Source organism: Phyllostomus hastatus, unplaced genomic scaffold, assembly GCF_019186645.2.
Source record: "Phyllostomus hastatus isolate PE091 unplaced genomic scaffold, TTU_PhHast_1.1 phas_contig_40, whole genome shotgun sequence".
Taxonomy (NCBI): domain Eukaryota; kingdom Metazoa; phylum Chordata; class Mammalia; order Chiroptera; family Phyllostomidae; genus Phyllostomus; species Phyllostomus hastatus.
Genome location: NW_025333872.1, coordinates 99,826,616 through 99,962,326, shown reverse-complemented (window position 1 = coordinate 99,962,326; position 135,711 = coordinate 99,826,616). Strand labels below are relative to the sequence as shown.

Genomic DNA, 135,711 nt, shown 5'->3' with positions numbered 1-135,711 from the left:
CCACCTGCCAGATGCGTCAGCAGGACAAGCCTTCGTGCCTTGGTGTCCCCGGGCCGCCAGCACCCAGACGTCAGGGCCCGCCAGCCCCCCGCCGCCCCTCACAGGGAGGGCAGGATGGGCTGGGCAGCACAGTGGGCCCCCGGAGCTGGGACTCACGTGGGCGCTGGGGGTCCACCGCCAGAGGTCAGGGCCGGGACTGGGACGGAGCGGGTGCAGGGGTGGTCAGCGGCGCCCCGGGGCAGGGGGAGACGCAAGCAAGGAAAGGAGAAACTGTGCGGAGACAAAGACGCAGAGCGAACTGGGGAGGAAGAGAAGTGATACTTTTGTTCCCAGCCCTGGAAAAGTAGAAACTCCTGGGAGTAATTACAACGGCTGATTAATTTCCCAGCCCATTGTTTTTGTTAAAAGAAAAGTTGGTTTTCCAATAGACCACATGCAAGGGAACAAACAGCGTCTGGCGTGCTCTCGGTTACAAAGCGACCCCCGCCACCGCCCCCGCCTTCATGAAGCAGAGACCGGACCGCGTGCGGACGCCGGCCCACCTGCGCCCCGGGGCCGGGAGGCAGGCTCGCAGGGCTCTGGCGGGCGAGGCCCCCCCCAGGCCCAGCGGGCTCCGGCCCAGAGGCAGCGGTGCCGGGCGGGAGAGCTCTGAGCTCCCTGGGTGGGTCCCTCCCGGGCGGGCCCCTCCCATGTCCGACCACGTCCTACATGGCCTCGGGGCAGCAGAGGTTCCCCCCGAGGTGCTCGGTCAGGGGACCTGTGGCCACCATCCTCACCCTGTGACCAGCCACCTTTAGGTCCAGGTGGCCGGGCTGGACAGGAGGGACCGTGGCCGAGGCTCCCAGCACACGCAGGCTCCGCCCGCACCGCTGTGGGCGCCGGGGTCCAAAGCGTAACTGCTGGTGTCGTCCTGGAACTCGCCCCGGGGGGCGGGCCCTGTCCCGGTCGGCGCAGAGGAGAACTGCCGACCGAGTCCCCCCAGCCCCCGCACCTCGTCTGTGACCTTCACACAGGGCCTCGTGGCTGTGGCCCCCGGTAAGGGGGCCCGAGAAGGAGCCACGTGCACCCGGCCCAGGGCGTCCCGGGCAGCTCCACAGGGGCTGTGGGGTGAGGGGAACGGACACAGGACCCACCCCCAGGGCACTCGGCCTCCAGGCAGCTGCGCTGCACCCCGGGGTGGGTGGGGGCCCAGGGGGCCTGAGCAGAGGGGACGCGAGGGCGCGGGGTGGGTGGGGGCAGGCCCGCTGGGCTCCGTTGTGCGGCCGAGCTTGCTCCCCGCTGCTCCCCGAGGCCTGAGCGGCCGGGCCGCAGGCTGCCGGGGCTTCTCCGCGCCGGTGCCGCCTGCCCTGCACGTGCACACTTCCTCGTGGGGCCGCCGGGACCTGGGACGGAAGCTGCGGGAGACTTCCGTCTTCCCCGCCGGTGGCCTGCTTGCAGGACCTGACCCAGCACCCGGGTGAGAATCGTGACCCCTCCCCCCACCCAGGGTGTGTGGTCCACGCCCGTTCACTCCCCCGCCCGTCCAGGGAGGGCCCCGTGCGTCCCCGCAGAGGGTGGGCGTGCAGACGCCCAGCTCTGACGGCAGAGGGGCCACCTGGTCACCCAGGGGCCGAAGGAGCCGGACCCTCCCGGAGCCACACGCCCCGCAGGGCCTGCGGTCACCCTGGTTCACCCGGAGGCACGAGGCAGAGCTCAGGGGCTTTTCGCGGATTGGCTGCCCGCGAAGGAGGGAGGCAGCGAGCGGCGGGCGTGAGGCCCTTCGCCGGTCTGGCCCCCCGCCCCCCTGTTTCCGGCCTGTCCCGTGCAGAGCCCCCCAGTGCCAGGCAGCCCCGTGGGAGCCCAGGAGCTGCCCGCCAAGGGTCCGGGAGTGGCCGCTCCCCTCACAAGGGCCGCGGACGCAGCCGCCGCGCGGACGCCGTGTGGCGGGGGCCGGCCCATGGGTGCTCCTGCCCCTGGGCCGTGCGGAGGGGAGGGGAGGCCCGAACACAGCGGGCGCCCGAGGTCACAGACCGGGGCTTCCTGCGTGGGGACCCCTCCCGGGGGGCCGCGCCCCGACTCTGGAGCCGGGTGCGCTGAGCTGCGTGGGGCGCTGGCGAGCCTGCACGCCCATCAGGAGGGGGCCCCCAGGACAGCTCGGGGTCCCAGGGCAGAGTCCCGGGGAGAGGGCTGGGGGCCTGGGTGGGTCAGCGGCAGCTTCGGTTTGGCGGCTTGTCCCAGCGGGATGCACAGCAAGCGCACAGTGGGCCTGCGGGGCGCGGTGCTGGGGGCCGTCTGCCCTGGCCCCCCGGGACTGGCAGGCCCATGTCTTGGGCCCATGCGGAGTCTGCACAGCGGCCAGGACACCTTCGTTTCAGCCGGCGGCTCTGGGAGTTGGAAAAGTTGGGAAACCCTGGCCGCGTCAGGAGCACCTTGGCTCAGTTAGGCAAGGGGGCGGGGGCGGGGGCGGGGGCGGCCCCAGCACTGCCACCCGGACATCGGCTGGAGTCACTCGTTCACACGGAACGAGTTCCGTGCAAACACGCGGCCCGGCCAGCAGCTGCAGCCCTAACCCCTTCCAGATGCACAGAGCGATCACTGCCGTGCACCCACCCAGAGCCCGCTCCCCCCCCACCAGGGACGGTGGCCGCGGGGCCCAGAGCCCCCTTCCCCGTGGGGCTGGAGGGCGGAGGTTATCGGGGCTCCCCAGGGCCCAGGGAAACACCCCCGCCCCACACCACCACTTCCTGCGCCTCTGAGGCTCCGCGTGTCCGCTCCCGTCTGTGGCTCCCGACGGTCCCCTCGGCAGACTCGCCCCTGCGTCGCGGGGACAAGCAGACACCCCCATAAACTAATGCACGGAGACGCCTGCAGAGGCCCGGACAGCCTGGAGCGTGGCCGCGGCCCCGCCCACTCCTGCCACCCTTGACCCAGAAAGGAGGCCCCGTGAGTCAGTGCCCGGGGCGGGGGGTGGCCCAGGGGAGACCGGCTGCCCCGGAGCCACACACTGGGGCTGCGTGCTCTCACGTCACGAGGAAACACGCCATCGGCGCCGCGTAGCAAGCACTCTGGGGCACCAGGCCCTGGGTCGATCTCTCCGAGTGCCGTCCCCTTGGCCCCCTCAGCCCTGGGGCCCTGCCCGCCTCTGGGTCGGGGTCCCTGGTTTCCGCTCGTCCCAGCTGCCGGGCCCTCAGCCTGAGCAGAGCTGAGCAGCGCACCCAGGCCCGTGTGGGGCTCCCGGAGAGATAAACAGTTTCTCCCCGATGTTTACGCAATCGGCGCGGCCCCAGCTGCGGCCTGCTGGCTGCTGAGCCTCAAGGTCTCTGCGTCCTCAGGGCCGGAGCGGGGTGGTGGGGCCCTAGGGCAGGGTTGGGGGCGGGTGTGGGAGCAGGAGCCCCTCGCCTTCCTCTGGGCCCTGGCCCCGTGGGGTCCTCGCCTCCTCCTGGCCTTTGCCACAGCCCCCCATCCTCTAAGGGGGTCCCCACCCCGTCTTGACCAGGCTGCAGCAGCCCCTCGACGTTGGTGGGGTGCCCACCCTGAGTCCTGGCCTCGAGCTAGGTGGCAGGCGCTGCCTGTGCGGCCGGCTGGCACCTCAGTCCTGCAGGGGACCCCAGAAGCCAGACCCTCGCAGCGCCCGACACCGCCAGGCTCCGACCCGGCCGGCCGGCCGTGCACCACCCTGTTCACACGGCACGTGGGGCACGCGCACGGCGGGTCGCGGCGCCTCCAGCAGGCTCCGGGCTGAGGGCCCGGGGCTGCGGGCCGTGGCCGCTCCAGCTCGTCCTGCTGCTCCACGCCTCAGGGCGTGAGGGCCCGCCCCCTCCCTGGGGCCGCGCGAGAGCACCCGCCCCCGAGACTGAGCCCAGCAGCGGTGCCCGCGAGCCACGCACACTTTCCCACTCCCTGGCGCGCGGTGCAACCTGGCGCGCGGTGCCGTGGCTCAGCCGGAGAGACTGGGGGTCCCGCAGCCGTGTCGGCGACAGTGAGGGGCCATGTCACAGGACCGGGTCACGGGCAGGCACTTGGGGGGACGTCGTGTCCGTCTGCAGACTGGCCACACGGAGGGTGGACGCCGGCCGGACAGGCGGCCGCGGCGGGGAGGACGTGGTGCCGGCTTCCCTCCGAGGCCAGCAGGGCCGAGGGCCGAGGGCTGTGGCGGGCGTCTGTGCCCGCTGCCGGGGCTGGAGCCGGGGGAGCGCCGCGCTGGGCGTGCCCCCACATGCGGAGGCCCTGGCCCCTGTGCTGCTGGGACAGGGGTCCAGACCTGAGGTCCGTTTCTGATGCAGCCACCACCACCACACCCTCCCCAGGTGGCCCCAAGGGGAGCGGACCAGCTGCACACGAAAGGGTCCCAAAGTGATTCTTTAACCGGCACCTTCTGCCCCGAGGCCCAGGCCCTGGGACCCCAGCAAACCCAGCTCCCGCCACGGGGAGGGCCACGAGCCACGGGGAGGGCCACGAGACACGGGGAGGGCCACGAGCCACGGGGGAGGGCCACGAGCCACGGGGAGGGCCACGAGCCATGGGGAGGGCCACAAGCCACGGGGGAGGGCCACGAGCCACGGGGAGGGCCACGAGCCACGGGGAGGGCACATCCGTGCACTGGTTCTGGGTTCGTTCCCAGCCCCACCCCCCGTGTTCTCGAGTGCAGCTCACACCCCAGCCCGACAGGTCCCCTCATGTCTCGGCTCCCCGGTCCACGCTCCGTTCTTTCCAGAAGTGCCGGCCCCTCACGCCGTGGCCTCCCTCCTGCCGTGGTGCAGGGCGGGGATCAATGCTCTTCCTTCCCGGAGACGCCGCCCCGCCCCCGCCGGACAGGCTGGCTGACGGCGTCCCCAGACGCTGGTGGCGCTCGGGTCCTGTCGGCCGCGAGGTCAGGAGCCGGGTGGGCCGGAGCCTGCCCCCCCGCGTCCCTGTTCCTCTCTGCGCCTGCTCAGGGGTCGGAAGTCGGGTGCTCCGGGCCGCCTGCGCCCCCCCGACTGGCGCTCCAGTCCTGACTCCTGGGGGCTCAGAGAGTGCTGTGTGTGAGGACGGCCGCAGAGCGCTGACGTGGTCACGCCTGGTCGCTGGGGTGTGAGGGGGACCATGTGTCCCCCCCTTACTCTCCTTGCCGCCCCGGGAGAGAGGAGAGGCAGCGGCGAAACCGCTGGAAACCCCGGGGCCCCTGGGGCCCGCGTCAGTGCCAGGCCTGTGCCCCGGGGCCTCGCCTGCCTTTCGGGCAGGGACACACGCCTGGCAGTGGGTGCAGGCCGCCGACTTGGCCGTCGTCGGGAGCACAGGCATTTTCTAGCCTGTTGCGCAACGCGTTCTCCTACCTGAATTCCCCTGGCAAGAGGCTGCCAGGGCCTTCCCTTCGCTTTACCCAGAGCCCGGGCCACACGGCGGCCACCCCAGCTCCCCAGGCTCCGGCGTGACGGGTGTCACCGCACGGAGCCCCTCCCTTTTCCGTAAGCCCCGCGCCTGGGGCTGCAGGAAGCTTCCTGGTCCCGAGAGGAGGGTGCTGCCGTGTGATTCACCACCGTTTTCTGCGGAAACGCTGGCTGGTGTGCCTTGACCCCCTTCGATTCCAGGGACCGAGCTCGGCCGTTCTCGGCCTGTGCGCCCCCCTGCGGACGGCCCCGTCATGTGTGTTTTCTTCGGGGACGCAGGCCCTGGAGTCCATCCCCAGGGGCCCACGCTCCTGGCCCTCCGAGGCAAGTCCGGCTGGCTCCCTTCCCTCCCATCCGCGTGCTGCTCTCGTCAGCCGGGACGGCGGCCAGCCAGGTTCAGATGGAGCATTCAGGCACAAAGGAGGTTGTCAAGGCCGGGGCAGTGGGAGTTTGAGACCAGACCCTCCAGGGCCGGACGCTGTGAGGGCCACCCCTGCCCCCCACCCGCCTGTGCGGCTTCTCCCGGAGGGTCCCCCGCCCCATCTCTGCTCGGTGCCAGCACCGCCCACAGGCTGACAAGTCCGCCCGGGGCCGGCGAGTGCGGTTGCACAAGGCGGGGACACTCCTCAGAGGCAGCGCTGCCCCGACACGCGCAGGTGTGGCTGGGGAAAGGTGAGCAGTGCAGGGGTGAGGGCGCCCGAGGGGGCAGGCGCCGCTCCGGAGGTCTGCCACGTGGGCGTGGGCGGCCGGCACGCTCTTCCCCAGAGGGCACCTGGTGCTGGCTCCAGGCCACCTCTGCGCGGCGGCCCGGGGCCGAGGGACGCCCGAGGCCCAGCTCCACCATTGGCGTCTGTCTGTGCCTCTCTGCTCCGTGATGGCTTTCCAGAGAGCCGGCCGATCGGACCAACGCAAGGGACACGGCAGGCGCCTCCCGGAGAAGGCCACGGGGCCTCCTCTGCCGCCCCAGCTTCCAGGGCACAGGGGCCTTCTGACCAGACCCGGGTCCCGGTCCCCTGAGGTGGGTCACTGCGCCGGAACGCTGCCCACCGGGGGCTCGAGAACGCGCCTCACCGTCTGGGGTCTGGAAGTGCGAGGTCAAGGTGCTGGCAGACGTGGGTCGGCCTCAGGGGGGTGGGGAGCTCTGCGGGGCCCTGGTCCAAGGACACTGACCCCATTCAGGGGGCCCGGCCCTCCCACCCTCATCGCCTTCCAAACCCTCCACCTGCTGACCCCTCCTCACTGGGGTGTCAGTTTTGGGGGGCACATCCCAGGGGCCCACGCGAATCCCCGACCGATAAGGTGTGGAGATGCCGTCCTGCCCTCAGTGAATGAGACTGAACTGAGCCAAATGCTGTTAACATTTTTGTTGTATTTTTTCCGTCGCCATTTCCCCACGTGCGCACCCTTCCACCTGCGGTGTCCTCGAGTCCCTTTTCCTTTTGCTCGACGGAACCCAGTCTTTTCATGACCTTTAAGTACGTTTTCTTCTGTGGGAGAAATTTCTCGGATTCTGTTTCTGCCCAGCGGTACGGCCCAACGTCCGCGGGCTGGAAAAGGAGGACTGGCCGTGAGTGCGGACCACGTGGCGGAGGCGGCGGCGGCACTGGGCTCCGGGGACGGCTCCTGCGGCCGCAGACTGTAAGAAGCACCGGCCTCGGTCCAGATCCCATTCTGCGGGCCAGAACGCACGAGGATCTGAGCAAGTGACTGAGCTTTGCCAGCCTGTTTTGTCGGAGAAGCAGCTCGGAGATAATGCCGCCGTTTCCCGGGCTGCAGCACAGAGGACACGGGGGCCGGTAAGCGGGGACCTGGACCCTCATGCTCAGTCCCGAGGTCCCCGGGCAGGAGAACCGGCGCCCGCGGATCAAATGCCCCGGCGCACTCCAGCCGCCAGCGCCGTTCTGCCCGTGGAGCCGTGGCCTTGTCCCTCCCACCTGCGGGCGGCCACACTGCTTCTGGGCAGGGAGGGGTCAAAGCAGGGCTGGCCATGCAGGCTCCGCCCACTGCCCTTGTGAATAAAGTGCAGGCCCCGCCCACCGCCCCTGTGAATGAAGCGCAGGCTCCGCCCACAGCCCTTGTGAGTAAACTGCAGGCTCCGCCCACCGTCCTTGTGAATGAAATGCAGGCTCCGCCCACCGCCCTTTGCGGACAAAGTTTTATGGAACGGGCCCTGAGCACCGCTGTGCCCGCCGCCCACGCGCGCTTCTACGCTGCCGCAGCGACGTGACCCTGTGACCCGTTCCCGTTCCCCAGCCCCCACGGCACGCTGCCCCGGCCACGGACTCCACGGCTCCCAGCAGGGCATCGGGTGTCCCCCGAACCCGCGTCTTTGGGTGCGGTGGTGAGAGGACCGGGCGGCGATTTGATTGCTCAGAGCAGAGACGGAATTTCCCCTCTCGGTCGCCACCGCCCGCCCCCGCCCCCAAAGCCACCCTCTGCTCGGCTGTGCGCCCGCCCCAGGGCGGGTGAACCGAGGCGGAGGACCGCCCGCCTGGTAGCTGCCCCTCCGCCCCTCTTCCTGGGGCCGCTGAGGCTGCCCCCAGCTGGGGGCCGAGTCCCCCCGGGCCACCTCCCTGGCCAGCGGCTCTCAGGCACCTGTCACGACGGGGGTTGGGGCTGTGTTTTAACTCACAGGCTCATGCCCAGGGCCCCCACTTGACCCCTGAAGAGCGAATCAGCCTTCCTGGCCCTCAGGCCGTCACGTCCACCTGCCCCCACCCCCACCCGGGAGCAAACCCAACGCTTCGGGCTGTTCGGCCTCCACCCTGCCCCCTCCCCCCTCCAATCTCCCTGAGTCAGTTTTCCGACCAAACCGTCTTCTTCAGGGTGGGAGTGGGTGGGGCTTGCGTCTTACCTGGGAAGACAGTGACGTCCAGCTTTCCAGTTCTGCGTGTGGGTGCGTGGGGCAGGCAGGTGGCTCGGAGCACACTCGTGGGGGCCCCTCTGAAACCCCGTCACGGGAGAGCCCAGCCATGGGGTGCGCACAGCTGCGCATGGGGACCCGGCAGTGGACGGCCCACACCTCGGGAAATTCCACAAAATCGCTGACCGACACGCTTCACCATGTCCAGGTGGTGACAGCAGGTGAGACCGAGGGACCGTCTCCGACGGAAGAGGCCACGTCTGGTGGGCACAGGGGCCTCAGTGGAGGGGGCGCGGGTCCACCCAGGGGACACCGGTCCGGGCCCAGGGCTGCCTCGCCCCTGCCGGCACCCAGCACCGGGGACACAGGGCGGGGGGCAGGGACTCTTCTCGAAGACTGACCCTAGTGCCGCGTAGAGAGTTAAAGAACAGAGGTGACTCCGACCTCACTCCAGGTGCCCATCGCGTCCCTGGGGACCCGGCTGTGGGCGACGGGGGTGAGGTTCCCGCACCTCCCGCGTGTGAACCTCGGTCAGGCAAACCCGAAGGGACCAGATGCGTTCGCTCCTATTTCGACTTTGTTCCGGTGGAGCTCAGGTGCACGGGGACCTGTGTCTCCCCGGATGGGACCCCAGTGGCGACCCAGTGGGGACGGGGTGCCCACATCTCTGTAGAGCTCCCCGGGACACCAGGGAGCCGAGCGCCTGTCCTGTGAAATGCACCTGAGCCTTTGGGAGAAAGTCCCCGAAGGCTTGGGATGTGATGGATGTCGAGGTGATGACCTGCACACGGTGCCTGGGGGGGGGGGTGTGGGAGCCCAGCCGCCGCGTGCGGCGGAGCGAGCAGAGCCAGGAAGGGCGGGCGTCGTCCCCTCCCCCGCACCCGGCGGCCTCGGCCTGGGGCTCAGGCGGGGGCCCGGCAGGGCCAGTGGTGCTTTTCTTGGTGTTTCCTCCTCGTTCCAGGGTCGCCGCAAACACGTCCTTCACGGCTCGCTCCCGGAGCGGGACTGTCCAGCCCGACACGCGGTCCCCTCCTGCCATGAGGGGCGTCTCCGGCCGGAGATGCACCTGCCCCTCCCCTCGGGAGGCCTGCAGCTCCTGGGAGCCCACCCTCTCAGCCTCCGCCCCCCTCGGACTTCTGGGTTCCCTCCTCATCGACACCCGTCAACCCCTGGGGTCCCAGCCCCGTCCCCTGAGCACCCTCCCTGAGCCACTCCCTGCCACTCCCGGTGCCCGGTGGCGACTCCGTCTTCATCCGGATCCTGACGAATCACGTCTGCCCACTGGGTCCACATCTGCCCACGGGCCAGGAGCCCCAGGACGGCGACTGGCCTGTCGTAAGCACAGCCGCCCCCACCCCCTGCCCCGGGGCTGCCCGTCCCTCCGCCTGGCTGCTTACCGCAGGCCCAGGTCACCTGGGCCGTGTTCTCACTCCCGGCTTCGCCCAGGGCAGGGGCCGCACCCTGTCCTCTGTGCTGGGTGGGCGCTCACGCCGCAGCCCCGCTGCAGGGCCTCTGCCACGGGCCGAGCGAGGCCCCTCTCCCCCCCCCCCACCCCAGCCGCAGCCTCTCACCCTGTCTCTGCCAGGGGCCTCCTCGAGCACCCAGCACGAAGCCGCCTTCAGCCCGGCTTCCAGACCCCTCGCAGGTCTGCCCAGAAGGGCCGCCTGTGCCCCCTCTGTGCGGGGTCCCCTTGACTGTGGCCCCGGGCAGGCCCGTCCAGTTGGCCAGTGCACCTGCCGGGGCAGCTGGGGACAGGGGCGGGGCTGAGAGAGGTGACGGTGCCCCCCTGCTGCCGGAGCTCCCGCACAGGCAGGCCGTGCGGCTGGCTGTCCAGGGCTGGCCCCAGCCTCGCAGGCCGCCCGAGGACGGGAGGCAGCCTGAGGGTCAGCCGTCAGGCGCCCATGGGCAGTCCTCACCCCTCAGCTCCCACGGGGGCGTCGTCGCCCCCTGCCCCCGTGACAGTGACCCAGTGTGTCAGGAAGCGGCTTCTTGGTGGCTGTTGACGAACACCAGCTGCTTCATGCAACCATGAAGGTGCCAGACTCTGGGTCATGCTTTCGGAATGGAATGTTTTAATTGAGATATTCAGCTAAAATAAACAAGACTTTTCACAACATCTTACTTGCTGGAAAGCTAGGATCCTGGAAACCTTCACAGGGTCAGGCACCGAGACGATTCTCAGAACGCCACAGTGTCCAGCCGGGAATGGGCAGCGGGGGGGAGGGGCGAACGCAGCGAGCCCCAGGCTGGCGTCCTGCGGCGGGGCCTCCCGCGGGGATGGAAGGGGGCCAGGTGCATCCTGGGACTGGTGCCGGGCTCCCAGCCTCTGCCCCACCCCCCGCCCCCACGGGCAGGCACCGAAGACCTGGCCCTGTCACCGGAGGCGGCGAGAGGAGCTGAGGGTTCGAGCAAGGACTCCCGCCTGAGACTGGACGTGCTGGGCAGGCGGGGCCGGAGGCTGCCGGGCGCTCGGCACCCCAAGAAGGCGCCCAGGCCCACGCCGCCTCGCTCCCATTGAGAGCTCCCTGGCCCCTAAACCACACACAGCCCAGGGCTTAGGGTCACTGACACACCGCGGGTTTCCTTATGTTATTAGTGAGGAGCCAAGGAGACGTTGTGTCACTTGCTGATGAGCCACCATGAACTGGAGCAAAGGTCAGGTTTGCGCCAACTCTGTGCTGCGCTCCGCAACGACGGATCCGGTTAGAGAGGCTGTCGGTCACCCGAGACTTGTGTGGAGCTGCCGCCCCGCAGGGCCGGCGGGGTTCTGTGATCACCCCAGGGAGCTGCACTCTGACGGGAGGGGGCCTCGAGGTCAGCGCCGGACACTGGGCACGCTGAGCCGCAAGGCCTCTGGCCGCGGGCACTCAGGACGCCCCCGATTGGGTGCTGCGCAGCGTCAGCTCTGCGGGACGTGTGTGCCCGGTGCTGACCCTGCCCCGTGGGCCGGAGGGCGTCGAAGGCAGGCCTGGCCGCGAGCCCACCCGGATGGGCTGCTGCAGCGCCCACGAGGCTCTGGTCTCCCGTGAGCCCTGGACACACGGGCCGTGCTCCTCCGGCCTCGGCCGCCAGTCAGACACTCAGACCTTGATGCCCAGTGACACCCAGCTCCCGGGGGACTCGCTTCCTCGATGCCCTGTGGAGCCCCTGGTGACACAGAGGCTGCCACCCTCCCGGGTGCCCCGCACCACGGCAGCGGGCCCACCTCACGTCCTGTGCTCCTGATTCTGAGACGGGCTCAGGGCAGCTGTGGTGCGGGAGCTTATACACACACACACACACACACACAGGCCCTGGGACTGCTGGGCGCGGCCCTGGGGGTCTTGGTTAACGGTGCAAAAATACAATGTGTTCGAGATCGGGAGCTGTGGCTGGCGACCTATGCGTTAAGAGGGACGTGGGGGCTCGGCGTGCCTCAGTTTACCGATGGCGCTCAGGAATGAAGGGGAGGCAGGTTGTTTGGGTGACACGGTCTCTGCTGTTGAGAGGGAATGGATCGGGGACGCTCGCCGCTGGAGACGCCACCCCGCCCCCGCCCCGCCCCCGCCCCGCAGGCAGGACCAGCTGCACAGGGACAGCGCCGGCCGCCGGGCTCTGTAAATATTTACGGGGACGTCGGGGCCGCCTGACGTGGGGCTGTTGCGACATCGCAAAATAAGCTAGAAATTGAGCTGGTAAGTTCCCGAAAATCAGATGGCAGTGGTGGTGTGGGTGTGGGTGCGTGTGCACGCACGGAGATGCACACACACGCATCTGTGCATGAATACGTGTGTGCGCACACACGCGTGCATCCACACGCGAACAAGGGCACACGGGCACACAGGACAACATGAGCCCGCACACCCATGTTTGAGTGTGGCGTGTGCACACATGATGACACATGGTGGTGCACATGCATGTGTCTGTGTGCAAACACATGAACACACGTGTACACATGGCAGCACACGAGCACGTGTCCATCTCTGTGTGTGTGCCTGGTGAGACACACACGTGTCCGTGTGTGGAGGTGTGTTGAGCACACCTGTAGATTTGTTCAGGGTTGGGGGCGACGGCAGCCCTTGCGCTTCAGAGAGAAAGGCCCGAACACCTGGCAGGTGTGGGGGGGCCCCGAGGTGTCAGTCCCATGGGCGCTGCGTGGCACAGACCCAGCCGGGCAGGCGCCTTTGAGAAGGGTCCTGGGGAGGTGACGGTGGAAAGTCCACAGCCAAGGTCCTGTCAGGGCTCCACCCCCGCACACCGGGGTCACTGACGGAGAGTCCCCTCCCTGTCAAGTAGCACCTCCTGTCTTTCGGGGGTGGCGGCCTGTGGGCAGAGCTGGGCTGCTCCCTGGCCCCTGTGCTGGGGGAGTCGGGGCTCTGGGGGAGCAGCTGCCTGAGGGCCCAGCTCCGACAACCACCCCCCGGGAGGGCGGACAGGTGGGCGGGCTCTCCCTCCGACAGTCGCCGAGGGCCCCGGCTCCCAGCACGGCCGGGCGCTGCTCACCTCCGAGGGACACCCCTGCCCCCGGCACGGGGCCCGGGACTCCGCCGTCTGAGCCACGGTCTCCTCAAGTGCCAGAGGTGAAACACGCCGACGTGCTCTGCCGTGTGCATCTGCCATGGGGGGGGGGTGCGGGGGTGATGCCGGTCGCTGCCCGCCCGAGCCGTCATCACGAGAGCGCTCTGAGGCCCGGGAGCGTGGCTGGGCGCGGGGGAGGGTCTGTGAGTCCCCGCGCACAGTCCCGGGTACCGAGGCGTTGGGTCTCACACGTGCTCACAGCTGCAGAGTGGCACCGCCCCCGCCCGCACTCAGCACGCGTGCACACCTGCACGTCCCGGCCCGAGCGGGCGGGCCCCGGGGCCAGGCGTTTGGCTGTGGGCCCCGTGGCTGCGGAGCCGGGCTCCGTGGAGGTGACTCAGCATCCGGGCGCGGGCGGGGGCGGGGCTGAGCCCCAGGCCTCCGGGCAGGCGGGTCACCCGAGACTCACCCAGGGATGCTGCCGGCAGCTTCTAGAGGCTTCCGGACCAGGGGCAGGTCTCTCGCTGTGATGCAGGCCCTCCAGGAGCCCAGGCCAGGCCTCGCCTCGCTGCGCCCTGGCCACGGTGTGGGGTGCCTTGCCCACCTCCCCGCCCACCCTGCTGGGGTGCGGGTGCAGCCCGAAAGGACGAAAGTGGGAGGAGCAAAACCGAACCCCAGTCTGACCACCACGAGCACCCAGAACTGCGCAGGGCGACCCACGGGGGCACGGGCCACGCTCACACCCTCTTCGTGGGTGGCGGCGCAGCCGCTGCCTGACCTGCTGACCAGGACAGTCGCCCTGTGTGCCCGCACTCGCATGGCCTTACGAGGTCAGAGGCACCCGCGGTGACTGCTCAGCGCCTGGAGGGTGAGAGCGGAGGTTCTCGCAGCCTCATCCCTGCTCAGGGCTCTCAGCCCCCCCGAGGCTCCGGGGGGGGCGTGTCCTGGACCCGCCGCCCCACTAGGCTGGGCGGCCGGCGCTCTGCGGGGGCCCCCCTCCGCTCCCTCCGCCGAGCTCTGTGCTCCGCTCCGTCCCCTGGGCAACCAGGGCGCCAGGCGGGGCGGGCGTCGAGGGGCAGTGGGTGGCAGGTGCTGGGAGCCTCAGCCTCTGCGGAGCCTACTGGGAACTTGTGCTCACTGGCCCCGCTGAGCCTTGATCCCCACGCGGGACACGGGACCTCCAGTCGGTCAGGGAGGCTGCACACGCAGAAGTCTGCATGGAAAACCGAGTTCAAATAGGAGCCGAGACCCTTCTTACATGACAACATTGCAGGCCAGAGACTCACACGCCTGTACTGATACACACATGACCCACGGTCCCACACATGACCCACGGCCCCACATGTGACACGTGTTCCACACGTGACCCATAGCCCCACACATGATCTGTGTTACCACATGTGAACTGTGATCCCACATGCCCTATGCCCCACACGGGACCCGTGGTCCCACGTGACATGTGCCTCCACATGTGACCTGTACTCCCATACTTGAACTGTGGTACCACACGCGAACCATGGTATCATGCATGACCAGCAGTCCTACATGAACCATAGTCCCACACGTGACCCGTGGTCCCATATGTGACCCGTGGTCTGCAGGGGACCCAGCGGCTGGTCCTGGGCTGAACCCGACTCAGGCCCGAGTGCTGCTGTCACTGCGGCCCGGCTGGTCCCAGACGGGGGGGGGGGGTGCACCACAGAGCAGGACCCTGTTAGTAACTGAGTTACTGATTCAACTTCAAGTTACAGTAACCAGTGACTGATTAAACTACTATTCACAGTAACCAAAGCAGTTTCACACACAGCTCCTCGTCGTCTGTCCCCACATCCCGGGGAGCTGCGTTATTTTCATCCCCAGGACGCGGTGGGAGGAGAGAGGCCCGAAGTCCCCACCACCCCACAGGCGGCCGAGGCCTTGTCGTGCGGCCACAGCCCCGTGGTCACTCCCCACGTGCACGGCCTTGAGGGCTTCCCCCACGTCGGGGCTCCGCCTGGGGGCCACGGTGACCCCGGGCGGAGGGAGCCTGAGCACCACGTGGAGGAGGACCCGGAGCCCTAGCAGGGTCTCGGGGGGAGGGGCGGTTCCTGACGGTGCTGTGTGCAGGGTGGGGCTCACCGCCCCCCCCCCGCCCGGTCTGGCGTCCTGCCTGGACCCTCCGACCGGGCCTCACGGCAGCCACGCCCGTGTCCGGGCAGAACGACCGAGCCAAACTCCAGGAAGACTGGGCACGGCCTCGGAAGGGCCTCCAGCCCCCAGCGCCGTGTGTGGGGGCCCTGCCTCCTGCATCCTGTTGGTGGGTGGGCTTCAGGCTGAACACACGGATGGAGCCTCTCCTGGCACCCCGCCCCGGGGCTGCCTCCCCGAGGCCCACTCCCGGCCTCCACACCCCCGTCTGCTCGTTCTCAGAGACACAAACCCTGTTCCGATTCCCAACAGGCCTGTCTGCCGCCTGGGGACCCCCCGAGTCCCTGGACACCCCGACCCTGCGGCCCTCCCTTGGGCTCGTCCCTGGCCCCGGTGGCACAGGAGCGGCTGGAGCGCGGCCAGCTGGAGCCTGCAGACCTCAAGTTGGGGCGAGCTGGGGAAATGTTGACTTTGAGTTAAATGCTCAGCCTCAGGGAAGGTGCAGATGGCAGCCGCGCCACCCGCAGCTGCCGCAGAGGCCGGGGAGGGGCCGGGAGAGGGTGGGGCGGGGGTGGCGTCCAGGAGGGGCTGGCCCTGCCAGGGCACCCACCTGCCCCTCAAGAGGACAGAGCTGGGAGGTGCCAGCAAGCCCCTGGCGGAGCCTGGCCAGGAGTGTGCGGCCAGCGCTGGGCCCGGTTCCGGAGGGCGGGGCAGAGCTGACCCGGGTCCCGGCAGCCCCGTCGGCGGCCGGCCCGAGAGCCGCAGCTGCCTGGAGCCTGGGTTTCCGGGCGAGCCGGCTGCTCGGAACCCGGAGGCTGCACATTGTGGAGGTAAGAACGAGGCTGCAGGTGTGGCCTCCTGGCCACGCGCCGGCCTCGTGGCTCTGACGTGGCAGGAAAACACGCGCCCTGATTGGACCGGTGCTGGGTTTGAGGGTCTGCTGTGAAGAGGCGCTGTCCCCGGGAAGCCCCCCCGTGAGCTGGCCCCCACGCTGGAGAAACAGCGAGGACCCCGCCGGCCCATTAGCTTCCAGCTGCGTGGCTCCGCCACGTGGCTGTTTTCGTGGTGGGGCATTGTTGCTGATGCCATTTTGTAACATGCGAGGGGAAGGGGGCACCAGAGGGCGTGGGTGTCCGCCTGCAGGCGCCCCCGGAGTCTGCCCCCCACGCGGCTGCCGGGCCAGGGGCGGTCCCTGCGGGGGCGTCGGGGTGACCGGCCCTGCACGCAACGTCCGAGGTGGGTGCAGACGGCTGCAGCTTCCACGGGGCCAGCGTGGAGGCTTCCAGGCTGGGCCCCGGCAGCTTCCTGTGGCCACCGAGAGCCTCTGCTCTGCCCTGGAGGAGGTGGCGGGTGCACGGGCCGGGCAGAGCGGAGGGGAGCGGGCGGGTGTGCGCTCAGCAGCCAGGTGACAGGCCACCTGGAGGGACCTCCCACCGGTCCTTCCTGAGTGCCCTTGGAGTCACACCCGCGCTGCGTCCATTCCAGAGAAACCCCTCTTCCTCCTCAGGGCCCCGCGGTGCCCGGACGCCCCCGTCAGAGCAGACCAGACTCGGCACAGAGGGCGGAGGGCGTCTCCGCTGCACCCTCAGCAGCCAGCGCGGCTCACGGCAGCGCCCTGCGGGTGTGTGCGGGACGGACAGAGGGACATGAAGAAGGACGGGTGGACAGAGGGATGGACGGGTGGACGTATGGATGGACAGGTGGACACAGGGACGGGTGGACGTGTGGACAGTCGGGTGGGCTCACGGACACGGACGGGTGGGCGAGCGTGTGGGCGGCCGGAGGTGGGGAGACGGGCGTGGTGAGCTCCTCTGTGCCGCCCCGGAGGTGGCGTGGTCGGCAGAGGGACTCGCGGCAAACCCTCACGGACAGAGTTCCGTCCCCCCCCACACACACGTGGCCACAACTCCCCTGCAGCCGGTCAGGCCCCTGCCCCGTGGCACACGGTGACAGGTCACCGAGTTCTCCGCCTGTGATTCCGTGCCGTCTGCCCGTCTCTGGCCCCTTCTGTCCGCCGGCAGAGCCCGGCAGCGCTGCTGTTCGCTGCCTGAAGCCCGAGCTCCAGGCCCCGTGTGGCTCCTTCCCGTGGGGGGGCCGGGGGGTCCCTGAGAGCTGCCCCTTCCCGGGGCCCGTGGCCTCCCCCGAGGACAGACATCCCGGGGCCCTGCACGGGGGTCTGTGAGCCTGCACCTCGCCTCTCCCAGCTCTCAGGGCCCACCCCCACGCACACGGTCCCCCGCGCTGTCCCCGGGGGACCCACGCCCCGGTGCTGGGTGCGAGGCCTGGCGCCCGTGCACCGATCAGGATGAGGCCGCCTGCCAGGTCCCGCCACGCGGGGGGCTGCTTGGTCCTCGGGGCAGGGACCCACACCTCGCCCGGGTCCCCTGCCCCCTCCCCCCTGCCCCGCACGACGCCTGAACCGCGAGAGGGTCTCAGCCGGGGGAGGGAGACGGCGCTCTGCCCTGCTGCTTTCTGGGGAAGCCGGGAGGCGGCCTGTGAGTCACAGCGACGGGGACCAGGGGAGCTGACCCGCACGCAGGCCGGGCGCCGAGTCCCGCCGGGAAGTGAGGAAACAAGGGCACTGGGTCTCCGAGGGGATTTCCAGGCACCCCCGGGCGTGCGGAACTGCCTGCCCCTTCCGGGAACGCTGGGGTTTCGCTTTGGCAGCCGCGGTCTCCCGGACGGTCCGCGCAGCAGTGACCGCGGCGGAGCAGCCTGGGGCGGGCCCGGCTCTGGCGAGGAGGAGGCCTCGCCCCTGGGCTCGCCAGGCTCCGCCCACTGTGTTTACAGGGGGAGCCCTTTCCCTGCGGCCAGTCCCTGCGCACACTGGCCGGGCGCCCTGCAGTGTTCGCGCGGCCTCCCGTGCGCCGCCGTCCTGCGGCGTGAGTCCCGCCAGCGTCCCAGGTTCACAGACGAGGAGACGGGCGCCACCACGGGGAGCTGGCTCACCGCCAAGTCCCAGAGCAGGGGGCGCGCCCGGGTCTTAGCCGCAGACCCCCCCCCCCCATCCCTGCGGTTTCCTCTCAGGCCCTGCCGGGCGGCTCTCCATTGAGGTCACCGTGTTTGCGCGAAGCGGGGCCTGCAGCTCCTCTGCGGTGGGTCTGCGCGTCCGTGCGCTCGGGAGGGAGACGGGCTGCTCCTCGTCTCTCCCTCCGCCCCCCACGGGCCTTCGCCTGCAGCCCTCTGTCCGGACAGTCCCCCCAGTACAGGGTCCGGCACGCACAACGCCCCCTTTGTATCACACGGCCACACGCGTGTCGTTCTGTGACGTGACTCTCCTCACACGCGGGCTCACCACGTGACGCTCCAGGGCACACGTTCGCACGGCTGCCCGTCCCGTGCGAGGCGCTCGGTGGCGTCACTCCTGCTGGACGTGTGTTTGGGCGCCTGCTCTCCGTGCTTCTGGGGCCCGGGCACAAAGGGGAGGAGGCCCTGGCCACACCTGGCCAGCGGTGGGCTCCTCCGCTGACCGGAGCCAGGAGACGCCTGCTGGGCCCTCCCTGCCTCCGGCCGCACCTGGGCCTCCTGCTCAGCCCTGCGGAGGGGGGTCTCTCTGTCTCCGCGGCGCAGAGGGAAGAGGGCCCTTCCTTCTCCTGCTGACCCGGGCAGGGGCCGCCACCCCCCCGCACGGCGGCTGAAACCCACGCGTGTCCTTCCTGGCCCGGGGAGGACTCTCCAGGCGGCCTTGTCAGCTGGCCACGGTGTCATCTGTGGCCCAGGCAGGCCGTGCACCAGGGTGTGTCCCTCTGACCCGCGAGGACGCGGGTGACGTCCCAGCAGGGGTGACGCAGGTTGCCGACTCGGGCGGGCGGGCCCCCCCAGGTGCCTGCTCACTGTCGTTCTCTGGTGGCAAGGTGCTGTCACGCCCGGCGTGCACGGTCCTCTCCTGTCCCCGTCAGGCGGCGGGCGTCTGCTGCGGCGGCAAGCACCGTGAGGCACACGCAGACCTCACCTCCTTCCTCTCCCCCCGAGGTCGCGCCCGGTCGCCGTGGCTCGCCCTGCACTCTTCCCGTTGGCAATGCCCGTGTGTGGCTTGTCCCCCTGCCAGCCGCAAACCGGGGCCGTCCGTTGGGGAGGAACTCGGGGGGAAGGGAGCAGCTTCCTCCTCCCCGGGAGCCTCGGTGCAGCCCGAGTCCCTCACGGTGGCTGCGCAGCCTCCCGCCGCTGGCCCGCCTTCCTGGTGTGAGCGGTGGCCTCAGAGAGCAGGTCCCGAGTGGCCTGGGGTGGGCGGGTGGACGCGCCCTCCCCGGGATGGGCAGGCCCGGCAGGTGGCCAGCCGGCCTCAGCGGACAGGGCGGGGCAGGGAGGTCTCGGGAGGAGCCAGGATGCTCTTCCACCTCGGAGAGGCTCCTGAGGGCAGGCACAGCCAGGCCCCCAGCGGGCCCCGGGGCCCCGGGACAGAGGCCCCTGCAGGCCCGGCCCGGCCTGCGCCTGCCCTCTGCTGTGGCCACCACTTCCGTCACGGGTCCTCAGTCCCCGCACGTGCTGGTCAGTGCCTGCCCACCCACTGGGTCTGGGAGTCCGTCCCTTCCCCTCGGTGCTGGGTTCCCGGCCGAGCAGCTCTCTGCCTGCCCCGCCCCCCTCCACTTCCTCCCGGCCCCTCTCTCCTGTCTCCTGCCCCCCGCCCTGCAGGGCCTGCCCTCGTCACTGAACAGTGGACCAGGACTGACCCCGTCCAGGCAAATGGAGGCTCCCGGGGCCACGGTGGGACATCACGGCAGCCTGGTGGCGGCCGGGGGCTCAGAGGAGGCGGCCTAGACCAGCCCCGAGGAGATGCTGGACCTCAGAGGGGCACCGCCCAGCCTCCCCCCATGAGCTGGCGCCAGAGGCGAGGGACCAGGCTGTTCCCGTGTGCATGCATGTACGTGCGTGTTGGGGTGGGGGGTCTGCACCCCTGAGGAGAAAATGTGGAAAAGTGGAGGCAGCAGCGGGTGGGCCTCAGATGTGAGGGGCCTGCTGGCTCCTGAGGGGCCCAGCCCCCAGAGAGGAGCCTCGTCGACTCCTTTCCTTCCTTTCAACCCGACAGGCTCCTGACGCAAAGGCCGCACACATGCACGATGAAGAAATCAGGCAATGTGCACACGCGGCGTCACGGAGGAAAACGGCTGAACACACTCTGCCGACGCGGGCGGTCTCCTTCGGGCACTTCCGGCAGGGCGGGGGGTGGGGTCTGTCTGTCCCTCTGTCCATCCGTCCGCACCCCACAGAGGCTGCACCTTCTGTCCCACTGTGCACCGTGCAGCACGGCTTTTTCACGTGGTACGACATCAAACGGCCTCATAGCTCCCTCAGTTTTAGAATAAAGTTTAGAAAGAACCACTCACATTTCATAAAAACCTACACAACCTGGTGGAATGGGTCGGATTGATTCCTCAGGAGCAGAGCCTGTGAGAGGGAAGTCCTGCTTCCAGCATGTGTGTGAGACCTGTGCGTGCGTGAGACGTGTGTGAGAGAGACGCGCACGTGTGTGAGACGCATGTGTGTGAGACATGTGTGTGAGATGTGTGTGTGAGAGACATGCACGTGTGTGAGATGCACGTGTGTGAGACGTGTGTGCGTGAGATGTGTATGTGCGTGAGATGCATGTGAGACGCGCACGCACATGGAGGAGACATGTGAGACATGCATGTGTGTGACGCGTGTGAGACATGTGCATGAGATGTGTGTGAGGTGTGCGTGTGCGTGAGACGTGTATGTGAGACGTGCATGTACGTGAGGTGTGTAGGTGGGTGAGGCATGCGTGAGACGTGTGTGTACATGTGCAGTTTGGGTGTGTTTCTCACGTTTATTGAGTAAATGTAGGTGCCTGTGCTGTGTGCTAGGAATTGAGAATGTGTCTGAACAAGAGTGAAATTCCTGTTCTTGTGAAGTTTATGTTCTCGTGAGTATTCATTGGGCCACTTTTGGGGCAGAGAATGCAGATCACAAGGAAAATAAACATATTTGGTGCAAGAGTATTTTTGCTTACTGACAACTTCTGAGATATCAATGAAAAAAGTCAGTGACGTTTGCGAGCCTTAAGGTGCCACCCTCCGACTGGCCTGTTCTTTGGAGGCTCCTTCACGACTCCCCTGAATTGCTCCGTTTCCATTTCAGAGAAAGTGGCCCATGAATGCAACACAGGAGAACTTTTTCTTTCAGCCTGAACTCCACGCGTGAACAGGTTTAACGTTTAAAACTTTAAGTATGTATCTGATACCACATGCAGAGGTCACAGCGACGGCCCAGGGGGCTCTCCGGGGGGGCTCCACCGCCGGGAGGAGGGGGCCGCTCCCCCCCCCCAACCTCAGGCTGATGCCCGGGATTCCAGAATTCTGTCTCATTTCAGCAGGAACTTAGTAAATGTAGAAACATCCGTTCTCTAAAACCTCGGGAGGTCAGTTACTGTCTCTTCCTGCTGACCGGCCAGCTGCGGCCTTTCTCCCCACAGCCTTCCCGGCTCAGCGCACGGAGCCCCTGGCCTTCCCGAGCCCTGGAAGCGGGGACCACACGTCCTCCTCCCGGAGGGGGGGGCAACCCGGCACGCTCAGGGTCGGCACTCGCGAGGGGCGCACACAGGGCTCCGCCCTTGGCGCCCCTCGGCTCCCCTCAGGGGCTCCGTGAAGGTGGCCCTGAGAGCCTGAGACCCCCAGGCACAGATGTCCAAGGCTGGCCGGCCTGGAGCCCAGGTGGGCAAAGGAGCCCGCTGGCCTGCGCCCGGGCCGAGGACGGGGCGGCCTGAGCTTCACTCGGAGCAGGCGGAGGCCGGGGGGCCCAGTCCCTGTGGCTCACACACAGCAGCCTCGCTGGTGCCCAGAAATTCGGCCCGCTCCTCCGCGGTTCCATCACTCCAGACCCGCTCTCCCGAGCTCAGAGCCGCCCTGCGGCCCGGCCCACCCGCCCGCTGCCCACCCTCCCCCTCCGCCACCCCCGGGGTCCCCGGGACCCCACCCCACTCGGCCCCTGCAGGTCTCTGCCTGGGGCGGCTGGGCTGTGCACCACAAATTAGCATCTCCCAGTGCGGGGCTCTCTCTCCCCGGGAGATGAAAGGCTCGGGGAAAACACAGACTTCTTGGCTTAATGAGCAGTAATCAGGGAGAGGGACGGGGAGTGACCTGGCTCATTATCCCGTTAAGGAGCAGGGCCCGCGGGCCGGCGGGGCGGGGTGCCCGCGGGCGCCCAGAACCCCTGGGAGCCGCGTCTGGGGTGCCCGGGGAGCGCGGCCACAAACCACGACTATTTTGAGCGCCAACTCCGGCTGCTGCGTTGCAGGCGGGAGCGAAGGCTTGCAGCATCCTCCCGAGAACACAATACACGAGGACACAATAAACAAACAGCCCGGCTGGGCCCGGGTCGAGGTGGAGCGGCCCCAGGTGGCGGCCCTTTGTCATGCTAATGTCCAGGCAGGCGTCCAGGGTCCCCACCTGAGGCCCCCCCAGGGCTGGGGGGGCGGGTGCTGCCGGAGCCGCCCGGACGCGGGGACCCGCTCGTTAAAGCACCTGGCGCGGCGGCCGGTGCGACCATCTGCCGGTCCCACGGGCAGAGCTGTGACTTCTGCGATCTTCGCGCGGCGTCCCAACGCAGGAAGGGCGGCCCCCTGTCGGGCCCCCGGCGGCCACGCGTGCTGACACCCCCACCTCGTGTCCCAGGTCCGCAGTTTCCGTGTTCCGTTGAACGCATCAGGAAAACGCGGCCCCGCCCCTCAGTTCGCAGAGAGCTGACCGGTGTTTCGGCCCCGCGGAGGCCGCCCGGGGGTCGGCTCGAGGCTGAGCCGGGTCTCTGAGAGGCGAACCCCGTCGGCCGTGGGGTGTCCAGAGAACGCACCGCTCCCGGCACTCTGGAAACACGCGTGGCAGCCGCGGAAACAGGCGCGGCACGCCGTTCCTGGTCGAGCTCCAGGTCCCGCCTCCCCTCACACCCTGCCCTTGGGCCAGGGCCCGAGTCTGCAGCTTCGACTGGAGCACCCACGGCTGAGCTGGCGCCGGGCCCTGCTCCCTCTCCCCGCACCGTCCATCTGTCCGTCCGTCCATCCGTCCATCCGTCCGTCCGTCCATCGGCCGAGGAAGGAAAGGCCCCGGAGCCCCGACACAGGACAAGTGTCCGGCCGGAAAAGAGTCCCAAGCAAGCATTTGATCAACGAGTGGCTAAACTAACAAGTGGATGTTGCAAATAGAGTTTTGTACCAGTCAGACGAGATGTGTCCCCCTGAGCTCACCCGCGGCCATGGGAAGTGACTCGGAGCTCCGTCCCTCACGACCTGACCCCGACTGCGCCCCTGCCGTCGGCCGCCGGGAGAGCCGGACGGGTGGGTAAACCGGCGCCGCTCCCGCCATCTGGTGACGGCCCTCCCAGCGGGCGAGAGGCGGGGCCTCGCTGGGCTCTCCACGCGCCCTTCCCTGCCCGCCCGTGGGTGGGTCTCCCTTTCTCGAGCTGGAGGGGAATCTGACCCGCACTGTTGGGAGACTTCCGTCCAGGTTTCTGGCCTCCTGAAAACCAAGTGTTTCTCTTGTTACGGGTCATGAACGTCCTTCGTGGGTTCTGGACGTCGACCCTGCGTCCAGGACGCGACTCCCAGCGTCTCTGCAGGTCCCGCAGCCCCTGTCCTGCCGGCAGCACCCTGGGGCTCGCGGTTCTCGAGGGGGCCGGTCCCACGTCCCCCTTCCCAGCCCCTCTCCTCCGTGCGTGCGGCCTTGCGGCCGGGGGTCTCCAGCTCCGTGTTTTCTTGTGGGACTCTCGTAGTTTCGGGTCTCACGGTTGGTCTCTAACCCACCGGAGTGAGTTTCTGTTTGTGTGGTGGTGACTCCAGGGCCCCCTGGGCCCCCCTCGCCGGCGTGTGGCCGGCCCGCCCCCCCGTGCCGCCCGGCAGAGAGACTGTGTCCGTCCCCCCCCCGTCCCCCCCCCCCGCCCAGAGTGGCCTTGGCCCTCCAGGGTTTGTTCCTGGGTTTCCCGCGCCCGTCCCCGGGCCTGCAGGCCCGTCGCTGCGCCCGCACCGCACTGCTCAGATGACGGCAGCTCCATCGGCGGCGGTGACACCAGACAGCGTGGGGCCTCCGCCTGCGTTCTGCCTTGTCGGCCTGTTTTGGGGGTTCCCTGGGGCTCCCCGTCACTCTCGGGGGGATCTTTCTGTCTTTAGAAAAGTCGCCCCCGGGACCTGGACAACCCGCAGGAGGCCCACTGAGCGGGGCCCAGGGTGGGGCACTGCGCCCTGCCCCCTCCCCGCCGGCCGGCGGATGGCCGCGCCCCTCCCGTCAGAGGCCCCCGGACACGCACACGGCCCCCGACCGGCACTCACCCACGTGTTGCTTTTGTTGTCGTCGCTTTTGTTTTTGTTGTTGCCCCGTTTGATTTATGCGGAGTCCCTGCAGCCGCCATCTGGAGCCGCAGTTAAAAGACATTTAAAAAGGTCTTTCAAAGTATTGTGTCTGCAGCCCCCCAAGAGCGTCCTGGTGGACCAGTGCTGTTTCATCTGTTTTTAATGCCACGACACAAACAGCAGTTAACACCCTTCAGCACACCACTCAGGAGAAATTACTCACAGGCCGTGCAAACCAGCGGGGCTCCCCCCCCCCGCCCGGCAGGACCCACGCTCGGGGTCGAGGCCCGGTGGGCTGCGGGGCCGTGGGAAGACGGTCCCTGGGGTCCCCGGGGGGCTGTGGCCACGGGAGGTCCCGGGGAACCGTTGGAGCTGACTGCACAGCAGAGCCCGGGGCGACCCTGGGGACCCCGCCGGCCACGAGGGCTTCTGCCACGGGGCAGGCTGGGCCGGCTCTCGGGGCCTCGGCTCCCGGCGGCCCTGAGGGACGGAGGCTGCCATCTCGGAGGGGCCCAGGACCTGCTCCCTCCAGCTTCTCAGGACACGCATGCTCCGTGGGCAGGCCGGCTGGGCCCCTCGTCCCCCCTGCAGCTGCCTGTAGCCCCAGCCGGCCCTGGGAAGCTCCCTCTGTCTGGGGACCGGCCGGGGCCGTCAGGCGGCAGGGGCCAGCCTGCAGGCCTGTGCCCCTTGGTCAGGACCAGCTGCTCCCGGGGCCCTGTGCGGACAGAGAGGCGGGCAGAGTTCGGACGTGTGGCCGCTCACCGGGTCCTCTCCGCGCCGTGAGCAGCCCCGTCAGAAGGCCGAGGGGCAGGGGCAGACCCCGGGGTGGGCGCCCCGAGGCCAAGGCGGCCCAGGGAGGGGTGTGATGGGTGAGGTTGCCACTGGGAGAGGCCCGGGTCCTCTGCCCATGTGGCCGTAGGCCTCTCCGGGGAGAGTGGACACGGGGCAGGAGGTCACTCCCCGAGGATCTGCAGACCCGGCGTTCCCAGCCTCGGGGCCCAGGGGGGCTTCCTCCGGGGTCCGGTCCACTCCGAGGTCACTCCCAAGGACAGGGATCCGCCGCGGGCCCGGGTTCGGAGCCCCACACCCGGGTCCGAGAGGCAGAGGCACCGGGCGCCGGGACGCGTTACCTCGTCCCACAGAAGTCCACCCGGAGCGCCCGCGGGCTCAGGCGAGGGTGGACGAGGCTGGGCCGGCCCCCACTGTCCACCCAGAGCTGCCCCAGGTCTCCTGGGGATGTGACCGGACAGCCGCTCCTCGTTTTTGGTTTAAACGTCTGAACCAAACCCGAAGCCCCGGTTCCTGGCTGAGCTCCTGTGCCAGGCTACCCGAGACGACGGCGAGGGCCCCCCCGCCCCAGGCGGCAGGAGCTGGCAGGGCGCCTGGCTGCCCCCTCGTCCTTGGGCAGCTGTGGCCACGGAGGGGGCGGGAGGACCCTGCCTGGCGAGGCTGCCCCCACCCCCTCCCCCGGCGCCAGCTCTGAGGCCCGCCGGCCAGAGGCTCCGCGGCAGCCTCCAGTCTCCAGGACCCCGGGTCCCCCGGCCTTGTCCGGGGACCACCGGCCCGGCCGCCTGCAGGAGACGCCACCCTGAGACCGACTCTGCCCTGCGGCCTGGAGCCCCCCACGCCCTCTGACCCACAGGTCCCTGGTCACTCTCGAGCCTGCGAGGGCCCCTTCCCGCCCGGGGCGGGTTCCGGATGTGGACACAGGAGAGGCCTCACCTGGCGCTCCCCCAGGGCCCCGCAGCCGGGGGCCCGTTTGTGCTTATTCGCGTGGACGTGCGACCTCACGTGACCCTCACACCCGGCCGCAGAAAGACTCGGGGACGCGGTGGGACTCGTGGCCCCGATCGGTGTCAGAGCCGGCAGAGGGCCCGGCTGCTGCGCTCTGAGCCTGTGACGCCGGTTTGGCTCCAGCAGAGGCCTCGCCGCCCGGACCCCTGCCCCGGGTGGCCCCGCGCCGCCCCCGGCCTGGCCCTCTGCTCCCGGAGGGCAGAGGCGGCCACTGGACACCCTCCATTAGCTAATTTCACAGAGGCCGGAACCAAGCCGTGGAGGAGGTGACTTATGTCCTCCAGCCCGGACGCTCCCTGGACAAGGCGCTGGGCCGGCCAGCAGCCCCCGTGGCCCCCTGGCCCCCCGGCCCCCACGCCTGACGCCAGGCGGGCCTCCCTCCCCCTGCAGTGAGCTTGCAGGTCCCCAGGTCCCCTCCGGGGGGGGGGGCGCGTGGCCCTGCCGGCTGTGGGGACGCCCGGGACCTGCTCGTCACTGCCAGGCGGGTGGGATCGGCTCAGCTGCCGCGGCCGCCCGGCCCCGGGGCTGCCAGGGCGTGCCCTCCACCCCGCACAGCTGCAGGCCTTTGATCTAAATCCCTCCTGGACGCAGCCGCCACTTGCGACAGCTTCTTACCGGTGTCGTGTTCCCTGGCGGTCAGTTGCCGTGTCCTCGCTCCCGCCAGGGCGCCGGGGGCCCCCGTGAGTGACGACAACATGTGGGCGTTTGCCGGTCGTCCCCACGGGAGCCTGACCCCGCCGGCCCCTGCGCCGAGTGCTGATGGGCCCCCAGCGGCGGCCACAACTCACCGCTGTCAGCCCGGCCCCACCCGCCCGCGCCCGCCACTCTCCGTCTCCGGGGCAGAGCAGGGCCCTGGGCCACCGGCCCTGGGGGGGGGCAGGTGCAGACGGACAGGGGAGGACAGTCTCTGCCGGCTTCTTCAGGGTGGACGAGTGACCGCTCGCTCCCGCGCGGCTGGCCCTGGAACGTGGGCTGGAGGGACGGGCGGGTGTGATGTTCGCTCGCACCTGTGCTGCAGGTGCCTGCGTTTGCTGTGAGGCCAGCGCTGGCCGTGGTCCCCCGCTGGTGGCGGCCCCGGCATGGAAGGCCCCAGTCCCGGGGGGCAGGCGCTCCCGGGGCCACGCAGCCGGGTCCCGCCATCTCCCTGCGGCTCCCTGCCCGTCGTCCGCCTGAGCCCCGGCTGCCTTCCCCCAGGGGCTGGGTCAGGAACCTGGGCCGCACCCTGGCCGGAAGAGGGGGACCCCGGCCTCGAGTGGGGGGCTGGCCCTCCCGGCCCGAGAGCTGCGTCCAGGCAGAGGCTCACTTGCAAAGGGCCTGAGGAAGGGCTGCCGTGGCTGCCCAACCTCAGTGACCCTCAGGAGGCATGAGCGCCCTGCATGCATCTCTTCTCCAGAGTGCAGTCTCTCATTGTCTCCTACCTGGAAACACGAATTTCTCTCCAGGAGGCGAAGACACCCAGATTTTTATTTTTCTTCTTAAAACACCCTTTCAAGGTGGGGAGGCGGCCCCCCCTGGGGCCCCCGGCCAGACAGCGGGCCACCTCCCCGCAGGGAGGCCTCTCAGCTTGCTGGGCCGCGTTCCCCCGCAACTCGGCGCGGACGGCAGCACAGAAAGGGGGTGAGATGGCCGAGCAGCAGGTCCCGGGTGCAGGCTCCGGGCGGGAGGCGGGGGGGGGTGCGTCGCGGAGCCCAGGGCCCAGGCTGCCTGGGGGCCTCTCCGTGGCACCGCCTCGTCGGGCCCGGACGCGGGGCCCGAGGTCTGTGCAAGCCCCGCGTGACACTGAAGCCCCGCATGACACTGAAGCCCCGCATGACACTGTGCGGGGAGCCTGGGCCAGGGACGTGGCCCCGAGGGGCGGCTGTGGGTGCAGAGACGGAGACGGGTACCGTTGGGAAGGGGGCGCCCCGCGGCGCTGGGCTCCCTGTCGGCCCTCCGCCCGTCCCGTATCCGACGGTCACGCTGCTCTCGGGTTCTGAGGAAACCTTACAATTAAGACGGAAATAGGTGACGAGACATTATGACCCAGTCACGGAGTCCAAGTGAAGCTGATAACAATTTAGGCGTGACAGCCCCTCGCTCCCGCCCCGAGGGTCACCGCGGCTGCTGTGGGACGCGTCTCGGGGGGCACAGGGCACCCTCTGCGGTGCCCCCCAGCGGGGTCGGCTCAGACCTGCCCCCCGAGGGCGCTCTGCCACCTGCCCCCACGCGGCCGGTCCTGGGCTCTGTCTGCCCGGGACTCTGCCCGGCGGTCCCAGAGACCCCCGCCCCCAACACGGCCTCTTAGAAACCGGCCCGACCTGCCTCTCTGGGGTGGGGGCCGGGACCTCAGGACGGGGGAAGGGGGGCCGGACTCCCGGCGCAGTGCACGGGCCTGCCCGGGGGCCGCGCCGGCCCCTTTGTTGCACTTGGCATCGCTGAGCCCGTCCTCCGCGGCTCTGCTAATCAGACGGACAATGGCTGCAGGAAGGAGGGAGGGCGGGGGCCGGGCCAGGGCAGGGGACACGGAAAGCGACGTGGGGACCGGAGGGCGGCTGCCTTGCACGGGGACCCGCGAGCCCCAAGCTGCTGCGAGCTGAAGACACCTGTCTCGGCCCCGTCCTGCCACTGGGGGACACCCCCAGGCCTCCGGCGGCAGGGGGGGGGCGGGAGGGGACAGGACCCTCACGGGGCACTGGGTCCCACCAGAAACAGTGCTGTGGGACTGGGCGGTCTCACTTGTTGAGTCAGTGGACCGGAGGGTGTTGCTAAGCGCCCGCTGGGCCCCAGGTCTGCTCGGGCGGGCAGGGGCCCCTCCCCACACCGCGCCAGAGATGGGCAGGCACCCGGCGTGAGAAGCATGGGTGCTCCCTGCCTCCGCGGGCGCTGGGCAGGACGGCCCAGGACGGCCTGGCCCCGGGAGGGAGGCCAGGGACACGCGGGGAGCCAGGAACGCTGCGGGGCAGACACGCGACGGGTGCAGGGGGAGCCCGTGGGGAGGCCACCGCAGCCGCAGCCCGAGGCCGTTTGCCGCTGGGCCCCGACGGGGGTGTGTGTGGCCCCGAGGAGACCAGGGGACCCAGGTCCTGGGCCAGGAGAGGGTGTGAGGGTGTCGGCACACCGTGGCGGCGCCGGCCCGGCACTGCGTGGCAGCTGGGCCGCCTCCGCCGCACCTGCAGGCTGGAGGAGGAGGGCCCCAAGGTTCCCTTCGCTCGCCAGCCGCGAACAGAGCTCCTGGAGTCAGACCCGCGGCGGCGGCGGCTGCTGCTGCGGAGACAGCGCCCTAGTGAGTCTCGGCTGGTTCTGCGTCTCGGGTTGCGTGTGCTGACCCTTCACCGGGACCTGCGGGGGCTTCTCGGCCACCGGACTCGGCTGCCGGGCCCCAGCCCCCACCCCCCAGCCCACACCCCTGTCCGCCCTGAGCGAACTGCTAAGGACGTCCGGTCAGCAGTGATGTGTGAGTGCAGGGTCGAGTCCTGTCCCTGGACACCTGCGGAGGGACAGCAGTGCCCTGCCCTGACCTTGACCCACCCTAGAACCCCCCAGGCCACGTGGCCGAGGCCGGTGTCCCGGCAGGTAAACACGGTGCTGGTGTGGGGGGCTCGTCCAGCCGTGGTGCCCCCGCCCCCTCCGGCCCCGGGGCCCACGGCGCCCAGACTTCAGACGGAGCCGCCCCGGCCCCCCGGGCTCTGCAGACTCGGGACTCCTCCTCGGCTCTGCCCTGGCCGCGCGCCAGCACACCCCGGAGTGCGCTGACCACCCAGGCTGGGACAAAAAGGGACGGCCCCGGGCTGTGTCCCCATCCCCTGCGGACGCCGGGCCTCCGTGGGGGGCCCACGTGGCCGGGAGGCTCCACAGGGCCCCGACCCCGCCCCCCGTTCCCTCCGTTCCCACGGGTGCCGTGTCCCGGCGGCCCTGGCCTGGCGCACGCCCAGCGCGCCAGGGGATCCGGCGGTACGAGCATTTTGCTGGGGTCCAGAGTCTGGCAGGAGCCACCCTCTCAGGCGACCAACCCCAGTGCTTCCTAGAAGGGGCGTGCTCCCGGAGACAGCCGGAGTGGGCGGGGCTCAGACCGGCAGCCGGGAGGCCACGCCTCTTCCCCGCCCCCCCCCCCCCACCCCGGTCTGTTCTCAGATTCTCAGACCCGGACTCCGCACCACCCTTGGGGGGCCAGGACGCCGGGAGCAGCCGGGCACCACCCTCAGCGTCCAGAGCCCCTCGGGCGGGGCGTCCTCGGGGCAGGTCTCACGGCGCAAGCCCAGCCTCAGTGGGGGCCGCAGTGCCGGCCTCAGGCTGGGCGAGGAGGTGCTTCCAGGCCTCTTCGGTCTCCCAGGACCGCGGTGCCGCCCTCTTCCGGGGTGGGGGGGCCCAGGGTCGCGTGAAAGTCAGGCCTCGCCTTTGTGACCTGCCTCCCCTCCGACAGCAGCCCGCCCTCCGTCCCCCAGAGGTCCCGCCCTGGTGGGCCAGGGAGGTGGCAGAGGCTAGCGAGGCGCCAGGTGCCGGTGCCGGCGGGGACGTCACCAGGGAGGGTGCAGCTCACAGCAGAGTGGGGGCTGCTCACCGACCCGGACAAGTCCCAGCCGCCCGCCGTCAGTGTGAGGGGCTGGCCCAGAGGAGGGTCCCCGCTGAGCCGGCAGGGTGCTCTCCTGACGGGGCCCCTGTGCTGCCACGGAGGGTGGCGAGCGGGTGGCCTGGCAGCGTGTTGGGGGGGGCCCCGACGGTGAGCCCCCGGCGCAGAGGCAGGCTTGGGAGCCCCAGGCTGAGGGGCCGCGGGGAGGCCGGGCCACATGTCCCCCGGCCTCCGTCTCCGGGAGCGCCCCAGGACGCCGGTGCAGCGGGGCGCGCGGGCGCGAGGGGCCCATCAATCACGTGCTGCCGCCCGCGAGAGCAGGCAGATGGCCCCGAACAACAAAACCTCATTAGCCAGGGAGAACCCGCGTTCCCACAGAGGAGGGGCCGCGCTCACACGGGATGGCGCGGCGGGCCAGGAGGCTGCGGCGAGACAAAGCCCGCAGCCGCGTGCCAGGGCATCTCAGGGTCCGTGGTCAGGTCCCACGACGAAGGGTGGAGACTCGGGGCGGAGAGCGGGGTGAGGCTGCTCTCGAGGCCGAGGGCCCTGGGCCCGGGTTTCCCCTCCTGGTCCCCGAAAGAAAGGTCCCTGCAGGGCAGGGCCCCGCCGCGCCGCTGGCCTGGCCCCCGTGTCCCAGCGGCGAGCACCGGCCGGGCAGCGGGCCCGTCCCGACACTCAGCCAGGCGCTGGGGCCCCGCAACCCCAGCCTGCCGCCCGACAGCCAGGTCCGCCGGTGGCACAGACCAGCAGCTCTCGGTCACCACACGGGAACGCCCCGCATGGCGGCTGGAATCGGGGGGGGGTGCGGGGGGGGAGCAGGCCCCGGGACCCCCCATTCCACCAGCTCCTCCCTCATCACCGGTCCCCGCAGGGCGCGCCCCCTGGGCCGGACTGGGGACAGGGGACACCGTGGGGCGCCCGCCGTGAGGAGGCAAGGCCGGCGGCTGGCAGACGGGGACGAGGACTGAGACACGCAGAGGTCCTGTCCCTGTGCAGGCCACGGCTCCCGCGTCACCCTCCCGAGCGCAGGAGTCCCGTGTCCGTGCTTCCGTCCCGGGGCCCAGGGCCGCCAGGAGGACAGCCCTCCGTCTGCACGGGCGGGCGGGCGCAGGCGCGCCGCGGCTCGTGGGGAGAACGACGCGACTCCAGGACCGGCTCCGCGTCCCCCGCGCTCACAGCCGTGGGCCCCCTCCCGCCCCACCCTGTGTCCACAAGGCCGTCGGGTTTCCTCTGAAGGTCCGATTTCCCGTGGTGTCGCTCCCCTTCCAGCTGCCCTGGTAACGGGACGGCACACACACCAGACAGCACCGACCGGTCCCCTCGGAAACCCCGCCTGCGCCTGTGCCCCGGGCGACAAACAGCCCGCAGCCGCTCAGGAGCCTCTGCGCACTGGGCGCCGTCCGTGAGGTCGGAGGGAACCCGGGACCGCCCCCTGGAGGGCGCAGAGCGGGACTGCGGCTGTGGTGGCCTCGGCGACGCAGGCGGGGTTAGGGTTGGAGACTTTGCGTATTTAACGTGTGACCTTAGCCGGGTCTTTGCGCCTTTAAAAAACCGAGGTGTGCCCGTCCGCTCTCGGGCCAACGACAAGGGGAGAAGCCGCGGACATGCCTGTGAGGTTCGACTTGCAGGAGACGCTGTGCCCCCTGGGGAGCGGCCGGTGTGATGCCAGGCCGGGGGTCCCATCCAGGTTCCTGAGCAGCACCCCAAGTTCTCACCCTGCCCCCAACTCCCGGCCCCGTCAGGGCGTAACTGAGGACTGACAGGTGTAGGCAGCGAAGGGCAGCGTCTGACCAGCGTCGCCAGCGGCCAGTGGCAGTGACCACCCGGAGCCGCCACCCACAGAGCAGACACCGCACCCCTCCGGCTCAGGTGGGGCGAGAGCCCAGTCCGGGCCGTGCAAGGCCACTGCTGGGTCCTCACAACGAGGCATCTGGGGACCAGAGGGAGAGGGGGACGGGCGCCCCCCAGGGGCTGCCCAGCCAGCAGTCCCGGCTCAGCCCCCCGAGGGGATTTCCCCCATCCTGTGGCCATTGGCTGAAGTCCCGGGCTCTGGAGCCCAGAGCTGCGAGGGGCAGGGGGCCCGGCCGGGAGTCACACCCCCGGGCAAGACCGCCGTTCTGCTGTGGGCTCGCGGGGCGGTCTGACCGGACGCGGCAGGCGGATGCTGAGGGGGCCTGTCCGGCCCCTGGCCGCCGCTGCCACGGAGCAGGAAGCAAAACTCCACCGGGGCCTTGGGGTCCGGGGTCTGTGCCCCCAGCAAGGACGGGCCAGCCCTCGGCGGGCACTGCGCCTGGGACCCGACACCGGAGACTCGGGGGGTCCGAGGCCCTGCCACCACGCACCCCCTGCCCGCCGCCCCGGACACTGGAAGCCACGCCCCTCTGGGGAAGGAGCGCCCGGCACTCGGGACGCCGTTGCAGGGACACGGGGGACGGCACGCCCCTGGCCGGCGGCGTGGGACTCCTGGTCCAGCCGTGAGTTCTCCCCTTCTCCTCCTCCCTTCCTGAGCCTGCAGCCAGTTAAATGCAACTGCGTTTCTCGTCCTGGTTAATTATTTCTCCTCGTTTCCTGCTCGTCAGTCTGCTCTGTTTGCCACCAGACCCGACACTGATGCTGGCAACGCGGATGGATGATAACAGGGTCCCTGGCGCTCTTCACGCCAGACCGACCACTTGAAGTTCAAAAGCACCCTCGCGGCGCAGGGAGCCCTTTGTCTCGGCCTTTTCAGAGCCGCCCTTGGAGTGGGCACTCCATAAATTTTTGCCAAATTGATTTAAATTGAATTCCTTTTAATTGAACCCCGTTAATGGTCTTTGGGACACACACAAGACGTGTCCAATTAAGCTGCTGGGAGACCCGTCCCCCCGCCCCCAGCACTTGGCAGATGTCTGGGGCCCGGAGTCCACGGGTGCCCAGACGCGCCCTGGCGGGCCCACGGGGGTGGGCGCTGTTGTGCGGGGCCCCCGTCCCAGCCCCGCCACGTGGGTGTCCGGCGCAGGCCCCGGTCGTGGGCTAATGACTCCAGCAGCCTCGGGTGCTGGGCGCGGAGGGTGCAGGGGCTGACGCCCGAGGCCGCCTCCCGAATCTTCCCCCGAGGCAGAGAGGTCAGCGACTGGGCTTGAAGATTAATCACGTGTCAGTCCCTCCAAGTCCCCGGCTCGCGGCATCCAGTCACCTGGTCTGCTGGGCGCAGAGGCGCACGGCCCTGGCTCGTCTGCACCCAGGGGTGCTCGGGCCCGAGCCCCGGGGGCCTGACGCCCCCCCCCCCCCGCCGCCGGGCTCCCTTTCTGCCATTCACAGCCGGACTCGCTCGGCTTCCCTTCCGTGTTAACGTCTTTCCCAGAAACGCCTTTTCTGAGAGGACTCCGCGCCTCCTCCCACCTCCTGGAGCCTTGGCTGGAGCGGGTCGCTCAAACAGCCCGGGGGGCGGGGGGCGGGGCGGGCAGGGGTCTAATGGACTTTGCAGCTGAGGCTGCCTAGGGGGGCCTCGCTCACCGCTGGCCCGTCACGCTGTGAGAGGTGGTGCGACCCAACCCTGCACGGGTGTGGCCCAGCGGCTCTGAGGGGGGAAGCCCGGGGGGTGGCAGCGGGGTGGTGGGGGGGGGCCTGAATTCCTTCAGAGCTCAGGGCCCGGGCAGGGGCTGGGGGTTGGAGGCAGGGAAGGATTTGCCCTCCCACGTGGAGTCGGCACCAGAAACAGGCCCTCAGCCGCAAGGCCAGCCCCGGGACTGTCCCCCACGTGGTCACTGCTCACGGGAACGGGAGGGTGCCCCCTCTGGACCTGCCTTCGGAGGTGGTCGGCCTTCACGGCCGCCGGTCTGTTTACGGAGCTGGAACCTTAGACGCTGAGCGCACGGAGCCTCCTCTTCGGCGGGCAGGGCCTGTGGTGGTGAGTCGGAGACGGGAGGGGACGTTTCTGAGAGCCTTCCGCCCAGAAGGGGCTTTCCGCCTCCGGCTGGACCGTCCAAACCTCCTTTCGGCCGGGAGCTTTCCTCCTGGACACGGGGGTGGGGGCCACCAAAGCCACGGCGACGGGCAGCACATCTGAGGCTGGGCCTGGGCGCTTCAGGACCTGTGTAAACGCCTGACCGAGGGGAATCCAGGGAACAGAAAGTCAGCTTCGCTCAGGGGGGACGTTCAGGGGCACCCCCTCATCCCCAGCGCCGCGCAACAGCCACCTCTGCCGAGTTCCGAGGCCTTCCCCTGGCCCAGCCGTGCCTCCCCCGACCTCCGACCTCCGACCCTGGCCGCTCACCCTCAGCCCAGCCACCCAGCGCCAGCTCCAGGGGCCCTGCCGAGAGGGAGAGTGAAGGTCCTCACTCACAGTGCAAGGTCAAGGAACAAAGTACCTGTGACAGCTTTTCTTTCTGAAAAACGTCCACCTGACTACCAATCCCACATCCCCCGCCGGCCCGACTCCCACCGAACACGGGAGGTGGCGGGAAGGTGAGCAGACGGAAGGTTCAGGAAGGTTCGGGGGACCCGTGGGAGGGGGCTGCCTGATGGCAGTGGGTGATGGGCACTGAGTCTGGGGCCGCTCGGGCCAGACCACGGGCCCGGAATCCCCGCAGGGCGGTGGAGCCGGTCCCACCGATGACCGACGGCAGCCACCACGGGACCCGGCGAGACAGCAGGTGCCGCCGTCACCAGCCTGTCCCGGAGGGACTCGAGACCCAGGGGGACTGGAACTTGTCTGAGAAGCAGAAGCAGCAGCAGCAGCAGCAGGAGCGAGAGTGGGGCCCAGCGGTCGGCCACTTCAAAGTGGGGTCCAGACTTCCAGGGACCCTCAAAACAGCAGGGCCCCTGGTGCAGGGGCCTGGTTTCATCCTGCACCCCCTGCCACCCACTCGGCCCAGGAGTGGGCTGCGTGGGCCCCTCCCACCCAGGGGCCTTCAGGGAGCGTGCTGGCAGCAGCCTGCGGCCACCTTACCACCCACAGCCTGTGCTCGTCCGTGGGACTGGAGTGGCTTGTCCCGAGAGCCACAGGCTGCCCTCCTGGGGAACCCCCAAGCGTGGTCCTGGGGAAAGCCTGCAGCTGCCCTGCTCCCCTAGGGTCCCCACCAGTGAGCTTGCCTCGCAACAGCCCCGCCCACCGCCCGACACCTTTAACCAGCACTCCCCAGACTCACCTCGTGCTTCGAGAGACACACGTCAACGTTTGGCGAAACACTCGTGTTCTTCCAAAAACAGCTGTGAAAATTCCTGTCCATAAACATTTTTGGAGTTAACAAGTACTGCGCAGTGAGTTTTCTAACAGCTTTACTGAGATGCCGTTTGCAGGCTGCAACGTTCACCCACTCACGATGCGCAGCCCAGTGGCTTTTGGGTGAGAAGTGTGCGGCCGTCACAAGCTGACCCAGACTTTCCACCTCCCCCCCGGAAAGAAATCCTGTCCCCGAGAGCCCCCACTCCCTGTCCCCACTCCCCACCCTGCCACCCCCGCCCCTGGCAGCACCCAGCGCCCCGGGGTCTCCGCCGGCCCGCCCGCCCCTTCCGAGCCCCGAGGGACAGCCCGCTGCGTGGCCTCCGGGGCCTGCCCTGCTGCAGCGTCGGCACTTCCCCCGCTTCCCGCCTTTCTCCCCGCAGGGCAGTGTCCCTCGGGGACCGTGACCCCGTCTGCGTCCAGCCACCCGGCAGCTGACGGCGGGGAGCCCACACTCGCCGGGACTAGAGGAGAGCCGGGAGGCGGGCGAGCCGGCCGGGCCGCAGCTGCGGTCGGGGGCTGCGGGGGAGGCAGGAGCTGAACGCCCAGCGGCGCGGACAGTGTGTGTGTGGGGGGGGGACCCTCGCCGAGGGGCGGGACAACAGAGCCTCTGGCCCAGACGTGGAGGTTCAGCCCGGAGCCCATCAGGCAGCCAAGGAGACCTCTGAAAACCCAAGTAGTTCTCTCCCCCGTGGCTGCCCGAGGCCTGGAGGAGCAGCACAGACACCCAGCGACGATGATGGACCGCAGACAGAACTCGCAGAATTGGGGTTCGGTCACCTTGCATCCGACACCCCAGAGGGACGTGCTCCCGGGAGACACGCAGCAGGAGAAGCCGTGCTCCTGGGCCACGCATGGGCGGATGAAGAACACGGCTTCACAAGACCGCGGGGTGCCGTGGGCCTTCTGGGGGGCAGCGGGGATGACACTCACTCGCGGGACCCTCCCCAGCTGCTCAGGCCCCTCAGGCCCCGTGACCCCTCGGCACCCGGTGGGCTCGCACAGCAGTGCGGCTGCTTCTCCCTGACGCGCGGGTTCCAGGGGCTCAGCCGGGACGGCGTTCCTCTGTCCTCCGGCCTTGGTGGGTACGGCTCGGAGTCTGGGGCCGAGGCCACCCGCGGGCTCCCTCAGGGGCTGGTGCGGAGGAGGCTTCGAGGTGTTTCTCTCCTTTCCTGGGGTCTCTGGACCCGGGAGCCCCTGGACTTGTCGTGACCAGGCAGAGAGCTCGCTGAGAAGCGTCCTCCTGGGGCCCGGGGCCGACTCCGCCAGTTCTGCCGGGTTCTGTTCACCGGGATGAGCCCCTGGGGCCGGCTGGGGCCGGCTGGGGCCGGCGGGCGTCAGGCTCCGAGCCGGGTGTGGGGGCATCCCGGGAGGGGTGGGTGTGCTCTGGAGCCCCTGCCAGCTCTGCGTGACCGGGCCGCACCTCACCTGCGCCCGTGCGAACACGGCTGCTGCGTTTCATGAGTGCACATGTCGGGACAGGGCGGCTGGAACGAAAAGAGGGTTGATGGGCGACAGGGGCGTGCAGACCAGGAGGAACCTGGACTCGCCGGATCGGGATGACCGTGGAGGTCTGAGGTCATTCCAGGGGTCAAGGGGGAGGACACGGGGAGTGGAAGGGCAGAGCCAGTGAGGCCCGGGCTCCTGGGGACGGCGCATGCGTGTGTGGGCTGCCTTCCCACCGGCACCAGGGCACAGTCCCCGTCACGTGCTGGATGTTTCTGTGCCAGCGGGGCCCAGAGACCACCACTCCCCGTGGGGCCCCTGGAAGCAGCTCTGGACACGGGTGACGGGGACGCTGTGTCTGGGGACAGCGTCGGCAGCGTGGAGAGAGGGCAGCACACCCTCCCGCTGCCGGAAGATTCTGGGTTCTCGGTGTGAAATCGGCCTCTTCCCTCTCTTCTCTCTCGCTTTTCTCTCCCAGGGGTTTATCTGCGTCCAAGATTTGCTTCTGAGCCGCCGTGTCTGTGTTTCACTGTTGGAAGTGGCTCTGAGGGTCCCCGTGCTCGCCCCTCACGTGTCCCGGCCGCCCCAGCAGGGGTGACAACGCAGGGGCCACCAGGGAGGAAGAGCGCGTGGCCCCGTGGCCTCCCTCCTGCTGTGCCCAGCCGTCCTCGCCTGGACCTGGGCGGTCGGCCCCAAAATCAGCCCGTCACCGTCCTGGGCTCGGTTTCATCCCAGACACATTGCAGACAGGACCGCACACACGCACACACGTGTTTGCAGAGATGCACACATGTGCACAGACACACCAAAGTGCACATGTGCACATACAGGTGTACATGTGCACACACGGAGAGGTGCACACGCGTGTGTGCGTACAGACAGACACACATCTGTGGGTTCCTGGGCGGGACCCTGACTAATGCGGGGCGAGAAGAAATACTTTGCATCGCCTAACCCCCTGTGCCTTTAAAATTCCTGAAAGACTAAATTAACATTGGGTTGACTTTAAATTAGTTTTAAATTTAGTTGTACATTTGCCTGTAAAACGTAAACTGAGCCCTGGCCTGTGTGGCTCAGTTGGCCGGGCCGTCCTGCAAACTGGATCGCGGTGGGCTCATGGTCAGGCCCGGGGGTGGGGGCGGTTGGGGGGGTGCTTTGGCCCCTGCGGGCCGTGCGGCAGGCAGCTGGGCGATGTCCCCCCCTCTCTCTCCCTTCTCTCTTCTCTCAAAAAAAACACAAAGAAATGAAAAATAAAAATAAAATGTATAAAGTGCAAATTAAATTATGTTGTACATCTGAAACCAATACTATTTTATATGTCAATTATATCTCAATTAAACATGTAAGTCGAATTCTTTCTTATGCTTGCTTTCAAACTGGGAACAGCTGTAAAACTGCGCGGCTCGCTCTCCCCGAGGAGCGGCGGGGCCCACCCGCCTGCAGCAGAGGGTCCTGGGGGCGGGGCGCCCAGGCGGGGCCTGCGGACAGAAGCGCAGGGCGCAGGGGTTTGGCGGCCAAGGTGACGCAGTGACGCGGCCAGGGCAGCGGGCAGCCGGAGGGCAGAGTGCCAGGAACCCCCCCAATTTCTTCTCCCAGTTTAACGTGCGGACCCCCTGACCTCCCGCGAGAGGCGTGGAACGCGCAGCGCTTCCCCACCTCGCCTGACACCTTTTTCTCCGGACACTCGCGGACGGACGTCTCCGAGGCCACCGGCGTCCCGCGAGCAGGGTCCGGGACGCAGCTCGGAGGCCGCTTCTGGAGATCGGAGCTGCGGGATCACAGCAACGGCCCCCGGGGGCTTCGGGGCCGCCACTGTTTCAGGAAGCTCGTCTCTTCAACAGAGAAGCAGCCTGCACCCGGACTTGGCGAGGCTTCGCCCGCCTGAGCTCGGGCTCCGCCCAGCAGGTGCGGACGTCTACTGCGCGTGACTGGGCCAGGAGACTGTTGTCTCGGCATCCCTTCCCTCCTGCTGCTCCCTGTCCTTGGGCTGCGTCCGACCCACAGGACGGGTGCGTGTGCGGGGGACCGCGCGGTGGGTGCGCCTGCGCGGAGGGCGCCCCGGTGACCGGAGGAGGCGGCGCTGGCCGGCTCCTCCCCGAGCGAGGTGCACGCTTCTTTGAAAGGAAATACAAGCGAGGCAACTGTCCTGTGGGCTGCTAGGAAGTCCACCAGCGTCCCTCTCCCTTGCCCTCTGCGCCACGCCCGCCCTCCCCGAAAGGTGAACCTGCGCTGGTTCACCTTTCGCGTCCCGCCCGCGGCCTCGTCTCCCTCCGCCTGCCCAGCACGCACCCCGGAGCCCCGATGTCCTGACACCGCCGGGAGCGCGGCCGGCCGCCCGGGGAAGCTGCGCTGGGGACGGCTCTGGGCTGTAAATCAGCCCCTGGCCTGCGGCCTGGCCCCTCTGCTTCCTCTGGAGGCTCGGGGTGCCGACGGCTACCAGGCCCCGGTTGTCAGCGGCTGTGATTTGCAGACTCCCTGCTCTCTCCTAGCAGGGCGCTCGCCTTCCAGGGGCCGCCGGCAGGGTCACGCCGGCCGCCTCCACCTTCTTCCTGCTTCCTCTGGGGTCCTGACCCCGCCTCCCTTGCTTCTGGTGGGGGTTTCCTTTGAAAAGACAACTCAGGCGTGTGGGTCTGGAAGAGTCATCTCCAGCTGGGTGTTCTGCGGCAGACGCTCTGCGCAGGCCCCTGCTCCCCGGGACGGCCTGGTGACTCGCCTGGGAGCTAGTGTGGGGGGTGGACCCTCCAAACAGCAGCCTGGGGCCGGGCGGGGCGGGGAGGGGGGCTGCCCGCCCAGCACAGGCTCTGCCCGGTTCTCCATGTGTCTCCATGTGGTCACCCGGCGCAGCCTGGAGCGGGTGGCCTGCAGGGGCTCAGCCACTGGCCTCACGGTGAGGGGCTCGGGAGTCCGACCCTGTGGGTGCAGGATTGATGCCCCCCTCGCCCAGCCCAGAAGTCCTTGGGCAGGTCACCCCTGTGTCCGCACCCATGTGTCCTGGGCGGCCGGGCAGCCCTCACTCTCTTGGCCGCCACCAGGGCTGAGCAGATGTGGGTGACCACTCGCAGCAGGAGCCCTGGGAATGGCCTGCGGCACCAATGGGGCCATCGCTGTGACAACAGTGGTGCTGATGAGGGTGCCCCAGGCCCCCTCACTCCCGGCCGGCCTGCTCACACCCCCTGTCCTGCTCACACCCCCCACGGCCTGCTCACACCGGGCTGGGCAGCCCCGCTCTAGGGGCTGTGACACCTGCCGAGAACAGGCGGCGTGCTGGGGGCCCAGGGGCCCCCCCAGGAGCCTCGGCACTGGACGGGCATCTCCCGAAAAGGGCAGGAGGGAGGAGTCCGGCCCGGGGGCCGGGCACCGTCTCAGACACATGCGCGTCACTGGGCAGAGGGTGCGGTCAGCAGGGGGTGGTCCGGGTCGGGCCAGAGCAGGTGCCCCGGGCCCCGAGACCACACTGAAGACTTGGGCGGGGCGCGGGGCCCGTGGCGGGAGGCGGCTCTCTTGGCAGAGTGTCCATTCCGGAGATCAGAGTGACCCGCAGTGGGAGAGGCCCGCTGGCTCTGACGAACAGGAAAGGGCGGCCTTTCTTCGGGGCCGCGGCCGGAGGGGGAGGCTGCCCCCAGCGCTCACCACACTTCCCTCCTCTGCTGCCCCGGAGGCCACGCCCTGTCCCCCGGACCTTCCCGGGAAGGCGCTCAGAGCCCCGAGAACCCGGCTCCTGGCCCCGCAGAAACCCTGCAGTGGGCTGGCCCCGCCCCACCCTGTCTCAGCTCCACACCCGCATCCTGTAGGGAGAGGGGTGCATCATCCAGGCCCTGCTGGGCCCCGCGCTGCTCAGAACCGCAGGGGCACCCTCACGACGTCACACAGCCCGGACCAGCGCCAGGAGACCCAGCCCCTGGGTCTGTGTGGGCAGGTCCCTGCCCGTCACCCAGAGTGGAGACTCCAGCCCAGAGCCCCTTCACCTCTGTGGTCGGCTCCTCCCACCATTCCTGCCGTCCAGCACCAGGCTCGCTGCAGGGAACCGGCCTCGGTTGGGGTGCTGGGCCATGGCCCTGTGACCCCTGATGCGAGGGCGATGCGGGGGGACCACGCCGGGCCAGGGGCTGCGTGCTGGCCGAGCCTGCGGAGCAGCGAGCACGGAGTGAACTGCACGTGGCTGCAGCCCCGGGGTCGCCGCCTGCCCGTGGGACCGGTCTGTGGCCTGGCCAGGATTTGGGGGCCGGGGGGGTGCGGCGTGAGAGCCCCCGCTCTGCCTCGTGGGCCCCGGGGGTGCGCACAGACCTGTGTGTCCCTGGTGGCCACGGGGACTTGCCAAGCTCTTGTGTCCCACGTGACGGCTTCCGGAAAAGACACGACCACCTCGGGGGGGCCACTCAGACGGGGGTCGGGGGGTCAGACCGGAGGTGGGGGCTGGGCCTCCTGGCAGCTTCCACGCAGCCTCTTACCTGCTCAGGCACCGGCTGCCCGGCCACGGCCCAGCGGTTCACCTGGAGAGCCGCCTGCTGGTCACAGGCTTGCGTCCGGAGGGGACTCCCCGGGGAGACCCCGCAGACACCCCGGTCGTGGGCGCTCAGTCCTGGCTCTCCCTGCACGTGGGGGCCCTGCCTGGAGGCCCCACCCCCGCCCTGCCCGCCCCACGTGGGCGCCGCGGGCCTCCCCACCCACCGGCCGTCCCTGTGCCTCGCACGCCCGCCCAGGATGCGGGGCGCCCGTGAGACCCGCCTCGCGGTCTGCGAAGCCTCGGGTCGCGCTTCCCTGTCCCGAGAGCAGGTCCAGGCAGGCGCCGTGTCCCTGTGCGGGCGGACAGACTCTGTCCGGCCCCGAGGGCGGTTCCCGTCCTGGCCGGCAGTGGACCACGGCTCAGGGCCACAGGGCCGCGCCTGTCATTGGGTCCTGCAGATGTCCCTGGGGCGCCCCCTCTCCCAGCCCCGGCCCCCGCCTCCCCCATCCCCCACCCCGTGAGCGGGGTGGGGTGCAGGGTCGCTGGAGGGCGCCGACAGGGCTCAGGGTGCAGGGACCTCAGCCAGCGCAGAGCCGCTCTCCCCGCTGGACTCCGGCCGCAGGGACACCTTCCGGCTGAGCGCAGTGAGGAGGGAAGCATGTGGCCTGGACACGTCTCACTTCCTGCCTCAGTTTCCCCATCTGTACCACGTGGAGAGTGAGTGAAGACGGAGCTGGGGCGCAGGGCCACTGCCCACCCAGGAGACGCTCGTCTAGGGTGCGCCCCACGTCCCGACGCCGGCGGCTGCGACTCGGGCCGGGACTGCGCGGGGAGGCCGAGCCGAGGGCGAGAGCACAGGGCCCTGCGTGAGCCTCGGCAGGTTCTCAGGGTCCAGTGTCAGGGGCTGGGGGTGTCTCACAAACGAGGACAGACCTGCAGCACAGGATGGGGGTGGGTGACCGGCCACACGGCAGACGGCTCCTGCCGCCTGCTGGATCATCTCTGTCCGTCTCTGCTTGCGGCCCGCGGGGTGCAGCCGCGGCACCCCCCAGTGAGGCCCTCCGTCCACCCGTGCGTCCTCGAGTCCTGTCTGTGCTCGGCCCAGCTCTGGTGAGGGGGACGCCCACAAGGACTCCCAGAGAGCTGGTCACCTCCCGAGTGGCAGATGCACTCCCGAGCTGCCCGGGGCAGCCGCCTGGTGCTGCAAAGACATGGCAGCTGCCCGCACAGTCCTTCCCTGTCCTCCTCTCCCCGTCTCTGGGTGGCCGTCACACCTGCCCAGGCCCGGGCGCTGCCCTGCTCCTGAGGGCGGGCTGGGGGGCACTCGCGTGCAGGGCCCGTGGAGGCGATCTCCGTGCCCGAGGAGTCCTGGAACCTCCGGCTCAGATGGGGCATTTCTGAGTGCTCAGGCTGCTCCCTCCCTGGCTGGCTGACCAGCAGGTATCCGGAAAGCAGCTGTGTGGGGCGGGCAGGGGTGGTCAGTGGGGCTGCTTGGCCCCCCACCCCCGTGCGCGGGCACCCAGAGGCTGGTCTGGGAGGGCCAGGCTCCAGGAAGGCGACCACCTGGCCCTTTGTTCAGGAAGTCCCACATCCTGCCCTCCCTTCCCGCTCCATAAACTCCCTGCTCCTCGTCCTCTGGCAGATCCGCCGCTCCCGCCGCCCCTTCTGTCTGGGGGGTGGTGGGGGCCCGGAGGCTGCGGGGGCACAAGCCGGAGGCCCGTGGGCCCAGTGAGGCTGCAGACGCGCCTCCCGCTCTGTCCGTCTACACAGCGTCCAGCGGCCTGCTGGGCCCGAGCTCAGCCAGGCCCTTCGGCCTTGCAGAGTGGACGGGGCTCTGCCTCCATCAGCCGCACAGCAGCTCAGCCGAGGGCACCTGGACGCGGCGCTGTCTGCTGGCCGCACATCCCCACGGCTGGGGCTGAGGACAGTCCCTGCACCCCCTCAGGTCCCTGAGGCCTGCGACCCCCCCAGGCGTCACCCACGAAAATCACAGCTTCACGAAGCCCCTCCGTGTCTCCGCGCTTCAGAAACGAGGAGAAAACTGCCTTTGCCATGTCCCTGCTGGGGCTCAGACGTGTCAGGGATTTACGGTTGTGGTCGCCGGGTCCAGGGTCACCAGTCACACGCGGCATAACTGGCTGTGTTTCATGATTCACATGGCGAGGCGCTCAGACTGCCACGTGAAGAGGGGGCCCCACCCATCAGGACCTGGGATGACGACGGCCGTCGCCGAGGCCACCACCGGGTCACCGTGCCCAGCGGACTTCCCTTCAGCAGGAAATGAGCTTCCCTTCCCGTCGGAGCTGCGGGCGTCTGTGTATCTGCGCGATGCGTGGCGTTGCCAGGCGACAGCGCCCTCCGCGGACGGGAGGGGACCGCCCGCGCCCAGGCACAGTCAGCGGCGAAAGGGAAAGCACTGGCTCGGGCAACCCTTGTCCGGGTCCTCGGACTTCCGCTCGAGGGCACAGCCCGATCACAGAAGGGGCCACGGGAAGCGCCCCGCCTCCCTTTGCCCCGCCCACCGCGGCCCCGCCCGGCCCCCTACAGCGGACTCCCCCTCCCCCTCCCCCTCCCCCTCCCCTGGTCGGCAGGAACGCGCTTCCCCAACCTCCGGAAGCCGTGTGGCCGTTTACCAGGGCAGAGCACGGCCTCCCGTGCCCCCCGAGTAAGAGAAGCAAAGAGCGGAGGGGCGCAGGTCAGGAGTGCACACAAGTCACACATGAACAAGCGCACACACGGACACGTGGACACGCACTCGCACACGCAGCTGCTGGAGCTTGCTCTCCGTGGCCCTTCGCCGCCTGCACGCGTGTCCTCTGGGGGGACCCAGCCTCCCTCCAGGCAGGGGAGCAGCCCCCGCCAGCTGACGGGCCGATTCCCGTGGACCCTGAGACAGAGTCTGCGGGATGCTGCCCGCGGGACGAAGGCGCACACCCAGCCAGTCGCCGCGCCGGGACGGCGGAAAGAGACGCAACAGGCTTCCCGGCACGAAGCAAGATGCGGGAGAACGAGGAGAGGGGTGTGTGCGTCCTTGGAGCCCCACCGGGGTCCCCCTCCTGCAGTGCAGGCCGGCCGCCCGCAGAACAAAGGGGGGGGGGCGGGCTCCTCCCTGCGCTGCGCCGCTGCGCCGCTGCTCTCACCCTTCCCGCCGGGCCGCGAGCGGCGCGGACTTGCTGGAGAAGCGCTCCGCCCCTGCGCAGGCGCGGCCGCGGCCGCGGGTTCCTGGCGACCGCAGCCCACTGGGCTAGCAAATTAGACGGGAGGGCCCCTCGCTGGCGGCATTATTTATTAACACCGGCTTCCGGGAACGTGTGGAGGGGGCGAGAGGACCGCGGGGTGGGGGGAGCCGGTCGTGCAGGCTCCATTGCCGCCGTCAGTCACTACGCGGGACATCTGACCGGGGTGCCCGGTGTGGGGCCCGGGGTGCGGGGAGGAGCCGGATAAGCCAGGTGTCAGAGTGTGGCCTGGACGCCTGCGGCCGCGGCCAGCAAGCCCACCCCCTTGGGGCCCGGGCGCCGACCGCAGCTTCCCCAGCCCTGGGGCAGCAGGCGGGAGCCTCTGGCCTTTCTCCCAACGGTCACACGAGAACCGAGGACCACTGCCCCCCTGGGGGTGGCGGGCAGATCCCTGTTGCCCGCAGGGTGACGGCGCCCCTGAGAGGCGGCCCCCACTCGCTCCCCGCCCACCCTCCCGTCACTCCCGAGAGCGGCGTCGGCCATCCCACCCGCGTCCAGGCGTGAGGACGCCCCACACCCGCGAGGCGAGGACGAGCAGCTGCCCCTCGGACCCCTCTCGGGTACTCGTGCCCACGAGTGGGGGGCGCACCCGGGACTTGTCCCCAACCCGCAGGTCACAGCCTCTGCGACTGCATCGTGCAAAGCTGTCACACCCGTCGTGCTGAGATGTTCTCCCATTTGCTGGTGTCCACCCTCCTGCCCATGGCCCAGCGGGGCCGTGACCCGACCCCACGCCCGGACCCTGGGGGGCGGGGGAGCCAGCTGCCTCAGGCCCCACGTCTGGGACGAGGTAGCGCAGCTAGGGTGACGAGCGCCCTCACCGCGTGTTTGCGTGGAGACGCTGCGTCCGCCGCCCGTGGGCCTGGCTCCTTCACGCCCCTCCCCCCTCAGAGCATGAGTGTCGCCCTGCTCAGCCCCTCCAGCCACCGAGAGCCAGGTGCCGTGAGTGAGGCCTCGCTCTGCGACTCGGGACAGACCCACCTGGGACAGACCCACCTGGGACACGTCTCTGCACCTGGAGACTCGAGGCCCGAAAACCAGGTCCCGGCGCAGGTGGCGCGTGGCCGTCAGGTCCTGGGAGGGCACGGCGAGGCCCGCATGCCGGCGCCGAGTGCGCGGTGACAAGTCACCGACTCCCGCCGCCCAGCGGGGGCCCCGCAGTGCCCCCTGGGCCCACAGACAGGTTTCCCAACCCAGAACCTGGAAGGTGCCCATTCGAACGTCGACCTTCGTGTTGGCGTCTGCAGGACACGCCCAGACCTGCACTCCTGCCAGCTGGCTGCCCGTGACACACGGGGGTCAACCCGCCACCGGGGCAGTGAGGGCGCTGGCGGAGGGGCGTGCACGTGTGTGCACGTGTGTGCACGTGTGTGTGCTCGGATGTGTGTGTTGGTGTGAATGTGTGTGCACATGTGCACATGGTGTGCATGTGGGGGTGAGTGTGGCTCTGTGTGTGTGTGTGTGCCAGCAGGAGGGAGCTGGGACCCGGTGGGACCGGGGAGGGTGCCTGTGCCCCGGGACAGCTGTGCTCGCCGGGGGCCACGCGTGTTTGTCCCCAGCCGCACACGCTGCGGCAATGTTGCAAGTCACTGCTCCGAGGAGGCACGGGATTTCTTCTGAAATTAAGGTACACAAAATGTTGCTATGTGAGTGTGAAGAGGAAGAATTGTCCCTTTGGGACGAGCCCGGATCTCTGGATGACCTTTTAGAAGTGAGTGTGTAAAAAACTGTGAAACCAGATGCTGGTGCGGCTCGGTGAGCCGGTGGGGCTGCCCCCACTTCAGTGCCAGGGATGCCGGAGCCCGTGGACGCGCTCGGTGCTGGGACCGCGCCGTGAGGCCCCACAGGACCGGAATCAGCAGGGATGTTTTCGGAGAAGTTACAATGTTCCATGAGGTAAGAGTCGATTCCCGTCCCCCAGAGTAACTGACCAGAATCAAGCTCCCAGGGGGTGGGGCCCGGGGCCCAGCCACTGCGCAGAAGAGCCACCTGGGACCGGAGCAATTTCCTGACCCCGACACCGAGGGGTGACCGCCTGGGTCCTGGGAGCGCTTCCTGTTTGCTGAGCCCTGGAAGGGCTTTGTTCCTGCTTCCCAGGCGGCCCTGGCTGGGAACGGGGACAGCAGGACAGAGCAGCCCCCGACCGATGACCCCTGGTGACAGATTAAACAGACGTGTAAAAATTAGCTGTAAGATAAACTTCCTGGGCCCCGGCGAGGCCCCCCCCACACTGTCTGCCCTCGCCCCCGCCGCAGCCCTGCTCCCACCACTGTCCCCGGAGCCGCCTCCTCGCCGGGGCAGCGGTGCCCACTCAGGGCACCTGCGGGTGGGTGGCCGTGGGTGCAGCGAGCCCCGGGGCTTGCCCCCTCCGTCAGAGTTGCCTCTGCACCTCCTCAGTGTGACACTGGCTCAGCTGGACTCTCTGCGCCTCAGTTTCCCCTCTGCAAACGGGCTGTGGCTTCCTGCCCTGCATACCCGCTGGGCAGTGCCGGCTGCACCGCCGCCTGTCTCCCCGAGTGCAGCTCTGCACCCGTTGGTGTCGGCCCTCACAGAACAGGCACGGAAGAAAACCACGGCAGCACCAGGTCCTGGGGCCTCCCCGTGTCCCTGGGGTGGGACCAGCCGCCTTCCCCACGCGCTTCACAGGCACTGGGCGCTCTGCTGGGCACTCAGGTGCAGCCCGGCTCACTCCCACTCAGGCCTCCAGGGGCCCCGAGCCCGTCCCCTCCCCGCTCCCCCCACCCACGCTGGCCCCGAGGGACCTGCAGCCTGCCTCTGCTCTGGGCGCCAGCGACCGGGAACTGAGGAAGAGCCCGCATTGTTGTCTGAGTTTACTCGTCATTTCTAGCCAGGGCGTCGCTGCCCTGGAACACCGTCCCCGGTGCGACCGGACAGTTTTGGGAACGGGTGCTGCCTGCATCTGGGTGACTCGATGTTCTGTCTTTAAGGTGTGACGAGTTTGCCAGTTAAAGTCCTGCCGGCCGCACGTAGCAGCCAGGGCGTGCCTAGGGTGCAGCCCTCTGAGCGTCCATGGGCAGCCCCGCTGGGGGCGCCGACCGAGGCTCCGGGAGCTGCTAAGCAGACGGCGGGGGCACCGCCGGCCATGCCTGGCAGGTCCCCATGGCCCAGGCCCTTCCGGGCGCACACGGGCCATTGGTCCCGTTTCCTCCCAGACGGAGGGACAGTTCCCAGGAGAGGGAGCCTCTCCCGGGGCCGTAAATTTGACGCTGCGGCACAGCGCGGGCCGAAGAGCGCCCGTGAAATCAGGGGCTGCGCTGGGAGCCCTGCTCCTGCCCTTGCTCGGCCCCGCTTCCTGGGGTCGGGAGGAGGGTGGGCGGCGGACACCTGGCTCTTCCCGTCGCTGTCCCCACCGGACACTCTCCTGCTGGGACTGCGAGGGGGCATCTGCATGCGTGTGTGTGGGAGGTGGCCATGCGGGTCGCACTCACACCCACCCTCTGAGCGTGTCTGACCCTAACGCTGGCACGGACGCCGGTGCCCCGGGCGAGCTCATTGGCTGAGTCCCTCATGGGCGCCGCGCCTGGGACCCGGCGGGCGAGGAGCGAGGCGCGTCCCCGCCCGGCTGGCCCCCACCGCCAGCGGACTGGACCCTGCAGGCCAAGCGCAGCTCCCGGCGGCGAGCGGACGTCCTGCCAGGCGTGAGGGCCTGCCACGGAGCACTCGGAAGGAGCTGATTCGAAGACACGGACACGCGGCGTCCGGCCTTGGCACACGGCGCTGCCGTCCTGACCTGGGGCACTCGCGAGGCAGGTGCGGCTTCCCCGTGGGCTGCGAGTTGAGACCTGTGGGCCACCACAAAGGGCTGACGGCAGCACCAACCCTGGTGACGAGGCGGACTCCGGGAGCCGGACCGGGAAGCGGCAGCAGGGCAGGCCCGCCAGGCCCCTCGTTCCCGGGGGACCCGACTTCTGCCCCCCCCACCCCCACCCCCGCCCAGTGGCTCGGGCGTCCTCCTGCCAGAGCCCCCCCTCTGAGTCTTGAGCGACTTTAACTGTGTTTTCTGGGCAGGGCTCCCCTCTGGGCCGTCGGGGAATTCCGACAGTAACAACACGTGTTTACCTCGCATTCCATGTGTGGTCGCCAAAGCCCAGCTCACCATTTTAAAGTCCCAAGTCCGGTCTCCTCTTCAGCCAGGGGACGAGGCGGTCCGAGCAGAGCAGCGTGTGGCGGCTGGGCGCCGTGGGGGGAGGGGGGAAGCCAGGTCCCGGCTCCAGGGCCTGCCCTCACCCTCGGCCAGGAGGCGAGCAGGGCAGCCAGGTGTCGCCCACCTGCAGACGGTCACCCTCGCTGAGCCGTGACCCGGCACAGGACGGCGGCCACGCGGCACCCCATGCCGGTCCCCAGGAGACCGCCCTGGAGACCGCGGTCTGGTGGGCCGGTTCTCCCTGCCTGGCCCTCTGTTCCCTCCAGGGAGAGGCCCCGGGCCGCCGGAGAGGGGGACGGCGACGCCCACTCAGGAGCTCGCCGCCCGGAGAGCAGAGGACGCCCGGCGGACAGCAGGACACGCGCAAGCCCCACTCCACGGCCATGGTTCGCCGAGCGCCGCACGGGAGAAACACGCAGAAACAGCGCTTCCTTATGGGGTGTCCGTGTGCGCACACGCACCAGGCGGTGTCCGGAACCTCCCCCCACCCCGCTCTCGGCGTCTCGCTGGCTGTTACTCCTCGTCGTCCTCGCCTCTCGGCGCCACGGCCGCCCGGGGAGCCCAGGTCGGGTCAGGTGCCCGCGGGCTCTGCCGGCTCGCGAGGCGACTGCCGCCCACAGTTCTCACGGCAGGCGAGCACACGTGTGTGCACACACGGACACGTGCCAGCAGCGTGCACACACGTGCTTGTGCACACACACATGCTTGTGCACATGCACACATGCACACGTGTGCCCAACTACACATACACGTGCACAAAAAAGCACACACACGCTCTCTCTTGCTCCTGTTGATCTTCGGCCTCTTTCCCCTTTGATCCCGTCTCAGGACTCAGTTCTGCCGTGACCCCGCCGTCCTCACGAGGGTCTGACGCGGCGAGGCTCGCTGAGACACGTGGGGGGTGCGAGGCTGGGGGTGGGCGCCACCTGCACGGTGTGGCCGCCCACGGAACAGGCCCAGCTCAGGTCCCTCCGTGGCTGGCGATGTCTGGAGAGATGTAGGTGAAACCCTGGGTTTTCTGTTATTTGTGTTTTGAAACTTTTTCCTGTTCATTCTGAAGAGCAGCAAAAAGGTGATTTCCATGAGTTACGACCTGGCTGCTGTTACCATTGAAAGCAGGTCACACCTGTGCTTCCTGGCGCTCGTGCATGGCAGTGAGGAGAGCTGCTGACACCCGGCTCCCTCCTGGTCGGCGGCCCGCGCGTGGCTGAGCGCAGGCAGACCTCAGCTTCCCTGTGGGGTCCTGCGGTCCCTCACCGAGTCCACTTACAAGGCCAGTGGGGCTGGAACCCCGCTGGTGCTGAGAGCAACGTCAGCCCCGCAGTCTCGGACCTGGAGGAGGCGTGCCGCAGGGACACCGCCCGCAGGTGGGTGCGTCTCCTCGGCCCGCTGAGCTCCCGGGTCCCCCGACAAATCACCTCCCGTTCCTCTTTATCATCCCAGGGCTGATTAACGCTTCCTGTCGCTGGGCGCTCAGCGGTTGCTGTGGGCGCCGGTGAGTGAACGACACGCAGGCAGTGAGACTGCAGACCGCACGGCCCCAACGACCGGCCAGAGCCCGGAGCAGCCCCCGCGTTAGGACCGGAAGCGCTCACGTGAGTATTTCGGGTGGCGGAGCGGGGCGGCAAGTGCAACCCTCCCCCGCACACGGGCGGCGGAGGCCCAGGCCACTTCCCAGCGGCAGCAGCTGCCCCCCAGGGCCAGGCAGGCTGGGAGGCCCGCGGGCGGGCTGCCAGCGGGACAGGGGTGTCGCGCCCCCACAGGAAGGAGGGGACGTGACTTGCCCTGCCACACATTCGCTCCGAAATGACTCAGGACGACTTCCTGAGACGCTGCAGCCAACCCCAATCTGTGCCGGCACCCGGCCTGCACGCCGCACGCCCGTGAGGCCGAGCTCGTGGTGGGGGTCACGCGGCCCCTCCCCCGTGGGCTCTGCCGTGGCCGCTGGGCAGCAGCAGGGACCCCGCCACGGCCCACCACGAGGGCGCCTCCGGACAGGCCAGCCTGGCCAACGCTGCGCTGGGGGCTGCCGCGCCCACGGTCAGAGCCTCGCCGCCCGATCCGACCACCGACAAGTGACTCTCAGACACGGGTTTGTACGGAGAGGCTAACAAAGCCGTCAGGTACAGACCGGGAAGGAAAATCACCGCAGCCGGCCAGTCACGGCGGTGGTGGCTGCCAGGTACGGCCTGTCCCTATGCACTGGGCTCTGGGCCGCAGCAACGCCCTGCCGGCCGCACGTGGTCACGGCCATGGTCTGGCTCCACACGGCTCCCTGCCCCTCCCCCAGACTCCCACCCATCCCTGACGCTCCCTCGTGCCGAGGAGCCACACGCCGTCCCACGCGTGCACGTGTATGCGTGTGCATGCAATGGCGTGGGCAGGGTGCGAGTGCCAGTGTTTAAAGCGCAGAATCGCGTTACACGATGTTCACCTCTGCCGCACTGAAGGCCCGGCTCCAGGTCTGCGGGCGCGCGGCCAAGGCCTCCGTCCTGGGCCCTCCTGGCCGGGAGCTGCGCCACCGAGGGCCCCCCGCGTGTCCGTGGGGGCCCTGTCTCTTCCCAGGAGCACGTCAGGAAGCAAGTGCGAAGGAGCCAGAGAATCCCCGTTTGCGACTCTCATGGAACCGTGGGCCGCACGGGCGCACCGCGGAGGGCGACGCGGCCCCAGAAAGAGGAACCGGCCTGCGCGTGCGCGTTCCACGGGAGCGCGCGCGCGGCCGCCCTGGGCCGGTGCCGCGGAGCCCGCCTGAGTCTGACGGATCCCACGGTCGGCTTCAGGGCCGCACCGGCCACAGCCGCCCCGTGGGACCCAGGCCGCCCCGCGGGATGGAGGCCGCACTTCCCCACTGGCGCGCCGCCAGGGCCGGTCGCCGGCTTCCTCAGCCCCGGACCACTGCGCGGGGCCTGAGTCACCCTCTGATCACAGCGTGTTTGTCTTGGTTCGCAGCCCGTTTGGGTGGCAACCAAGATAAGTTGCAACTTGGCTGGCGCGGCTGAGGAACACACGCATTTCCAGGCGTTTCTGCTGAGCGATGGACCGTGGGCCCGGGGCCCGGCACCCCGCCCTGTCCTCACTCAGCAAAGTGCAGGCCGGATGCACGCTGGCCGCCGGGCGTGGCCGCTGGAGCTCAGCGCCGGTCCCAGAGCCCGGCTCCCACCCGGGCGCTCGGCGTGCCAGGCGGCGCCTTCCACGCATGCTCCGGCCGAGGGCGCCCGCGAGCAAAGAGCGAGGCCCTCCTGCCACGAGCTGCGGTGGCACACGCAGACCACCACAAACTCGGTCCCTGAAGCCAGCTGCCCCTCGCGGCGGGTGCGGCCAGGCTTCGCGGGGCGGGACTCACGCTGCTCGTGGGGTCCGGGCCCACGGGGCTCCCTGTCGCCGGCAGAGCTCACGTCCTCGAGGTTGTGGGACTGGGGGTCCCGTCCTCCTTCCTGCCGCCAGAGCCCTCCGGCCGGTGCCCCGAGGCCACCGCTGCGCCCGGCCAGGAGGCCATCGCAGCAGGAGCCTGGTGTCCGTCACCAGGCCAGAAGGCCTCAGACGCCCTCAGCCGACAGCCGGGGGGACTCTGCTCCGGGCGGGGGTGGGGCGGGGGGGAGGGATCAGGTCAGGCCGGGGGTCAGGTGCCCGCTCCGGGGTTAGCTGCCTGCCGCAGGCGCGCTCTCACCGGCCGGGGGGCGGGCGGCAGAGTTCTGGCCCCCACAGCTAAGGAGTGCTCTCACAAGCTCACGCGCCCCGGGGGGGGACCCCGGGGATAACCACTGGGATCCCCGGGCCTCAGGGGGCACTGCTGCTTGGTGTGACCGCCCTTCTCCACCACCCCCGCGGCGGAAACCGCAGCTTCGGAAATCCACTGCCGCTCAGCTGGGACACCCACACCAGGGGTGACCCCCCCCCCCCCGCCCCCAGCACGCTGACCCCACCCTGATCCCCGGGTCTTGGCGGGTCACTGCAGGGACCTGGCTGTTCCCGCCCGTGGTTCTGACAGGTCGTTGCCTTGCGTGATGATGCCAAGGCCACCTGTGTGAGGAGCAGCCCGAGCTGCCACTGGACACGTCCGGGTCGCCGCGCTGAGCAGAGGTCCTGGAGGAGGAGGGGCCCAGGGGTCCCGCGCAAGGCCAGGGGCACAGAGGTCAGCAGCGGGGGTGGGGGGTCCTCTGTCCAGGGACTGAGGAGGGGAAAAGACTGTGGTCGAGGAAGTCCCTCGGGAGGCCAGCGGGGCAGGCCAGCGGGGCGTGGGAGGGCACACCGTGCATGCTCACGAGAAGCCGAGAGCTGCTGAGAGCACAGGGCGCCCCTCACCCCCCACGACCCTCCCTGCACGCGCGCGGGCCCCGCGGCCCCGAGACTGGCAGGCGCAGCTGTGGGCCGCCCCGGGCTGTCCTGGCAGATGTTTTAATCTGCTGTTTGAAGAGCGACTGCTGCTCGAACATCTGTTTCTGTTCAGCCCGGCGGAGGCGTTTCAAACGGCGCTGCCGCTGCCACCCGGGGGCCGCCAGCACCGTGCCGCCTCGCTCGGCCGCGGAAGGATTTACGGCGGGCCGGCGGGCGCACTGGCGAGCTCCGTGAAACCGATCGCTTCGTGCAGCAGCGAGCGGCGGGCGCGCCGCCTCCCGGCTGCGGCCTTTCCGAACGGGGCGGGGCGCTCACGGGATCCACCCACGAAGACAGCAGGGAGCGCGGGCTTCCAGAGAAGTTCGCGTTCCGCCCCTTCACCCCAGGTGCCGCAGCGGCTCTCCGGCTCCGCCCCCCCTTCCCCCGCTGCTTCCCAGCCCCCCGCGCCCCTCGGGTCCCGCCACGCAGACGCCCGTGCTCCCAGGAACACGCCCCGGCCTCGGGGTGGCGTGGAGGCAGCCGTGCCCCAGGAGGCTGACACCGAGGGGGCGTCAGGCTGCTCCCGTCCCAGGCGGAGGCCCCCGGCCCCGGCCCCAACCCCTGGGCCGCCCCAGTGTGACCACGTCCTCTAGTGCTGGGCTCGGGGTTCGCTCAGAGGGGCCTTCTCCTGTTTGTCTCCCTGCCCCCCGAGCCTGGCGCCCGCGAGGCAGGTGACGGATGGCCGCTGAAATATCGAGAGCTGTGCACACACACCCGGGGGCGCAGGCGCCGGGAGGTGTTTGTAGGTTAGAAATAACTGGAGGCTGCTCCCGAGAGCGACGTTCCCCTCTGTGCACTGGGCACCGGAGGGGCGCGTGGTGGGTGCTGGCCTCCCGTCCGCCGCACGGGGGTGACGGCCTGGGCCACAGCCCCCTCTCCACGCCCCAGAGTCACCTCCACTCCACACCGGAAGCGCCGGGGCTCAGCGCCCAAAGCCGCCAGGTGCCAAGTGGCTTCCCAGTGAGATTCCGCAGGTGGAGGGACACGACCCAGGGGCCGGGAGGGACACAGGCCAGGTTTCCCGGGACGGGGGTGATGGTCCGGCCAGAGAGGAAAGAGGCCTCTCGACTAGCGCGGTGGCTCTGAGAGCGACTCCTTGTGGCCTTGAGAAGTCGGGCCGGCTCGAGGGTCTGCCCCCAGATCGGGGCCCTGGGCTGGGGCCAGCGGAGGGCCGGGCAGCCTGGCCGGCATCCCTGGACCCCTCTGGGGGGCTCGCTTTCCGTCCAGCTCTGGGCGTTGGCGTTGTTCTTCGGTGACGAGCAGCTCACTCTAGCAGAGGAGGAGCTTTTTAGGACCAAAGGGATGGCCCTGGGAGAGGCTCAGCGCGGGGCGCGGGCACCCAGGACTGACAGGCCCCAGGCCCAGCGCGGAGCCATCCCCGTGCGGGACCCCTCAGGACCCGTGTCCCGGAGCGCCCAGGCCGGCGCCTGCCCTCAGCGAGCGTGCCCCAGGCCAGGGCCGCGCTGGCCGGGGGTGGGGACGGACAGTGTCCCCGGGGCCACGCTGCACGGGCGCAGGAAGGGCGCGCGGCCGGCAGGTGGGGGCTGGCCTTCGGTGCGTCTGCCTTTCGTTTCCCTTTTCCCAGTGACCCATCTCCGCCGTCCTTTTCAAAAGCGCACGGCTCGCCGGAGACGAGGCTTGGAAAGGCGCCCCGTCCTCGCCACCGTGGTGGGTGGGGGGGGGCAGGGGGGGGCGGCCGAAGCAGCCGGGAACTTGGCCGAGAGCAGGGCCCGCCCCAAGTCCGGCCGGTCTCCCCGGGGGCACCGAAGCGCCCGCGGCACCGGAACCGCTTCCTCGACTTCCGGGTTCATCCGCGGCCCCGAGCGAGCGGCTGCAGGGCACCCTCAGCTGCGGGGGGGCGGAGGCGCGACCCGCTCGCGCTCAGGGTTCCGTCCCCGGGCGCGGCATCTTCGCCTCGGCCGCCCCGCGGGCCGCTCCGGGGGTTCCAGGGTTTGCTTTTCATACAGTGTTTAATCCGGTTAAATTAAAGCAAATTTAAAATGTAGTTTTACTTAAATAAATTTGAATCGAAATCGGATATTAAATATAATGAATTCGCATTTCTTCTGTTTTTATATCATTTTGAACATTGAGAAGAAATGCATACTTTAAAACAGTGTATTTAAAAAGTTGTTTCTTTATGTTTAATTTATTTTTTGAAGTGTATTCAAATGTGGACTTTATAGACACAATTACATTCTGGGTCCTAACAGATCGTTAATGCCAACAGAATGTAAAGGCGTGAAGACCCTGGTTTCACACACGGTCCCCGCGCAGTGCAGCAGAGCCGGGGGTCCGTGCCCGCCGGGGCGCACAACTGAGGCTGGGGTCCGCCGTGATCCCAGCCTCCGTCGCGTGGCAGCCCTGACCTCGCACGCCTCTCCTCTTCTCTGTGGGCGCGCGGAGGCTAGGGAGGAGGGGCAGGAGCACGGAGTTCGTGGTGCGTTCGCTCGGCTCCTGACCCCACCGTGTTCGGAGGGGCCGGGGGCCCACAGGCCGGGCGCCTGGACGCCTGGACGCCAGGACAAAGCTGCTCAGGACCGCGTCCCGCCTCCTGGGCCCGTGGGCCACCGCTGGTCCGTCTGCGCAGCTCGGTGGGCAGGGTGGGGGGGCGCCTGGGATGACAGGAAACTCTGTGGAGTCAGGGACAGAAGGCTGGTGACTGGCCCCCACCCTCGCTGCTGCTGCCCCTCCCTGGCCAGCGCTCAGGCCACAAGGAAAGTGGGGGCACGGAGCGGGGGCTGGTGTGATCGCAAAGTCCGGTTGGAGGAGCCCCGGCCCACGGAGCAGGCAGGTGGCAATAACTCGGGTTTGCTCGTGACCGTAAGTGGGTGGCTCTGAAGCGTCTCCGCAGAGAAAAACCCCCAAGATTTTGTGTCCGTCGGGGTGCAAACGAGGCAGCTGTGAGCACAACCCACAAAATCCAGTCGGGTCGGCCCTCAGTGCCCGTGCATGTGCCGGTCGGCGCCTGGCCCCTGGCGGCTCCGGACACACGCGCCCATCCGCGCTGGCCAGGTTGGACAGGCGGTCGGACGGGAAGCCGCTGGCCGGGCCCAGAGAGGAGCGGGTTCGAGCCCCACGACCTGCCCTGCGGACGGGAGGGAGGCCCGGACCTACAGCATCTGCAGGTTTCCGCGGTGTCAGCGGCCCCGTGGGGGCCGGGTCAGTGTCCTCCGCGAAGCCTCCGAGCTGTGTGGCCGGGGTGGACTCGCGAGGCCCGGCCTGGCGAGCAGGTGTGTCCGGCGCAGCACCGTGGGTCATGTGCGTGATGGCAGGAAACGCAGGGCGGGTGCTCCTGGGCAGCAGCTTCTGGCTGTGCTGGGACCTCAGGAAGTGGCGGGGGTGGGGGGGCTGCCGGGCGTGGCCGCCTGGGTCTGGGCAGCAGCGCCCCTCTCGGAGGGGGTGTGCCCGGGCTTCTTGGGCCGAGCTCCTGGGGCTCAGCGTGCGGGACCGGACGGGACTGGTCCCCCACAGGGGCATGTCTCCCCCCGCCCTCTCCTACTCACCGGGGCGGCCACCACCGCCAACTCACGTTCTTCTGGAACCTGCTGTGCGGCGGCCCAGGCCGGCCCCGCTCTGGGAACTCACCGGGCCCCGAGACGCCAGGCACGCCGCACCGACCCGGCCCCTGGCGGTGTGTCTGAGCGTTGGATGGCCTAGGTCTCCCCTGGGCTGATTGCAGCAATGTTTTCTCCCCGGGGGCAGGCGAGGCTGAGATGAAACGCACACTTCAGAAATGTCCAGACTACGTTGAGGGGGAAGCTGGGCTTGCCGTCTTCTCGTGCATGACCCAGTGGGACCCGAGACGGGACTGGCACCGAGGGTGCCGCACTGGCCCCACGCAGGGGCGGAGTGGACAGTGGGGAGCGGGAAACTCGTGGGGGCCACCGAGGGGGCGCAGGCAGATGGCCACGCACAGCGGGGCTCCCGGGGCCCCCACAGCCGAGGCCTGTGAGGTGTGTTGGCTGCCGTGGTCACAGAGCAGGCTGCACCCGCCACCTTGGGGGGTGGCGGGGGTGTGTCCAGCTGCATGGGGCCCCTCGGCCCCCTGAGCCGGCGCCCCGGGGGTGTCCGAGATGGACAGCACAACGCGGTGGCCCCCTGGCTTACCGGGCAGCACCTTGTACACAGAAGTCCCGTTCCTGCAGCCGCGGCCTCCAGCGCCCGCGCTGCGGGGTCATTAACGTGTCACACGAAACCGAGACAAACGCTGCAGAGTGGCCCCGTGTTTACGGAGTCGAGGCGTGGCTCGCGGGCAGTTCCTCGGCGCTGTTTGCACGTGGTGTAAATATTTTAAGCCCGCGCCAGTCACAGGCGTCTCTGTGTATGTGACCCGGGGCGCTCCTTCATCCGGTGGGAAGGAACAGCGCGAGGCAGCGGATGTAAACTGTCCAAACAAACATTTGTTTCCTCCTCCAGCTGGGCGGCCGGCCCCGCGCCCTCCCGGGCTGGGTGCCCCGGGGCTGCGGCTGGGGCGGGGGCCGCGTGGGGGCTGCTCCGTTCCGTGCCGTGGCGTGGGGAGCGGCGTGGGCGCGTGTGGTTTCGTGCAGTGTGGGGAGAGGAGTGTGGCGAGCGGCTCCCGGCTGCCTCCCCATGGGACCGTGAGGGTGTCGAGGGTCCGAGTGGAGCCCTGGAGAGCCGGGAGGCCCTCAGCAGAGGGGGTGCTGGGCTTGGGGGGAAACTGGGTGGCCTGGGGCTGGGGTCACTCCGGCTCAGGCTGCGGGACCACCCTGAGCTGCTGCTGGTGGCTTCACCCCTGTCCTCTGGTTTCCTCGTCTCTGTGTCCCCTGAGCCCAGAGAGTGCCAGTTCTGTCACGGGCGTTCTGGAGCAGCTGGCCCGGCCAGGACGCAGGGGCCCAGGGGTGCGAGGGTCTCGCGGCCTCACGTCAGCACCCGGCTCCGCCCGCGCTTCCAGGAGCCCTTCTCTGCCGTGACAGGAGCTCGCCGTGCAGCAGAGTTAGTGCACGGGGGGCGGCGAGGCCCTGCACGCGCAGCACACAGAGGGAGGCCGTGGGGGGGCGTGGAGGGCCCCACCCGCAGCACCCAGACTTGAGAGGTCCGGGTGCGGGTTTCCGGAGGGCCAGCCGCAGGCCCCTGTCAGCCCCGGGGCTCTGACTAGTGACGCTGAGATGCGCGGCCTCTGGTGCTCCTCAGCTGTGCCTGCCGAGATCAGCGCCGAGGCGTGGGCAGCTGCAAAGGCTCCCCAGGCCCAGGAGGACGGGGTGGGGGTGCAGTGCCAGCCTGCGCCTGAAACGGACACGTCTGGAAGGCGGGCTCACCGCGGCGTCCGGGCCTTTCACGGAGCAGGGGGAGGAGCCGGCAGGAGCAGGGGGAGGAGCCGGCAGCCGGGAGTGGGCAGGGCAGCGGGGCAGGTGAGCTCTCACCACCGCGCCCCCGGCGACGCCCTCCCACATGCAGACCAAGGGGACGACCTCGGCGGACTCGATCACGGGAGGAGTTGACCGGTCTTGGGCCACAGTCCTGTCGTCTCCCTTTTGTTCTCCCGACTCAGACGGCGCCACACCCCGTGGTGGGAGCAGCCGCGGTTGGCGCTCGGCCACAGGCACAGCCATGCTGGCGGCAGCTCTTCGAGCAGGTCCGGCGGGGGCAGGCGGAACCCCGGCCTCCGGTCCCTGGAGCTTCTGTGCTCAGAGAACTCGGCGGAAGCGCGGGGCTGTCCACCCCGCCCCCGCAGGCTGTCCCGGGCAGGACCCGGCCCCCCAAGCCCACATTCGCCTAGGGTTCGGTCACACACCTCCTCCGTCACCCATCTGTCAGGTTCTAACAGGCAGGACCGGGTCCTCTGGGACCAAGAGACAGCGGTCCGCTTCTACCCCGAGGGCAAACCTGCGTCGTCCTCCCCGGGGGCGCACTCACGGAGTCAGCCGGTCTGACGGGGCCCCGGGGACGCCGCCCCGCTCGGGGGCGCACTATCCCAGCCTCACTCGGCCTGCGGGGCGACGCAGCTTCCCGGCGCCTCGGTTTCCCCCTCTGCTAAGTGGGCACGCTGCAGCCGGCTGCGCACGGGGCACCGTCGTCGGGCTGAGCACCTGCTGAGCTCCGTTCACGGCCGTGGCGGCAGCGATGTGGCCGTGCGGGTGCGTGGGAGTGGGAGGGAGAGCGCAGGGAGGGGACGCGGAAGCACCTGTGGGTGGACTTTCAACCCACCCCGAGGGCGCCGGGAACGCCCACGAAGCCCCGCCCCCCGGGGCCACAGTGCTGGGGACGTCGGTCAGCCTCCCTCCCTGGAAGGGCCGTGAGCTCCGAGGGAAGCCCCCGGGGCAGAGGGACGGCCACGTGCTTTCCGCAGGAGAGAAGTGACCGCGAAGCGGGGCCGGCGGGTCAGGACGCACCGTGGGCCTGTGCGCCCCGCGGCCACCAGGGGCGCTGCCGAGCACATCCACTTCCGGGCGGCCTTTGGGGGTCGTGCCCTCTCGGCACCGGGGGGCCTCGAGGGTGGACCCACGCCCACGGAAAAGCTAATGACCACTCGGAGATGAAACCCAGGCGTGACTGCCCAGGACTGGACGTGGGGGCCGGTGAACCGAGGCTCCGAAACGCCCACACACGCTCGCCGCGGGGGAGGCTGCAGGGCCGCCGCGTGGGCCCCGTCAAGGCGCCGCCCCCCGAGGCCGCCAGGCTCCGGCCGGTCTCTGCACCCCGACCGGCCTCGTCGCGCCAGTCCGGTCTCGCTCGGCGCCGCCTTCCCGCCCGCGAGGGACGTTCGGACTGAAAACAGCAACGTGTGTGTCAGCTGCCGCTCCCGGGCGGCACACGCTCGCCACGCGCGGCTCCACCCGCCGCACCCACGCCCGCGGCAGGCGCGGCTGATGGGTGCTGGCTCTCTCCCGGGTGGCCCCTGTCTCCCTCCTGCGGAGTGGAAGCTGGGACAGCAGAAGGACCTCCCTGGCTAGTCCCGGAGGAGAAGCTGGAGTAAGCCACGCCGGAGGGACGCGGAGGAGACAGGCCAGGCTCAGGGAGGCTCTGAGGGCGCGCCCGGCCAGACGTTCCCCTGTGAGCGCTGAGCGACCCTGTCCACCCGGAGCGCAACTCTGCGTTACCTCCCGGGAGGGTGCGGGGCCCTCAGTCTCCACCCATTCTCCCCCCGCAGGGAGCGCGCCTGGGCAGAGACGCGCTGCGGGTCCAGCCGCCTGCAGGCTCCCCGCCACTGGGCAGCAGGCTGCAGGGCTCGCGGAGCTGGAGAGACCCGCTCTCTGGCCCTCACGGAAACCCTGAGCTCCCCCGTTCGGAGCAACCCCGAGGCGTGCGGGCATCCAGAGCTCGCCCGGCCGGGTCTCCCCGCCACGCCCGTCAAGGCCTGGCACGGGCTCCGGGCAGACGTCGGGGCCCGAGGGTGGGGAGGCTGGGCTGCGGCCGCCGCCTCTGGTCCCTGGACACGTCTGCCCCGTGGACGCCGTCAGACTTCTCCAGGTGACACTGCAGGACGGGACACCCCTCGCGTCCCTGAAACTGGGCGTGCTGGGGCACGGTGACTTGTGAGGGTCGTCCTGGGGCGTCTCCCTCCCCGCAGCCCGGACCAGCGCAGACCAGCAGCCCGTGCGCCGCGCCGGCCAGCGGGCGGCGGGGACTCCACACCCAGACTCGTCGCTGTCGGCCACGGGGGCCATGCTCGCCCTCCCTGCACCGCGGTGTCCTCGCCTGTGACGCGAGCAGAAGAGCCCCTGGGCCCCCGGGTGCCGGGGGGGGGGCCCTGTGCCAGGCCCAGGCCCGTGGGGTCGGCTTCGCCCTGCCGGGCGGGGAAAGGGGGCAGCCCTCGCTGAGGCTGCGGCGGCCGTGTGCCAGAGGGTCCGGCAGAGCCCCCTCCCGGGCCTGTGGGAAAACCCCATGGTGTGTGCGTGTGTGCACTCGGCATGTGTGTGACACACGTGTGACACGTGTGTGTGCGTGCACTCGGCATGTGTGTGACACACATGTGACACGTGTGTGCGTGTGGGTGTAGAGAGGCGGGGGCCATCCTGGCGGCCGGCAGGTGGGATGCCTGTGGCTCCGGCAGGAGGCTGCAGCCCAGAGAGGCGGGCGGACCTCTCGGCTGGCGTCTGGGGCCGTCTGGAGGGGCGTCCCTCCCCCCGCCCCCAGGGGGGGTGTTGTCATCCACCGCCGGGACGCGGCCCACCATGCCACGGAGGGGGCGCGTGCTGTGTGTCCATCCATCCCGTCCTCGAGGGAGGGCTCGGGGCGGAAACGCAGACGGGGCCCCGGCCCGCGGTTCTGCACTGACACTCTGGGGGCGAGCGGGACCACCCGGGAGGACGGGGCGACCCCAGGGAGGGGTCAGCGGGGGCATCTGGGGAAACACAACTCGAGGTGTGTGCAGCAGGCGCCATCAGGACCAGCAGAGCAGAGGGTTCCGGAAGCTGGAAAAGGGGCATCGTTCCTGAGAGTGAAGGCATGTCAGAGCCACGGCCGCTGAGACGCCATGGGTCCTGGCGGGGGTGGGGCAGGGTGGCCTTGGGGACAGAGGGGAGCTGGGCCGCGGGGGGAGTCGGCGGGGGGCGGCAGGACGAGCCAACACAGGCCCTTGGACGAGAGGAGGCCCCCCACCCCGTCTGTGCAGGGAGAGGAAAGGCCACCGGTGGGGACGGGACCCGCGCAGGAAGGGGGCACGTCTGCCTGTGAGGGGAGGGGCTCCGCCGCACCTGTGCGTGGACGGCCCCGCGCCCCCTCGGAAACCTCCTTCCCCGCGGCGGCTGCGGCGGTGCTGCGAGAAAGCTAACCCCGTTTCCTTGGTGAAGCTGTCGAAGGGGCAAAGTCTGCCGAGGACGGAGGGACCTGCCCCCCAATGCAGCGCGTGGCAGGTGTGCAGGGCCCGGGCTGCACCGCCCACTCGGGAAGGCCCTACGGGATCGCGGGGGCCGCACCCACAGGCCCACGGTCGGTGGGGCGTCCTGGTGACTCGAGGTGAGGATGAGTCTGTGAGCAGGACTCGCAGGTGAGGTCCCGCCCCGTGCTCCCTGGGATTGGCTGTAAGACCTGCCCCTCCCCCAGCATGGGCGGCGGGGCTGAAACCGGCTCACGAGCCTCCCCCCATGCTGGGGGGCGCGCGTGACCCCTGAGAAGAGAATGCTGGCCGCTGCCTCTGAGCTGGGCCTCTGGGTGGTCTTGGCACCCGGGGCCCACGCTCGCTGGTTCTTCCTCCTCACTGACGAGCCCCCACAACCCCCCTGTGACCCCCTACAAGGCCCCCGAGGCACACCTGGCCACAGGTGCAGCAGGAGCTCTCACAGCAGGAGGCCACCCCACCCCAGACCCTGGCCCCTCCCCGGCCCCAGGCGCAGCCCAGCAGGCGGGGGTGCAGCCCCGGGGGCTCCGTCACCCCGCAGGGCCGGCCGGGCATGGAGGGTGGTCGTCACAGCCGGAGGCCTGCGCTCGGACAGGAGCGCGAGCGGGGACCTGGGGGCGGCCGGGGGGCGGGGGGCAGCGTGGGAGCCGCGGCGCCAGGACAGACGTGTTTTAATGAGCTCAGCTGTGCTCTTTGTGCAGAGATCAATAGGCAGCAGTGTGAATGGCCGTAACGAGCAAAGGTAACAGCTGTTGAATGCGGTGGCCGGAGCGCGCCTGCCGCACCGGCGCGGCCTGCTGCTGCTGGGGAGATTTGTCACACATGACAACGTGACATCACAAGGCCCAGCCTGCGGGGCGGCCGGCCTGTCCAGAGGCCGCAGCGCGGGGCTGTGGGCGGCCGGGTCCGGAAACCAGATGAGGGTCCTTACATCCCGCCCCGTGGACGCGGGGAAGCCGGCGCGTGGCTCATAGCCGGCAGGGACGCGCGGCCGAGGGGGCGGCCAGCCGGGCCGTCCTCGGGGCCGGGGCCCGGCCCAGCCTGCTGCGTGGAGGAAGCCCTTCCCTGGGAAGCCCGGGTCGGGGTGGTTTGACTCTGTGAGTGACAGCCGCCCAGCCTCCCGCCCGGCGCCCCTCGGAGCTGCGGTCCCACTGGGTGAACACCATCCGCTCTCTGGATGTTCTCTGTGGAGAACAGAACGGCCCCACTGCGCAGACCGCCTTTGGGTCGGAGCTGCAGGGGAGGAGGGGCGGCGGCTCGGGCCCCATGGCCGCACCTGGTGTGGAGCCCCCGCCTGGCAGGTGCTCCTGCTCCCCAGTGAGCAGGTGCGCCGAGGGGCTGGGGGGCCGGGCCCGCCTCCACCCAGGACTGGGCAGCGGGCGGTCAGAGCTGTTGTCCAGCGGGGGACACGGTGCTGGGAGGTGGGGCCGACCGAGGATGGACCTGGGGCGGCAGCGGCGGGAGGCCTGGGAGGGGAGGGCAGGGCTGAGGAGGGACAGGCGTCAGCTACAGTGGCCTCGTTTCCAAACTCCCTGCGGAGACGGTGAGACGCCGTGTGTGCACCCAGCACGGAGGGGGCGCCCGCTGGAAGGGGCCAGGGGGGCCGGGAGTGTCGCTGGGGAAGCATCCCCCTCTCCTGTCCGGTTCCCGTCTGTGGGCTCTTGTGTGTTCACTGTGGACTCGGCTTCCGGGAGGGGACTGAGCCACACCAGCCTCCCACGGGAGATGCAGCCACCGCCACGCTCCCCGCATGGGGCACGCGGGAACGGCAGGCGGGGCCACGTGAGCTGCCATGGTCCCTGCCAGCCCCCCACAGGCCGCCTTCTCTGCCCCTGTCCCCTCCCGGCAGGGCCTCGGCCTCCGAGGGGTCTGGCCTCCACACGGGTCCCTCTCTCGGCCTCCTCTTCTGCTCCACGGCCTCAGACACTTGATCCCCGGGGACTGCCCCCAGGCCTGCGGGGTCTGTCCAGGAAAAGTGTCCCGTGGGCTGGGGGTGGGCTGCCCGTGCCCACAGGGTCCTGGCTGTTCCTGCTCAGGTGTCCGGGGCGGCCTGGGGGCAGCAGCCCAGGCAGTGAGTGATCCAGTTACACCCTGCCCACAGGCGGCAGACTGCGGGGTCGGCAGGGCGCTCTCCCCGTTCTGAGTCAGGCACCGTCGGACGGGTTCTCCCCGGGGTACGGGCGGCGATGGTTTCTTCCCTCTGCCGGCGAGAGGCTGGAGGCGCGGACACGGGAGCTGGCAGAGGGCCGGGGTCTCAGGTGGGACCGGAGGTGTCAGGGACATGGGCGCTGTCCTCGGGGACCCGCCCGGGCACAACGGCCAGCGCGGTGGGAAAGCCTCCGGCAGGCGGGTCGGCCTCGTGGAGACGGCGCCCGGACGGCGCGGGAGCGAACTGGCTGCGGACGACCCAGAACATCTGGGCCTGGGGCCGAGGAGGCTGGTGTCCTCGTCGTCATGGGGAGACGGTCCCCGCTGGGCCGGGGGTTTCAGCCCCTGCCCAGGGCAGCCCCAGCGTGCGGGAGAGGGGCCGTGGGACTGCGGGGGGGGCTGCGACCACCCCGTCTCCGGGCGGGAAGTCTGGATGGGCCCAGGGCCTGGAGCCCCGGACCTCGGAGGGACTCCAGAGCCCATGGCCATGACCACCGAGGAGAAACTCTGCCGAGAGCTGGTGGACGTGGCGCTCACTCTCAGTGGCTTCACCGGTGCCGACCACTCGTCTCAGTGGACTCTGACACGTCAGAGTCCTAAACGGCCCTCGCTGAGCTCAGACCTTGGCGTGAGCAGTGCCCTGTGCACTGCCGCTTCGGCGCCTGCAGCCCTGGCTCGTGCCCCGCGCCCACCTCCAGAGCCAGAGGCCGCGGTCGGCGGTCCTGTCTTAGGTGGCGTCCCTTCGACCCCCTCTCCTGCCACGCGCCCCGCGTGAGGCCCCTCGTGGTCACACGGGGCCACCGTGAACGTCTTTGGGGCCATTATTCTTCCATCCACACACCCGAAAAAGGAATTTTAAGGTGAAATCTCTGAAAACCACCAAGGGAAACTCTGTCCGTGACAGCAGAAACAACCACCATCTGAGAGCCCCGCACCTCACGCCCGCGGACGCCCCACGACCTCCTGGTGCAGGAGAAGCTGCAGGTGCCCCCACGCGGGCGGACGCGTCTCAGCTCGAAGAATAAGTCAGAGCCGAATGTTTTAGCTTTAAAAAGTAGACTTTTCCCAACTTGTGTGTGCTTATAACAACTTACACACAGTAAGATACGCCTCTTTTGCACAATTTTAGGTTGTTAAGTCGACGAAGGTTTCTACCCCCAGCGGGGTTTCCTGGGCTGGCTGTGTGGTGGGCCCCGAGCTCAGGGGGTCCCCGTGCAGCACGCAGGGTGGTCAGCGGGGTCTGTCCTCACACCAAGTCCCTCCCCAGAGGGCAGCACACTCAGGGGGTCCAGTCCGAGGAGGGTCTGTGCCGGCGCCCCCAGCTGAATCCGTGCACAGAGCCCGTGACCGGGGCCGTGCACACCCGGAAGGGGCGGCCGTCGGCGGTGTTCAGGTCTTCCGGGCAGCTTGCCGCCACTCCCCGGTCAGCATGTGCAGTCTCGCCTCGCACGTCCACGCGGCCAGCAGCTTCTCTCCGGGAGCCTCGGGGCCCAGCCACCACCCGCCCCGCACTCCCCCCTGCAGCCCCCTCGCCTCGTGCAGTCTTCACGGTCGCAGAGAGCGAGGGCCCGGCTCGTGGTCGGGCGTTGGTGTGTGGGAATGCGGTGGCCGAGACCACCAGTCTGTCAGCGTGCGAGGGAGGGCAGGGCGAGGCGGGGGCTGGGCCTGCGACCCGGCAGACGCGACCCCTCTGGGCCTGGGGACGCCTCTCCAGTCCTCAGGGCCGGGGGGGGGGTCGACTGCAGATTGTTGTCACACGGAAGGTGGGGGGGAGCCACTCGGCGCAGCCGGGGGGACCGGCCAGCAGCTCTGCATCTGAGTCCCCGGTGGGAGTGCCGGGCGCGGGCTCCGACCCAGCACAGCCGGCAACACGAAACAAAAAAGATGGAGAAAAGTTCCGTTTGGACACGCTTACCAAGAATGCCGCAACTGGAAATTCTAGGGGATTTCTTAAAATTTCATCATAATTTAAAGCTCATCTTGTTCCAAAACGTGTTTGCATTTGAATGACGTGTGGGACGGGACTCATGTTCGTCGTGGGACACCCACTCCGGCCTTCCCACCAGCCCACGGGGGCCTGCAGGGCCCTCCCTGGCCGCTCTTGGGCCGGGAGCTGGTTTCCAGGGGCAGGTCCCCGTGGTCTGCCCTCAGGTTCTCGGGCTCCGGAAGCCCTTCCTGCCCAGCCCACGGACCCAGACCCACCCGACTGTTGACCCTGGCTGCTCTGTTCTCATCCTCATCCCACCCTCCACCAGCCCTCCCCCAAATTCACTGCCGCACCACCCAGCCCGCCACTGTCTACACCACGGCTCTGGCCACTCTGGCCGAGCCACGGGGGCTGTGGTGGGGATGGGGGCGGGGCTGGCTGCTCCTTTCGTGGTCCCACCATTCCCGGGCACCTGTCCCTCCCGCCCTGCACCCCGGGGCCTGCTCCTTCCCTCCCTTCTCTCCCTCGGATTTCTGGAGATCTTCCACGTCTCAGCCGTGGGGCTGAGATGGAGACGCCCACTGACCGAGGTCGGCCCCAAGTGGGGGGAGAACCGACCTCTGTCTGCGCCCACTTGTTCTCGCTGGCGCACTGGGGACCCCACCCCCTTGGAGTCTGGTGATGGGCGTGGAGGGCCATTTGCGGAGCCCGGGCCAGCGGGAAGACGAGGTGGGGAGTCCTGGGCATCGCAGGCTCACACCCTGGGGCCAGAGCGGCTGGAGCCCTGTCCCGGGCACTGAGGGACAGAAGCAGGACGTGGAGGACATCCCCTGCAGGCACAGGCAGGGGGGCATGGCTGGTGGGGCTAGGAGGGCCCAGAGCCCACGAACACGACAGCCAGGACAGATGGGGCTGCGGCAGGCGGGGACATGGCCGGCAGCAGGGAGGGAGACGTGGGGTCGGGACAGGTGCGTGCTGTGCGGGGGTTCCCGGTGTGGGCGTGGCTGCGGCAGGGATGCGGGGCACACAGTGAGCGGAGGAGAAGCGGTCACCGCAGGGCCGGAGCCGTGCACCTGGGGAAGGTCACCGGGGCGCCAGGAGCTCAGACGGCAGGGCCCCTGCAGGGAGTCGTGGGGGGAGGGGGGCTGGTCGCAGCTTGAGCAGCTCTGGGTGGGCCCTGCGGCCTGGTCAGAGACCCCGCCGGTCTGGCGCTGCCAACCCGACGCCTTAACCGCTGACCGCGTGTGGGCGTCGTCGTCATGGAAGCCGAGCGTCCAGCCTCGGGTGGTGGCCGCTGTTTCTGTCTGTCAAATGCTCGGCCACGTGTCTGCAAGCGTGGAGACCGAGGGGAGGAGTGGGTGGCACTTCTGGGGCCCGGTCCGTGCTGTCGTGTGGGCACCTCGGGTCTTCCGAGAACGCAGGACGGTCGCGCCGCGCGAGCCTGGGACGCGGCTGAGCGAGTGTAGGCTGGGGCAAACGCAACCCACGTGGGCTTCCCGGCAGCGGCGGCTCTCAGGAAGCCATTCCCTGTCCCTGCCTCCCGCCTCTGCCCCGCCGCCCCGCCCCGGGACACCCAGTTCACTCGCCTGGTCTGCTCGCGCCCCACGGTTCCCGCAGACACGCGGCCTTCCTGGGAGGACGTCACTGTCTTGACGCCACCCCCGGGGCCGGGGGCAGCGACCTGGCCCAGCACCGCTGTCCCTGTCCTTCCGGGTCAGCCCTGCGCCCCCTGCAGAGCCGCCAGGGCACCGCAGCGGAGGTGCGCAGTCGGGCTGCGCAGGCGCCCCGAGGGACCCAGCACCCCGCTCTGCCGGCGGCTTCTGTCGCCGCGGGTGGCGCTGGCTTGTTCCCTTCGGGAGACGGCAGTGCGAGGCTTTGAAGGCCACGCCCCCCACGCGAGAGTCGGGGTTTGACACGCACCCACGGGAGAGAGTGAACGTCGGGCGCCCGGTCCGACCCAGGGCGAGCTCCTAGTGAGCCCCGTGCGCCCTGCCACACCGGCGCCACTTCAAACCCCGCCGGGGGCGCCGCCCTGTCCAGCCGCTTCGGACCGGCTGCTCGGGGGAGGGAGACGCCCGAACAGGCCTCGGTGTGGTGACTGCCCCACCCGCCTCCCCACCTCCCCGGGGGAGCGGTTCAGTGCCGCTGCTCTGCAGACGGACAACCGGCCCGGGTGTCCACACCCGCGGGCCACTCACAGGCCCCTCCCCCCAGGACACGCGCTGCGTCGTCGGGATCCGCGTCCTGGACGTGTGGCGGCGGACGGACAGGTCCCGGCGCAGCGTGGGCTCCGGCGCCCGCGGAGGCCCGGGAGGGATGCGTGCCACGGAACGCCCGCAGGCCGCACCCCCGAAGGAGCGCGCCCGCTCTGCCTGGGAGGCGGAGCTCCCGGCCGCCACCGAGTCGGCGTCTGCGGAGCTGACAGGTGACACGGAGGAGGCCACGGGGGTTTCAGAGAACAAACCGGCTGGGCTGCGGCTCAGCCCCCTCGAGCTCGCCTCCGCCGTCGCCATGGAGACCGGCGCGGGCAGGTCGGGCTGACAGCGGGCATCTGTGGGTGCGGGTCGCCTACCTGCTCGCCTTCCTGCTCATTTATTTTGTTTCCGGGAGGATTCAAACAGTGTGCACCACGTCCATTTAAATTTACCGGCAATGTTCATCCCTTCTGTCCACTGCCTGCACCCAGCCTGCACCCACACCCCCACCCGTGTGGCTTTGTTCGGGAGGGGCGCACTGCTGAGCGTGGCTTTCTGCACTTAAAAACCACGCATTCTCTCTCAGATTCAGAGGGAGAACGGCCTGCTTTTCAACAACGGCACCCCTGCACCAGCTCGCTGCTTTTCTGCTGTGGGTCAGTGAGTCCTGCGGCCACGCCCCAGGTGTGGCCGCAGGGAAGGTCCGGGTGGAGCCCGGGGCTCTGAGCCGCCCCCGTGCCCGCCCCCATCACAGGGTGGATACCCACCGAACTCCCCAGGGCTGGTCTAGAAGCCGCTGTTGGTGTTTAGTGTTTGTTTTATTTTGCAGCAGGTCCGAGGGTTTGAAAAAGCAGAATCAGTTTTATAGAGGCCGAGAAAGATAAAACTCAGCGTTATAAACTTCAGTAAAATAAGGTTAGAAAACTATTTCCTCACCATGGTAAGATACAGCCCCAAAGGCAATAACTGCAGACAAAAAAAGAACTGAGTAAGACACCAGGGTATGAAATTCACACGGAGAAACCAACAGCTTTAGAAACTCTGACACGAGAAACTGCCCCCATTGAACGGGCCAAAGACTCGAGAGGAACCAAAGTTAGGGCCTGTGGGGGAAGCATCTCTAAATGCCCTTGAAAGTTCACATAAAAAACGACGTAAGTGGAAACGTACTATGCCACTCGTTAGGAAGATTCAACATCTAGAATGTTCTTTTCTCCAACTTATTCTGTAAGTTAATGCCGTCTCCACACACGTGACAGAAACCCAGGCTTTTCCGCATCTGTGTTTCCGTGTCTGCCGCGGGGTGAGGACTGGGCAGTCTGACCCTGGGGCTCAGACGGACAAGGAAACCGACAGGAGGGGACAGAAAACCCTGCGACACCCGAGTCACGGGGTGGGGGGGAGACCCCGCCAGCTCCCACCCAAACTGCGTGCGCACAGTCAGTCCCGACCACGACGCGCCCGTCCTGAAATGTGGCTGCGGTTCGGGGGCCCCGCCGACGTGGGCTCTCGGAGCCTCGCACTGGGGTCGAGTCCCCGAGGAAAACGCCCCCACCCTGGCCCGAGCCAGGTTTGTGACCCGCCAAAGCCCTGAGCACGCCAAGGCCGGCTGCCTCGTGGGGCGGGAGCGAGGACCAGGTGTGGCGGCACACGGGACAGGTACAAGGCGCAGACAGAGACCCTGCGTCCACGCCACACCTTCTGCTGGGTGGGTCCCCTGCCGTGGCCGCCGTCCGTGCCCCTTGCTGGGAAGGCCAGCCTGGCCCCGGGCTGCCTGCCAAGCTCCACGCACCCTGCCCCCTCCCCTTGGCCGCCCACTGGCTCTGCCGCCCGTCCCCTGACCGCGGTGACTTCTGCGTCCCGAAGGAACCCGGGCCTGCCCTCAGGTAAGTTCTAGAACAGGTGGGGGTGGGGAGAGAGCTCTGAGGGCCACATGGAAGATGCCCAGGGGATGGGGGGAGTCAGCTGCTGCCTCCCGGGCTCTGCACACAGTGTCCCCCTGGACCGCCGGCGGGTGCGGCCAGCTGGCACCTGCCAGGTGATGCCGAAGAGCAGGGGCTGGAAACACCAGGTCCCAGGCACCCGAGGCTGCCGGGTTGGCCTTTGCTCGCAGGACAGGGCACAAAGCGGGTTGCCCACCGGGATTCCTGCCGGGCAGGGGGAGGAAGGCCAGGGGAGGGGTGCGGTGGGGCCCCCAGGGCGTGTGAAGACAGTGATGTGGCTGGGTGTCCCGGCGGCCATCTGGACACAACTGGACTTTAAAGGAAGCCACGTTGCCACCATTTGTCTCTGTCTGCTGGACGCTGCACCTCCAGGCCCCAGCCCAGGTCCCTGCGACTCACACCTCCCGGTTTGTCCCCGGTGGGTAAACACGGTGCGGCAAATGGGTGGCCCCCCCCACCCCGGCCCGACAGCCTGTTTCTGATTGCGCTGGGGGGGCCCTGCTGACGGAGGGCACACCCGCACCGCTCCTCTGCGGGCGACTGTTGTCTGTCTTCAGAACACTCGGGGCCGGGGCCAGCAGACGGACCCCGCCCTGTGGGGAGACAGACGGACGGACAGACGGCTCCCTGCATGCGGAGTGGCCCGCACCCCAGGCCGAGCTCTGGTTCCCCCCCAGCTGGCCCCCCCGCTCCTTCAAATTCGGCTGTCCCAGTTGTGTCACCTCACCTCCCTCACGCGCTCCCTCCTGCTCCCTGCCGACGGGCCCCGCCGAGGTCAGCCCCGGCACACCAGCCTCCCCTGCCGCCTGGCCCAGGGCACGGCTCTCCGGCTGCACCTTCTCCCGAGGGGAGGCCCCCACTGCCTCTCGCAGCACTGCGCCTGCCCCCCGTCCCCTGGGGCACAGGGGCCGAGGGCGGACTGCCCGTGTTCCTGGCCCTCGCGCTCAGCACGAGCTTCCCATTGCCAGGGCGTGTGGGGCCCACAGGCTTTCTCAGGCCTGTCCTGCCCCGTCCAACTCCCAGGGCCTCCCTCCCTCCCTCCCTCCGGCTGGTCCTTTCCAGGCTTCTGCCTCCCCCTCTTCTCAGGTGCAGGTCTGTGCGGTCTCCTCTGCGATGACTCCAGTCGCCCGGTCCCCACTGCAGTGGAGGGAGGGGGAGCCAGGAGCGGCCGTGGTGGCTCCCAGGCAGCTCGGCGTGACCCGCCCCTCCCTGTGAGCTCAGGGGTGCTCCCGAACAGCAGCAGTTCTCGGGGGCCGTGCACCTAGGGCGCAGGTGACCTCGCACGTGACAGCGGCGGGTGACACCTGTGACAGCGAGTCTGGGCCCGCCGGCCTCATATACCGGGACTGTTGGTGCGGGCTCAGGTCAGTGACTGGCTTCTCCGACCTCGCCCTGAAACACGCTCGTGTCGGGGTGAGCACGTGACACGTCGGAGGACTTCCCGCGTCCACCCCGGGTGGGATCTGGCCAGGGCGGCACTGTATCCGCGCCTGCCGCCATGGCCCCAAACTGGCTCACGCGGGCGGTGCTGCCCCCTCCGAGGCCCCCGCTGACTTCACAGGAACCGGCCTCGGGACGTGGCCGCAGCTGACACGGGTGACTCTGTTGAATGGGAACCGCCCACAGTGGCCACAGGGCGAGCAGAGCCCGCACTGCCCGCTCAGGCCGGCACGCACACCGAGAGTGGGGTCACGGGGCCCGGCCGGCTGCAGCTCTGCCCCTGGTGAGAAGGAAGCGGCTCGATGACGATTTCCACAGCGAGCCTGGCTCGGGCGCTCCCCCAACCCCAGGAAACCACTCGAGTTCCTTCCAACAGAAGCCTCCCCCGCCCCGCCCCCACCCCCGAGGCCTGTGCTCTGAGCTGCGTGATGCCGGAGCCCTGCCGGCTCTCCCAGGGGCAGTTCCCCTGCCACGCGAGAGCCCTCCGAGCCGCCGGGCAGAGCTGGACAGCTCTTGCCTCCCACTGATACACGAGTCAACCAGCGGTCGGTCCACACCCCAGGGAGGCCTCTCCGTCAGCAGTGGAGCGAGGAAGAACACGTCCTCCCCGACCTGGGGCCGCAGGGCCACCTCCTCCAGCGGGCTGTCATCCGGCCGCAGCCCAGAAGGACACGCATCCCCATCGGTGCCTTGCTAAAGGGCGCCCCCCGGTGGCTGGCTGGAGAAAATGCAAGCGCGGAGTTCCCGCAGCACCTGCGGAAGGTACACAGGCCCCACGGAATCGCTGGGAAGCCACAGGAGCCACGAGTTGCCACGGGTTTCTCCATCAGCGGTAGGGAGCCTGAGACCCGGGGGCTGCCCTTACACACCCTGCCCCTGTGTGGGCGGCAGACACCGGGTGCCCACGGCGAGGGGCGTGGGGACAATCCAGTCGCACTTCTCAGGGGAACCTCGGGCCTCTCAGCTCTAACCCGAGACGGACGCCCGGCCGTGCCTGTGGGGAGGACCCGCCCAGCCAGGGCGGCGGGAGCAGCTGCCCAGGAAGGCGAAGGGCCAGGAGCCGTCGGTGCAGCTGCTCCCCCGGCCTTCACAGCCCCGTGTCTCCGCCCGGCCTCCCAGCACTGCCCGTCCGGCCCTGGGTCGTCCGCCCCTTCCGGCTGCAGCCGCTTCTGCTTTTAGAGCCTGTTCTGAGCCGGAGACAGACCCCTGCTGCCTGGCTCACAGTCTCTAGAACTCTCCCCCACGTGGCTGGCTGGGCTTGCCCTGCAGGTGTCCACCACTTGCCCGATCGCCGTGTCCAGGGGCAGAGACAGGGTGGGACCCCAGGGCTCACGGTCCACTTGGTGGGAGAGCCGGTGGGGATGTGGGTGAGCAGCGGCCGATGTGCGTTTGCGGCCGACCCGCACGCCGGGGTGCAGGCTCTGGGGTCAGACCGTCTCTCTCCCGGCCGAGCGGAGCAACGGGGGCCCCCGAGCTCCGGCCTCCTGCTCTTCGCCCACTTCCTGCGTCCCTGCAGGACAGACCAGCCGCTGCTCCCAACAGAGACACGTGGCCGGCCTTGTGCACGGGCCGCTGGGGCGCGATTCCCCTGTGTGCATGCGCTGACAGCAGGTCCTCGGGCTGCGGCGTGCTCGGCACGCGCTGTCAGTGAGCTGGAGAGGACCGGACGTGTCCCCCGACCACGGTAGCCCGTCAGGAAGTGACCGTCCTCCCCCTGCCCGCCTCACCACACGTGTGCTGAGCGGCAGGGACTGTCCGCTTGAACACCCCTTTCAATGCGCTCAGCATGGCCAGAGGGAGTATCTCTTCCCAGAGAGAAGGTAATAATTACAGACGACAGGGCAAAAATAGTGCCCTTTTATACAGACCAACGCTGGTTCGTTCAGTGGGACTCGTCAACGGGAGCCGCAGGGCGGGAGGGGGTGTTCGAGGGCGCCGTCACTGCCCGCGTAGCGGCTGCTCATCACAGACCGGCGTCCTCTGTGGTGAAGTCCGGGCCGCCCGCCTCCCGGAGGAGCTGTCTCCCGGCACCCGGAAGGGGACAAGCGGACAGAACGTCCCCTGGTGCACGGATCGAGGGGGACACGGCCTCACGCAGGGGGACCGAGTGTCCCGGGAACCGCCCGCCCCTGCATCTCCGGTCGGCACGCCGCAGAGGTCCGTCCAGACGGGGCCCTGGCCGGTGCCTCCTGGGGCCGCTCACTCGGGCTCCTCGGCCAGGTGGATCAGCATCTGCTTCCTCTCACCGAAAGCCCGGATGCGCAGCAGCGCCGCGTGCGTGAGCGCCACCACCTTGCCCCACTGGTTCCTCCCGAGGCCGCTCTGCACCTCCAGGTTCTCCGTGAACTGCAGCACCGCCTTCAGGAACCTGCTCAAAACAGGCATCGCTGTCTTTATTCCTCGACAACGTGACAACGACCGAGTGCTCCCTCTTCCTCTGAAGCTGCGAGTTCGAGAAGGAAGGGTGCACGCGGGGGGGACGGAGGACACAAGTCACGTGGGGCCAGGCCCTGCGGAGGCGCCGCTGTCACCCGCAAGGCGGGTGGGACCCAGGGATCCCGCGCACCCTGCCTCTCGGGTCCAGACATGCCCTCGGGTCCCGGCTGGGCGTGCGTGCACGCTGAGCCTCTGCTTCCTGCGTGGTGGGGAATGGCCCTCCACACCCCGAGAGACCGTGTCCGCCCTGCCCGTCAGCTCTCACCCTCCTGGCAGGGGGTCCCCTCGTCCTGGGGGACCCCCACTTGGAGACAGCACATGGTCTCACTGCGTGTTTCATTAACAATCCTACCAACTGCCCACAGAGGGCGCTCTCTGGCGGGAGTGGGGCCCCTAGGTTTTCTGAGCTCCGCTCACAGCTCCCCCGAAGTTCCCTCCGAGTCTGAAGTCCTCGGACGAGCTCTAACCGAGAAGCTGAAAGAGTAACGTGACGACTGCCCACAGGCTCTTCTGTGAAGGGAGCGGTTCCCGCCGGAGAGGGACTTTCAGTCAAGGGGCGGCGTGTCACCCAAGCCACCCTGTGTGGGGGAGTCGCCGGCACCGTGCAGGGGTGGCCAGGGTGCCGCCCGCCGTCCCACCGTGCACAGGACGGCCTGTGAGCTGCCTGCTCCCCGAGGAGCTCAGGGCCAGAGAAACTCGGCGGCCTGGGGGGCGAGTGGTGGGCCGCCCCCTGACACCAACCTGGCGCCACACCATTGCCTGTGAGACATGTCACACGGCAGGGGGGGCGTCCTGCTCTCAGACCCCAGACCTGGGCCCCTGCCGAGTGGGCTTCCCACGTGGGGGATGTTCGCCGTGAAGAGCAGATTTGGTTTTGACCTCTGACCCTGACTCGGGGTGTCTGCACGTTGCTCAAAACAGCGGAGGTGCCGGCTCCCCTTCGGGAGAGATCGCTGGACGCGGCCAGGGCGCCCAGAGCGTCCTCCGGTGGGCTGCCGTAACTTTCCGGGAAGACGGTGTCCAGGTGAGGCCCCCGACGGCTCACAGGCCCCGTGAGATCCACGAAAAAAGGGCAGGGCCGAGCGGGCTGTGGGGTTCTCCTTTACCCTCCCCCGGGGACGCCCTGCCCTTGTTTTCAGGGAGAGGCAGGGAGAAGGCAGCGCGGACTGGCTGCCTCCCGTATGCGCCCGGAACGGGATACCCTGCGTGTGCCTGGGCCAGGGATCCAACCTGCAGCCCGGGCACGCGCCCCAACTGGGACTTGAACCCACAGCCCCCGGGTTACAGGACGCTCCAACCAACTGAGCCACACCGGCCAGGGCAGGCCGTGGGGTTTTAGAACATCACCGGAGAAAATAACCCGTGGGAGTAGAGACCATTCGGCTGGACACGGGGTTTTCCTCCCGTGGGCAGGATGCACGCACCTGAGGTACTGCTGGTGCTCCCGGGCCGACTGCCTGTGGACCCGCTGGATGCTGAGCAGCTCCAGGGCGACGAGCAGCAGCAGCAGGGCGAGCACGGGGGACAGCAGCTTGGTGCTGGAAGTGCACAAAGAAGTTACAGTTTGTTAGATGAGATGGCTTTCAGTTTCACGGAGAAAACAGTGTTGCACCTGGCCAGCCCTTGCGTCCAGAGTCCCGAAATCCAAGCTTTTCCAAAGAGCCTTCCGTGTCCGCCGCTGTCGCCCGAGCACCGCAGCGGGAATGCCCGTGCTGTGCGGGGAAGCCCCGCTGCCCGCCGGCGTCACCCTGCCCGCCCCGCGTCCCTCTCAGGCTGCCCACGCCTCCGCCCCAGTCCGAGCCAGAGGCCCCTGCCCTCCCGAGGCTGGCACTGCCCCCCGGGACACCGTGCCGGGGCCCCGGGCCCCCGCGTGCCCCTCTCCCTCTGCACCTGTCAGCGTCTTTCTCACAACCCGACAGGCGGTGGGGCACACGGAAGACCCGGAAGCGGCTTCCGCGCGGAGCGGGCCCCACGCCTCCGCGGCCCCGAGAGGCTCTAATGGAAGTGAGAAGACGCCCGTCTTCCCCGAGACGCGGGCAGAGGCTCCAAACCAGCCTGTCGGGGGAGGAAGTGACGTCACGAGCACCCCCTGCAAACTGCCGGGCAGTGTGACTCGGCTGCGCGTTCCAGACGCAACGCAGAAGCGAGCAACCTCACAGACACACTCAATTCAAGGCCACGGGCGTCTGTCCGGGGCAGTGACGTCCCGAGGGGGCGGCGCCTTCTCAGGCCGCCCACACGCGTGAGAAGCCTCGCGGCCCGCACACCCGGGCAACCTGCCGTGACGTCTGCGCTCCGAGCACTTACTTGGGCCTAAATGACGGCCGGGTTAAAGCACGTCCTGTAACTTCCTCCGGAAGCGAGAGCCAGGCCCGCACCCCAGCGCGACTCCTGCCCCCGCGGGGCCCCCCCATACCCGCTCACCTGCTGCGCATGCGCACGAAGTTCCGCCGCTGCCGGGAGCGCAGCGTCTTCTCCGCCCACTGCCGCTGCCGCTGCTCCAGGGAGGCGGCCACCTGCAGGGCCACCCGCGCGCAGCAGGAGCCGATGCTGCGGAGCAGGGTCAGCACCTCCAGCGCGGCTCTGGGCCAGAACAGGGTGGGGAGGCGGATGCCGCAGAGTCCAGAGAGCGGCTGGGGCCACCTGCTGGTCAGAGCGGGACGCTGGTGGTCGCGCCACGGCCACTGCCTGGGGCCGCCACGCCCGGACCTGCAGCTGGACCAGATCCAGGAGCGTGGCCAGCTCGCGCCTGCTCTGGGTCCCTGGCGCACCGGTAATCACGGCATGGGCGCGGTCTGCGCGGGCTTGACCGTGGTGGGCGGTCGCCAGGCAGACCGGCGCCGGCACAGGGACCCCAGGCTCGTCTGTAACTCCTCTCAGGGAGCGACAGCGAACGCCGATGCCGCCAACACGCCCGTCAAACGTGCAGCGGCGAGAACAGCCGAGTCTGCGGCCCCGACCCGGTCGCCCACTTTCCAACGGTTTCAGGTCGGCACTCACTTCTCCACGGGGACGCCCTCCAAGTCCCTGGAAACAATATGATTCCCGGGGACGTGGCCGTACAGTTCACCCATGATTTCTACAATCAGAGAGCTGCAGGCGTGCACTTCAGAATTCTCCTCCAATCTGAAACAGAGAAAATACATGTACACGACAGTTACGAAGATGCCCATTAGCGCCCATGCAAATTAATACAGGGTCCGGCACAAGTAACGCCCCTCTTCTACCCCAAACCTTTTAGTCCACAGTCACAAGCACGTCTTTCTGTAACGAAACATCACACTCAGGCACACCATGTGACGTCGTGTAGGTGACACATCCGGATCACAACTGTAAGTCATCGCACCCTTGTGCTCACCCGACCGACCACGCTCAGCAGGCCCTGCCCCCGCCGGCCCCGTGTCCACGTGACTGGGTCACTGAGCAAAGCACTTCGCCTGCAGCATGGCTCTCTCAAGTGCGACCTGAGGAGCCGGCGGTGGGGCCGGCAGCGCACAGCGTGCTGGGGGCGGAGACTCTGCCGTGGACTCTTCGACCCCAAGTTTCTCCCTGCCCTGCTGCTCTCCTGGGAGCCTCGCCCCCGTGACTGCCACCCCCACCCCTGTCCTGTGTGCTTCCTGCAGGTGTTCTCCATCCCCTCCCCTTCCCGCCAGCACCGCGGCCTCACCGTCCCTGCAGGGGTGTTTCCCCACCCGCGGCCTCGCGGAGACCGCCCAACAACGACCTGGAGGTCCACACCTCGCAGGGCGGGGCTCACCTGGCTGCTTCCCTCCCGGCTTCTTCCTCGGGCAAAGGCGGCAGGGGCCAGTCCCGGACGCACTTCTCACAGCTCAGCACCTGAGGGGGAAAGGGCTCCGTGCTTTTGAAGGTTTTTGGTGGAGTTCCGGAAAACGCTTTCACATTGTCACAGATGCTGCGGTCTCTCTGGAAACGCGTCTGAGTCGCTGTGACAGGCCCCACACTCGGGAACCAGGCCACGGCTGAGGTGTCAGTCACCCACCGTCTCTGGGTAGGAAGCGCAGGGGGAGTCATGTCCGGAAGTTCCCCGACGCCCCCGCGGTCAGGCCCGGAGGCGAGTCCCACCCCAACCAGGGCTGGACGCCAGGCCGCTGGGGGGCACTGCTCCCCAGCGAAGCCAGAGAGGCCATGGCCAGCGCTAGGTTCCCCCTGAGATGGACGCAGCCCCACAGCCCACCTCAAACGTCGCACGCACGGAAGGGCAGGGGAGTTAGGGGGCTGCTGTCGGCACCACTGAACGTGGGGACTTGCGAGGCGGCCGCACACAGCGAGCCGTCACCTCGAAGAGAAGAGGGTGCGAGAGCGCCTGCTGAACGGGCAGCACGCACCAGGCAGCTCAGCGAGAGCGACTGGAGAGCGCGGCGGCCGGGATACCCCCGTGGGGGCGGGGAGGGGGCAGGAAGCAGCAGCCGCAGCAACAGAGCTGGCGGTGGGGCGGAAGGACGAAGCCTCCGTCCTGAAGCTGCTGCTGCTCCTCCTCCTGGGACACTCCTCCTTGGAGACAGCGTCCTCTCCCTCCCGGTCTCTCTGACCTGGGTGCCCTCAGGCCGGTGTGCTGGGGGGGGGGGGCGGGGGATGGACCGGAGGTCTTGGAAGCGCAGACTCTCCCAGGCTGAGAGCAACAACCAGTGCGCCGCCCTGAGACCCAGACACGGCCCACAGCCAAACCCCTCGCACCACACGGGCGGCGAGCTCATCTCTGCGCGCCCACCGCGGAGAGGCCCTTCTCCCTGGTGTCCCTGCACGTCAGCGGTCGCCAGGCCTGGGCTTTGTGGGGCGCCCCTCCCCTCGTCAGATCAGATGGCCAGGGCAGATGACCCCGGGCCTCTGCGCCGATTCCACAGCGTCATCCCTGCACGGTGCAGCCTCCCTGGTGAACTCTGCCCCGGGGGCCACCTGCATGCCCTGCACTACGCAGAGTAAAGCACGACCTAAGCCAGCATCGAGACTGGAGCCGTCAGGCAGGAGTGCTTGTGAGTAAACAGGTAACGTACAAGTCAGCAAGAGCTGGTGAGAAAACGCGACATTCTTCGTCACCGACAAGCAGCTGGTCCGGGGTTAACGATAACAGTAAGAGCAGCCCGCCGGGGCACTGTCCCCAGTCCCCCACTCAGGGCAGGAGCCACCCAAGGAAACACACGCCACCCTCGCTTCAGCTGCTGCACGCGGGACCCGCAGCTCAGACAGACCGAGCGCCGGGGCCGACTCTATGCGCCTGAGCCGGCTCGCGAGGCCAGGGACTGCGTGCCACGCCACGGCGAGGAAGCCAGATCCGCCGTCCCCAGAGCCGCTGAGACGAGGCCGCCCGAGCCCTTCAGCCTGCGCAGCGGGGACGGGCACACGCCCTCCGCTGAGCGGCCACCGCGCTGCACGGCCACGTCCGTACCTGCTTCCTGAGCAGAGCCGCGGGGTGGAAGCGGGAGCTGTAGCCTTCGGCGAGGCGGACCAGCGACTGCACCACCGCTCTCTCCTGGTGGGGAGGGAACAGACACGCGTCACTGCAGTTCTGGTCGGGCTTCTCGTCTCCCCGAGTGTCTTCTGCCGCGTAGGAGTCCCATTTCCCGTCACTTCCCGTCATTTCCCATCATTCCCCTTCACGGGGGCCCACTCGGCTGGGGCAAAGCAACATTCTTCTTTACAGAAGGTGGGGGGGGGGCAGCAGTCCCACCACAACCAATAAAGAGACTTTAAACGAAGCCACGAACAGTGGTAAACAGGCCACACCCACTCTCATCCACAGTGTGAGATGACTAGGAATAAATGAGAAAAAGATTCTAAACATTGGGGAAATTGAACAGATCCTCCTAAAGACAGAATTAAATGTTAAAAAGTCAGTGCAACCACAAGAATTACGTAGCTCTGAAGGCGTAACTGCTGGACACATGAGCCCCGGAGAGAGTGAAAGCACCATCAGGTGTGGCTGGCACCACCGTGAGCCGAGAGCCCGCGGCAGCCGAGCGGGGGCTGGAAACGAGGAGTCACCGGCGGTGGCAGTGGGCGGGGTCAGCAGCCGTCCTGCGTGTGAGCGGTGGGCGCCGTGGCCCTCAGACCTATGACAAGGGGCTACACACTCCCCCCCAAGTCCCTGAGGGCACACGGCGGTGGGGGAGGGGGGCCCTGAGACGAGGTCACCAGATGCAGAAGGTGCCCTTGGGGTCCCTGTCCCGGGGGCATCCAGGACCCTTGGCAGGAAGGCCAGCGACGGCAGCCGAGAGCCAGGCCCCGGGGTGACACCTGGCGGCCCCTGAGCCGAGTCCTATCTGCCTGCGGTGCTGAGGACAGGGTGAGCGGGCCAGCCCAAGGCCGCTGCTGGTGTTCCAGGGCTGTTGGAGTGGTCTCCTGGAGGAGGGGCACAGGCTGGGACATCTTTGTCCACTTGAGGGCAGAACGTGGGAGGTGGAGGAGTGGAGATAGGAGAGCCCTGGGCTGGGCAGCGGCAGAGGAGCCTGCGGGGCAGCACGCTGTCCCCTGTCCTGAGTGGGCCACCGGGCGCCTCTTCCTGCCTGTTCTCCCCCAGGTTCCTACCACTCCCACTCCCACCCCCACCGCAGCAGTTGTTTCTGTCTCGTCGGAGCTGCTAACCGGCGTTAACAATACTTACCGTACTTACCACCTGAGAAGATGAAAGTATCAGTGACATTGTGACCTGAATTACTTATTTTACTACAATGAAAAATGAGTTTTCCGGTAGACACCAATATGGTACCCCACCAATACAACAGACACCCGTAAAAACTTCCATTCTACTCAGGGAACCCTGCTTCGTACTCTGGGTCTTGGGTTTGCAACTTCCCACGCAAATGTGTTCTTAAGAAAGGGGTTCAGGCCCTGGCTGGCATAGCTCAGTGGATTGAGCGCGGGCTGCGAACCAAAGCATCGCAGGTTCGATTCCCAGTCAGGGCACATGCCTGGCTTGCAGGCCACGGCCCCCAGCAACCGCACGTTGATGTTTCTCTCTCTCTTTCTCCCTCCCTTCCCTCTCTAAAAATAAATACATAAATAGAAATAAATAAAAATAAAAAAAAAGAAAGGGGTTCAGTTGTTTCAGATTAGACCAGCGCTGGCTGACTTGGTGCAGAGCCCACACCTAACTAGTTCAAACCCGTCTGTCCCCACGGAGGCATGCTGCCCGCCGTACAATTAAGGTGATGGACAGTGAATTACATTAACAACAAGCTCCACCTCTCCAAGCCGAGCGACAGCGACCTGCTCTCTCCTGGACACGGTACCTTGAACTCCGACGCGATGTCGTCGTCCACGAACCTCAGCAGCAGCACCACGGAGAATGACAGCAGCTGGGCTGCCACCCCCTTGGGGAAGTCGGGCACGCTGACCTCACCGTGGCTCAGGTGGTCTCTGACGCGAGGGCCCTCCTGGTGGTTCAGGAAGTCCCAGAGGAACTCCTTCCGGAAAGCAGAGAGAGAAATCCCGCTGTGAGTGGTCTCAGCAGAGGGGGAGGGGGTGGCAAGGCCCCCACCTGACACAGCCAAGGAGCAGAGCACAGACTGGAGGCCAGCCCCAGAGAGGCTCAGCTCATGGCCACCTGGCTGCAAAGAGCCAGCTGAACTCTCCTTGGAACCCTCTCCTTGCTGCACCCCGCTGTCCCAGGCAGGGCTCCCCCGGGAACACCTGTCCTCGCTGCACCCCGCTGTCCCAGGCAGGGCTCCCCCAGGAACCCCTCTCCTCGCTGCACCCCGCCACCGGGGGCCAGACTGGGAAGGAGACTGAGGAGGGGCCTGGTGCCTCAGCACGAACACAGAGCTGCGTGGGTGGGTCTGGTGCTCAGTGAAACTCACCCTTTCTTTTCTTCTTTTTAATTTTTACTTATTGACTTGAGAGAGAGGAAGGGCGTGGGGAGCAAGAAAGGGAGGGGAGGAGGGGAGGAGAGGGAAAGAGAAGAGGCACCGGTGTGTTGCTCGACCCTCCTGGGCTCATTGGCTGACTCTCGCACCCGTAACCTTGGTGTACGGGGACGACGCTCTGACCAGCTGAGCTGCTGGACCTGGGAGCACCGCACCCCCTTCCGTCACCACCTCTGGCAAGGCACAGAGCTGCTGTGCCTGCGTCTGGGAGTCAGCTCTCCAAGGCAATGGAGGAACCAGGAACCGACACTGCCACCCCCTATCCAGGCTGTGCCCCCGAGCAAACACAGCCCCTGCTTCCATCTCCTCACCACCCCCCAGGGGCCCTCCTTTCATCTCTGACGCCCGACAAAGACAGCTGCCTCTCTCTGAACAGCCCACGCCCTGGGCCTGTCCTGCGGGTTCGAGGGGAGAGGGGCCAGCACTGCTGACCCAGGAAACCGCCGAGCACAGAGGAGTCCCAGGTGCAAGACGGAGCAGGGAGCTGGACAAGGAGCTCACCACCCTCGTTTCCCGACGGCGGGAATGGGCACCCAACCCACATGCGGCTCTGCGTCACCCAGCAGCACTGCGGCCCAGAGCCCGGCCGGGTTGAACGCCGCTTTGGGGACGTGCTCATCACTCACACCCAGGCGAGAGCAGGAGACCGGAGCAGTCTGATACTCTACCATCGCAGGCTCTCCGAGGAGCAGAGGAAGCTGGTTGAGTTCGCCGCAATTCAGGTGCTTTGCCAGGATCTGAAACACCACACACGAACAAATTCAGAACTTCCGGATGGTTCCGTGAGCCCCATGCAACCAGACGAAACAAGGGCGGTCACACAGGACGCCGCCACCAGTTCAGGGGAGGTCCTCTCGACCTGTTTGGTGACCTGAAGTGCACGCATGTCCTTAATTGTGCGGGCATGTCTGCACACATGTGCTCATGTGTGTTTACATGTACTCACGTGTACATGTGCACAAGGATCCATGTATTATATGCACATTTACAGGTACATGTGCATATTTGTGTACATTTGTATGCATATCTGTACATGCGTTCATATGTATGTGTTGGTGCATGTGTTTATATGTGTGCACATGTATTTATGTGTTCTTGCACCTGTGTGTATTGGTGTGTGTGTATTAGCATGTATACATGTGTAAGTGTGCCCAGTATCTTCCAGTTACCTGCTGACCACACAGCACACAGACTGCGGAAGCCTGCACGCCCGCTCCCGCACAGGCCTGGCTGTGCCACCCAGTCCAGCCCCCCAGCACCAAATATACTCTCACTGACAGCGAACCATGCACCTGACGGAACAGACTGCAGGTGAGCACGCGACCTTCTTAACCCCCTGCGACCTCTTTCCTGAGGACCCACTGACTACCCTGAGGCAGCGCGGCTGGAATGCCTGAGTCCCTGCAGAGACCCCTCCTCGCTGGCTCCTGCAGGCTGACTCCAGGTGCCTCGCAGGGCGGCACAAACAAAAGCCTTTACACTACGCAGCTCTGCGAGTGCCAAGAGGTGTTTTCAGTGACGATGCTCCCTTCAGAACCCCATCCCCGAGACGTGCAGACTGAGTGTGTCAGTGCACGCCGTGCTCCTGCAGCAGCAGATGCCGTGCGTTTCATGTGCAAGACAAGGGAGCGCCACCCTCCGCCCTGCCGTGTCCGCCTCTGAGCAGTGATCACAGCACGCAGCGTTGGCGTCTGCTGGCGACTTCCAGCGCTGCCCTCCGAAAACTGCAGGAGCTGGGCTGACCACACCGGGGCTCGACTGGCCTGAAAACTACTCTCTGCAGTGACTTCCGTCTCTCTGACTATCGGTGCCGCCCTGCAGGCTCGGGAGTTACGGTCAATCCCTAATTTTGGGTTTGTTTGAAGATGCCCTATAACTTAGGAGCTTACTTACTTCGTCAAAGGTGGTGTAAAGAGCTGTTGACTTTGGAAAAGGAAAGAAAAAAAACAATTAATGCAAAATACAAGCAGGACGGTACTATTCAAAGCAGGAAAAAATGCTCCTACATGGCAACAATCATGAAACCTCCTTTTGAAAATAAACCTCCGTCCGCAGCACTTTGGGACGAGTGTCTGGACCCAGCACGCACGCGGCACTTAGGGACGGAGAATGTCGCAGGCCTGGCGCGGCCCGCGGCCCGCCCCCGCTTCTCGTGCTGCTCAGGCGCCCTCGCAGCAGCGTCCTGCAGCAGCACAGACCACCGCTCACACAGACCGAGCCCCGCGGGGGCCGGGCTGTGCTGGAAGCCAGGACACCTGGGTGCCTTCCCCAGCCCTTCCTGCTGTCTGTCATCAGTGGAGAGTCCAGACGCCGGCGCCAGCACCCTCAGCGTCCCGGTCCCCGCTCCGACCTCCAGCGGCTCGGGTCCCTCCGCACCACGGGGCGTGGGCGGTGCCCGGGGAGCTCGGGAAGGCATCACGGGATGAAATCAGTACCCTGTGGGAGCCGGCTGCCACGGAGCGTTCTCACTTGTGCTCCGTGGTGCGTTGTCAGCCGAACACGACCGGGTGCCTTCAGCACTCCTCACGGTGCGGGTGACTCGGGGGCCTGGGCCTCGGCTCCCGGACCCGGTCAGTTCTGAACGTCCCGCGGCCTGCGGAGCCCGCCGAGCACGCGGAGCACGCCCGCGCAGAGGCGGGGCTTCTCGCAGAGGCGGGGCTTCTCGTTTGCCCGCGGCAGCTGCGCGCACCGACTTCCCTCTTCCGCTCGTTCGTGCGTGGCAGGACCGCCTTCGCGCTCACCCCCCGCTGCAGAAACCTCTCAGAAGCTGAAGTCCCACCACCCTCGTGCCCTCCACGGAGCTCACGCGGACCCGCCGCCGTGACAGGCTCTCAGGGAAGGCAGCAGCGTCCGCCTGCACGTCCTAGTTTTACAAAGCGTGTTCACGTGTGCATCGCCGCCTCGCAGATGAACCGACGCTGAGCTCACTCTGCACAGGAGAAGCCTCGGTGGACGCTCGAGCTATTCCTCGGAAGTCACACCGTCTGCGGACACAGTCACGCGGTTTGTCTGCGCAGTCGGATGGCACGCAACCCGACGGGCTCCTGTTGCACGGCCACGCGGGGACGGTTCCCCTCCCGCAGCGTCAGCTCCCAGCGGGCTGCGCTGTGCCTGCCGGGTGCCGGCCCTTTCTGCTGGAAGCTTCACCACACCGACTTGGCACAGCCTGCGGGACCGGCTCTGGGCGTCGGCCCCGGGGGGCGGTGTGAGCGCCCCCGCCCCGCCCTCCGGGCACCGGAGAGCGCACAGACGGCCACGCCAAAGCACGTCCGATGAAGCAGGAGGAGGAGCACCTGTGCAGACGGCGCTCTGGGCGGCCTCAGTCACGGCCTCACAGGGTCGGGGGTGACCAGTGAGGCGAGCCACGTGGTTCTGGAAAGAGTGGGGAGCGGGAATGCACCGGAGAAATCTGGGGGACAAGCTGAGAGAGCCCGGGCTGGACGCCGAGACCCCCCCCCACGCCAGTCAAAAGCGCAGACCCTGTGTGCGAGGCCCTGGGCGCCTCTGGGGTTCCCGAGCAGGCGGGACACAGATGACGCAGGCACGTCCGTCAGTCAGACGACGGGCAGTGGCCGCGCGGGAACGGGCGCAGGAGGGGGGGCGCCATGAAGACTGGCTGGGAGGCCAGCTCACGCCAGGCTGCAGCGTCAGGAGACAAGGCACAGAGCACGCCCTGAGCAGCGTCGATGGGCGGGGCCGATGGGCACGTGAGTTGCGCCGATGGGCGGGGCCGATGGGCACGTGAGCGGCGTCAGTGGGCGGGGCCGACGGGCACGTGAGCGGCGTCAGTGGGCGGGGCCGACGGGCTGCTCGGGAGACCAAGCGGCCGCCAGGGGGAGTGCAGATGAAAGCACGGGAGAGCAGTCGTGTCTGGGGCCAGAGCGACGGAGAAGATGAGGGACAAGAGGGTATTTGTGGAGACACAACAAGCCTCTTTGAAGTAAAGTCAGTTTGAGACGCTGGGCAAAACCCACGCGAACGAACATTCTCAGCAGACGGGCCCTCGGGGGGCGGAGGGCCACGGCCGGGAGTTCCTGGGACTCTCGCCGCGGCGTCCGCGGCACCGACAGCCCTCGCTGCTGGGGCTTTCGTCTGCATCGGGCCCAGGAGTTGTCTCGCTGGCGCTCCCGCCGCGAGGACCGCTTTAGCGTGGCCGTGGGCGGCTCCCAAGGAGCAAGTGCAGAGACCGGACAGGACGGGGGACGGGACTCGGAGGGACGTCAACGCCAAGGGGCACGAAGGGGAAGACGAGCCGGCGACAGAAGTGAGGAGCGGAGGCGGGGCGGGGGCTGCTGCTCGTCCTGCACCACGGGGGCCCCTTTCCTCACCCGCGGGCTCCCCGACAGCCACCCAGAAACAGGGGCAGCTCCGTTTTGACCCAAAGGAAGCAGCTCCCTTAACGAGGGGTGTGCAGTGGACCTCGGACCGCCCCGTGGGGCGACAGCGAGGTGCCAACAGTTACGGCCACAGAGAGAGAACACGGGTTACGAGTGTTACGACGCGACTGAGTTTGGAGGGCGGCTTGGGAATGTTGCAGAACCACCAGAAACAGCCGTAGATACCCTATGCAAACACAAACCCTATGCAATCACGACAAGAGGAAGCGACAAAAACACGGAAGCTCGTAGCTAAGAAGCTCGTCTGATGCCGACACAGACACGCCGTTCAGAGCGACCCTCGCGCGCGCGCACCTCGGCCGTCAGCAGTCTCCTCGGGCACCTGTTGACGGCGGCGAACACGCTCCGGAGGCCGGCCTCCAGCTGTGTCAGCAGCAACGCGGCACAGTCGGCGAACCTGCGGAAGGGAAGGGAAGGAGCACCGCGCACCCTGCGCGCCCTGGCCGCACCGCCTCAGCCCCGGCGTCCCGCGGACTCGCCACTGTGTGTCCCGGGCAAGGCGGGGAGGGGGGTTCTTTGCTACAGTGACGCAGGACACAGAAGGGGCGTCACAGTCTCGCCAGACCGGCGGCTGTAAAACTTCCCAGGGTTTCGATGTAAGATGGGCCTTTTTGGGGGGCCTCAGTAGTGAAGATGTCATCCAAGTCGGCTTGATTTGTCTCCTGTCTAAACCCCCTCAAGCCCAGGACTTTGGTGGTCCTCCAGGTCGACACACGGCTGCATCAGCAGACGTGACGTGAGGGGCCGCCGACCTCCCAAGGGCCGTGCACATGCTCGCCCGCCAGGGGCCACGAGGGCTGCAGCCCTGGCTTCCTCTCGGTTTCCCAGTGTGCTGACACTGGGCACAGAAGAATTCAGAATGTTTTAAAAAGCTGATTCTAGAAAGGAACTGTCCTCATTGACTGCACCACAGCACCGACCACATGATGCCACGACCTTGTCGTCACCACACACAGGTGTTTCCTTCACGAGTGGCCCCGCTCCCCAGCCAGCCAGCCCTGACCAGTCAGGGGCCCACAGCGACAAGAGCCGGGGCGGAGGGTTTGGGGAAGGGCCCGCCCCCAGGGTTTGCTCACCACCGTGCGACACCACCTCTCTGTTACCTGTGGGACTTGAACTTCATTAACGCGAGTTCCCAATACGGCAACATGATTTTTAACACGAACGGGGATTTCTTCGTCACTTCCTCCAACACTGAGAGCGTCTCATCAGTGACATCTGCAAGGCAGCAGTGACTCAGAGGACTGTCACTGACCTGCTGAAGATCCGCACACTCAGGGAGTGAGGCCAGTGAGTTCCTCGCCTCACGGAGGTGGCCTGCGGCCCCAGGACCCCGCACCGGCCCAGGGCGAGGAAGACCACCCCGAACCAAGCTGCCGCTGCAGGCGACGCAGGGGCTAGAGGGTGGCAGATGTGGGCGGCTGTACCTCCTCAGTGACTCTGGCTAAAGCATTCTGCCAGAGGACTTCAAGGCTGACCAGCTGACCACACTGACCGAGAACATGCACTTTCAGAAGACACAGGAGCTGAGAGTGAACGCTGAGACAAACCACAAACTTTGGGTGCCTGTGCCCTGTCAACGCAGGTTCATCCTCGGTGACTAACGCCCCGGCCCGGGGGGGAGGCTGAGAATACAACAGCTGGGGAGGTCAGGGGTGTTTGGGAAATCTCTGTACCTCCCCCTCACTTTTGTTGTAAGCTTAAAACTTTCAACAAAGTGTTGAAGATAAATATGTTATTGGCAGTCCAGGCCATGAGAAGGGTCCACGGCACACACAGGCGGAGACTGTGAGGGCAGCAGGAGTCATACTGTCCCTTCCCCGAGCCTCACTAGCGGCCACCAACGTGGAGAAGAGGAGCTTGGGGCAAACCAGAGTCGAACTGCTCTTTCAGAGTTCTGGTCGCTCACCTGCACAGTTCAGTGAGCTGCTGGGTCTCGGGAAAGAAAGAGAAGGGGCAGCAGACCTCAGTGTTGCCGGCGCTCTCAGCACAGAACCGCAAGCACAAAGCACGAGCGTGAGTGGCAAAGAGCGAGTACATGGTGAAATGGTCTGAAGCCACGTGCACGTGGGTCCACGTGAGGGACAACCAGACCCACCACTCACACTCGCAAGGACCCACAGACGCCCCAACAGCCTGGGCCTCGGCCGGAAGACGGTGGGCCGAATTCCACCTACAGAGCTCAAGTCTGGGTCCACCCAACGGCTCACGGACATGTGTGTGGAGTCACACTTGGGGCGGTGCCGAACTCGGAACTTGCCAGGGAAAGCAAGCAAGTCCTCGGACTCCGTGAGAGTGAGGAGGGGCCGAGGGGCCGCCGTGCGCCCGGTCTGCTCAAGGTACGTCGTCAGCAGCTGGCCCAGTCCAGCCGTCAGCAGCACCATTGTTGAACAGTACCTGGTGGGAAACGCCAGAAACCTGCTACGAAGATGAATCAGTCACGCGTATGAGAAGCTTCACTTTTAAGGGAAGCTCAAACCTGAGAAAGCAGAGTGAAGCGGTGCCACGTTGGTGGGAGGAAGAGACTCTCAGACGCCCGAGAGCTGAAACCTTGGTGTTGCCCACCCCTGCCAGGCAGCTGGCCCGCGTCCATGCCCCACCCCACCCCTTCCCCCGGCTGAGCTGCCCCGGGGAGGGGGCCGCCAGCCCAGCAGGACTGTCAGCACAGTGGGGGGCCCCCGCTGGGAGCGTTCAGACCCGCCTTCAGCTTTGTCGTCAAGGTCCTGTCTCAGGACTCCCCCCCTTCCTTAAGACACCCGTTTCCGGGTCGTGAAAGCACAGACTGACAGACGCCCGGGGAGAGCAGCTCTCTGGCAGTGACCTACTTGGCAGGCACTTCCCACGGCGACGCGAAGCCGTGCCACAGGACGTTGCGCAGGTTGAGGCCGCTCGGAGAGCCCACGAAGACGGTCAGCACATGCATCTGGGCAGGGAGGGAAGCCGGCTAAGGTAAGGTCAGGTAAGGTAAGTCACCATTCAGATGCCGAATAAAAAAAGATTCTCCTTCTTCCTCAGAAGGAGCAGAACCAGGAGCAGCGTGCCTGGTGTCATCACAAGCCATCACAGAAGCAACGAGGCGCCGCCACCGTTCCCTGAGCGGTTATCTGTCCCCCACTGGCCCTCGGAACAGCCCCTGGGCCGCACCGGGGTCCCACGCGCAGGCGGGAGGAGCTCGGAGAAGCGGCCCTGAGGGTGGGCTGCGATCTGTGCCGAGGCTGCTGGGCCTCGGACGAGCCTGGCGTCTCGAGAAGATGACACCGACCATCACCCAGCACGGAAACACCCCGGGGGCAGCGGGCACTTGAGCAGTGGGACAGGAAGGGCCCGTTGGAGAGGCTGAGCCGCTGAGACGCCGGCCGGCCGCCCGCACTTGAAGCCCCGGGGTCACCTCCACCTGCCAAGTGACGACACACCCAGGACAGGGACCCTGCGTGAGGGACAGCCACGAACTCGCGTTTGTGTCCACGGTGGCCTCTGGGCGTGCAGCACGCACTCCGAAGGGACTGGGAAGACAGGAGCGTCCCAGACTCAGCCCAGCGCCAGGTCACGGGGGAAGAGCTGTGCTCCCAGGGCCTGGCAGAGGAAGGAGGCTGTCTCCGAGCCCCAGACAGGGGCCCTCCACTCCTGCCGCCCCAGGTGGAAGGAGGCCAGGGCACGGACCTCGTGGAGAGGCTTCCGTGCCGTCAGAGGACTTCACAGCAGCTGCCCCGCGCCGCCCCAAGGCGGCTTACACGTGTGACCTTGACCCTTTAATGTCAATCATCAGGGACTCTGACAACAGAAGTAATCTAATGTTGTTGGCTTCAATGCAACGTCAAGCTTATTGAAGTGTTTGCACCACCTGAGTGAGCAGAGACAGGTCTTTGGGGGACGCTGCTGCCGGCCGATGAGGGCGGAGCTGCCAGCGGAAGAGGGTGGAGCTGCCGGCCAACGAGGGCGGAGCCGGAGGGCCTGGCCGGAGCTGTGGGACTCGGTGCTTGTCCCCCGAGTCCCCCTGACAGTGGACACTCGCGTCTCACCTTCGTTCGTCCCACACTCTCCACGAAAAATAAAAAATAAAACAACACAAAAGGGATCCTCAAGATGACAAGGGGCGAGAAGCCCCGAAAAGCCTGGGAAGCTTTCCAGAACCCCGAAATAACGTGTCGCGTCTGCACGACACCACTCAGCTGTGGCACACGCCTTCTGGCCATGCAGCCTCCCGTTCCTGCTGACGGGGCCCAGACTGCCTTCCCCTCGACCTGCCCCTTCCTGGGCCCTCCCGGTCAGCCTCAGCCTCGGGCGGTGCGGACCGTGGGCCGGCCAGAAGGCTCTGGCGCGGTGCAGAGCTCTGCACTCTGTCCGCCACAGATCCATAGGGTTGCAACGGGCATCATCTCGTGTTAAGAATACTGACATACCAGAATACAATTGTAATGTCTTCGAGGAGGGAGAATCCTGTTCCAGAACAAGTCAGTGTTACAACCATGACATGTAAGTAACGAAAGCGATGGACGTACAGAGGCTCATGCCCCTGGCCGAGGCCGTCACACCGCTCAGCTGAACGTCCAGGCTCAGGATGGCAGGGGGTGTGCCTCCTGGCTTCAGGAGCAGCCATCTTCAAAGGAGAGGTGGGAACAGGTATGCTGGAAACACTGGTGTAACTCACTCCCCCCATCATCGGTATCTGTTTTTGAGGAACGAGAGGGCAGCTACCTGAACTGTCCCACGTCCCACCTGCCCCGCGAGCTGAGGGCGAGTAAGCTTACCACGGGCTTCCCAAAGACTTCGGCGAGCTCCTCCGACGCCAGCAGGTCTCGCAAGAGAAAGGGGCATTCCTTCCCAATCAGTAGAAACACCTGTGATCCCAACAACACCCACATGACAACCGCATCACAATCAGCCAAGTGATGTCTGGAAAAAAGTGACTCACCTAGCACGTTTGTGCAAACGGGGAGAGGGCGACAAGGACCCGTGTGCTCATCTCACAATCGCTCGAAAGACACTAAAGCCCGTGCCAGGTGAGCGCAGGTTGTGGGGGAATGACAGTTAAAACCGGGGCGTCTGAGGGTGAGTGCGGCGCAGGCGACCCCCACCCAGACCCTCCGAGGGCCCAGACTTGGGGCTCTCACACGCACGTACGTCGCCCAGGGCCCGCTCCAGGCAGGATGTCAGCTTCATCAAGCTCAGGGAGATGGCAGGAGCCTGCCGGCTCACCAGGGCATCCCAGATCTCTGGAAATAACTGTTCAGAATAAGAGACATGTTAGAATTCACTGGCCGAATAAGGAATGTTTCTCAAAGTGACAAGACTATTCATAAAACTCAAACCTCTAAAGATTTTGATTGTCATATTTTAATGACTTTCTTGGTATGGGCCAACATTTTCTACATAAATATGACAACATCTAAATAATGAAAACTTACTATCTAAGGAATTCTTTGAAAGTTCTTTATTTAAATGTTTATTGAAAACAATAAATGTGGCATAACTATAAACTGAAAAGCCAAATACTTTGACCTAAACCTTATTTCCCATTTTGACTAGTTCCTAAGGACAGAGAAACGCAAGGCAGCTGTCACTCACGGGCGCCACCGCAGGGGGAGAGGCAGTGACCCTTCCACACTAAACCAGGACCTGGAAGGGGTGGTCCTTCCTCACTGAATCACAGCTCAGGAGATTTGCAGCCTGACCCATTAGGGTTTCTGCCGCACCGCGGTGTTTAGAGTTTCCCAGTGCGATGGCAGGTGTGCGCCTACCCACCAACCAACCGAGATGAGAGGGGGCCCCGAATGGCCGCTCTGTCCACGTCACCGTGAACCAGGCCACATCCCTTCTCCAGGCTCCGGGCCCCACTGTCTCTCTGTCCAGCCTTTCTTTTCTCTGCAAAGGCCCACCAGACTTCTGTCCCAGAACCTGCGCCCACCGACCAAGCCCCTCCTGACACCGCGCCCCCACACCACCCTTGGTCGAAGGGCTTGCTTCTCAGCTCAGGCTTGGAGGTGCTGCAGGATGGCTCCCGTTTCCCTCCCCAGCCTCTTGGCTTCTTCATGGTCGGGGGAGGCACCTCGAGGAGGCCCCTTTAAAATGAGCAAGTAATACAGGTTTCTAAGAGGGACTGCAAAGGCGGACCTGTGGGGAATGTGTCCACTGGAGCCAGGGTGCGTACTGAATCCCGAACTGCGCCTTGGTCAGGGATAGCAGGTGTGAGTGGACGGCCTCACAGACGGGCCCCAGCAGCCTCACGCTTTCCCGGAAATCCAGACCCTGGGCTTCAGGGGAGAGGAAACAGGTTAGTGTCACAGCCCAAGTGGGGAGGAGCGTGTCAGGGTCATCGACCAAACAGTGCTCTAATTACAGAATTTCCACCCCATCAACAACCGTTTATAAGTGAACTACAAAAAAGATACACCTACATTGGAAATAAGTGCTCAACTGATGATAAAAGAAAAATATGCTATCAGCAGAGAGTTTGGAAAATACAGAAAGGTTCACACAAGAGAAAAAATATTTTCTTCACTTTCTTTACCTGTATATACGTTTTTACAAAATCAGGTTCATACTGTATATGTAATATTTTAACATGAATTTTACTTAACATTATTAGACTGCGAAATTTCCAATGACCTTAGTTACTTTAGAACATATTTATAATATGAGCTTTTTTAGTAAGTTTGGGGCTGAATGCCCAGATGGTTCATGATCAGAAAACAGAATTGAATTCTCCGCTGAATTCTCCTCCCTGGAGCTGCTGCTGTTACTAATCCCTTGTGTGTATTTATAAATATTTGTGCATATAAAAGCAAATGCAAATGTATGATCCTCCTTTTTTTCTCTTAGCAACGTGGCTCGGAGATGCCGATGCCAGAAAGCTGGGCCCTCATCCTTCTTCTCTTCTGCCTAATACTCCTCTGAAATGGTCGTGGTTTTCTTCACTGATCCCTGCCGCCTGACGTCTGGCTGTCTCTAGCGCTTCTGTCTTCCTGGTGGTTACAAACAATGTGGTGAGGAGAAGCCTTGCACACCCACGCTTTCCTATCTGTAAGTGTGCCAGTCTTACAAATTCCTGTGACAGACCTGCTGGCCTAAGCACATTCACCTGTCAATCCTAGAACTATTGTTAAATGTCCAGAGCAACTCCCCGCTCCAAAGAATGCATAAAAATGGGTGGAGGAGACGTAAAACAGCTGTGTAGTATGTCACTGGTCATTCACTCCTAATCCACGACTGGTGTTTTTTCCCCTTTTCCACCCGGACTGCGGGCCTGGAGCTGAGGCCCGAGCCCCCTGCAGCCCGCTGACCCTCGCCACCTCCTGACCTCTCCCGCACGAGGTCTCCTCAGCCCAGCGTGCCGGAACTCTCCGGCGCCTCTCCGGCCTCACACCCCTCTTCTCGCCCAACTCCTTCCCTGTCTCGAGTTAGACCAGTTTAATACCATCCTCTGACCAAACAGGGTAATCGCCAGAAGGGGTGTCTCACACGTCAAGCCATTCCAAACAGATAGCACAGACAGAGGTCTGGGGTGCAGAGCCGGGGCAGACCTGGTCCCGCGTCAGCCACGCACGCTGTGATCGTCCCCCAGCACACTTCCCCATCCTGAGTGACGATGCTGTCGATGTCGCGGTTTTCTCTGAGTTCAAAGCCGAGTGTGCAGATCATATCATACACCGAGGGCGAGAGACAGGTGGTGACAGCATCCTCTAGTGCAATCTGAAATAGAGAACATAAAAGATGCTGCTTCATAGGAGTAAAAACAGAGGAGCACTAATTATCCATTTAACACGAGAATATTCTATTATAAGTACAGAATATATTCAGGTATGATTACTGTTAATACTGCGGATCTTACAAGAACTGTATGTTAAAACATTGTGATTAAATAGTAATCCAAGATCCCTGGCTGATGTGGCTCAGTGGATTGAGCACCGGCCTGTGAACCAAAGGGTCATGGGTTCAATTCCCAGTCAGGACACAGGCCTAGGATGTGGGCCAGGTCCCCAGTAGGGGGTGCGTGAGAGGCAACCACACATAGATGTTTCTGTCCCTCCCTTCCACCTTCCTTCCCCCTCTCTAAAAATAAACAAATAAAATCTTTTAAAAAATAAATAGCAATGAAAGATAACTTATGTATTTTCAAATAAATGTTTAACATTTAAATTTTATTAGTCATAATATTTGTTAAGCATGAGTTTACAAACATTCAAGTGTTTTATAGATAGTGCACTATTCCCTTCAGCGCTCCTTTCTATCCCAAAGTTATAAAAATAAGCAATTTTTTTAAAATGGGGAAAGGAAAAGCAGAGAATCAAGCATAATGAACTAAAATGGAGAAAGCAGCCACCCACACTGCTTCTCCACGAAGGGTCCCCATAACCATCCTACATCCCACCGAGGTCACCTGGGCCTTCACATGCTGGGTCAGGTTGTGAGGTGTCACCTCTAATGGTCACGAAGCCCCGGGGGCTCCCTAAGCTGGCAGCTGGCCAGTTTAAGTCCCCGCCCTGCTCATTACCTCCCTGCCGCCCTTCCTATCCTCTGGAAGGTTCACTTTCCTTCTTCCCTCCCTCCCTCCCTCCCTCCCTCCCTCTCCCTCTCTCCCCCTCTCAGCACCAGTGCAATGCCTGCAGGCCCAGCAGCTGTGCAGCTGCCCCAGACAGCTGCATGAGTCACTCCAGGTTCTCTCTGACTCAGCAGAGCACTGCGGGTGGCCAGTGTAAGACAGCCGGGGGCATGGAACTTGCTCCTGCAGCCTGGGGACTTCTGTCCACTTTCTGGTCTCTGCTGTCACCCCCCTACACCAGCAGCTGAGTGCTCTGCAGGTTCCCAACCCATGCAAACCTGGCATCACCCTCATCCCACCAAACCCTCGAGTCCAGTGTGTCCCCTCAACAGTCGCTTCCAGATGGCTGAGCAGCTCAACCTTAGAGACCTGAGTTTCAGCTGTGAGGGACCCTCCTCTTCAGGTCTAAGTTGGAACCCGCCCCCCTTTCCCGTGGCTCCCTGGTGCTGGGGGAAGCACTGCTTCCTGCGGTGCCACCACCGGGTTTGGAGAGATCTCCTCTTATCCTTATCCAGTTAACTTTATTTTTAAAGATTTTGTTTATTTATTTTTAGACAGAGGGGAAGGGAGGAAGAAAGGGAGAGAAACATTGATGTGTGGTTGCCTCTCATGTGCCCCCCGCTCCAGGGACCTGGCTGCAACTCAGGCATGGGTCCTGACTGGGAATTGAACCATTGACTCCTTGGTTTGCAGGCCAGCGCTGAATCCACTGAGCAACACCAGCCAGGGCCAGTTAACTTCTTAGTTCAAAAACGAGTGTGGTTTGTCTCCTGACTGATACAGAAACATAATACTCTAGGGTTACTTTCACATCAAAAGGGACTCTGCATTTTTAAAAAGCATGCAAACTCTAAAGGAATGAGTTGCGCTTCTTCGAATCAACAAATATTAGGTGCTGCAATACTTAAAACTATCAGTTGGGACAGATGCCCTGTCCTGTGCAACAGTGACAATCACGGCTCTTCCCCACTGGACACACAGCCCAGCATGGTCGAGTGTGTACAGGCGCTTGCACCAGCTTTGACCCGTGCTCCTTTGGGACTTCGAAGTTTCGATCAGAGCAGCACGGGGCTGTGCAGACATCCTATGTCAGACCAGAAAGGCTTAAATTTTAACTCATTCTCAGAATTTTTGTATCTCTTGCCTTGAAAAAGTTACCTCTTGCTCAGAACGTGTCTGAGCCTCAATTTAACTGCAAAGGGGTGCAAAAATATTATCCCCTTCCAGCACTGCAGTCGTTAGAGACACTTGAAGAGCACCCAGCACGTAGTGCTGACTAGTAGACACAGCTGAAGCTGACGATGGATGTCTGACATGTAGCTGAGTGAAGGGAAATAAAATCCTTATTTCGTGGCAACAGCACAGAATCCCATCTACTGCCAACAAGGTCCTTGTGACTAAGTATTTTGTGCCCTAATTGGCCTAAAAAGGTAAGAAATGACTTTATTGTGCAAGTGTGAGCCACAGAGGCCATTTCACGACGCAAGACTGCCCACATTGCTTGGTGTACGACACAGATGGCCGCGGTGGGAAGCAGCAGCAGGTGACCGGAGTCGCCCGCTGGCCCTGGCTCTCGGCGAAGAGCCCCAGGTTCCCGTAACCTCCAGGCTGTGCAGGCGTCCGAGCACCGGCGCCCTGCCCCCGCACGGCCCTTACACGGGGGACCCAAGGGGGAGTCGATCCGGGCCCGGGACAGACTGGGGTTGGGGCTGAGCTCTGGGGTTGGGGCAGGAGCCCGCCCTCAGGCTGGTCGCCGACGAAGGGGCGGGACGCGGCCGACCAGCCTCCGCCGCGGCTCCCGAGGGCGTCGCTTACGGCTGGATCCCGGCGGCAGTCACTGCTGCGCGCCGCGCCGAGGCCCACCCGCTAGAGGTGCGCAAAGGGAACGCGGGGGAACTGCCCCTACCCGTTCTACCTCCATGACTTCCGGCTCCCAGCCGCCGGCGCCGCGAGATGACGTGCGCTCCGCCCCGCCTCCTCCGGGCCGCACTTCCGGCTGGCGCGGCGCCTGCGCGAAGCCTGCGTTCTCGCGGGAGGCGGCCTCGCCGTTCGTGGGCGGTGGAGACGAGCTGCTGGGCGTGTCGCCGACGAGGGCGGGATGGAGAAGCGGGGCCGAGCGGGGAGGGTTTCCTCGCACCAGTCCGCTCCGCAGTCCGCGGCGACGCCTCGGAGAGACAGGCGGCCTAGCATGTTCGAGAAGGAGTCTGTGAGTGCGCGGACGGACGGCGGGCTGCCCAGCCGGGAGGCAGGCGTCCCCGGTGGGGAGCGGACGCCCGCGCTGGAGCGGCGCGGCCGTGGCTGGCGGGGCCGCGGTTCCGTACCTAGACCGAGCGGTCCCGCGGAACCTATCCAGAGCCTCTCCGGGCCTTTCGGGTCTCCCCAGCCTCCCCGGAAGGCACGTTTCCCGGTCACCGGAGAGGGCGCCCCCGCCCGGACACCTTGCACCGGCCACAGGCGTAGAGGAAACCGCCGACTTACCGAGCAGAGCGAGGAGATGCCCTCAGTTTAAAGACAGCGGTAGACTCGGTGGTTGAAGAAGGCGTCCGTTAGGGTTATTGTCTGAAACGGAGGGAAAGTGCCCTTCGGGTTCACCGGGCGGTGTAACGCCAGGACTTCTCTGTGGCCGTAGTTTGAAAACCCGTGTGGTAATCCAGACTTTATTTTTCATTGACACTTTAACAGAGAAGTAATTTTCCCAAGGGTACAAAGAGGATCCAAGGATAAAGCTGAGACGAGGAACTGCTCTGTTCTCTCGTCTGCAGCGGTTTCTCCCCGAAACTCCCGTAGAGGACGCGCAAGTGACAGGAAGCGGGGAGAGCGCGCAGAGCGCTGCTTTTTTTTTAATTTTTAAAGAAGATTTTATTTATTCATTTTTAGAGAGGGAAAGGGAGGGGAGGGGGAGAGAGAGAGAGAGAGAAACATCAATGTGCGGTTGCTGGGGGCCGTGGCCTGCAACCCTTCCATGTACCCTGACTGGGAATCGAACCTGCGACGCTTTGGTTCGCAGCCCGCGCTCTATCCACTGAGCTACGCCAGCCAGGGCTAGAGTGCTGCTTTTGAAGGCGCTGAAACAGGTCAGACGAGAGGAGAGGACGAGCTAGGGGAGGAGACGTAGACCACGTCTGCACGGCTAGGGACCCCAGCAGAGCGAGGCCGCAGACCTTGGCCAGTCGTCGAGTGCCTTAGCGTTCACGCCCCCCAGACTGCTGCGTTGCCAGACGGGCGGCCCGCGGGTAATGGCAGTGCCTGAGTGTCGAGGCAGCAGAGGTTCCCTGTCTGAACTTCACGCCGGATGGCGGCAAGGACCTTGAGAAGGGAGTGGGTCCCAGTTCCAGAGGAGGAGGTGCCCAGCTGCATGGCGTGTTTAGGCCGAAATCTGGGACCGAGGGGACGTGGACCAAGGCAGTTCTGGGTTGTGAGATGCGGGTGTGATTATTCATAGCTGTCTTTAAAGCCCAGCTTCCAGGGGTAAGAAGTTGGAAGGAGCCCGTAATTAGGGGGAGACTAAGTCCGCGACTGCTCACCGAACGCACCCATGCCTCGGTTCTAACTTGCTGGCCGCTGACGGTTCCCCTGTGCCAAGCACAGGAAAAATTAGGACCCACAATTTAATCCACGTAAAACTGTTTTGATATTGTGTGCCCTGCATCCTTACTCCCCCCTCTCATAGCAGTACCTCGGTTTTTACTTGTAGAGTTAACTGATTCCCCCCCGCATGGAGTTCTGGTGGGGCTGTCAGTCACTTGCTCTAATGTTGTGAAGATGAGTCGGAAACACGTTCAGTGGGTGCAGTGTTCCTGAAGGTCAAGGAGAGGACGGAGAGTGATTCGGGACGAGGGGGACAGACTGGAGTGCCCCGTGTGCTGCCTGGCCCTTGAGCCTCCTCCTCCGTTCTGTGGACACCCTTCCACTTCACCAAATTTTTGCTTAACGAGAAATCAGCTCGCAACCAAAGATTCTAAACCCTTGGATTACCAAAAATTGGAAGCTTAATTAGTCTCCATCGTGTACATACATTTGAAAATCTTACAGACTAGCAAGGAGCTGTTAGAAAGGCATTGACGGCATGGCCACGCTCACGTTTGTGCTGGGATTATAATCATGTTCAATGTAGGCAAATGCCATACAATAGGTTAAACAAGCCAGGTGGTTTTAGTTAAACGGTGATCATGTTTAAAGCCTACTCTAACTTTTAGAAGTGATTACGAAGATTCTTCCTTAACAAAGGGGTAAGATGTGCTTGAGGAGGACGTGAGGAAGAAATGGTAGAGATGTGAGTTTCTAGCATGGTAGGATCTCTTCAGGTGTCACCTGCACACCACACCTGCATGCCCTGTCCCCAGGGGAGTCTGCATTTGGGAGCTGCTGTCACTCACACAGTGTGGCCGTGTCCCTGAAGTACATTGTGGGGGGAAGGTGGTGATTACCCAAGGGAGAAGCATTCTCTCCATGAAAATGTTAACGGCTTTGTTTTTAAGTGGTTTAGGTAGCTAATAATGCCCCTTCCTCAGCCAAAAACATAAAGCAGTTTGGCAGATGATCGAAACAGATTTATTTCTGATGAACTACTTCTAGCAGCCAGCATGGAAAAACTAACTCCTATGAGAAGCTACTGGAAATAATGCAAAATGTAGGAAGCAGCTGCTACTATGGGTTGGCTGTAAGGCAAGACAGGCCAGAGCTCTCTGAGGGAGGAGAAGCAGGGAAGGTGAGCCAGGGCAGGGCAGGAGGTACGACTCAGCAGAGCACAGGGTCAGAGGACAGCTGAACTCCCAGTGCCTGCGGAGGGCTCTCCTTGGGTCCCCAGCACGGGGCCTCGGGACAGGAGACTACCCAGAGGGGCAGAAAAAGAAAACCTTTGTGGCACCCAGACTAACTTGTGTTTCCACCAGCAAGAGTGGAAAACCATGCCATTGGAGGGCACTGGTTAGAGTGCCAGGTACGTTGTCTGGCACTCTAAGCAGTGGGGGTGAAAGCAGCCAGAACGTAGATTCTTCTGGTCTGGCCTGTCACACTGAGAAGCAAGCCTCCAGAGGATGAAACTGTTTCCAAGTTACTACATTCCAAACAAAGGCTCAGGAATACTTAGAGGAGTACCAAAATGTGCAGCAATTAAGGTAAAATTCAGTGCTTGGTGTCACAACTAAACATTAGCAGACCTACCACAAAATAGGAAAATACAATCCAAAATGAGGACAAGACACAATCAGTAAGTGCACGCAGAAAAGATAAAAGATATAATTACTGTTGAAGGACACCAAAGTAGTTATTATAAAACAGTTGTTGCATTACATAAGTTTTATTAAATTAGAGCACCTACATAGTTATAAAACATTGTGACACCCGTATGTTCAAGTCTAGAGAAAAAGTTGAGCATGTCAAGTCCAAATCACACTGCTGCAGATGAGGAATTGGGTGTCAGGGCATGTACAACAACAATCAGCAGATTCCACACCACTGAGGATTAGGGAATTTAGAGACAGCAGTGATAAAACCTGGAAAAAGTAGGATGTATCAATGAGATATGGGAAAATTGCAGGACAAATTTTATTCCTGTATTTTGAGTCCCCAAGTGAAGAGATGAGAGAGGAAAGACAAAAAATGCTTGAAGAATTAATGATGCACAATTGCCAAATTTGGTGAAAATTGTAACCCCACAAATTCAAGAGGCTCATTGAAGTTCTAGCAAAAGAAACAAAATTCTGCTCAAACCAGTGATTCAAAAGTATAAAAGCAAATAGAAAACATTTAAAGTACAGATGAGCACAGATGAAATGGCAAGGCTTCTCATCAGAAAAATTGCAAGGCAGAAGACATTGAGTTATCTTTACATTCCTGGAGATGCTGTAAAGGACATTTAAAGGTGAAGACACCACCAGCCCAGCCCTGCCCCACGTGGCTCCGAGGCGTGGGCTTTGTCCTGCACAGTGAGAGGTGGCCGGTTCCCAGACGGGGCACAGGCCTGGCTGTCGGGTGTGGTCCCCGTGTATGAGAGGCAGCCGATCCATGTTTCTCTCCTACATCAACTTTTCTTTCTTCTGCTCTTCCTCTCTCTGAAAATAAATAAAGTCTTTTAAAAATACCAACCAGAATTCCATACCTAGTGAAAATATCTTCCAAAAATAAAGACAAAGTACTGTTTTTCAGACATGAAAGCTAAAAGAATTCATCAACAGACCTACATTGTCAGAAATGTTAAAGGAAGTCCTTTCAACATAAGGAATATATAAGATATAAATTTGGAAAGGAATAGAAAGCACTAGGAGTTGTGAGTGTTGATAAAAGTATCGATTTTTCTTATTTTTAAATTTATTAAAGATAATTGATTGAGTACATCAAGAGTGATGGCACTGTTGGTTTTAAACAACGTGAGCCAGAGAGGTGGGCGGAGAGGAAGGAAGTCCACAGCTGAGCAAGGACCTGAAGGGGGACTGGGGTGAGCTGGAGACGCACTGCAAGCCCCAAACCACACAGGGAAAGCATACAGCTGGTGGTTTAACAAGTGACGGATGGAATTATTAAAAAATACTTAATTCAAAAGAAAGCATAAAAAGTACAGGGAACAAAAAGAGATGGGACAGATAGGAAACAAATATGGATTTCTAGAAATGTTAACCTCGTTAAATATAAACAGCCAAATTAAGATTCAGAGATTGTTGGATTGGTTATAAAAGCAAGGTGAAACTATAAACTGTCTGCAAGAAACACACTAAATATACAGGCACAAATAGGTTAAGGAATGAAGAGGATGGAGAAAGGTATACCGTGTGAACACTAACTAAAAGAAGGCTGGGGTGCCTATATTAATACCAGAGAAGGTACATTTTTAAATAAAATTATGACAGATAAATGGGTCATTATATATTCTATCAGGGCAGTTCATCAGAAGGACATAATCCTAAATGTTTATGTACCTAAGCTTAGAGCTTTGAAATACAGAAAGCAAAAGTGTATTTCTTGCACAGACATCCATGATTACTGTTGTAAATTTTAACACACGTCTCAGTAATTAATAGAACAAACAAAAAAACTACTAAGGATATAAAAGAAGCACTATAGCCCAAGTACAACTGTGGCACTTCTGTAGAACACTTGGTGCAACCGCAGTGGCATGAGTGTTCTTTGGAAGCACACATGAAACGTTACTAAGATACAACATGTCTTGGCACATAAGACAAATTCCAAGTGGATTCAGATAATGTAAATCACATTCTCTAGTCACAATGGAATAAGTTAGAAATCACAAAAACATGGAAAATCATAAATCATCTGAAAAGTCAATGATATCCTTTTATATAACCCATGGGTAAAAGAAAAAAAAATACCCTAAACTGATGAAAATTTAAAAAGTTTGAAAAAATTGTAGGATGTAGCTAAAGCAATACATGAGAAAATTCATTATTCTAAATACCTCTATTAGAAGGATTTTAAACCAGTATTTCAACTGCCAGCTGGAATTAGTGGGAAAAAAAATCAAACTAAAAGTAAGCAAAAGGAAGGAGGTAATAAAAACAAATGGAAATTAATAGTGAACAAAAACAGAGAAAATGAAACCAATGGTATTTTGGAAAGAATAAAGTTGATAAACTTCAAGCCCAGAGGTTGGCAAACCTAATTGGTGGGTCAGATCTAGCTCACAGCCTGTTTTGGTACAGCCCTGCGCTAAGAATGGTACAGGCATTTTTATAGGGTTATTTTAAAAGGATGGAGGGTGATGAAGGAGGAAGAGACGAGGGCAGGGGGAGGAGAATGGACAGAGACCATATTTAGCCCACAATCCCTAGAATACTAAAGAATAGGAAAAGTTTGTCAGCCCTTGCTCAAGCCGGGCTAATCAGGCAAAAGTAAAGACAATACCAAGAGTGACGGGGAAATCACTACAGACCCAGTAAACATGTAAGAGATCGGAAGAAAGTACTAGAAATAACAGGATCATGTGTCCATCCACTTGTTTGAAATGCACAAATTACTTGAAAGACCCATTGGGTGGAATTGGGTGCCCCTGGTTGTTGTGTGGTGACTTGACCCCGCACCTCACGGTGTGAGCGTGTGTGGAGACAGGGTCCTTAATGACGTAACGAGGTTAAACGAGTGTTAGAGTGTGCCCTAACTCTGTCTGCCTCGTGCCCTCGTGAGCAAAGGTTGGGACGCAGACCAGGGCCCAGAGCTCAGCAGGACGGCCTTGCTGCAAAGAGGCAGCGTGCACTAACAAGCACAGCTAGAAGCCAGTGCACAGAAAAATAATGGACCCGTCGGCCAACTCAGTAGTCCTGGAAGCCCTGCACAGAGCAGCTAGGCAAGAAAAAGAGAGAAGCGGTATCCGAATTGGGAAGGAAGCAGTAAAACTGCCACTATTTGCATATGACATGCTATACAGAGAAAACCCTAAAGACTCCACTGAAAAACTTATACCTAACAAAACCAGCAAATCCAAAACCAGTATGCTAAAATCTGGTGTGTTTCTATACTCTAGGAATGCATTTGAAGAAAAAGGAATTAATTCCATTTACAATTGCATCAAAAAAGGATAAATATCTAAGAATAACTTGAACCGAGAAGATGAAAGACCCATACATACACTGAAAACTGTGACATTGATGAAGGAAATGGAAGACAGATCTTGGGCTGGCCAAATAGTTCTTTTGTTTTTTTTCCATGCGGTGATGATGGCACTAGTTCCCCTTAGTTGTCTTTTGTTTGTTTTTGTTTTGTTTTTTAATTGTTCAAGTAAAATGCTTAGTTGTCCTTAACTTGAAACAATTTTGTTAGGTTGTATTGTGACAGCTGCAAGAAACACACTAAATATAAAGTGCATTTAAGAAAAACATCAAAAATTGGTAAGTTTTTGTGCAGCCATTTTAATATTGAAGAGGAAAAAAGATATGCAACACTTTCAGCATATTATGCTTTATTAAGAAAGGTAATAATGCAACTGAAATGCAGAAAGGAAGATCTGTGCAGTATATGGGGAAGGCGCTGTGACTGATGGAACATGTCAAAAGTGGTTTGCAGAGTTTCTTGGTCCTGCTGACATTTTGGCCAAATAACCCTTTGCTGTGGGGCCATCTTATGCAGTGGGAGGTGTGCGGCAGCACCCTGGCCTCTGCCCGCAGGCAACACACTCAAAATATCCAAGTCAATAAAGTTGCTGGTGAAAATGAAAAATGTGTGTTTTATTTTACAGAAAAAATATAATGGACTCTGGCCAACCCAATATGTGGAACTATTTTTAGAAAAATCAAGAGGTAGTAAACATTAAAATGAATAAAATTTTAACATCTGGCGCAATAGTAGTTCCATATTAAACTACTCCTAAAAACATAAAATATGTTTTTAAGTAATCGAAAGGGAGCATCAAAATAACACATTGAAAACAGCAGTGTAACATAAAAAATTGCTAGGAAATAAAAAATTCTTATATAAAGTCAGAAGTAAAGCATATTCCTGGCTAGAAAAACCATTAAAAGGTTATGAGGTTATTTATAGTTAACATTATTTGTAAAAAGCATTGTGAAGCTACCGCCTCCTGGCCCTGATGGCCCTTTAACGGGCCCACCACACAGCCGCCAGCCTGACCTTTGAAAGCTGGAACCTGTAACATCACTCACCTGCTCGGCCCTTCCCATGGCTGCCCCTGTCCTGGGAACGAAATCCCAACTCCTTCCCGTAGTGTCTGCGCAGTCCCCACGATCGGTCCCCTTGGTCGCCTCCCTGCCTCCTCAGGCTCGTCTCCCACCACACACATGCCGAGCCCAGCCTGCTCTCCAGGCGTGGCCGATAGAAACCCTGTGCTCTATCCTGTCGTCCCTCAGCCCCCTCCCACTAGCACGGCCACTCGGGGTGGGTTTCCGGGACCGGGGGTGAGTGCAAGGGCGACAGCTGACGCCTGGTCACCACGGTGGAGCTCACAGCCGTGATTCAGGCCAGAGCACTTGTCTGGACCGGGTCAGTCACTACATGAGGATTTCCTGAAAGTGTGTTGCCTGTCACAATGCACGAAGGTCAAAAAGCACGGGATGATGTGTGCCCCAGCTCGGTTCACTTACCTTTCAACTTCATACTGATGGAAGGGTTACCTCGGTGATTGTATCATGTCTTCAAGGATAAAGTGAAATAATTAAAATTACAAGGAGATGATGGAAAAGGAGTATTTTGTGACCTCGGGGCACAGAACAGGAAAGGTGTTCTGACACGCGCATCTCCGAGCCACCCAGACACCCTCTCCAGGGGACACTGTCACTTCCAGTTAGCTGGCACCTGCTACAGATATTCTAAATGTGTGTGTGCAAGTTTGTGTCCATGTGTATTTGTGTTTTCAGACAATACGTGATAGCTAGCCAGATACTCTTTTTTTCTGGTCTTACCAAATTGACAGCAAGGGGTGAATCAGCCCACCTAGGATTTCACAGCCACATTGTCACACAGGCGGGCTACAGTGCGCTCCCAAGTGCTGTGTCGGCCTGTGCCGCCCCACCGGGGGTGCTGAGTCTAAAGTCCAGGCCACAGGCTGAAAGGCGACCCGCCCCCTGTCTCCCCCAGTACGCGCAGATTCTGAGGGAGAGGCTGCGGGATTCGCTGCACGAGGTGCAGTATGTGGAGCCCCCGCTGGACGAGTCCGCCGCCGACCTGGGCAAGGAGTGGAAGAGCGCCCTGGCCAGGCTGAAGTTTGCCAACACGTACCGGATGGAGCCGCCGAGGAAGTTCCAGGCCCATTCGGTGGAAACCAAAATCCAGCGGATCCTGATGGTAGGCGGGTGGATCCCTGCGAAGCAATGTCCCAGCTGCAGGGGGTGATGGGCTGTGCTCCCGCCCACGGCAGGGTCACCGTCCCGATCGGTCTTTCCATGGCACTTGTCTCTGGAAACGTGAAAGGGCCTTGCAGCCGGTGATCTCCACATGGGTGCCCTGAGCTACACCACGTGGGGCAGGCTGGTGTTGCTTCATTTAGCTCTGAATTACCCATAATTATTTATCCCTGTGGTTCCACGTTTCTCCTGTGGGTGCAGGGATGAGTGACCAAGTGTTACAGAACAACAGGGGCGGGGGCAAAGCTGATACACTGTTACAGAGAGGAGCCCCCCAGGTTCACTATGTCCGCCGCCTTAGGAAAGACAACTCTCAATGCCAGAGATTTGTGAAAAGGAAAGGAAATGTTTATTTAATGCTATACAAACTTAAAGTAGTGACCTAATGTCTTCCTCAAAATCCCAAAGTCCCTTAAAACACCCACAAACACACACAGTCCTTTCTTCTCCCTTTGCCCAGTCTGGTGTACCTTATCTCAGGAAAAGAAATAGAAGTCCATGGCTCAGGCAGCCCCCGGTTCCTCCCAGTAATCCGTCTCGGCTGGTAGGCCTCCCTCGGTTCCCGGCACCATCAGCTGTGTCGCTGGGATCTCTGCTAAAGCCGGGTGGTGGTTCCCCCTTCTAAAGCTGCGAGGGTCCCTGCTCTGGCAAAGCCGCGTAGTTCTCTCTCCCAGGGCTGTTGCATCTGGGTTTAAATCCCAGCGCCAATCTTCCTCTGCAGCCCCATTTCCGGCTCCGCCCACAATTGGCTACACTTGCCAGCACTCCCATATCCTTCCAGCTTCACTGGGCTGCCATCGTGAGTTTGGGCAGGCATGGCCCCATGTCAGGAAGCCAATCTTCTCCAAGCTCCCACGCAGGCGCTGTAACTCGGGGGAGTTGCCTTCCAGTTACTGTTACTTCCATCCCCCTGGCTCACAGCTTGGCCACAGCTATTTAACATATCTCTGCAACCAGATGAAGGTTATAGATGTGTTAGATGACCACACCAGAGGTTAGCTGCAAAGCTGTTGCTATGCAAAACAGCTCTCAGAGGCCCTGCTCCCTGTGTCCCTTCCCCCAAACCAAACCTGTGGGGGTGAGGACATCCTAATATTTCCCGAACACCTTGAGTTCTGGACCCCATTTCAAATCCCTATTTGGGGCCCCCATCTTGGCTGCACCCTGTTACACAAGGACACCCTGAACGTGCTTGTGTGTGTGTGTGAAAGTGGGCTCCTGGCTGTGCCGAGCCATCTTCAGACTGGCCACCCACCCCCCTCCACCGGCCCCCGCACACTGATCAGCCACCATCGGGGTTTTTCTTCTTCCCACCGACTGAGGTGTAGAGTTCATCCCAGACAGTGATTTGAACTCGGGCACACGGTCCGAGGCTCATCAGAAGCTCCCCCACTTATCCCACTTCACCACATTGGCACTGCAGCCCTAACGTTAATGCCGACACCGACTTTACAGTCTGGGTGCCTGAAGGCTGCATCATTCCGACGGAGAGAACCCCCTTCACCACCTTTCCTGACGCAGGACCCAGTCACAGGGTTTTCAATCACAGGAACCGGCTTGAGGACCACCTGTTCCGCACCCCCTTTCCATCTTGGGCCTCTCTCGGGAGGGGACACCTGGCAGCTGGAGTTTCCGATGCCCAGACCCTGCTGGCGCTGCACCCAGGCTGGCTCCACTGTGGAAGTGGCCCTTGTTGGAAAGTGACCCCCCCCAGTCTGCAAGACTCGCTCCTGCAGTGACAGCGGGGGTGAGCCAGCCACTGGGGACAGAGCCTGGGTTGAGTTCAGTTTGTATAAACGAGGGCTGCCTCTTTAATTCTTCCAGCGGGTGAGCTTTCATTAATGCAGAGGAGTGGTGAGGAGACTCACCCTCCCGTTTCCCCTCGCCGTCACAGACGCAGACACACCTCCACACTGGCTGGTGGTCGTGGGTCACCTTCGGGGAGCGTGTCTCAGCTCCCGGCTTCAGGAAATGAAGAGATTCCACTCAACCTAATAATTCAATAAAACACTTGCCGATGACCTTCTTCTCCGACCTGAACCCTGACTGCGGGCCCGTGTGGTGCGAGATGCTGCATTTCGGAGTGTCTCTCCTGCAGCCCCGCCTCCCGGCTGAGTCCAGACCCACTGAATGTGGCAGGAGTTCCCACTGTGTTTACGGGTGACAATTCAGAGACTCCCGTGGCGTGACAGGGCCACACGCAGCCTGTCGGACATGCAGGTGGATGGCGAGGGTCTTAGAGAGGGCAGGGGTCTTCCCCTTGCATTCGGGGAAGACTGAACGCCGTTCCAGACACGGAAATAGGGTGTCTTTTTTGGGTAAAGATTTTAGTTATTTACTTTTAGACAGAGGGGAAGGGAGGGAGAAAGAGAAGGAGGGAAACATCAATGGGTAGTGGCCTCTCAATTGGCCCCCACTGGGGCCCTGGCCCGCAACCCAGGCATGTGCCCTGACTGGGAATCAAACTAGCGACCCTTTGGTTCGCAGCCCGTGCTCAATCCACTGAGTCACACCAGCCAGGGGGAAATAGTGTATCTTGATAGAGCTTGTGGGTGTCCTCCTATAGGACGTGCCATCATTTATTTTAAAAAGAGCCTTTAGGGCCCTGGCCTGTGTGGCGCTGTGGGAGCATCGCCCCGTGCACCAAAGGTCGGGGTTCGATTCCTGGTTGGGGCATGTACCTGGGTGCGGGTTCAATCCCCTGATGGGGCGCATATGGGAGGCAACCAATTAATTGATGTTTCTCGGTCACATCGATGTTTCCCTCTCTAAAATCAATAAACATGTTCTAAAAAACGTTTAAAGGGCCCTTAGGTAGATACAATTTTAGGCAGAGTCAGCAGAGGGGCTGTTGCCAAGTGTCCGAAAGGCAGAGCCATAGCCAAACGCTGGAGAGAAACAGGTGCTTCCAGACCCAGCTCTCAACCCAGAAGCACTCAGGAAGGGAACTCCAATGAAAAGGGCCACCTCTGTGGTTTCACCTGCCTGTAGAATGAGCTAGGAGCCCGTTTGTTACAGCCCAGGGCCCAGAATAGGGGTTAATTTGTCCCTGGTGCAAGTCGGTTTTTCGGGGGCATGTGAGTCTGCTCGCCAGCTGGTCGGTGTGGCGCTCCGCGGCCACACCTGTGTCCCGGCTGCATGCCAGCTGTCAACACCTGTGATGAGAAGCCCTGGGTTCCTTGGCGTCCACCCGTAGGCCGCAGGAGGCCACGGGAACAAGCACCGTGCGGGCAGCCACGGGGAGGCGCTAGAGAGAGGCAGACGGACAGCAGTGGGCGGTGGGAGGCCGGCAGGACCTAGTGCCGCTCTTGGGCGTCGGAGTCCGCGCTCTGGGAAACCCCGGATCCGGGTTTTAGCGAACAGGTCAGTTTTTAAAAGATCTATTTCCTCTACCTAAGAATTTCCAGGGCGTTCTGTTAAAATTCTCCTTGTGTCTCCTCGGTTGTTTGGTAAGAGTAATCTAATGAAGGGGAATTTACAGCTTAATGAAGAGTAACTGAACATAATTGAAAAAACAAAATGAGTTTTCTTCAAAATTCTTACTGAAATAAATTGGTAAGCATAACATGCTTTTCATATTATTTGGTTAAAAAGCTATATGTATTACCTAGACCCATGTTTTTTACTTGAATCTTTAGAAAAGATTTGGTTAGAAAATTAATTTCTAAAAATTTTTTTAAAGGACAGCCTTAAAGACGTCAAGTATGACGATAAAGTCTTCTCTCGTCTGTCGCTAGAGTTAGCAGACTGCATGATGTCAGCGGTCAAAGAATTCGGGTACCAGCGCTATAAAATCATTGTCAAGGTGTTACTTATTCAAAAGACCGGCCAGGCAATAAATGTAAGTACCCCGTCGATCCCCGTCACACCCAGCGTGGCGAGGCCCGGTGGGGCCCCGGAGTGATGGGGTCAGCACTCCCCGTTTCTGTGCTTTCACTGTAAATTATTTGAAAAACACTAACCTAGAAATGACAGCTTCCTATTCCTGGTTTAGTAAGTTGTACAGATAGCCTGCTTCTCAGTCGTACCTGTTTTGACAATTTAATGCCATTCAGTGAGTGACCCGTAACTTTGTTTTAGGCAGGAAAGGGTGTTAGGCGCCACCAGAGAAATGACCCAGTGACTAGGCGTGGGCCTGCGTCCCCGACAGAGCCAGCTCCCGTCGAGGGGGTGGGGCCACACAGCTCGCAGTTGGGGGAGATGAAGCGAGGCAGGCAGTGGGACAGCCGGGCGTGTGTACCCGTGGAGCTGGCCGGAGTCCGGGCGGCGACACGCACCGCTGTGGCCTGCGCCGGGGCCCCACCCAGAACGGGGGTGGCGAAACCCGCCTGCCAGGGCGGTTGTGAGGGCCCAGCGGGACGATTACATTCAAGTCCTTCACGTCGTCTCCAGCACAGAGTCCCCAGGACGCAGCAAGGTGATCACTGTTATTTACAGCTAAGAACGCAGGGCCACCAGGCGGGCAGGGTGCGTTCTGAAGGAGCCTGTCCGGACTGTGTCCAGGAGGAGAGTCCCCACCTAAGGGACTGGAGGCTCCTCCAGGGCGATTAGTGCTTCGGAGAGTACATCAGGCTGGCGATGTGAGCGAGTGACCGAGCGACTCACTGGGGTTGCGCAGAGACAGGGAAGAGCCCTGGTAACGGAATGGCGAGGAGAACCCGGCTGTGCCGGGGATCTGGCGGAACTCCCACGGAGAGGAAGCCTGGGGTGCCCACACGCAAGGGCGGGGATGCGTGAGTGTCTCCCAGGGAGGCCACGGTGCCTGCCGGCAGTGGAGAGTGGGGTGCTGTGTCTGCAGTACTGCTGCCAGCACTACGAGCCCCCGCCCCTCTGCCCCCAGGATTCAGGAGCACGTCCTCTGGGGGTCAGCTCGGCCCGGACCAGTTCTTTGTCTTTTCCTTTGGACTCACTGAGGTGCTTGCGGCCACCTGGTGACTCACTCAGCTGGGCCCGGGCGTACCGGTGGCCTCGGCCCCATGTCTGACGGGTGGTGCTGGCTGCTGGTGGAGCCCTGGGCTGCCCACACAGGAGCCGTCACCCTCTGGGGACCGAGGGCCTCCTGCATGCCGGGTCTCCTCCCAGTGTTCCTGGAAGGTGCGAGCAGATGGCCTCAAAGGCCTGGCTTGGGATGTGCGCAAGGCCACACTCTTTCGCTCAAGGCGAGTCCCAGCGCCCGCTGATATCCAGAGTGGGAAACAGACTCAGCCTCCTGATGGGAGAGGCCAGAGACGGTCCGTGGCCGTTTTAGATGCCGCATGGAAAGGTGGGCTGTAGTCAGACCGCAGATGGCTCTGTCAGCAAAGCGCAGGAGTGAGGCTCGTCTCTGGTGGCCTGCTCGTGTGGTCAGTGCCCTTCCTGCACTCCCGGACGAGGCCCTGGCACCTTTTCAGCTGGAACTCGTCAAGGCCGGGAAGAGGAACTCCTAGGGATGGGCTGCAGCACAGCAGGGCGCCCTGTACGCTGGGCTGCTAGACCCCAGCTGCGGACAGACGGCCGCCTGTCTGTCTGTGCTGCGGCCGCCGGCTGTGGTGAAGGAGGAGCTGGGCCCGGAGCCCTTGCTCCTGAGTCCCTCCGGGGCAGAGCACTTGCTACATGCGGCTTCCCAGCCTGCTGCTGCATCTGTAAGAAACCAAACTCGTGCAGGCTTGAAAGTCACTTCTTCTCATGCTTAATCTAAAGTTAAGTCTTAAACATGCCTCCAGGTCTCCAGCCAGTGGATCTGGGACGTGGCGTGGGACACCTGGGTCGCCGCGAAGCACGAGACGGAGACCTACGTTGCGCTGGCCTTGGTGTTCGCTCTCTACTGTGAGTGACTCGCCCCAGGCCAGGCCCGCTCCTCCGCGTCCCGGACACGCGGGGTTCACGGCCGCGTGCGTCCCCGCGGTTGTGGCTGGCCCCATCTTTATCTGCAGTCAACCTGTCTTAGTTGTATTCTTTTGACAAGTAAAAGCTGCGTTTTTACCTTCGTACTTCCAGTTATGGTAGTTATTAATACTCTACTACCTCACAATATAAAAAGGTATATTCACATATGAATACGCGAATGATTATAGTAGATTATAGTACGGGAAAAGGATCATTCTTGGATTCAAGACAATTATAATTGACTATAGGAAATTATGACTCAACCCTGAAAAGTATCAAATTAGGTAAATGTTCACATGAGTTTTGGAAAACACCTAAAGGCAGATGTCTTCTGAGTGGTATTTTAATACATTACATGCATTCTTTTGAAAGGAATGACCAAGTTTTAAAGAAAAATGTGAACATATTTAATTCTGCCCTAACTAATGCCCCACACCCCAGTCACAGTGCTTACAGATGTGTGGTCTCTCTATTTGTCAGTCAGTCAGGTTCTGTTCAGATGCCAGATTAAAAAACCTGATACGGTTATTTTTAGAGTGGAAATTTGTGTTTCCGCACATTTGATCAAGGACCCAGCTTCCTTCTGTCCTCCTCTCCGCACAGACCTGTGGGAGCCTTGGTGGGAGTCGGTAGGGTTTGGTCACGCCCTGTAACTGCACTGGTCGTCCCCTCCCCCGGGGGGGGGGGCTGGAGCCGTCTTCCTTGACCTTGAACACTGGCTGCGCGAAGACAGTGGGTACACGGAAATTGGTGCTCTTCTAGCAAGGAGCCAAGGGCTGGGCTCGGGGGAGGAGGCGGCGACGCCGCCTGTGACAATCCATGCGATTTTCCTCCTGAAACAGCCATGCGCTGCAGAACAGTGCTGTGAGGTGGTCCCGTGGGATGATAACGCAGCCAGAAGTTCCCGTTACCCCGTGACGTGCTGCGGCGCATTACCGCTGCCCACAGCATCCAGCACGGTGATGTGCCGCGCAGGCGTGTGGACCGGAGGTGCCAGGCCGCACCACGTAGCCCAGGTGTGTAGCGGGCCCCGCACGTGCACGCTGACGTCTGCACAATAAAATCGCCTAAGGACACATTTCTCGGAGCGCATCTCGGAGCGCATCTCGGAGCGCATCCCGGTCTATGAGCAGCACGCGGCTGCAGAGGCAGACAGTGAAGACGCGGCGGGTCTGGCTCCAGACCACTGCGGAAAAGCGAGCCACGTGAATGTTTGGTTTCCCAGGGCCTACAAGTTATATTTACACTATAGTCCATTAAGTGTGCAGCAGCATTATGTCAAAGCAAAACAAAGTACTTAATTAAAAAACACTTTATTGGTAAAAAATGCTGACCGTCATGTGAGCCTTCAGCTAGCCGCGATCTTTTTGCTGGTGGGAGGGTCTTGCTCGATGTTGACGACAACGCAGCTTCTGCAAAGCACAATAAAGCAAAGTGCGACGAAGGGAGGCGCGCCTGCACTCAGAGCTTGAAACCCCGAGTAAATGTAATTGGCAGTAAAAACACCCATTAGTGGAATAATCTAGAAACGGGAGGATGGGAAGGTCGAGGAGGGTTTTCGCTGAGGTGTCGTAATGACTGGATGATCCAGGACTAACAGCTCCAGGCGACACAGCAGACTCTTCACAAAGGGAGCGAGCAGTTGCTACCTTGCCATAGAAAACATTAGTGAGAACGAGCCAATCCGACGGGGAGGATTTGGAGCCCTCATTTGCATGAGGACAGATCAATCAGGGCCCGGGGCGGAGGCCTGTTTCTACAAGCCTTTTCCCTCCGGCACTGGGCGGTGGGTTTCCTGGGCTTCCTGGGCGCAGGCGGAACTGCCCGAGAAGATGCTGGATCCTCCTGAGGTTGTGCATTTCACAGCGGGGCCACTACACCTTCGGTGGTGACATTGCCGAGCCACCCCAGCAGCTGGTGTCGTGACTGGGCCATTTGCACTGTGCCTGGAGTTGGGGCCTCTGTGGGTGCTGAGTGGAGTGGCAGGTTCTTGGGAGGGAAATGGGGTCTTGGTGGGACTGAGAGAGCAAAGTCTAAACTGAGTGCAGTCGGAGGTGGTGCCACTTTGGGCCTGACGCTAGTGGGAGGTCGGGAGAGGGCTGGCCGGCCAGTCTAGGTGGCTGTTTGCATTAATGGCCCGGCCCGAGGTCATCCTGTGTTTCCCAACTTGTTTCTGCAGAGCGTAAGCAGAAATAACGAGTGGGAGGGCAGCGTACTGGCCCCTCAATGCAGGAACGTTCCCCAGTGCCCCGAAAGGAGTCGAGTTCTGACATGCAAAGTGTGTGCCACTCGTCACCCTGAATGAGTTCCCTGGCACCTTGTCATCACAGCTGTGTGCCATGCGTTAAAGTTCAGTTCCTCAGTTTTTTGTTTTTTTTTTTAAAGATTTTATTATAGAGAGGGGAAGGGAGGAAAGCATCCATGTGTGGTTGCATCTCGCGCGCCCCCTACTGGGGACCTGGCCCACAACCCAGGCCTGTGCCCTGACTGGGAATCAAACTGGAGGTTCTTTGGTTCACAGGCGGGTGCTCAAACCACTGAGCCACACCAGCCAGGGCTGTTTTTGTTTGTAAACGAAGTCCCAGAAGTGACTAAGTGCGGCCTAAAAAGTTGGGTCAATAATAAATTCCGTTGCAAAGAAACAGCTCCCATTCCCTGGAAGCATTCGAGGGGCCCACCATGCACAGTGCCCTCTACAGGAACCCTGAAGATGCAGGATTTCTCCCCACTTCACAGATGAGAAAAGAGCTGAAGAGCTTATCAAGACTGGAGTGAGCGTGGAGCCAGAACCCAAACATCAACGTGGTCCCCAAGGTCCTGGGGCCGCTGCGGTGTCCCCCAGTCGGACCCGCGCGAGGAAGCCGCCTGCCCCTCGGCGGCTGTCTGTCCGTCCTGTCCCGCAGGCCGGCCTGTCTTCCGTCCCGGTAGCTGCTGCACAAACCACACCCCAGCACAGACTCGCAGATGCGGGCGGAATTTCAGCTGACTTGACGCTTTACGATTTGCGCACCCGTCGCGGTGGAAGTGGCGAGTCCACATCTCAGGGCAGGTGGCTCCCTGGCAGCAGACCGGCGCGCCAGCGGAGAACAAAGGCGGGCGGGGGGCGGCAGTAAGGGCTGGGGCCACGAGGGACCGGGCGGGAGCCTCCCGGGCCGGAGCCAGGGGGAGGCGGGGGAGGGGAGGGAGGGGAGGGGACCCCGGGGCTGACGTGCTGCTGGGCCGGGCCGGGGGCGCGGGGCGGGGGCGGGGCCGGGCGGGGGGCGCGGCGGGAGGTGGGGCGGCGCGTCGCGGGGAGCTCGGCTGGCGGCGGGTGTTCGCGGCGCGGCGGCGCGGGCTGCGGGAGCGGCGGGTGGCGGTAGCTAAGGGCGGAGCGGCTGCTGGGCGGCCAGAGCGGCGGCGCGGGGAGCAGGGGCCCAGCGGGGCCCAGCGGCAGCAGAGCCGGCCCGGCGGGCGGCGCGCGGCGCTGGCGGCGGCCATGGCGGTGGCGGCGGCGGCGGCGCTGGCGGCCCGCGGGGCGCGCGGCGGGAGGGGCCGGCCCCCCGGGCGGCGGGCGGGCGGAGGGGCGGGGCTGGGGCGGCGGGCGGCCCGCGCGGCGGTGGCGGCGGCGGCGGCGGCGGCCGGGACCAAGCGACGGCGGCGGCGGAGGCGGCGGCGCGGGGCGCTCGGGCTGATGGCGGCGGCGGCCGGCCCCGGGACGGCGCTGTCCCCGCGGCCGTGCGACAGCGACCCGGCCACTCCCGGAGCGCAGTCCCCGAAGGTGAGGAAGCGGCCAACGGCGGCGGGCGGGGGCCCGGGCGGGGCCGCGCTCTGGGCGAGCGGCCGGCGCGGAGGGCGGGAGCGGACGGTGGGGACCCCGGCCCCTCCGCCTGCCGCCTGCCCGCCGCCGGGTGCGGACAGGAGACCCGCGTCGCGGGCCACCGTTTCCCGGCGCTGTGTGCGTCCGAGCAGATTCGGAGCTCACTTCCGGAGGCCGCGGACGCACCGACTGCGGGACGCGCGGGCTCGGGACGAGTCTGCGGGTCCGCGCGGGCTCCTCGCGCCTGCTCGGAAACGTCCTGCGGGTCGGGACTTGTGCACAAGTGTGGGGAGACCGGGCCGGACGAGGAGCCGCATCCCTAAATTCGCGCACAGCCCTCCTGATGTGTTCAGTGAAGCTGCTTAAATCTAGTTTGTAGTTTTCAAGGGGTAAGATGATGTAGTGTCTTTAAGGCCCAAGGTGAGGGGAGAAAAATGAAGACGAGCGGAATGTGCTGCGTTAAACGTCCTGGTTTTAAAGTGTGCTCCGTGCGGCGGAAGGTGGGGACGCCGGACTTGCAGCCGCTGGAAGAGTTGTGCGGCGGGAAGGCAGCGGGGCCGGCGCACTTAGGGTCCCCTCTTCCCGGAAGTCTGGCGCCGCGGGGGTCGGGGGCGCGGTGCTCCCCGCTGTGGGACCTGGCGCTCCCCCGGGGGCTCCGGTGCTCCGAGCTGCGGGTGGGACCCGTCTCTGGAGGGGTCCCAAGTGCCCGGCCCCACGCGTGACTGTGAGCGAGTCGCTCGGCGCGCCGCCCCGCCCGGCGGGGCGTAACGCTGGCCGGCGCGCGGTGCGCACGCGCGGGCGGAGGGCTGGTCGGGCTGCTGGAGCCTCACCTTCGGCCTGAGAGGTCCCGGGACCCGCATCCGAAGCGGGGAGCCGTCCGACTCAGGTCTGATACAGATGCAGCAGCCTTGACACACGCACTTTCGGCCCCTGCAAATTGTTTTAATTGAATTGTGTCCCACCAAATACTAGGAAAGATTGGTATAGCTGACTAGTGTTCTTTTTAACGTAATGATGCGTTTGCCTAGCATCTGTAACAGTTCAAACACTAGGTACGAAATTGTGGGTTCAGCTTTTTTTAGGACATTGCACTTTTAATTTTTGTCTTTTTTTGAGTGTCTCCATTTTTTAGTGAATGGGAATGTAAGCAAATTGACAGAAATCCTTAAAAATCCCAGAATCAAGTAAAATAGAAAGAAAGGATACTTGAATGCTTAAAAGGAGTTATGTTTCAAGTAGTGAATAGGAAATATTTCCCCTGTGACCCTGTTGAATGCAAATCTTTGAAGAATAGATGTAGCCTGTTCTCCATCTCCCACCTGGTTGCTTGTCTTAATAGGAGTATTCAGAGGTCTTTAATTGAATGTTTATTTTATAGGGGCTGAAAAGGAAAATGAGTATTCTGTATATTTTACTGTTTGGGAAGGAACCTGAGTAAATTCCTAAGGGCTGCAGCCATCCCAGGCTTTCCGATTATCATCATCATAACCATATTAACTGACTTCTAATGGGCACTGGACTATTCGTTAGACCTTGCTTTTCAGTGATTGCCATGCATTCCCTGTTCTAATCCTTACATTAGCCAAGCACTTCAGGCACTATTATTGTCTCCGTTTTGCAGATCAGGGGCAGCTAACCGAGGATAACTGCTCAGCTAGGGAAGGGCAGTGCCGGGAAAGACCCCAGGCCGCGGCTCCGGCTGCCTGTCCAAAGTACCTTGCTAGCTCTCGTGCTTTCCTGCAGGATTCCTTCCCTTTTAATATGTAGCAAGGGGATCACGGTATTTAACAAAATATTAGTCTTAGCAAGCTATGTTACCTTGAGATTTGTGGTTTTTTTAGAAATATTTTTCAGCCTTTTACCCATTAAGCCTTAGCTAAGATGGGAATAAGCCAATTTCCTAACATTTGATCCTTCATTTATTTTCTTAATGTAATGGTCCATCTTTCAGCCATGATAATTATTGTTAACAACGGAAAATGCCAGTTAAAATTTTTTTTAATCCTCTCTACTTAAACACTAAATGATGTACATATATTTTTCTTAGCTGGGGTAGGAGGGTTTGCTTTAACTTTAGAGTGTTACAGCAATTTTGTGTGTTTGTTTAAATTAGGAGGCATTTAACCTGGGCTGTTGTATTGGTTGGTAAGAAAGTAAGTAGATTTAGACTTAAAGGTTAATTGAAATTTTTTTTAACTTTAATTGTATTGAGAATCAGTTTTTAGCTCTTTCCAGGTTTCACCCATGCCACATTCTTGGCCCCCTTTAAAATTATCGTAAAAAGTTAACATTGTATAACCAGTTGTCCTTAGAAACTCTTTATGTTGAGCCTTTTGGCGAGTAAGGAAGATACCTTCTTTCCTTATTATTCTCATTATTTTTAAAAATCTTTTCACCGTACAGGATGATAATGAAGACAATTCCAATGATGGGACCCAGCCACCCAAGAGGCGGCGGATGGGCTCAGGAGACAGCTCCCGGAGCTGCGAGACGTCCAGTCAGGACCTCAGGTACCGGCTGTCCTGCTCTGTGGCCCCCCGCGCCGTGGTCTGCGTGGCTGCTCCGCACCAGCGCTCTCCTCGCGTCCCCTCTGCCCAGGCGGGGGCCGTCAGGAACAGTTGCGGGACATTTTTTGTCGTGTTTTACAGTGTGACACCAAAGTGGCTTTTGCTTCCAGGGCAATTCAGTTTTTTTAAAGTTTTGGTAAGAGACACATACAGTCACCATTTCCCTTGTTTTTGAGTGTGTAGTTCAGTGGCATTAACCACATTCCTAGTGTTGTGTGGCCATCACCACCGTCCATTTCCAAAACGCTTTCCCTACTGGCACCAGAAAGGCCGAGACTGTCCAGCACTAGAAGTTTCCACGTCCCCTGTCCCTAGCCCCCCGCCAGCCTCCACTCTGCCGTCTGTCCTTGTGAGTGTGCCTGTTTCAGGCACCTCCTGTGAGTAGCGTTATCATTTCTCTTTAAGGCTGAACCACACCCTGTTGTATGGATATGCTGTCTCTGCCGGTGCGTTCGCCCGCGGACGACATCTGGTTGGGTTGCACCTTTGGGCCATGACTCGGCCCCCGTGAATGTCGGTGGACCCGTGTCCGCCCAGAGTGCCCGTGTCACGTTCCCGTGGTGCAGTCCCGGGAGCGGAGCAGTTGGGTTGTGTGGCAGTTGGTTTTCCGCAGCAGAGGCACCGGTTCATAGTCCCGCTGAGAGTGCACAGAGTTCCCAGCTTCTTCTCACGCACGGGTTTGTCGGCCGAAGGTCCTGGTATTGATTCACCCGCAGGAACCCCCGGTTTGCAGTGGTTTGCGGGTCAGTGAAGAAGGAAGCTCTCCGGTGCGGAGCACACGCGGTTTTTTTGTTTTGAGTTATTTTCCCCCACAGCTAACGGCCGTTAGTTCTGAAAGGTGTGAAGTGCTGTCGCTGTGACTCTGATTCGAACTTCCTATGACCTTGAGCATCTCTTTGTGTGCTTATTGGCTGCTTGTGGGTCGTCTTCTGACAAATGTCTCCTCAAGATTTTTGCCCATTTTTAAATTGGGTCGCTTGTTTTGATTTTGATTTCGAGTTGTAGGAGTTTTCCAGAAGTGCACTCTGGACATTAATCCCTCATCAGAGACTTGATGAGACGCCCACGCCTGCTCTCGTCCTGCGGGCTGTGTCGCTGCATTCTGTCGAGGGTGTCCTTTCGGGCACACATTTCGAGTTTTGCCGACTCCCTGGTTCTCCGTTTCCTTTTTGTTGGTCCTGTTTTCATTGTCACTTGAAGCCCGTGGCCCAGTCTGAGATCCTGGAGATCTACCTCCTGTGTATGCACTTATAAGAGTTTGCTAGTTGCAGTTCTTACGTTTAGGGTTTTGGTCTGTTTTTGAATTAACTTTTGTGTGTGCTATGAGGTAAGGGATCCGGTTTCATAGTTTTGCATTTGGAAGTCCAATTTTGATTCTCATCTTTAAGAAAACTGGTGGTTTTGTTCTTTACTGTTCACTGGGTGGTTTCGTGAAATCGTGTCCCACTCCTGCCACTGTCGTCCGTTTACGACATTCAGAGGCTGGGCCCTCCTGGTCCCGGAAGCCGCTCAGGCCTGGCGTCGGTCGGCAGCGCTCTGCCCTCACCGGACCAGCTCCGGGCTCTGTGCCAGGGTCCTCGGAGGCTGTGAGTGCAAGCGGTTGGGGTGCTCAGCTCAGTTCATTGAGAAACGGGATTTTAGGGTCCCACCTCCGCAGCCTCCTGCGGCTCACTCGCACCCCAGCGGGGGAAACAGGAGGAAGAATTCGGAACCAGTGCCTCCAGCCTGTGTCGGCCACACGGGCCTCTTAAGCTTAGAAATAAATGCCTTTGTTTCCAGCACTCGTGGGTCTTGGTTCCTTACGTTGTGTGGAAAGTAGCGTTTCCCTCGCCTGTTTTCTTGGGAGTGTCCAGCTGGCTGTCCCCTCCGCCCGGGCCGCCCTGTGTGTTTCCCGTGGGTGGCACAGGGGACCCTGGGAACTTCTTTGCGGGGCTGAGTCACACAGGACTGACTGAGGACGAACATAAGGAAAACAGTTTTTCAAAATCCTTAAAAATAAAAAAGCTTGCCGCTCGGTGCCACGGAAGCCACGCGGCAGGCCTCACACGCAGCTCCGTGTCCAGCTTCAGCTACTACCCGGCGGAGAACCTGATCGAGTACAAGTGGCCCCCGGACGAGACCGGGGAGTACTACATGCTGCAGGAGCAAGTCAGCGAGTACCTGGGCGTGACCTCCTTCAAGCGGAAGTACCCAGGTACCCGGCCGGGGTCCGTGGGGCGGGGTGGGTCCCCCTGCTGACCCACGGTCGTCTTTCTGTGGCTCGTTAACGCACGGCTGTCCCAGTGTGGGCTGCCGGCCTGTCGCCCCCCTCCGCTGGCTGGTCTTCGTCTTCCTCTGCCACCCACCGCCTCTCTCTGCGTCAGTTTGTTCTCCTGGTTTGTGAGCTGATGTAAAAGCAAAACGAGGAGGATAAATTTCCTGGGAAAACTTCCAGAAAAAATCCTTTCACGGTGGTATGAACCGAGGACTTTGGGTTCCTCCCGCTGCCCCGCGACCCGGAGCGCGGAGGCGGCCGTCTGCCCGCCCGTGCGTGGGCAGTGTTGGTGATGTCGCTTCCCTGCTGTGAACTGACCTGTCTTCAGTTTCCTTTTAAGTTGTATTTCTTGAATTTGTAAGATTTTTTGTGTATTCTCTTTAATGATACTGGGTATATGTTCTATGAAGTCCTCTTTAAAATCCTTGAAGGTGCTAACTCTGTAATGCTTTTAAAAAATAATTTTAGCTTTTAAAAGTTCTACAAGCGCATAAGGCTGCAAACGCAGGCGGCCATTTTTAACAGCCCGTGTTCCTTTCTCTCTGGAGATTTAGAACGACGGGACCTGTCCCACAAGGAGAAGCTCTACCTGAGGGAGCTGAACGTCATCACGGAGACGCAGTGCACGCTCGGTAACGGCGGCCGCGGGCTCTGGGGGCCGCGTGGTTGTGAGGCGCGAGGGGAGGAGGGCTCCTCCTCGTTCCACGTTTGTGAACTAGAGGGACTGACTGTGTGTGTGGTCACAGTCAGCGTGCAAAGGGGAACGACGGACTGCACAGAAATGCCGCTGTTCCAACGACATTCGTGACAGAACCGTCAGAGAGAGAGTGTGTGTGCACAGAGCTCGTCCGTGCTTCTGGCGAGGGCTGACCCTTGTGGCCTCTTCAAGGCGGACGTAGCTCGGTTTTTGGTTCTGAGTGGTGGTCTCCACGCGTCGTCTGTGACTTGCACAGACGCTGAATGCAACGCGGCTACTGTGCCGCGGGCGGGTCTGGGGCCGCCTGTGCGGCTGGTGCGGGCTGGGGCGTGCGTGCGGGCGCTCCCGGTGGAGTTCGGTGTGTCAGACCGGAGCATCAGAATGGCAGCATGTTGCGACTTTGTTTTTCCGCCTGCTGTTCCGTGGTGTCGCCAGCAGCCGGTGTGCGTTACCAGTTGTTCCTAGTGAAGGGAGGTGTGTTTGTGGTGCGGAGACTCTTAGACAGGAGAAGTTGGTTTCTTTGCCTTTGTAAGTCTGGTCATTTTTTTAATGGGCTTCATATTATGAATTTCTTTTTATCGTTTTCAGATGCATTATAAAACACTGTGCTCTGATTGATGGAGAATGTTTGAAGTGCAGAGTAGCTCGAAGGAGGTGCAGACTTTAAAAAGGGGTTTTGTTTCCTCGGCCTCAGTTGGTTTTCTTTCCCCGTTCTGGGTCCGGCACAGGCCTGACGGCGCTGCGCAGCGACGAGGTGATCGACCTCATGATCAAGGAGTACCCGGCCAAGCACGCGGAGTACTCGGTGATCCTGCAGGAGAAGGAGCGGCAGCGGATCACGGACCACTACAAGGAGTACTCGGTGGGTGCCGGGGCACCTGGGGAGCTCTGGGCCGGGGGGGTGACGTCCTGTGAGGCCGCACGTGACTGCCGACCGTGGTGGTGTGGTTACAGCAAATGCAGCAGCAGAACACACAGAAGGTGGAAGCCAGCAAAGTGCCCGAGTACATCAAGAAGGCTGCGAAGAAAGCCGCCGAGTTCAACAGCAACCTGAACCGGGAGCGCATGGAGGAGAGGAGAGCCTACTTCGACCTGCAGACGCACGTAGGGACACGCCCCCGCGCCGGCCGGCTGTGTGCCCGTGCTGAGCCGGGGCCGCCCGCAGCCGCGGGCCTTCCTCCCTCCCGGGAGCCTGAGTCACCGGGTCAGGGCCGGCCTGCTCGCGCTCAGTTTGCCCGAGGCGCACGTGTGTGTGTGTGTGTGTGTGAGGGGACGGGGGGCATCTTTTGCTTTGTGGGATGTGCTGTGTGCCCCGAGGGTCGTTTTCCGAGATTTTCCACGTCAGTTCCCTTCGTTCTCTCCGGGCTCCGTGAGGCCGAGACCAGCGGTGTCCCCATGTCACAGACGGGGAAGTCCAGCAGCCGAGGGTTGGCTGCAGCCGGGGTCACAGTGGCCTCCGTGTGAGACCACCATCCTTCCCCCGGGTGATGGCCGTGGGGAGGGCCGAGCAGGCCCCACCTGCAGGATGGGAGACCCCGCTGTTCCCTTGGGTGCCGCTCCTGACGCCTCCTGGTGTTGGCTCTTTGCAGGCTGGGGGTGGCCGTGCGGCGAGACTGTTTTCCCAGAGCCCCGGCTCCCAGCACAGGCTCAGCCCGTGTTTCTCCGTGCGCCCACAGGTCATCCAGGTGCCGCAAGGGAAGTACCGAGTGCTGCCGACCGAGCGCACCAAGGTCAGCTCCTACCCGGTGGCGCTCATCCCCGGACAGTTCCAGGAGTACTACAAGAGGTGGGCGGCGCTTCTGCCTGCGTTCGTCCCTGCCCGCCGCGGCTGCAGGGGAGCCCGGTGCGGGCGCCTCCCGGAAGGCCAGCTCTGTCAGTGCCTCCTGGAGACGCCTGCGGTCTGTCCCCGGGCCCTCTGTCCCCCGGCTCTGGGGAAGGGTGCCCTTCAGCCGGGGCCCCGACTGCCCACTCCCCCCGCCCAGCCTCTGTGCTGGGGCGGGTGCCGAAGCTCCTGGCTCCTTGCGCCCCAGGGTGTGGTCCCAGCCACGGCGTCCCACGTGCAGCCCGGCCCTGAGGGCTGCAGTCTGTCCCCACTTGAGCCTCCTGACCCTGGACAGGGGAAGTGGGGGCACAGGGGCCTCACTGGCGGGGCCTGTGGGGCGTGGCTTCCTCTCCCGCTGCAGCCTGCGGAACTGAAGTCGGCACTGCTCGGGCCCCTCTGCGTCCGAGTCTCTGCCTCTCCTGCAGCCGTGACCCCTGACCCCATGACCCCGGTGCTCCTCGGGACGGATACTGGCCTTTCCAGATTAGTGTTTAAAGTAGAGTGCGGGACAGTGCTATTCGAAAGTTTGGCTGAAGTAGCGGGTCAGCCCATTTTAGTTTTCTAGATTCCTGGGTCAGCGTGTCACTAAAAGTGAGGGGCCGGGCACCGAGCCCTGTGGTTCCGGGTGCGAGGTCTGGGTTGGGGGAGCTGTTTGTCCAGCACCCGCTCCTGAGCAGGGCCCCAGGGCGGGCGGCAGGGCGGCAGGGCGTGGCCCAGCACGCTCTCGGTTCCGTTTCCGAGGACACGTACTGCCCAGGTTGGTTTGTGTAACTTGTTCCTGAAAGTTCTTTCCTAATTGACATCGAGTCCCAGGCTGCTGTGGCTTGCGTGTGCCCGCTGACTGATCTTGTCCTCACGCTGCCGCTGTTCCACGCGGCGGCGGTGGCAGCGAGAGCTCACGTGGGCCGTGGCCGTGGCCTGGGTGCATCCGTCTGTCTGTAGGGTTCTGTCCTGCTGCAGTTTCACCCGCGTCTGCCGACATTCTCATTTTGGGTCTTTCCCTTGGTTGAGGGTAAAGGAGAGAGGCAGCACTGTTGGATGGTGGATAACCCAGTGCGTGTTGTACACTTTCAGTCTTGGGAACAAACCCCCTCGCCCTTCACGAGGGAACGCCGAGTTCTGCCTCTGGTCAGTCCTCCCGGGCGCGCGGGGCTCCCGGGGAAGGTTTCCCGGCTGTTCCCGTCGCTCACGGCCGCGCCGCCGTGCCCGCCCGGCGACGAGGGAGAGCCGACATCGCTCTGAACCGCAGGTACTCCCCGGACGAGCTGCGCTACCTGCCGCTGAACACGGCGCTCTACGAGCCGCCGCTGGACCCCGAGCTGCCCGCCCTGGACAGTGACGGCGAGTCGGACGACGCGGAGGACGGTCGGGGCGAAGAGAAGAGGAAGAGCAAAGGCGCCTCGGTGAGGACCGCGGCCCCGCCCCCGGCACTCCCGCCGGTGGCTTTCCCGGGCTGCGTCACCGTCACCGTCCTCCCCTGGAGCCGGCACCGGCGCAGACGATGCCCAGACAGCGCGGCCTGAGAGCAGTCGCCCACTGTGGCCCTGGGTGCGGTCTAGCTGGGCACGTCCGTGCTTGTGCTTGCCCTTGGCCGTCAGCGCGGGTGGCCGGGTCCCAGCTGCACGGGGAGCCCTCTTGGCGTGGGGGGCACCTCCGCTTGGGTGCCTGTCACCGAAGTGGCAGTTCGGGGCTTCCCGCAGGACAGTGCCCAGGTCCTGGTCCTCCGTCGTGCTTGCTGGTGGGTTTTCCGGATGGTTTTTTTGGGGGGCGGCCAACTGCACCAGCAAGTCGGTGGGGGAGTGGGCTCGGCCAGGGCTGGAAGGGGGCGGACCTGGGACGTTGCCGGGCTCCGATTTCGCTCAGGTCGGTGGCGGGCCCTCTGTCCCCTTCAACCCTCGTCCAGCCGGAACCCGACTGTGCCGCCGTCGCGTGGCCAGGCCTGGCTTGGTCGCCAGTGGCTTCTGAAACGCAGTCTGTGATAGTGCGTGTTTTATCACACGAGACGCTGTCGCGTGGGTGAAGGGGCGAGCTGTCCAGTGAGGGGGTGAGGCTGGCGGCCTCGGCCCCCCACGCCAGCGGGCGAGGTCGAGGGCAACCCCGCACTTTCGGGGAGTGTGGTGCAGTCTGTGCTCACACACACGGACGGCTGTCGCCGACGGGACTCACCCGCAGCACCTGGCTGGGCGCCGGCGGGGCTTAGGTGGAAAGCAGTGTCCTCGGGGGTGCTGACCGTGCTTTTCCTTGGTGGAAGTTGGAAACACATCCAACGTCCACGGTTAGATTGGACCCGAGTGGCAGCAACTCAGTTCAGAGACCGTCCAGTCACGTGACAGAACGTGTACAGCTCGAAGTACCGGGACACGCTCGCACACGTGCACCCAGAGTCCTCTGTTTGTGTGTTCTAATCCACGAGGGCTGCACGGGGCGGGAAGCGCGGGTGGACCCAGGGTCTGCGTGTGCCCGGGCAGGCGTTGCCGGGAAGCTGGGCGGCGCTGGTGGTCCCGGCCGAGTCTCAGAGTGTGTACTGGCAGGGCGGGGGAGGGGGGGCTTGTGTGGATAGCCTGGTGCTGACGTGAGCGTAACGCTTTCATCTTCACCAGAAGGGTTAAGTTAGGAAGTGAGCTGAGCCATCAGATGCCGGACCCCGAAATTCGGGGCCTCTGAGACGTGTCCGATGCCCAGCGACCCAGGCCAGCCCCGGTCACCTGACACACGGACGCCGGGGCGTGTGCGGGCCCTGTTTGTTCCGGGGCCCCTGTGACTCCACAAGCGCCCGCACGGGTCCCGGCCTTTGTGTTCGGACGGCTGCTCTGTGTGGAAGGTGCCGGGTGCCCCTGCGCCGTGCGGGGTGTGCGGGACGGCCGCAGCCCGAGCAGGGGGCCGGTGGCCTCGGCCGGGGCGGGGCGGGACACTTTCCCTCCCCCACCTCAGTCTCCGCTGGAGGCGTTGTCTCCTTCCGGAATTGCCTTTGTGTCTTTAAGTTGACGGGGCCCGTGGAGCTTGCTGAACTCAGTGTCTGTAGTTCCCACGGCTCAGACTCCGGCCCGTGGGAATGCCCAGAGCGCCTGTGCCTCTGCCCCGCAGGACAGCTCCTCGGGCCACGCGTCCGAGGGCGAAGGCCCGCCCGACGGCCAGGAGGAGCCGCTCCAGGGGCGCGCCCGGCCCAAGGACAGAGCTGCCACCCCCAGGAAGGACGCCACCAAGCGCTCTGGACTGTCCAAGTCAGTGCCCGGGTACAAGGTAGAAGAAAAAAGCCCCTGACCGGCCTCCTTCCCGGCCAGCTCTCCCCCCGAAGCGTTTCACCCGCGACCCTCTGCGGCGCGGCGCCCCCGCCCGCCGCGCCTCTGCCGCCCGCTGGCCTCTGCCCTCTGTCGGCTCCCCGCCCCCCGCCCCCCGCTGGCTCTGTCTCCTGGTGGCGCTCCCCCCCCCGTGGCTGTGGTCCAGCTTCTCTTTCCTGTACGCGCACATTTCATAGGGGGTTTGTGTTTCTTTTAGATGCTGGCCAGGCAAGTATGGGTTTTTTAGAGATTGTTTCGTAGGCAGAACCTTGTACTTGGTTTCCGTGGAGTCACGGTCGCGGGAGTCAGACCCTCGGAGGCCCCGGTGGCGGGCGGGAGGACGCCACAGCTGGGCGTGCCCGGGCCGGGCTGCGGTGCCCCCCCGCCTTCACTGGGGAGGGTCTGGGTTGAGTTTCGGGCTCTAGGACCGGCTTGCCACGTTCAGCTCAGCCTGACAGGAAGTAGTGAAAAACCCCGATTTCCACGGCCAGGCTGGGTAGCCGAGCCTCGGCAGATGGGGCTGCCGTATGGCACCGTTCCTTCGCAAGGGCCGGGGCTCCGATACCCCTGGTGATGTTCTGGCCTGGCTGCTCGCGCAGTAGGCAGGGCGCTGGCGGCCCTGTTGTCCTCCCGGTTCCCCGCTGGCGTCGGCGCCCCCTGCAGGGCCAGGAGACCGTATGTGAGCTTGTGGGGGCAGTGCGGGGGCGGGGGGGGTTGGCTGCAGCTCTGTGTTGTGGGCGGTGACGCGGAACAGGCAGCGTCTGGGTCTGGGCCGCGCAGGACCAGCTTCTTGTCGCGGTGGAGGGGGCGTGGTGGAGGCACCTTGAGAGTGAGGGGCCGAGAGGGTCTGCAGAGCAGAGCAGCTCACCTGGGTCGGGGGTGTCGGAGCTGAGGGGGGGGGCGTTGGGGGGCGGCCCCGGGGAGCTGCAGCCATGCACCTTCCCCCAGTGCGGGGCCCTGAGCGCCCCCCCGGGGAGCGGGCAACGCGGTGTGCCCGCCCTGGGCTGGAAGACGCCTTCTCGCGGTCGGCTCAGAGCTCTCGTTTCCCGGCCCAGGGTCCGTCCAGCGGGCTCGGCCTCCAAGGGTGTTAACAGGCCGTAGCTACTTGACTTTTGCGCCTGTTGTCACGTATGTAGCTCATCTGACTTTTTAAACTAAAGATTTAAGTTTGTGCTTAATAATTAAGAGCAAATGAACTCCAAAGATTAAGTTCTGGACAGTCCGCCTGGCCTGTGTCTCGTGGTGGCCACTGGCCGTGGCCAGGGTGAGGCCGGTGACCGATCGGGGCTGGAAGAAGGTGGGGATGGAGACGGTTCGGTCGGTCGGGCTGGGAGCGGAGAGCCTCCGCCCCGGCGGCGGCCCCCACGGGGAAGGTGGCGGCGGCTGCAGGGCGCCCGTGTGCGGGGGACGTGTGGGCGCTTCGCAGCCGGGGCGGCCCGCAGGCAGACTCCCTGCGATAATGTGGACGTGCTCGCTAACAGCTGACCTCCACGAAAAGTGTCGATAAGCCGTGATGTGCCTCAACGTTAGGGAGTCCAGGCTGACGGCCGTGGGCGTGGATGTTCCGGGACACGGGGGTCAAGGAACGTGACGACGTGTCTGCTGTCGTGTGGGGCGGAGTTTAGGTTACATTAACCTGAGGTGGGCGCGCAGTCGTCGGGGTCCCCTGTGTTTGTGCTGCCACGGACGGACGCCTCCCCGGTCAGTGGCTGGTTTTTAGGCAGGAGAACGAGTGTCGTGAACCGTGAACCTTTTATCTGTGACGCTCAGAACCCATGGGCAAGTGCTGTCTCCTTGGCGGCAGTGAGACGGTGACGTGTGGCTTTTCAGGTGGACTTGACCGTCTCGGTCAGACACGCCTAGGGCTCTGCGCATCGGTCCCCGGGGGCCTCTGCACACACTTCTCGACCCCCTCCCCCAAGTCTGCAGCACACCGAGACTAGCTTCCCAGCCCTCGGCTGCCCTCCGCTGTGCCTGGTCCCGGTGCGGACAGGGGCCCTGTCCGCACCTCAGGCAGCGCTGGGCCGAAGGGCGTCCGTCCACACGCTCCCCCCCTCCACCTCTCTCTGCCCCCTTCTCTCTCTCCCCCTCCCTTCGCCCTCCCCCCATCCTTGTTTTCATCAAGATGAAGAATATTGGGTAAGGAAAATTGTAAGCGGTTTAACAAAACGTGCTTTTAAGCTTAGAAGTTAAACCTGGAATTTCCTCGGTGTCCCTTTTGTCGCAGGTGTCTCCTGCACATTTTAATGATTGTGGAGCTTGAATTGATCTAGAATGTGAATGACTAGCGTTCTGTTTTACTCCTTTTGATTTTTGTAAAGGATCTCCTACGAGGAGTTCTTTTTAGGACTTAATATCGTGTGGTTGCTTTCCTGATTTTAGCGGGAGATGATACGAGCACTTAGTGTGCCAGTATCTGCCTTCAAGCGCAAGTATTACATAGATGCCCTTCACCCTCGGCACAGGCCGCGCAGCCCACAGGTGGCCCTTTCTCACTTCGGTGGACGGAGGGCAGCTTCCTGCTGCGCGTCCTGGCAGTTGCAGACCTAGCGTAACTGAGTAGAGCTTGGATCCCAGAAGTGCACTTCCTAGCTGTCGTTACTGAGGTGGAGGAGACAGGGGGACCTCACGCTTATTAGCACGTCCCGGGGGCAGCAGACGGGCAGCGCTCCAGGCCCTGCTGCGGTGGGCGGGGGGGCACACTCGGGAGGCGCACACGCGGGAGGTGTAGGTTAGCTCATGTGCAGTTTTATATGTATGTCTGACTTCACGATATTTATTGTTTTGTAGAGATGTTTGTGACTGTTTAGAGTTAATGTTTTTATTATATTTATGTATAAGGTTGACTTTTTAAAATAAATAAGCCAAAAATTATTTTTGAACGCCTCTGTCATCTTTTGCAAAGAAAGACAACGGAGCAAGTGGAAGCGCTGGAGGAATTGAGAACAAGGTGTTCAGGCCCCAGGTCGCGGCGGCGGCAGCCGGACGCTGCGGAGCTGGGGCTTCGCGCGGGCTCCTCGGCAGCCCCGTCGCCGAGGACAGGGCCACGAGGGCCACGTGTTGCTCGGCTGGCGCGAGAGAGAACTTCAGTAACTCTGCTCAGACTGACTCTTCTCTCTGTCCACACGTGTGGGCCCCTGGCCCCGTCTCACGCTGGGCCGTGCTCCCTCCGTGCTCTGTCGGTGACGTCCGTGTGCGCAGAGCCGGGCGGGCAGCGTTCCGCCAGGGCTGAGGCCACACTGCGTGCACGCACGCCCGTCCTGGCGACTGCAGGCGCAGCGACCCCTTCCGCTGTCTTCTCCACGTGTTGCCCATGTTTTTTTAAAGCCGTCATTGGATTGACATGTTTTTAATATGAAAGATGGATGGTGCTCAAAATGTAAGGGCGTCTCTATTTTTTTAAGGGACAATTTTTTTTTGTCTGAAAACCCTGAGTGGCGTCTCATACTGAATGCTTTCTCCGTGAGCACAGGCTCTCATGAAGGTGCTGGGCACACAGAGGGAATAACCCTCCCGGTTTCCCACAGACACGGGTGCACCTCTGCATGGGCCGTCTCTCAGTTAAATGTGGTAAAACCTCGGTGTTGTAACTTAGATTTTGTGGATCTGGTTTTACAACTCTGGAAAATATCGGCGTAAACAAAACCGGTAGATAAGCTGCTTAAAACTCTCCTCTCTTTCCTAATGAGCCTAATTGGGTTCTCTTCCGATCAATGGTACGTTTGGGTGTCATGCTTAGTCCCCGCCTCATGACACAGCTCTCCCCGCACGTGTGGCCTGGAGGGCACTCCCCTGGAGTCCTGGCAGGGGGTCCCCGTGGACGAATTTTCGAAATGAGATCTGAAGCTTAGCAGGCTACGGTGTCGGGAGCAGAGTGGAGTTATGTCTTCCCGAAAGGCCCTCGTTAGCCAGGTACCGAGAGTGAAGCTGAGGCAGGGCAGCGAGCGAGTTCCTGTTGCCCCCGCCCCGAGCTCTTCCGGCCCGAATTCACAGCCCTCTTCTGCCCTTCCAGCCCAAGGCCCCTCCCAATGCCCTCTGTGGAATCTGTCTGAAGGGTAAGGAGTCCGGCAGGAGAGGCAAGGCCGAGGCCCTCATACACTGCTCCCAGTGCGGCAACAGCGGTGAGTACCACGTGCCCTCCTGCCGCTTTGACCGCCCTCGGTGTGGCGCTCTGCCAGGCGTGCACCAGAGAACTACCGGTTGTCGTAGGGCAGGCGGAAAGGCGTGGGTGAAGGCTGGCGTTTTCTCCCACCGTCTCTCCCTCTGGCGGTTAACCATGGTCGCCACTCTTGAGAAGTCACAAAGCCACCAGCATCTCCTTGTACCGTGTTACGCCGGAAGCTCCCGTGTGAACTGGTGACTCCTACTAACACTGGTTTCGGTTTAGGCCACCCTTCTTGCCTGGACATGACCGTGGAGCTTGTCTCTATGATTAAGACCTACCCCTGGCAATGCATGGAGTGTAAGACGTGCATTGTGTGCGGACAGCCCCACCACGAAGAGGAGATGATGTTCTGTGATGTGTGTGACCGAGGCTACCACACCTTCTGTGTGGGCCTCCGTGCTCTCCCGTCAGGTAAACACCGCGGAGGCGGCCGTCCGCTCCCAGGGGGGAAGGGAGCCCCCCAGCGTGCTCTCTGGGGGGCGTGCGGGGCCTGTGCTGTGGCCACTGGCGTCACGCCCCGCCGGCCCTCTTTGCCTGCGCCCCCAACTGCAGGACGAGGCCGTGCCAGGGACCTAGTCGGAGTGTGGAAGCAGAGCTCAGGTCAAGAGTGAGCCTGCTCATCTACTGAAACAGCTAAAGCAACAGCATCAGTTCCATTTTATATCCATGCTGTTGGTTGGTACAGAAGCGCAACACAGTGACTGCTGTGCCACTGCGCACACCAGACCCGATTTCTGGCCACTGAGGCAGCGTGACCACTCCAGGGAACTAGTGGGTGAACTCGACATGGGAGGATCAGTCCGTAGCTGGGCCGAAACACGGCACACGTGATTGTGCAACATCAGCAGTGACTTGCAGAGCTGACATTGCACGATGCTTTATAAAGTGACGCCCAGGACTGAGTTTCCTGGGAGTCCGTCACTGAGAAGTGAGCAGCCGGAACAGCGGTCTGGGGTTCTGCAGGAACTCAGATCGAGTGCGTGCCGCGGCGCATCCGTGCGCCAAGTCGGGCCTGGTTCCTGGTCCCGAGGGGGGCTGAGGCACAGCGGCCAGCGAGCAGCCTTTGAGAAAAGGGCTGAAAACAGGTGGAGCTCAGGAACGGGTTTTGTAACCATTTGTGTTGCTGACCCCTGTGAGCACAGGGGTGTTTGGGTTTCAGAAAGGAATCCACTTCTCATGGCCTGTATCTTTGCTCCTGACTTGAAGACAGAGCATCTCTGTGCCCAGCCCCCACCCGAGTGTCATGTGGCATCAATCACACTGATCACCTCACCACTACGTTTTCTCCCTGATTAAGGGTCTTGGTGTTGTCCTTCCCACCACAGATCCACAGGAGTGTCATTAGTGATAGCTAAGGACGGAGAGCTGAAGGGGTTTAAAACTCAGTGCTACGTCAGTTTCGCTGTGTATTAACTAACAATTTTTCTCCTAGGTCGCTGGATTTGTGACTGTTGTCAGCGAGCCCCCCCAACACCCAGGAAAGTGGGCAGAAGGGGGAAAAACAGCAAAGAGGGATAGTTTTATGACCTTGATATTGTGATATGCATTTAAGTGAATTACTTGGTGCCAATTTACAACTCTCATTTCTATGCCAATAAAAGATTTTTGAAATTAACCATTCTTAGCATCTGCAAGTTGATTTATTTTTGTTCTAAGCTACTTTTACCCTAGGAACCAATTTCAGGAAGAGAAATGGCTCATCTTGACGGTTTTTTCTCTGTAAGTCAGCTTCTATTAGGCAACTTCATTTGAAGTGATTCCACTCCCCACTGTTATTTTCCTAATCTCTGTTGTTTCTGGCCCACCCTGGGGACCAGCACAAATTTACTTAGTAACGGAATAATCTCCCTAGGCAGCCAAAGGTGGAAAAAACCCCGGAGTGAGGACACCGAGCGGCTGGGGTACAGCTGTCCTCCCGCATGGGCAGGTGCGGGAGGCCTGGGTCCGGTCCGCAGGTGTGGAGCCAGCACCACACTCCCGACTCGGGTCCGAGCCTTTAGCATTTCTAATGAGTGAAACTACAACGCCATCCACCTTTCAGTGCGAGCTGTGCACCTGCCGGAAGGTGCTCTACTCTTGATTCCTTTCCTACAAACCTAAGCCACCGCAGTCTTCCTTTTCTGGCACCAAACTAATAAGAACCGGATTCAAACATTTTATTGTACTGACTCCTCTTACAGGAATTTTAATCTTTGAAGGAAAACAGATCTCGGACAGGCTGCTGCTCCTCCTCTGCGATGATTGAGGTAACACAATTGTATGGCTTTATTTCCCATCCTCCAACTGGAGCAAGTGCGAGCTTCCAGCCAGGTGTGAGGAGCCCATTCGGGCGCAGGGCGGCCACCCGCACAGGGTCCCGGTCACCATCCAGGGCGCGCTCCAACCATCAGAAAAGGATTTCAAGGACCAATTTCAAAAGACCGATGAGAACCGTCCAGAGCACGGACTCCTCCTCCCGGGGTGCGCCCTCGGGGTCGTGTGCATACTCTGCGCCGGTGCCCGAGCCATGCGTGGGAGAGTTGTCATTGAGCGGCGCCGTGGTGTCCAGGTACACCTTCATCTCAAACTCGCTGTTGCGGTGGGATGGGTGCCCGTACACGCCGATGCCCACCGGGCGCTGGAAGTGCGCGGGCACCGCCACCACGTCGCGGCCGCAGGTGGCGGCCTGCAGCTCGTAGTCGTCGAAGCTCGGGTGCAGCGTGCGGTCGGACACGTACAGGTCCGCGTCGCCCCGCACGCTGCGCATCGCCAGCACGATCCTGCCCTCGTGGTTCAGCCGCAGGTAGCTGTAGTTGCCGGCGCCCACGTGGCCCGGGACGACGTGCAGCAGGACCCATTCCGCCGGGACGTCCTCGTCCTCGTCCACGGAGGCGCCGCCCCAGGACGCCGCCCGCGCCGCCAGGAGCAGCAAGAGGGCGCCCTTCCAGGCGGCCGTCATGGCCGGCGGCGGCGGCGCGGGGGCCTCACCCGCTCGCCCTGCAAAGAAGCCACCGGACGCGCTGAGCGCGCTCCGGGTAGTGCGGCCACATCGGAGGCGTCCACCGCCTGTCGGAGCCTCGGCTGCGAGAGATCGCCGATGACCCGGGCGGACGGAGGGGCCGGCCGAGCGCGGGCACGACAACGAGGGGGCCGGCCGGGGAGGCGAGAGCGCGCGCGGGTGGCGGCTCGGGGCGGGCGGCGCGCGCGGGTGGCGGCTCGGGGCGGGCGGCGCGCGCGCGCGCGCGCGGCAGCCGGAGGGCAGCGCTCGTCTCCTGTCCGGGACGCAGCACCGCTCCCCACAGGGCCCGCGTCCGCGCGGCGCGCCGGAGGAGGCGGAAGTGCGGCGGCGCCTGGAACTGAGACAAGACCCGGAAGTCGGGTGAAGCTCGGGAGTGATGAGTAGCCGGAAGTGATGGGATCCGGGCTCTCGCGAGAACGAGGAAAGGGGCGCGGTGCTAAGCAGTGGCGGGGTTGTCACCACGGCGACGGGAAGGGGGCGGGGCGCCGCGCCAGCGGGAAACAGCGAGTTCACCTGGACGCAGTTTCCACCCCGGGCTCTCCAGGTGAGAGGTGTGTGGAGGAACCCTCGTCCCGCGCTCACCTCGACGGAGCGCCCCTCCGCGGGCTCTGCGCGGGGCCGAGCGGGCCCCCAGGTGAGCGAGCGACAGGTGCGCTGAGGGGCCCGTTACCTGGTCTCTGTTCCCCTTAAGAACGTGGCACAGGAGTCAGGAAGCGTCTCCCAACGGGTTGCACGCACGCTCCGAGTTCCCTGTGTTTACGCGGAATTGGTGTGCGGGGACCCCTGCTGGCCACTGACGGGGAGTTCCCGACGACAGGCGGCGTGCAGTCGACTGTCGCTCCGTGGTGCAGCTTTCCGGGCTTGTGCTGGCTTTAGAACCCGCGCGGTCACTTGGGCGGACACCCGTGGAGTTCAAACACTGAAAACACGCAGGGGGTGGCACGCGTGGGGCTGAACACAGAAATGTCACACTTGCGGTCACTTGCGGTGTGTGGCAGTAGCGCGACAGCCTTCGGCTGGTTTTTGCTTTGGGTGGACTGGCCTGAAGTTGGGCGTGGCTGTTCCTGGGTGACACTGGTCTCTGGCTAATGACGGAGGTGGCACTAACGGTCTCCCATCGCTCCTGCAAGAAGGATTTGGTGAACCCGCGTGGTTCTCAGCGTGACTGCTCCGCACTCCGGGCTGACAGAGCACATCAGACTGGAGCTCGGAGAGTGGGCCCAGCACAGGGCAGCCTCTGGGTTGGCGCCGATCCCTGAAAAAAGAGGCGAATTTACAACGTCAGCGTCCGGCTGCTGGTAAGGGATGGCTTGTGCTCTCCTAACCAGCCACGGCACTCGGAAGTGCGGAATTCACGGTTTGAGTACTGAGTCTGCAAAGTCGGGCTTTCCTCAGCCAAACGGACAGAGAGAGGGGATTGATTTTTCAGAAATAAAAGCAGCAAAATATAAAGAGTACTATCTTTGAAAATGTTGAATAACTTGGGCAAGGACTTGAAGACACAAACAGTGCAGAGTATAACTTGGCACTGTTTCCGCGTCCCTGCCGTCAGCCGCTGCTCTGTGTTGGGAGCTCTGCCCTGTGCAGGGCTGGCATTGGGGTGCGGGGAACCTTACGTGTTCTCCCGCTACAGAGTGAACCACGGAGGATACTTTAACTACGGTGTCACTTAGCATTTTACTGCAGAAGTTCAGCATGTTCCGGAACAACCTTATCCTGTTTCCTTAACTCAAGAGTTGAACCGCACATGTCTGGCTTGCTTCGCTTCCGAAAGAGAAAGATTTGACCTTTCCTAATCACGTGGCAGTGATTTTCCCTTCCAGAAAATGAACATGTGTGCACACACGTGTTCTCAGGGGAAAATGCCAGAAGGCGGTGTGCAGTCTCCACCAGTGGCACGGCTGGAGAATAATTACAGCTTTTCCTTGTGTGGGTTTCCTCATTTTGTACCATTTGCAGGTGCTGCTTCTGTATCAACAAAAGGGCCTTGCACGTACAGCCTGCCGCTCCCTGGGGCTGCTGTCTGGTTGTTTCCCAACGCAGCTTTAACACGGTGGTCTCTGTGGCAGCAGCTTGTCCTGCCGTTTCCTGCCGTGCGTACAGAGTCTCCGATACACTAGCATGTCACCGAAAACCAACCTGAGTGTGACCTCTCAGACGTGCTCCCGGGCTTGCGCACGTCTGCCTCGTGCGCGCCCGCCTCCTGCGCTGGCCGGGCCCGGGAGTGCTCAGCGAGGAGAGGAGGCCGGAAGGCGGCGAGTTTAGCCCTTCTCCCGCATTCTCAAGGGGCCCGCACTGTGTTGCTTTTGTAAGTCACAAAGTGAGGCCACTTCTGTCAGTGAGGACAGGCCGGCGCTGCAGCCGACGACCCCAGCCGGTAGTAGTGTGCTGCTTCTTGCACGGCCCCCCGTGGCTGCTCGAGGCAGA

At 63.9% G+C, this 135,711-nt stretch overlaps 5 protein-coding genes across 10 annotated transcripts; 3 read left to right on the top strand and 2 right to left on the bottom strand.

Annotated features, from left to right (window-relative positions):
• Nucleotides 1-15,337: 15,337 nt before the first annotated feature.
• On the top strand, nucleotides 15,338-20,135 carry LOC123821890 (putative cuticle collagen 91). Its single transcript, XM_045843583.1, has 4 exons — nucleotides 15,338-15,662; nucleotides 16,340-16,453; nucleotides 19,465-19,693; nucleotides 19,859-20,135. Exons 1-4 carry the CDS (start codon nucleotides 15,338-15,340, stop codon nucleotides 20,133-20,135), a joined length of 945 nt encoding a protein of 314 aa, XP_045699539.1.
• A 53,230-nt stretch (nucleotides 20,136-73,365) lies between these two features.
• On the bottom strand, nucleotides 73,366-96,996 carry ERMARD (ER membrane associated RNA degradation). Of its 4 annotated transcripts, none has more exons than XM_045844216.1 (18): nucleotides 96,953-96,996; nucleotides 94,019-94,187; nucleotides 92,610-92,749; nucleotides 91,620-91,721; nucleotides 91,247-91,336; nucleotides 89,324-89,421; nucleotides 88,759-88,895; nucleotides 87,602-87,716; nucleotides 86,793-86,895; nucleotides 83,995-84,024; nucleotides 82,770-82,838; nucleotides 81,469-81,642; nucleotides 79,626-79,709; nucleotides 77,979-78,058; nucleotides 77,222-77,347; nucleotides 76,646-76,867; nucleotides 75,646-75,759; nucleotides 73,366-74,153 (listed from the first exon to the last, which is right to left on the bottom strand). In XM_045844216.1, exons 1-18 carry the CDS (start codon nucleotides 96,956-96,958, stop codon nucleotides 73,985-73,987), a joined length of 2,028 nt encoding a protein of 675 aa, XP_045700172.1. In that variant the 5' UTR covers nucleotides 96,959-96,996; the 3' UTR covers nucleotides 73,366-73,984. The 4 variants fall into 4 exon arrangements, with proteins under 4 accessions (XP_045700172.1, XP_045700170.1, XP_045700173.1 ...); XM_045844214.1 differs by having other exon boundaries at nucleotides 96,944-96,994; XM_045844215.1 differs by having other exon boundaries at nucleotides 73,369-74,153; nucleotides 76,646-76,864; nucleotides 96,944-96,994.
• Nucleotides 96,997-97,135: 139 nt separating this feature from the next.
• Nucleotides 97,136-111,655, top strand: DYNLT2 (dynein light chain Tctex-type 2). Its single transcript, XM_045843385.1, has 4 exons — nucleotides 97,136-97,243; nucleotides 105,577-105,783; nucleotides 109,525-109,683; nucleotides 111,545-111,655. The coding sequence occupies exons 1-4, from the start codon at nucleotides 97,136-97,138 to the stop codon at nucleotides 111,653-111,655; spliced, it is 585 nt and encodes a 194-aa protein (XP_045699341.1).
• A 3,639-nt stretch (nucleotides 111,656-115,294) lies between these two features.
• On the top strand, nucleotides 115,295-131,901 carry PHF10 (PHD finger protein 10). 2 transcript variants are annotated; one of them, XM_045842947.1, is made up of 12 exons: nucleotides 115,295-115,464; nucleotides 117,907-118,013; nucleotides 120,134-120,264; nucleotides 120,879-120,956; nucleotides 121,750-121,883; nucleotides 121,976-122,125; nucleotides 122,698-122,807; nucleotides 124,093-124,246; nucleotides 125,928-126,083; nucleotides 130,134-130,242; nucleotides 130,509-130,697; nucleotides 131,719-131,901. In XM_045842947.1, exons 1-12 carry the CDS (start codon nucleotides 115,378-115,380, stop codon nucleotides 131,802-131,804), a joined length of 1,491 nt encoding a protein of 496 aa, XP_045698903.1. In that variant the 5' UTR covers nucleotides 115,295-115,377; the 3' UTR covers nucleotides 131,805-131,901. The 2 variants fall into 2 exon arrangements, with proteins under 2 accessions (XP_045698903.1, XP_045698902.1); XM_045842946.1 differs by having other exon boundaries at nucleotides 120,873-120,956.
• Nucleotides 131,902-132,427: 526 nt separating this feature from the next.
• CUNH6orf120 (chromosome unknown C6orf120 homolog) lies at nucleotides 132,428-133,603 on the bottom strand. Of its 2 annotated transcripts, none has more exons than XM_045842949.1 (2): nucleotides 133,505-133,603; nucleotides 132,428-133,472 (listed from the first exon to the last, which is right to left on the bottom strand). In XM_045842949.1, the coding sequence occupies exon 2, from the start codon at nucleotides 133,222-133,224 to the stop codon at nucleotides 132,673-132,675; it is 552 nt and encodes a 183-aa protein (XP_045698905.1). In that variant the 5' UTR covers nucleotides 133,225-133,472; nucleotides 133,505-133,603; the 3' UTR covers nucleotides 132,428-132,672. The 2 variants fall into 2 exon arrangements, with proteins under 2 accessions (XP_045698905.1, XP_045698906.1); XM_045842950.1 differs by having other exon boundaries at nucleotides 132,428-133,463; nucleotides 133,496-133,590.
• Nucleotides 133,604-135,711: the final 2,108 nt, after the last annotated feature.

Bases quoted from the DNA above. Each gene is read 5' to 3' on its own strand.
- ERMARD (XM_045844214.1), bottom strand. The intron at 89,422-91,246 runs GTAAGCTTACTC...CTCCCTGCCCAG, and splicing joins AAGTCTTTGGGAAGCCCGTG to ATGCATGTGCTGACCGTCTT. The intron at 87,717-88,758 runs GCAAGTTCCGAG...GCTGCCTTGCAG, and splicing joins GGACTTGCTTGCTTTCCCTG to ATGTCACTGATGAGACGCTC.
- PHF10 (XM_045842946.1), top strand. From the start codon at position 115,378: ATGGCGGCGGCGGCCGGCCCCGGGACGGCGCTGTCCCCGCGGCCGTGC. The intron at 122,808-124,092 runs GTGGGCGGCGCT...TCTGAACCGCAG, and splicing joins TTCCAGGAGTACTACAAGAG to GTACTCCCCGGACGAGCTGC. The intron at 124,247-125,927 runs GTGAGGACCGCG...TCTGCCCCGCAG, and splicing joins GGAAGAGCAAAGGCGCCTCG to GACAGCTCCTCGGGCCACGC.
- LOC123821890 (XM_045843583.1), top strand. From the start codon at position 15,338: ATGGCAGCCGCGCCACCCGCAGCTGCCGCAGAGGCCGGGGAGGGGCCG. The intron at 16,454-19,464 runs GTGTGTGCGGGA...CCCGCCCTGCAG, and splicing joins CTCACGGCAGCGCCCTGCGG to GGCCTGCCCTCGTCACTGAA. The intron at 19,694-19,858 runs GTACGTGCGTGT...TCAACCCGACAG, and splicing joins CTGTTCCCGTGTGCATGCAT to GCTCCTGACGCAAAGGCCGC.
- CUNH6orf120 (XM_045842949.1), bottom strand. From the start codon at position 133,224: ATGACGGCCGCCTGGAAGGGCGCCCTCTTGCTGCTCCTGGCGGCGCGG.
- DYNLT2 (XM_045843385.1), top strand. From the start codon at position 97,136: ATGGAGAAGCGGGGCCGAGCGGGGAGGGTTTCCTCGCACCAGTCCGCT. The intron at 97,244-105,576 runs GTGAGTGCGCGG...TGTCTCCCCCAG, and splicing joins GCATGTTCGAGAAGGAGTCT to TACGCGCAGATTCTGAGGGA. The intron at 105,784-109,524 runs GTAGGCGGGTGG...ATTTTTTTAAAG, and splicing joins AAATCCAGCGGATCCTGATG to GACAGCCTTAAAGACGTCAA.